Source organism: Scyliorhinus canicula, unplaced genomic scaffold, assembly GCF_902713615.1.
Source record: "Scyliorhinus canicula unplaced genomic scaffold, sScyCan1.1, whole genome shotgun sequence".
NCBI classification, from domain to species: domain Eukaryota; kingdom Metazoa; phylum Chordata; class Chondrichthyes; order Carcharhiniformes; family Scyliorhinidae; genus Scyliorhinus; species Scyliorhinus canicula.
The window spans coordinates 383,401-527,579 of NW_024056013.1; the positions used below are offsets into that span (position 1 = coordinate 383,401).

Here is a 144,179-nt window from a genome sequence, read left to right on the forward strand (position 1 = left end):
AAACTGCAGAGCTGTCAGAATTTGTTTGAAGAAATAAATTGCTTTATAATTTTGAGAAGTTACTAGACATCATATTCTGCCAAGTCTATGTGGGTAAGGCAGAGGTGTAATGGTATCGTTACTGAGCTAGTAATCCAGAGACTCAGGTTAATGCTGGGGTTCTGGGATCGAATCTGGCTCCAACAGATATTGTAATTGAATAAAAGTCTCAAATTAAAAGTCAAATGTTGACATTGTGGTTTGTTGTAAAAACCTGTCTGGTTCATTAATGTCCTTCAGGAAACCTGCTCTCCTTACGTGGCCTGGCCTACACGTGACTCCAGAGCCACAGCAATGTTGTGGTTGACCTGAATGTGCCCCTGAAATTGCCTCAAAAGTCACACCGTCCAAGGACAATTGGAATGAGCAGTAAATGCTGGTCCAGCCAGTGACACCCACCTCCCATGAGTGAATACTTTTTAAGAAGGCTCTTTGTTCAGTTTGAAGATGAGTAAGAAACTGTCTCTTTGATTGGATTTCATTTATTATCACTTGTACCGATGTACAGTGAAAAGTATTGGGGCAGCACGGTAGCATTGTGGATAGCACAATCGCTTCACAGCTCCAGGGTCCCAGGGTCGATTCCGGCTTGGGTCACTGTCTGTGCAGAGTTTGCACATCCTCCCCGTGTGTGCATGGGTTTCCTCCGGGTGCTCCGGTTTCCTCCCACAGTACAAAGATGTGCAGGTTAGGTGGATTGGCCATGATAAATTCCCCTTAGTGTCCAAAATTGCCCTTAGTGTTGGGTGGGGTTACTGAGTTATGGAGATAGGGTGGAGCTGTTAACCTTGGGTAGGGTGCTCTTTCCTGGAGCCGGTCCAGACTCGATGGGCCGAATGGCCTCCTTCTGCACTGTAAATTCTATGTATTCTGCGTACAGTCCAGACAGATCATTGCATACATGAAAAAATAAAGTGAGGATCTTGGCAGTTTGCTCAGTTCACAAAAGAAGTTAATGGCTTTGTCGACGCAGATTAATATTTTAATCACCATCCAAAAGATATTGAATGGTAATGTGTGCTCACATAGACAGAACTGAAATGGAGGAAATAGCAGAGATTTAACTGAACCACATTTTTGAAAGTTTCGGCCTTAATGACAGAGAAACAGGAAAAGCCACGCAGGGAGATGAGGAAATCCTGGTTCAGTGCGGATTTGCTGTCACCCCTCCTTTCTTATCCATGAACGGGATTTAGGCTGCAGAATGTTTCACACCAAAACACAGGGGCCAAATATAAGCAACACATAATTCACAATTCTCTTACATTTAACTCTATTTAAATTTGTTTAAAAGCTGACTGTGGTGAAACTCGACAAAGATTCATGGGATTTGTATTACCCAGTGACAAGCTTTCTTTTCTTGGTCAGTCATGTGTTCAATTCAATGGTGTACATTTCAGAGTTATTCAGTGTGAAGACTCGAGAGCTATTCAATTCAAAATGAAGTCATATATAACAAATAAATAAACTGACGTTCAACATTGAATAACAAAACATATTGAGTAAAATTGGTGGAAGATAAGAATGATGCACTGATGATTGAACAGAAAACATTGTTCCGTTAGATATTTACTGAACAAATGCTAAAGTTCAATATAAGTCCGATATCTTATTGTCTTACAAGTTGAGACATTGGTTTTAAAGGAACAGCTGTCTTCATGTGATCAGTGACCTGGCCTTCCAGCCGAACCATTGAAATCTACAGCAAGACTGTGCAGTTGAATGTTGCACAGGTCCATTGGTACTGTGCTTCCAGCTATTTCTGTAGCATGTACTGCCAACTGTTTCTGTAGTATAGCAGTTTTTACATTCGCCTAACATGTGAAAGGTGCCTGGTTCGAAACTGGCAAAAGCATTAAATGCTTTTCATTTATTTAAAATAAATTTTGAGGGTGGGGGGCAATTTAGCGTGGCCAATCCACCTAACTCACACATCTTTGGGTTGTGATGGTGAAACCCACACAGACACGGGGAGAATGTGCAAACTCCACACAGGCAGTGACCCAGGGCCGGGACTTGAACCCAGGTCCTCAGCGCCGTAGGCTGCAATGCTAACCACTGCCACGTGCTGCCCTAAATGCTTCCCATACATGATGTGGCAATGCCGGCGTTGGACTGAGGTGAGCACGGTAAGAAGTCTTACAACACCAGGTTAAAGTCCAACAGGGTTGTTTCGAATCACTTGCTTTTGGAGCACAGCTCCTACCACGGGTAAATGAAGAGGTGGGTTCCACAAACATACATAGAAAAATTCAATGATGCAAGACGTTAATTTGAATGCGAGTCCTTGCAGGTAATTTAAGTCTTTACAGGTCCAGTTGGTGCGACTGAAGAGGGGGATAATCACAGGTTAAAGAGGTGTGAATTGTATCAATCCAGGACAGTTGGTAGGATTTTGTAAGCCCAGGACAGATGGTGGGTGGAGAATGTAATGCGACATGAATCCTAGGTCCTGATTGAGGCTGTCGTCATGTGTGTAGAACTTGGCTATCAGTTTCTGCTGAGCGATTCTGCATTGCAATGCATCCTGAAGGCTGCATTGTAGAACGCTTACCCGAAGATCAGAGACTGATTGCCCTTGACTACTGAAGTGTTCCCGACTGGAAGGGAACATTCCTGCCTGGCAGTTGTCATGCCGTGGTTTCGCTCAGTGGGCTAGACAGCTTGTTTGTGATGCAGAACAAGGCCAGCAGCGCAGGTTCAATTCCTGTACCAGCTTACCCAAACAGGCACCAGAATGTGGCGACTAGGGGCTTTTCACAGTGACGTCATACAGCGTCTGCATTGTCCCGCCAATGTACCATGCTCGGGACATCCTTTCCTGCAGCATATGAGATAGACAACGTTAGCTGAGTCGCACGAGTATGTACCGCTTACCTGGTGGTTGGTGTTCTCGCGTGTAATGATGCTACCCATGTTGATGATCTGGCACGTCTTGCAGAGGTTGCCATGGCAGAGTTGTGTGATGTCGTGGTCACAATATCCTGAAGGCTGTAGTTTGCTGCAAACAATGGTCTGTTTGAGGTTGCGCAGTTGTTTGAAAGCAAGTAGTGGGGGTGTGGGGATGGCCTTGACAACATGTTCGTCTTCAACGTTGTCTCGTTGAAGGCTGCGAAGATGATGTCATAGTTTTTCCACTCCAGAGAATTCAGGCAAATGAGGCTCCGGGAGTTCTTCCACAGACCCCAGGAGGCCTACAGTGAACCCAATGAGACAACCAGTGAACTGGAACAGCAGACCGAGATATCTGTGGGACTGGAAGATCCAGCCAGCAGGAAGGACTGGAAAACCCCACGCATTGAAACAATCCGATCAGCTGATTCTGCTGCTCCTCTTCCACTAAACCACTCAGCAAAACTGCCTCGAAAGTCCTTTCTCGTCCAAATTCTGAACTCACATCTTTCTCCTCTTTTCCTGCTATCTCCCATCATGCTCTCCCTGAGCTCATCTTGTCTCTGATACTTACCCTTTGCTCCTTTGGCTCGATTCTCATTCAACTGTTGAACATCCAACTTCCACAATCTCTACGTTTCCATGGTATCTCCATGGAGTCAGTGTCCTTGTGCATTTCCTCTTTGGACAATCAAGTGAAGCTTCATCCTCACACAGAACATGTGTATGGTTTCTCCCCTTAGTGAATGGTGTGTTTTTTCAGGCTGTAAGTAGTTAAAGCTGTTTCCACAGTCCGTCCACTGGAACACACTCACTCGGGTGCTTGTGTATCTCGGTGCTTTTCCAGTCACACGTATGTTTGAAATATTTTCCCACAAACAGAACAAACATTTTTCATTCCACATTCATAGTCGAAGGATATTCAGGTCCTGATCAATTGAGTGACACTGTCAGATCTTAATGTGATATTTCGAGTTTACAAAGGCCACACCATCAGTCCAGGTCAGAAATTCAGAACAGACAATTCCAGTTTCTGGGGAACATTTTTTTCTCTCTTCTTTCCCCAAAGCTGTAAATCTCCGTCCCACACACTCTCCCTCCTCCCTGGGCTGAAATCCAAATAAAGTATTCAATCGTTATTTCTGTATCCTTTTACCAAAGTTATATAATTCAAGGTAAGAATATCCGTTATAAGTCACTTCATTCATGACTGAATCTGAATCACCCTGACTGAGCAGACGGAATAACAGATGTTAACCTTGTGTCCAGAACTGGCTGTGAAGGTTTGATGAGCAATCGCGAAGGTCTTCTCTCCAAATCTGGTTCTCTTCCTGCTTCCGAAATAAATTCAATCAAATATGGAGAAGACTGAATCCACTCTGAAGTCCCTGCTCCAACCTTCATTCCTGCCATACTGACACCATCCCTCTCCTTGGCAACAGTCTGAGACTTAGCCAGTCTCTTTGTAAACTTGGTTTCACATTTGATCCAATATGAGCTTCTGACCTCATAGAATTTACAATGCAGAAGGAGGCCATTCAGCCCATTGTGTCTGCACTGGCCCCTGGAAAGAGCACCCTACCTAAGCACACACCTCCACCTATCCCCGTAACCCCACCTAACCTTTTTAGATACGAAGGCAATTTACCATCGTCAGATTCGACAATTCAATTACACAACTGGCTGCTCTCCCACATTCTACCTTTGTAAACTTAAATCTATCCAAAAGTTTGCGACCCATGTCATAATTCACAGCAAGTTCCTTTCCCCTAAGATCCCTGTGCTCTGAGACTTGCATTCACTCCCAGTCAATTCTCACCCTTGTTTTCAAATCCCTCCATGGCCTCGTCTCTCCCTGTGTCTGTCATCTCCTCCAGCTCCACAACCCCCTGAGATATCTGCACAGCTCTGATCCTGGACTCTTGCACACCCCCGATTCTAATTACTCCGCAACGGTTTTAAGTTCCCTCAGCCCCAAGCACTGAATTCCCTCCCAAAACCTCCCCGTCTCCACCTCACTTACCTCCTTTCAGACTCTGTAAAACTCACCTCTATGACCAAGTTTTTGGTCACCTGCCCTAATATCTCATTTTGTGTCTGGGTGTCTCACTTTGTTTTATAATGTTCCTGTGAAGTTGACTGGGATGATTTATGATGTTAAAGGTGTTATATAAATAGAAGTTGTTGTTGTTGACTGTAACCCTGACCTCCTGTTTTACAATATCCCATTGGTTTCACAACAAACCCTATCTCTGATGTTTTGCCCCCTGCGGGTTTGCAGCCTCTATAAAGACGGCGGCCGTTAACTCAGGCCTGTCACCGGGAGCAGGCCGCAGCTGTCCCCCCGCTCGATGCCAACCCCCGGCCAGGCGCAGCATCGGCACTGCGCATGCTCCACCTCACCATGCCCAGGGAGTGATTGACGGCAGCTCTGGGACAATAGAAAGAGAGGGGCGGGACTGGAGGACCGAGTGGTTGCAGCGAGTCCTCCAACCAATCGTAGTAAAGGAGGGGCGGGGCTGAGCGCGGTCTCCCACGTAAAATGGAGCATGCGCAGTACCATTGAGGTCTCACGATTCAGGCGGTCGGGTGGAAATCTTGATCCGGTCAAATTCGGTTTGGTGAGTCATGGGGGGGGTGGAGCCGTCGGGTGCAGCGGGAGGCTTCATAAACACTCCGTAGAGGCCCAAAGCCCCGAATATGAAGCTCGGACACGGCAGCTGAACCGGCGAAAGCTGCTCGGGCTTTTCCCGGAGACAGGCCCGGGTGGCCGGGCGCATGCGGAAGGAGCGAGAGCCCCGGCTTTGCTCTGCCTCCCATTCACTCTGATTGGCTGGAGGACCAGCCGCTCTTGTTCGGTCTTCCAGCCCCGCCCCCTCTTCCTATTGGTCCGAACCTGCCGTCAATCAGTCCCCGGGCAGTGTGAGCTGGAGCAAACCCTTCACCATCATTGTCAGCTCCCTGGTTTGCAGGAAACTGGGAGTGGAGGAAAGAAATGGTGCAGATGGTGAGATGGGTTTGGATTTCAGCCCAGGGAGGAGGGAGAGTGTGTGGGACGGGGATTTACAGCTTTGGGGGAACAATAGAGAAAAAAATGTTCCAGAGAAACTAGAATTGCCTGTTCAGAATTTCTATCCTGGACTGACAGTGATGGCTTTTGTAAACTCCTTTTACAGGGGGTTAGAATTGGAGAATTTGCACACAACAAACTGAACCCAACAGAAAGGTTTGTCTCTTTGTGAATTCCATCCTGCATTGACAGTGATGACTTGTGTAAAATGAGAGATTACAGCTCTCAGGAAAGATTAAATGGAGTGGGGCCTTTTTCTATCGACAACAACAAATTAAGCATTGACCTGCTATAAATCTTTTAAATTATCAGTAGTTTGGAGAGGGGCAATGTGAGAGAGTGACCATCAATAAACAACCAGTCATCAATGCAAGAAAGTTACGAATAAAATCCAAGTGAATAATACAGACAAAATTATTTATCACGGGTTCAGAATGTGCAACTCATTACCATGGAAAGGAGTTGAGGAAAGTGCTGAGATGTTTTCAAAAGGAAACGGGACAAGCACATGAGAGAAAATGGAATCGAAAATCAGCTGAAAGGCTGAGATTTGATAGGTGTGACAGTTGGAGATGTATGCCGAGTATTGACAGCAGCAGAATCTGTGACAGAATGGCCTGGTAATATCTTGTATATTCACAGTAATTCAATGTAATCTCCTTTTACAGAATATTTGCAGTTGCAAACATCATGTTGAGATCTGACAGAGTCACTTGATTCATCAGGACCGGCCTTTCAACGTGGAAGGAGAAATGTTTGTCTGTCTTTGGGAAAGCACCGAGACACAGACATCTAAGTAATTTTCCACAGTTAGCTGGAACTGTGCTTTAACCAATCACACAGCATGCAATTAAATTGCAGCATTTACATCAGGGAGACATCTTACTCAGGCTTCAACTGATGATCCAAGTTGGAGAGGCATAAGGACATTCGCACCAAAGGAATCAAGAAGCAGCAATAGGACATTCAGCCCCGTGAGCCTGTTCCACCATTTAATAACATCACGGCTGATCTGATAGTGACCTCAAATCTGCATCCCACCTATACCTGATAACCCGTCGATAACCATGGAGAAACCGTGGAAATGTGGGGACTGTGGGATGGGATGCCATTCCCCGTCTGAATTGGAAACTCATCAACGTATTCACACTGGGGAAACACCGTTCGCCTGCTCTGTGTGCGGGAAGGGATTCACTCGGTCATCAACCCTCCTGACACACCAACTTGTTCATACTGATCAGAGACCGTTTAAGTGTGCTGACTGTGGAAAGAGCTTTAAATGCAGAAAGGATTTATTGACACATCAACGTATTCACACTGGGGAGAGGCCATTCATCTGCTTAGTGTGTGGGAAGGGATTCACTCTGTCATCCCACCGCCTGTCACACCAACTTGTTCATACTGATCAGAGACCTTTTAATTGTGCTGACTGTGAGAAGAGCTTTAAAAGCAGAAATAGTTTACTGTTACATCAACGCACTCACACTGGGGAGAGGCCGTTCACCTGTTTGGAATGTGGGAAGGGATTTAATGCTTCGTCAAAACTCCGGGCTCACCGTCAGGTTCACTCTGACCAGAGGCCGTTTAAATGTGCTGACTGTGAAAAGAGCTTTAAAAGCAGAAAGAATTTACTGACACATCAACGCACTCACACTGGGGAGAAGCCATTCACCTGCTCCGTGTGTGGGAAGGGATTCACTCAGCCATCATTGCTCCTGAGACACCAACTTGTTCATACTGATCAGAGACCGTTTAAATGTTCTGACTGTGAGAACAGTTTTAAAAGTGAAAAGGATTTACTGAGACACCAACGCACTCACACTGGGGAGAGGCCATTCACCTGCTCCGTGTGTGGGAAGGGATTCACTCGGTCATCCCACCTCCTGGAACACCAACTTGTTCATACTGATCAGAGACCTTTTAAATGTGCTGACTGTGAGAAGAATTTTAAAAGTAAACCGGATTTACTGAGACATCAACGCACTCACACTGGGGAGAGGCCATTCACCTGCTCCGTGTGTGGGAAGGGATTCACTCAGTCATCAGTCCTCCTGAGACACCAACTTGTCCATACTGATCAGAGACCTTTTAAATGTGCTGACTGTGAAAAGAGCTTTAAAAGCAGAAAGGAGTTACTGACACATCAACGTACTCACACTGGAGAGAGGCCGTTCACCTGCTCCGTGTGTGAGAAGGGATTCACTCGGTCATCCCACCTTCTGCAACACCAGCGAGTTCACACTGGGCAGAGACCGTACTCTTGCCCCGTGTGTGACAAGAAATTTACTCAGTCATCCAACCTGATGACGCACCAACTTGTTCACACTGATCAGAAACCTTTTAAATGTTCTGACTGTGAAAAAAGATTTAAAAGTGAACAGCATCTGCAGAAACACCAGCGAGTTCACACTGATACAGAATAATAGAATTTACAGTGCAGAAGGACGGCATTCGGCCCATCAAGTGCGCCGGCCCTTGGAAAGAGCACCTTACTTAAGCCCATACCTCCAACCTAACCCATAATCCCACCTCACCTTTTTGGACACTAAGGCATTTTAGTATGCCCAATCCACCTAATCTATACATTTTTGGACTTGTGGGAGGAAACTGCAGCACCCGGGGTTAACCCACGCAGACATGGGGAGAACGTGCAAACTTCGCGCAGACAGTAAGCCAAGCCAGGAATTCTGGGACCCTGGAGCTTTGAAGCAACAGTGCTAACCACTGTGCTACCGTGTCGCCCACATGTGGGAGCGGTACTGGGGAGAGGCTGTTTAACTGCTCCGTTTGTCGAGATTTAATTTGTACCCCGAGGAAAAACTCAAAACACCCAAAGCAGCTCCAATATTCCCCCTCTTGACACACTCTGTTCCGACACATATAATAACAAGTCATCGGCACACAAGCGCACCCTGTGCTCTATTCACCCCGCTCCCAAACTGTCCCTTTCCATACCCCCAAACCTCTTAACGCGATGGGAAACGGCTCAACCGTGAGTGCAAACAGCAGGGGTGGGGCATAGGACATCCCTGCCTCGTCCACGGTGGAGAGAAAAGTATCTCGAGCTGATGTTTTTGTGCGGACACTGGCCCTGGCTCCTTATACACTAGCTTTACCCAGTCCACAAATCGTGGACCAATCCCGAACCGCTCCAGAACTGCTATCAAGAGCCCCCATTCTACTCGGTCAAACGCTTTCTCGCCGTCCACTGCCATAACCACGTTCAATACCCATCTAACGTTTAAAAAGAGCTGCCTCCCTCTCACAAACACCTATCTTCACCTATCACCTTCAGGAGGCACTCCTCCTGCCGACCTGCCAGTTCCTTTGCTAATACGTTTGCATTCACGTTTAAAAGTGATATGGGCCCATACAACCTACACTCCGTCGAAGCAACAGGGAAATCGATGACTGCCCAAAAATTTGTGGTAACACCCCCTCCCCTATTGCCTCCTCAAATATCTCCATCATCAGGGGTGCCAGCTTATCCTGCAGACTCACCAGCGAGTTCACACTGGGGAGAAGCCATTCACCTGCTCTCAGTGTGGGAAGGTATTCATTGATTCATCCACCCTGCTGAAGCATCAGCGAGTTCACACTGGGGAGAAACCATTCACCTGCTCCCTCTGTGGGAATGGATTCACACAGTTATCCAGTCTGCAGACACACCAGCGAGTTCACACTGGGGAGAAGCCATTCACCTGCTCTCAGTGTGGGAAGGGATTACATAGAAACATAGAAAATAGGAGCAGGATGAGAGCATTTGGCCCTTTGCGCCTGCTCTGCCATTCATTATGATCATGGTTTATCATCCAACTGAATAGCTTAATCCCGATTTCCCCTCAACATCCTTTGATTCCCTTCGCCCTCAGTACTATATCGAACTGCTTCCTGAAAACATGTATTGGCCTCAACTATTTCCTTTAAATCCCACAGGCTCACCACTCTCTGGATGAAGAAATTACTCATCTCTGTCTAAATGGTCTCCCCCGTATCCTCAGACTGCGACCTCTCGTTCTGTACACTCCCACCATCGGGAAAATTTTTCCTGCATCTTCCCTGTCAAGTCCTGCTAGAATTTTATAGATTTATATTTCCCCCCCCCCTCATTCTTCTGAACTCCAGTGAATACAATCCTTTAAAAAAAATTTAGAGTAGCCAATTATTTTTCTTTTCCAATTAAGGGGCAATTTAGTGTGGCCAATCCACCTAACCTGCACATCTTTGTGTTGTGGGGTGAAACACATGCAGACATGGGGAGAATGTGCAAACTCCACACGGACAGTGACCCAGGGCCAGGATTCAAACCCAGTGCTAACCACTGTACCACATGCTGCCAGTGAATACAATCCTAACTGATTCAATCTCTCATACGTCAGTCCCACCATCCCAGGAATCAGTCTTGTAAACCTTCGCTGCACTCCCTCTAGAGCAAGAACATCCTTCCTTAGATGAAGAGATCAAAATATTCTCACAATATTCCAGGTATGGCCTTGCCAAGGCCCTGTATAATGACAGTAAGATATTCCTGCTCCTGTACTCCTATCCGCTCGCAATGAAGGCTAGAATACCATTTACCACCTGCTGTAGCTGCATGCTTACCTTCAGTGACTGGTGTACAAGGATACCCAGGTCTCGTTGCACATTTCCATCTCCTATTTATGACAATTCAGATAATTGTCTGCCTTCTCGTTTTGCTACCAAACTGGATAATCTAGCATTTCTCCAAATTATACTGTATCTGCCATTCATTTGCCCACTCACTCGACTTGTGCAAATCACACTGAAGGATCTCTGCATCTTCCTCACAGCTCACCCTCCCACGCAACTTGTGTCATCTGCACATTTGGAGATATTGCATTTTGTTCCCTGATCTAAATCATTAGGTGACACAGTGGTTAGCACTGCGGTCTGAGGACCAGTGTTCAATCCTGGCCCCAGGTCACTGTCCGTGTGGAGACACGTTCTCCAAGTGTCTGCGTGGGTGTCACCCCCATAACTCATGATGTTCACCTCTATTTACACACTTCACTCGGTTATGCCGTCTGCAGTCACACCAGGGAGTTCACACTGGGGAGAGGCCGTTCACCTGCTCTCAATGTGCGAAGGGATTTTGTAATTCATCGCATTTCCTGAGACACCCAACAAGTTCACAACTGATTACAGGGATTGGATTCTGCTGTTATTGTTTCTGTTCTCGATTACATCCAGGACTGCATTTTGTTCATTCTGTTGGTCAATGGCGATGGCCAGAGGATTTCTTTCTGCTGGACTGGCTGGTCTCACGGCTTTGCCTCCAGTGGGCTGATTCTCTCTGAGCCTTCTTGCGAATATCTGGTTTCACATTTCACAAGGATCAAGGAGTAAAAGGGTGTTTGGAGGTTAGAAGATGTTTCATTACCATTTCTGTTTGCAAACCCGCAAAATCATGCCACATTGCCATGAAGATGGGCTGTGGTGGTTACATGATTCTTTTGTTTAATTTATCTTGGTGCTTCTCACAGAAGAAAATTTTTTTTTTTTTTTAATAAACAATTTTATTGAGGTAGTTTTTGGCTTTATAAACAGTTACAGACATCATCAGAAAGGAAGCAAAAAAGGCAAAAATGTGCAAACATCCCCGTACTTTCAATACTTCCATCGTAACATATTGCACAAGCCCGCTCCCCTCCCACCGGTACTACCCGCCATATTTTCCCTCCTACTCTACTCTACCCCCTCCCCCCACCCCCCTGCTGACGCTCACTCTCCCGCAAATAAGTCAATAAATGGTTGCCACCTCTGGGTGAACCCCTGCACAGATCACCTCAAGGCGAACTTAATTTTTTCCATCCCCAGGAAACTCGACATGTCCGCAAGCCACCACTCAGTCTTCGGGGGCTTTGAGTACCTCCACGCCAATAATATTCGTCGCCGGGCTATCAGGGAAGCAAAGGCCAACACATCGGCCTCTTTCTCCCCCTGGACGCCCGGGTCTTCCGAAACCCAAAAAATTGCCACCCCTGGACTCATCACCACCCTTGTTTTTAGCACCTGGGACATGACCCCCGCAAATCCCTCCCAGTACCCCCTCAGCTCAGGGCATGCCCAAAACATGTGAACATGGTTCGCTGTTCCTCCCGCGCACCTAGCGCATTTGTCCTCTATCCCGAAAAATTTGCTCATCCGAGCCACTGTCATATGGGCCCGGTGAACGACCTTAAATTGGATCAGCCCGAGCCTAGCACATGTCGCGGCCGAGTTTACCCTACTCAGGGCCTCTGCCCACAGCCCATCCTCCATTTCCCCGCCTAGCTCCTCCTCCCATTTAAGTTTCAGTTCCTCTGTCTGGGACCCTTCCTCCCTCATGAGCACCTTATATATACCCGAGACTCTGCCCTCCCCTTCTTCCCTCCTAGAGACTATTCTGTCGAGGATCCCCATTGGCGGGAGGCGCGGGAAAGATGGGACCTGTCTACGAACAAAGTCCCGCAACTGTAGGTATCTAAAATCATTTCCCCTTACCAACCCAAATTTCTCCTCCAAGCTCCTCAAACTCGCGAAGCTCCCTTCCAGGAACATATCAAGAAGAAAATTATTAAGGTATGAGGGGGAAGTTTTCTGAGGTGCACTGGGAAACTACATTAAATAGTATGGTGGGAGACAGGAAATCTCTAATATTTAAAGAATTATTCCAGATTTACTTGGGAATCGGTTGGCTGGTTCGTGCTGAGTGACACCAACATTACAGGTTAAATTCCCATACTGGCTGAGGTTAGCCATGGTCCGTGTCAGTATTTATGCTCCACATGAGCCTCCACTCACCCCTCTACATCTCCCCACCCCCCACCCCCCCCAATCAGCATCTCCTTCTATTCCTCGTTACCTTATGTATGTATCAAGCTTTACATTCAATGTATTGATGCTGTTCACCTCAACCACTCGCTGTGGTAACGAGTTCCACATTCTCACTACTCGCTGGGTAAAGAGGTGTCTATTGAAATTCCTATTGGATTATTGAATCCCTTCATAACCTGAAAGACTTCCATTAGGTCACCCATCAGTCTTCTCTTTTCCAGAAAAAGCAACCCCAGCCTTTCCTGAGTAATAAATGCTCTCAGTTCTGTACATTATGAATCTTTGTTGCACCTTATCCAGTGCCTCTATTTCCTTTTTCTAAATGGAGATCACCAATGTTGACAGAGCTCCCAGTGTAGTCTAACCCTGATTCTAAACAAGTTGAACATTTCCTCCGTGCTTTTCAATTCTATTCCTCGGCAATGGAACCCTATATGAGGGCTCCACACTTTAGGAAAGATGTGAAGTTCTTAGAGAGGGTGTAGAGGACATTTACGAGAACGGCACCACAGATGAGGGACTCCAGGTAGTTGGAGTGACTGGAGCAGCTGAATTTCTCTCCTGAGATCACAGCATCTGGAGGGTGGGGAATGGGGCCATTCAGCCCTTTGGGACCGTGTCGGCTCCCTGTGGAGGAAGCCAGTCTGCCCATTGCCCCGTTCTTTCCCCGAATCCCTGTGTGTTTATTTCTCTCAGTGCCTGTCCAATTTCCTATTGAAATCCTTCCGTCATCTCTGCATCTCCTACTCTCATAGGCAGTAGGTTCCAGGTTGTTACCACTCCCTTTCCATGTACACAAGGCTGCTAGAGCACAGGAGTCTATTTGGCCCATTTTTCCCATGCCAGCTCTTTGTTCAGCGACCCATTTAATTCCATAGTTCGACTATTTTTTTTTCAGAATGTACCAAATTCCCTTTTGGAAGTTACAGTCCAATGAGATTCCAGCACCATTTATGGACAGTGGATTCCAAATCACAACAACGCGCTGTATTTTACAACAAATGATTGTGTATATGGTGTGTCTGGAGGTTCACAGGGTATTCAAAATGGTGTCAATGACATGGTTATTAGACAAAATTAAGACTCAATCTTTACCAAAAAATTGGTGAGGACACCGAGTGTAATATATCCTCATTTGCGAACAATTAGAACAAATGTACATTTCTATAAAACCTCTCACTCCCACTGGACCTCCTAAAGTGTTTTAAAGCCAATGGAGTACTTTTGAAACATATTCACTGTTGTAATGTAGGAAACTGTAAGTACACATGTGTAATCACATTTAGTTTAAAATTGTTATTTTCATTATATAAAAAAAATTTAGAGTACCCAATTCAGTTCTTCCAATTAAGGAACAATTTAGCGTGGCCAATCCACCTACCCTGCACATCTATGTGTTGGGGTGAGACCAACAAAACCACGGGAAGAATGTGCAAACTCCACATGGCAGTGACCCAGGGGATCGAACCTAGGACCTTGACGGCGTGAGGCAGCAGTGCTAACCATTGCGCCACCTTGCTGCCCGTAAATTGTTATTTTCATAGTGTATTCACTGGCCTTAGTAATAAGGTCAAGGAAGCCCTTTTATACCTATTACATGTGCCTTTCTGCACCCATTTCACCTTCTGTACCTTTTCTATATTAACTATGTATTGATTTCATCGCAAAAAAACAATTAAATTCAAGTTTATTCAGTCGTGAACATTGATCATCATTAGTGAATTGGTGTATGGGTAATTATATTGTAAAGACTAGATATTTATTTTTTTAAATAACACGATCAACCAAAATGTTTCCAGAAACTGCAGAGCTATCAGAATTTGTTTCAAAAATAAATTATTCGATAATTTTGAGAAGTTATGAGATGTGGTGATAAATCTGTATATATTACATGTACTCAGCAGTGTGACCTCCCACCAGTAGTTGGCATCAGGCATTAGTTAGGTGACATCCGACTACCAGCAGAAGGTTGCCAGGCATACACGAGGCCAGTCGCACAGAAGGGTAGTTCCAAGAGTTCTCATGTCATTCTGTGATAACTTGGTCTGTAGAGCATTCCGATCATTACCTTACCACGTGTACATTAATAAATCATCGTTCTGGCTAATTCCCCAGCGGTTCTGTAGAATCATTGCAATACAAGATCACAGAACACAACACGAGACACCATATTCTGCCAAGAATATGTGGGTAGGCATTGGAGTAATGGAATTGTTACTGTGCGAGTAATCCAGAGACCCAGGTTAATGCTCTGGGGATCTGGGATCGAATCTGCCGAGGACAGATGCTGAAATTGAATAAAAGTTTCAAATTAAAAGTCTAATGATGACATTTGGATTGTTATGAAAACTCATCTGGTTCACTAATGTCCTTCAAGAAATCTGCTCTCCTTACATGGCATGGCTACACGTGACTCCAGATCTACAGCAATGTTGTGGCTGATTTGTAAGTGCCCTCTGAAATAGCCTCACAAGACACGCAGTTCAAGGGCAATTGGAATGAGCAGTAAATGCTGGTCCAGCCAGTGACACCCCCCTCCCATGAATGAATAACTTTTAAGGCGGCTCATTGTCAATCTGAAGACGAGTAAGAAACTGTCTCTTTGATTGGATTTGATTATTGTCACGTGTGCCGAGGTCCATTGAAAAGTATTGTTCTACAGTCCAGACAGATCGTTCCATACATGAAAAAACAAAGTGCGATCTTGGCAGTCTGCTCAGTTCACAAAATAATTTAATGGCTTTGTAGATGTAGATTAACATTTTAATCACCATCCGAAACATATCTAATGGTAATGTGTGCTCATACAGACAGACACAAACGATACTGTAACTGAATTACAGGAAATTAGAGATTTAACTGAACCACATTTTTGAAAGTTTCGGCCTTAATGATGGAGAAACAGGAAAAGCCACTCAGGGAGATGAGGAAATCCAGACTCAGTGCGGATTTGCTGTCACCCCTCCTTTCTTATACATGAACGGTATTTAGGCTGCAGAACGTTTCACACCCAAACACAGAGGGGTCAAATATAAGCAACACATAATTCACAATTCACTTCCATTTAACTATATTTGACTTTGTTCAAAGGCTGACTGTGGTCAAACTGAACAAAGCACCATGGGATTTATGTTACCCAGTGACACACTTTCTTTTGTTGGTCAGTCATGTTTGCAATTCTATGGCAAATATTTCAGAGTGAAGTCTCGAGACCCATTCAATTCAAAATGAATTCATATATAACAAACAAATAAACTGACGTTCCACATTGAATAATGAAACAAATATTGAGTAAAATTGGTGGAAACTGTCTGTCGGAAGTTAAGAATGATGCATTAATGATTGAACAGAGAGCATTGTTCCATTAGATATTTACTGAACAAATGCTAAAGTTCAATATAAGTTCTATATCTTATGGCCTGATGAGTTGAGACATCTGGTTTAAAGGAAAAACTGTCTTCATGTAATCAGTGACCTGGCCTCTGTAATTAATTTTATGGAAAGATGTGTCATTTGAAACATGGAAGTCTGGCATATCTGGTCTGAGAAAAACATGAGAGAATGTAGGGCAAGATGCCACAAAGGGTTAACAGCAGCTGCAAAAGCAGGATTATAAAATGCAGATTCTTTCTCCCAACAGGCTTAGCAAACACAGGATTTTTGTATGAAGCTAAAAACATGGTTCACACCTTCATTGAAAGTAACTATTTTAGTAAGCATCTGGAAAAGCATGGATGAGGGTTTCAATTGAGCTAGGTGATAAATGTAAACCTTTCAAGTTATAACCAAGTGGATTTTAGCATTACGCTAAAAGCAATGATTCACACCTTCATTTAAATTAACTCTCTTAGTAAGCAGCTGGAAAGGAAAGGATGAGGTTCAGTTGGATTTGTTAGAATTCTAGGTGTGAGGTTTCTGCCGATATCAGGTAAATTAAGAAAATTGGAGACTATCAGTCTACGAGAAATATAATTTAAAGCCAAAATCAAAATATGAGCTGGGCACACAATTGGAAAATAAAACTATAGAAATGACAGGAATTAAAAGTAACACATATTGAAACCAAAGCATTTTTGAATATCACAAAGGAACTTTGAACATCACAAAGGAAACAATGTAATCAGAGACCTGAGAGGTGAGGTCATGTCAAAATGAATACTTAGTTGTACTAGAATGTTTAGATCAAAGATACTTTTAACAATCAAAGTGAAATAAAAGTTACTTTACAATAAAGTCATAAAAACTTAATAACTGTTAGAAAGAGAATATAAACCCAGAGCCCAGAACAGGAACTAGCAGAAGCAGAGGGAGAGAGAGAGAAGCAGAGAAGGAACAAGAGAAGCAAGCAGTCAGCTCGGTCATTGGAAGATAAGACATAGCAGCCGAGCTAAAACAGCTATACATCTAAGGAAGACTAGAATTTAAAGAGGAGGCAGAGTCAGCTCAGAGATAGCCAGCTCTCACAGCTCGGTACATGGGAAAGATAGGACATGGCAACCAAGCTCACCAGCGAAGACATTTAAGTAGACCAGATTTAAAAAGAAGGTTGATTGTCAAGTTGGGCCTGAAGGTCCCTTCAGCCAACCGAAGGATCAGGAAGCAAGATCTTTTTACTTTTCTGTAAAGACAGTGATTGCATCTTCGAAAAGAAAAGAATAATAATAAAATAACTTAAAAGTTTTAACCTGAAACAATGGTTATTAGCCTACTCTACTTACTCAGCAACGCAGGACCCAGGATATCAATGCTACTGAGGGGTAAGTAGGTAAATTCTTCGGTGAAGGTATGGGTTATACCGGGGGATAATTTGAAAATATAGTTTGACCTGAATAGCACCTAGCAAAGCTTGCATCGGAGTCAGGGAGTGAGAATCCCTTTCCGCCATTTAGAATATCGACCCTTTTTGGTACAGAGTGAATTCTAAGAACAGTGGTGAGTTTTCAACAACACCTCTCAGCTGAAGCATTGAAAGCTGCAGCAGGACTGTGCAGTTGCATGTTGCACAGGGCCATTGTTACTGTGCTGCCAGCTGATTCTGTAGCGTAGAGGTTATCACATTCACCTAACGAGTGAAAGGTTGTCTGATTCGAAATTGGCCGAAGCATTAAATGCCTTCTGATTTATGATGTGGAGATGCCGGCGTTGGACTGGGGTGGGCACAGTAAGAAGTCTTAAAACACCAGGTTAAAGTCAACAAGGTTTGTTTCGAATCACTGGCTTTTGGAGTGTAGCTCCTTCCTCAGGTCAGTGAACATGTGAGTTCCACAAACACAGATGGGCAGCACGGTAGCACAAGTGAATAGCACTAGGCTTCACAGCGCCAGGATCCCAGGTTCGCTTCCCCGCTGTCACTGTCTGTGCGGAGTCTGCACATTGTCCCAGTGTCTGCGTGGTTTCATCCAGGTGCTCCGGTTTCCTCCCACAGTCCAAAGACGTGCAGGTTAGGTGGATTGGCCATGCTAAATTGCCCTTAGTGTCCAAAAGGGTTAGGTGGGGTTATTGGGTTACAGGAATAGGGTGGAAGTGAGGGCTTAAGTGGGTCAGTGCAGACTCGATGGGCTGATGGCCTCCTTCTGTGCTGTATGTTCTATATGCAGAAAAATTCAATGATGCAAAATGGTACTTTGAATGCGAGTCTTTGCAGGGAAATTAAGTCTTTACAGGTCCATACGGTGCAACTGGAGAGAGGGACAATCACAGGTTAAAGAGGTGTGAATTGTCTCAAGCCAGGACAGTTGGTAGGATTTTGCAAGCGCATGTAATGTGACAAGAATCCAGGGTCCCGGTTGAGGCCGTACTCACGTGTGCGGAACTTGGCTATCAGTTTCTGCTCGGCCATTCTGCGTTGCCGTGCATCCTGAAGGCCAATCGCTTACCCGAAGATCAGAGGCTGAATGCCCTTGACTGCTGAAGTGTTCCCCGGCTGGAAGGGAACATTCTTGCCTGGCAATTTTTGCGCGATGTCCGTTCATCCGTTGTCGCAGCGTCTGCATGGCCTCGCCAATGTACCACGCCGCGGGACATCCTTTGCTGCAGAGTATGAGGTAGATAACGTTAGCCGAGTCGCACCATTACACTTGTTCTCACGTGTAATGGTGGTACCCATGTTGATGATCTGGCACGTCTTGCAGAGGTTGCCATGGCAGAGTTGTGTGGTGTCATGATCACTGTTCTCCTGAATGCTGGGGTAGTTTGCTGCAATCAATGGTCTGAGGTTGTACAGTTGTTTGGAGGCAAGCAGTGTTGATGGTCTTGGCAAGATGTTTGTCTTCATCGATGACATGTCGAAGGCTGCGAAGAAGATGTCATAGTTTCTCCACTCCAGGGAATTCATCAGGCGAATGAGGCACCGGGAGTTTTTCCACAGACCCCAAGAGGCCTACAGCGAACCCAATGAGACAACCAATGAACCGGAACAGCAGACCGAGAGATCTGTGGGACTGGAAGATCCAGCCATCCGGAAGGGCTGGAAAACCTCACCCATTGAAACAATCTGATCAGCTGATTCTACAGCTCCTCTTCCACTAAACCACTAGTAAAACTGCCTCGAAGACCTTTCTTGTACAAATTCTGAACTCACATCTTTCCCCTCTTTTCCTGCTGTTTCCCATCATGCTCTCTCAGCGCTCATCTTGTCTGTGAGACTTACCCTTTGCTCCTTTGTCGCAATTCTCACTAAACTGTTTATCATACAACTTCCAGAATCGTATCATTTACAGTGCAGACCAGGCCATTCGGCACATCGCGTCTGCACTGACCCTTGGTAACACAGTGGTTAGCACTCTTCCTACACAGCTCCAGCGTCCCAGGTTTGAATCCCGGCTTGGGTCACTGTGCGGAGTGTGCACGTTGTCACAGTGTTTCTGTGGGTTTCCTCCGGGTGCTCCGGTTTCCTCCCACAGTCCAAAGATGTGCAGGTTAGGTGGACTGGCCGTGATAAATTGCCCTTAGTGTCCAAAATTGCCCTTAGTGTTGGGTGGGGTTGCTGGGTTATGGGGATAGGGTGGAGGTGTTGACCTTGGGTAGGGTGCTCTTTCCAAGAGCCGGTGCAGACTCGATTGGCCGAGTGGCCTCCTTCTGCACTGTAAATTCTATGATTCACTCGATGGGCCAAATGCCCTTCTTCTGCACTGTAAATTCTATGATTCTGTTTCAGTGTGAACTCGCTGGTGTTTCAGCAGATTCTGTTTACTTTTAAAGATCTTCTCACAGTCAGCACAATTAAAACTCCTCTGATCAGTATGAACAAGTTGGTGTCTCAGGAGGATTGATAATTGAGTGAATCCCTTCCCACACACGGAGCAGATGAAGGGCCTCTCCCCTGTGTGAGTGCGTTGGTGTACCAGTAAATTCTTGTTACTTTTAAAACTCTTCTCACAGTCAGCACATTTAAAAGGTCTCTGATCAGTATGAACAAGTTGGTGGCTAAGGAGGTGTGATGACCGAGTGAATCCCTTCCCACACACGGAGCAGGTAAATGGCCTTTCCCCCAGTGTGAATACGTCGACAGTTTCCAATTCAGATGGGTAATTGAATCCCATCCCACAGTCCCCACATTTCCACGGTTTCTCCATGGTTATTGACAGATTATCAGGTGTAGGTGGGATGCAGATTTGAGGTCACGATCCAGCCGTGATGTTATTAAATGGTGGAACAGGCTCAGGGGCTGAATGTCCTGTTGCTGCTTTCCTGATTCCTTTGGTGCGAATGTCCTTATGTCTCTCCAACTTGGATCATCAGTTGAAGCCTGAGTACGGTGTCTCCCTGATGTCAATGCTGCAATTTAATTTCATGCTGTGTGATTGGTTAAAGCTCAGTTCCAACTAATTGTGGACAATTACTTAGATGTCTGTGTCTCGGTGCTTTTCCAATACAGTGATTTTTGAAATTTTTTCTGAAAGACAAAACAGACAAACATTTCTCTTTCCACGTTGAAAGGCCGGTCCTGATGAATCAATGAAAAATGAAAATAGCTATTGTCATGAGTAGGCTTCAATGAAGTTACTGTGAAAAGTCCCTAGTCGCCACATTCCGGCGCCTGTCCGGGGAGGCTGGTACGGGAATCGAACTGTGCTGCTGGCTTGCTTGGTCTGCTTTAAAAGCCAGCGATTTAGCCCAGTGAGCTGACTCTGTCAAATACAACCAGGCCATTCTGTCACAGATTCTGCTGCTGTCAATACTCGGCACACATCTCCGACTGTCACACCTATCCAATCTCAGCCTTTCAGCTGATTTTCAATTCCATTTTCTCTCATGTGCTTGTCCCATTTCCTTTTGAAAACATCTCAGCACTTTCCTCAACTCCTTTCCATGGTAATGAGTTGCATTCTAAATCTGTGATAAATAAATTTGTCCGAATTGCCCCCTTGGATTTATAGTGTCAGCTCTCCATTTCTTGTTCCCAGGAGGGAGGGAGAAGCTCCACAGCTGCAAACCAGGGAGCTGACAATGATTGTTGATGATGTGGAGATGCCGGCGTTGGACTGGGGTGAGCACAGTAGAAGTCTTACAACACCAGGTTAAAGTCCAACAGGTTTGAACAAGACTTCCTCACCACACAGGACCTGCAACCGATGTTATGCACCAGATACATCGATGACATTTTTTCTTGGACCACAGCGAAGAATCACTGAAACGACTACACGATGAGATCAATAAATTCCATCCCACCATCAGACTCACCAGGACTATTCTCCAAATTCTGTTGCATTCTTGGACACACTCATCTCCATCAAGGATGGTCACCTAGCACTTTGCTTTACCGCAAGCCCACAGAGAATCTCACGATGCTCCACTCTCCAGCTTTCACCCAAAACACATTAAAGAAGCATCCCCTATGGACAAGCCCCCTCCGTACTACACAGGATCTGCTCAGATGAGGAGGAGCGTAACAGACACCTACAGATGCTGAAAGATGCTCTCGTTACGAACGGGATATGGCGCTCGGACTCATCGATCGACAGTTCAACGCGCCCACAGCAAAAAACCCGCACCGACCTCCTCAGAAGCACAACACGGGACACCACTGACAGAGTACCCTTCGTCGTCCAGTACTTCCTGGGGCGGAGAAACTACGACATCTTCTTCGCAGCCTCAACCATCATCAATGAGATGAACTCTTGCCAAGGTCATCCCCCACACCCGCACTACTTGGCCTTCAACACCAGCTCGCGCAACCTCAAACAAACCATTGTTTGCAGCAAATTACCCAGCCTTCAGAACAGCGACCACGACACCACACAACCCTGCCAGGGCAATCTCTGCAAGACATGCCAGATCATCGACTTGGATACCACCATTACACGTGGTAACACCACCCACCAGGTACACGGTACATACTCGTGCGACTCGACCAATGTAGTCTACCTCTTACGCTGCAGGAAAGGACATTGGCAGGACAGCAGACACTACAACAACAAATGAATGGGCATCATGCGACAATCACCAGGCCGGAATGTTCCCTTCCAGTCGGGGAAACTTCAGCAGTCAAGGGCATTCAGCCTCTGATCTCCGGGTAAGCGGTTCTCCAAGGCGGTCTTCAGGACACGCGACAACGCAGAATTGCCGAGCAAAAACTTATAGCTAAGTTCTGCCGCATGAGTGCGGCCTCAACCGGGATCTTTGATTCATGTCGCATTACATCCACCCCCCACCATCTGGCCTGGACTTGCAAAATCCCACCAACTGTTCTGGCTTGAGACAATTCACACCTCTTTAACCTGTGATTATCCCTCTCCCTGGATCTAATGATTTGATTACCTGCAAATGCTCGGATTCCAAGCATTGTCCAGCATCTCTGACTTTGTCTATATAAATGTTTCTGGAACGTACCTCACCATTCACCTGAGGAAGGAGCTGCGCTCCGAAAGCTCGTGTTTGAAACAAACCTGTTGGACTTTAACCTGGTGTTGTGAGACTTCTTACAATGATTGTGACGGGTTTGCTCCAGCTCACAAATGCCCAGGGACTGATTGACGGCGGATTCGGACCAATAGGAAAAGGGGCGGGGCTTGAAGACCGAACGAGATCAGCTGGTCCTCCAGCCAATCAGAGTGAATGGGAGGCGGAGCAAAGCCGTGGTTCTCGGTCGGTCCGCATGCGCCCGGCCACCCGGGGCCTGTCTTGAGAAAAGCCCGAGCAGCTTTCGCTGGTCCAACTGCCGTGTCCGAGTTCGTATTCGGGGCCAACATGGAGTGTTTATGAAGCCTCCCGACCCATCCGCCGGTTCCATCCCTCCCTCATGACTCACCGGGCGCGATGTGACCGAGTTAGGATTCCCACCCGACTGCCTGAATCCTCAGTTGCCATCGGTACTGCGCATGCTGCAGCATCACGTGGAGACCGGGCTCAGCCCCGCCCCTCATTCACTCCCGATTGGTTGGACGACCCTCTGCAACCACTCGGTCCTCCTGCCCCCTCTCTTCCTATTGGTCCAGAGCTGCCGTCAATCACTCCCTGGGCATGGTGAGCTGGAGCATGTGCAGTACCGACGCTGGACTCGGCCGGGAGGTTTCACTGAAACCCGGTGGAGGTTCCAAACCCCAATAAGAAGTTTCCGGGCCCGGGTTTGCATCAAGCGGGGAACCAGCTGCGGCCTGCACACACTCACGATCCACGAACCGATGAAACCGCACCAACACCGCCCGCGGCGGCTCGTTCGGCTTGGGCCTCCTAGCCAGAATTCTGTGGGCTCCCTCTAACTCCAGGGGACCCAGCCCCCATCAGCGAGTTTAACATAGTCACCACATAGGCCGCTAGGTCCGACCCCCTCCAGCCCCTCCGTGAGGCCCAGGATCCACAAATTCTTCCTCCTCGACCAGTGGTCCAGCTCCTCAAACTGCTCCTGCCATCTTTTATGGAGCGCCTCGTGCATCTCCACCTTCCCCGTCACGGCCACGACCTCATCCTCCCTTTCGGCTGAAGAAGGAGCCGTGCTCCGAAAGCTCGTGTTTGAAACAAACCTGTTGGACTTTAACCTGGTGTTGTAAGACTTCTTACTGTGCTCACCCCAGTCCAACGCCGGCATCTCCACATCATCCCTTTCGGATGCCTGCTGCTGCAGCTCCCGGATCGCAGCCCCTGGGCTGTCTGGGTCTCCATCAATTCCCTGTTGGTTACATTCAGCGACTCCAACAGCTCCAACTTAAGCTCCTGGAAGCAGCGCAGCAGAGTCGCCTGCTGCTCCTGAGCCCATTGCCTAAGCTCCTCAAGGCCTCCGCTGGCTGCCATTTTGTCTTCCTTCCCCCGCTTTTTCGGGGGTGCTTTCTCCGGTTTTCTCCTTACCCCACTCCTGGTCGGACCATAGGACCGTTGGGATCGACTCCTGACCTTTTCCCCCGTCGGGATTTGCCGCCACAGCTCCGTTGGGGGCCCTGAAGAGAGCCCCAAAGTCCGTTCTCAGCGGGAGCTGCCGAATGTGCGGCTTCGCTCCTCATTGCCGCCACCGGAAGTCCAATCCACCAGTGTTTGTAAATAGTTTACTCAATTGTTTTAGTTTGAACAGACTTTTAATGATTAGGAAGGACAGGAATTTCAGATGGTAAATTGAAATAAATTTAGTTAAAATAAAGATACATATCAATACAGAATGAAAAGGGTAAACGTATCGATATGGAAGGAAAAAGTGTAAACTGATCGATACAGAAGGAAAAGGGAAACTGATCGATACAAAACAGACTTTTTCCCAGTTCTCTTGGCTGATCAGGGCTGTATAAACATAATCCCTCTTGTACCACTTCTTTGGCAACAATAATTTTTTTAAAATATAAATTTAGAGTGCCCATTTCATTTTTTCCAATTAAGGGGCAATTTAGCGTGGCCAATCCACCTACCCTGCACCTCTTTGGGTGGTGGGGGCGAAACCCACACAAACACTGGGACAAGGTGCAAACTCCACACGGGCAGTGACCCAGAGCTGGGATCAAACCTAGGACCTCAGCGCCGTGAGGCAGCAATGTTAACCAATGCCCCACCGTGCTGCCTTTTTGACAACAATTCTGATGGGAATCTTGCTTTGGGGATTCCAGTACTTGGCTGACAATGGACCTTCTCCTCGGGTTTTAAATCCTTAAGTAGCTCCTCCCTCAGTTTGAATAAAATGATTAGAACTCAATGGTTGGTCAATTTCATTACCTAGACAGATATATGAACGGGCGGGGAACAGAGGGAAGTAGACCTTGGAAAATAGGGGACAGGTTTAGATAAAGGATCTGGATCGGCGCAGGCTGGGAGGGCCGAAGGGCCTGTTCCTGTGCTGTAATTTTCTTTGTTCTTGTTCTTACAGAAGCTAGAGTACTGAATTTAAAAGAGGCTGACATTACTTTCAGGTATAACCCAGTCTTTTAACACATACTACAAACTGATTATTAAATCTTCACAATTAAAATCAATTGACGATCGCTATATGTTTCTGACTGGTGAGTAATGAATACACTTGATTAATACAATTGGTTAATATCAATGGGGTGTTCAGATCCTCTATAAGGGGCTATATCGGGCGGTACCCCCTGGGGAAGCAGGCGGGATGGACCGCTTTTTGGATAAGCTGGAGTTCCCAAGAGTAGGGGACGAGCGGGTGGGGGCCCCAATTGAGCTGGAGTTGGTGGAGGTGCTGGGAAGCATGCAGACAGGGAAAGCGCTGGGGCCTGACGGGTTCCCGGTGGAATTTTATAAGAAATTTCCAGATTTGCTGGGCCCGCTGCTGGTGAGGACCCTGAATGAGGCCGGGGGGGGGGGGGGGGGGGGGGGGGGGGGGGGCTGGGGCTTTGCCCCCGACGATGTCCAGGGCAATTATCTCTTTGCTCCTGAAGTGGGAAAAGGACCGATGTGGGTCTTATCGACCGATCTCGCTCCTTAACGTAGATGTTAAGTTGTTGGCAAAGGTGCTGTCCAGGAGGGTGGAAGATGTGGTCCCGACGGTGATTCATGAGGACCAAACGGGGTTTGTAAAGGGGAGACAATTGAATGCCAACGTGCGGAGGCTCCTGAATGTTATGATGATGGCGCCGGTGGTTGGGGAGTCAGAAATAGTGGCGTCCATGGATGCGGAGAAAGCTTTTGATAGGGTGGAGTGGAGTTACCTGTGGGAGGTGTTGCGGAGGTTTGGGTTTGGTGAGGGGTTCATTAGCTGGGTGAGGTTGCTGTCCAGCTCGCGGTGGCGAGTGTGGTGAGGAATGGGAGGCGGTCGGAGGACTTTCGGCTTTCCAGAGGGACGAGGCAGAGGTGCCCCTTGTCTCCCCTGCTCTTCGCATTGGCAATTGAGCCCCTGGCCATGGCGCTGGGGGACTCGAAGGGCTGGAGGGGGGGTGGAGGAGCACCGGTTGTCGCTGTACGCAGATGATCTGCTGCTGTATGTCGCGGACCCGGCTGAGGGGATGCCAGAGGTGCTGGGGTTACTTGAGGACTTTTCGGGATATCAGCTAAATGTGGGGAAAAGCGAGCTGTTTGTCCTGCACCCGGGGGGTCAGGAGAGGGAGATAGGGGAACTCCCGTTGAGGAAGGCTGAGAGGAGCTTTGGGTATCTTGGGGTCCACGTGGCTAGGACCTGGGGGGCTATGCATAGGCTTAACTTTTCGAGGCTGGTGGGGCAGATGGAGGAGGAGTTCAGGAGGTGGGATGCGCTTCCGCTCTCGTTGGCGGGCAGGGTCCAGTCGGTGAAAATGACCGTGCTCCCGAGGTTTTTGTTTCTTTTCCAGTGCCTCCCCACGTTGATCCCGAAGGCTTTTGTTTAGAAGGATGAATAAGTCGATTCTGGGGTTTGTGTGGGCGCGGAAGGCCCCGAGAGTAAGGAGGGTATTTTTGGAGCGAAGAAGGGAGGTGGGGGCCTGGCACTGCCCAACCTGGATGGATATTATTGGGCGGCGAACGTGGCGATGATTCGCAGGTGGGTGACGGAAGGGGAGGGTGATGCATGGAAGAGGTTGGAGGTGGCATCCTGTGCGGTCTGGAGGCCTTGGTGACAGCCCCACTTCCACTCCCCCCGGCAAAGTACTCCACGAGTCCGGTGGTGGTTGCGTCCCTCAAAATCTGGGAACAGTGGAGGCGGCATAGGGGGGAAGTGAAGGCCACAGTTTGGGCCCGATACGGGGCAATCACCGTTTTGCGCCAGGGAGAACGGGCGGGAGATTTGGGAGCTAGCACAGGGCAGGCATCAGACAGTTTGGGGACCTCTTCTTGGATGGGAAGTTCGCGACTCTGGAGGAGCTGGTGGGGAAGTGGAACCTCCCCCCTGGGAACGCTTTTAGGGATATGCAGGTCAGGGACTTTGTTAAGAGCAGGTGGAGGAGTTTCCGCAGCTGCCGCCAAGGGGGATGCAGGACATTGTGCTTTCGGGGACTTGGGTCGGGGAAGGGAAGATCTCGGCTATCTACCAACTGATGCAGGAGGACGAGGAGGCCTCAGTAGATGAGCTCAAAGTGAAATGGGAGGAAGAGCTAGGGGAAGAGATTGAGGATGGGACGTGGTCGGACGCCCTGGAGAGGGTGAATTCTTCCTCTTCTTGCGCACGGCTCAGCCTAATTCAGCTGAAGGTGCTGCATAGGGCTCACATGACGGGGGCAAGGATGAGCCGGTTTTTTGGAGGGGAAGACAGGTGTGGGAGGTGTTCGGGTGGCCCGGCAAACCACACCCATATGTTTTGGGCATGTCTGGCTCTGGAGGGGTTTTGGAAACGGGTGGCGGGGATTTTGTCGGAAGTGGTTGGGTCTAGGGTCAGGCCGGGCTGGGGTAGCTTCGGAGCCGGGAGTGCAGGAGGCGAGAGAGGCCAGCATTCTGGCCGTTGCGTCTCTAGTAGCCCGACGCAGGATCCTGTTACAGTGGAGGGATACGCAGCCCCCGAGTTCGGAGACCTGGGTCAACGACATTGCTGGGTTCATTTAGTTGGAGAGGATGAAATTTGCCCTGAGGGGGTCGGTACAGGGGTTCTTTCGGCGGTGGCAGTCCTTCCTGGCGAAGGGGTAGAGAGTGGTCGGTCTCTGCAGCAACCCAGTGGGGGGGGGGGGGGGGGGGGGGGGGTGTTTGTGCGGCGGTGGGTTTGTTATGTTATTTTCTTCTTTATTGTATTGCTATTTGGTATTATTATTTTTGGGGGGGGGGGAAGAGTTCTTTTCTTGTTCTGTTTTGGCGTGGAAATTGTTTGTTTTAAATTGGGGGGAGAAAATTTGTTATTGTTATTAAAAAACTAGAATAAAAATTATTTTAATAAAAAAATACAATTGGTTAATGGCTGGATATAAAATGCCCCATTCAGGTAAATGTTAGTCTCAAAATGGCTTCCTTGATCTTGTTCGCTTATCATAGAATTTACAGTGCAGAAGGAGGTCATTCGGCCCATCGAGTCTGCACCGGCTCTTGGAAAGAACACACTACCCAAGGTCAACACCTCCCCCTATCCCAATAACCCAGTAACCCCACCCAACACTAAGGGCAATTTTGTACACTAAGGGCAATTTATCATGGCCAATCCACCTAACCTGCACATCTATAAAATGGAACTTGTCTGAAAATGCATAATTTCTACTGAAATGTACTACCTAGTCCCACTTATAGGTGTCTGTAAAGACTATTGTTCATCCCCCGCTGCATGATTCAATGGGTTAATGTGTTCAGGAGAACAACCAAAGATGTGAGAACGGAAATAATCTCGAGTTAATGATAAGGTGTTATTGTTCAATGGTTACATTCCCATCTCTGAGTCAGGAGGATGTGGGTTCAACTTCACCTCCAGAAATCTGACCATAAAATCCAGCTGGTACTGAGGGAATACAGCACTGTACTGAGGGAATACAGCACTGAGGGAGTACAGTACCGTACTGAGGGAATACAGCACTGTACTGGCAGAATACTGCACTGTACTGAGGGAATACAGCACTGTACTGAGGGAATACAGCGCTGTACTGAGGGAGTACAGCACTGTACTGAGGGAATACTGAACTGTACTGAGGGAATACTGAACTGTACTGAGAGAATACTACACTGTACTGAGGGAATACTGTACTGAGGGAGTAGAGCACTGTACTGAGGAAATACAGCACTGTACTGAGGAAATACAGCGCTGTACTGAGGGAGTACAGCGCTGTACTGAGGGAATACTGCACTGTACATAGAACATAGAACAGTACAGCACAGAACAGGCCCTTCGGCCCTCGATGTTGTGCCGAGCAATGTTCACCCTACTCAAACCCACGTATCCACCCTATACCCGTAACCCAACAACCCCCCCTTAACCTTACTTTTTAGGACACTGCGGGCAATTTAGCATGGCCAATCCACCTAACCCGCACATATTTGGACTGTGGCAGGAAACCGGAGCACCCGGAGGAAACCCACGCACACACGGGGAGGATATGCAGACTCCGCACAGACAGTGACCCAGCCGGGAACTGAACCTGGGACCCTGGAGCTGTGAAGCATTGACGCTAACCACCATGCTGCCCCAGTGTACTGAGGGAATACAGTGCTGTACTGAGGGAATACAGTGCTGTACTGAGGGAATACAGCGCTGTACTGAGGGAATACAGCCCTGTACTGAGGGAAAACAGCTCTGCACTGAGGGAATACTGTACTGAGGGAATATAGCACTGTACTGAGGGAATATAGCACTGTACTGAGGGAATACAGCACGGTACTGAGGGAGTACTGCACTGTACTGAGGGAATACAGCACTGTACTGAGGGAATACTGCACCGTACTGAGGGAATACTACACCGTACTGAGGGAATACTGCACCATACTGAGGGGATACAGCACTGTACTGAGGGAATACTGCACTGTACAGAGGGAATACAGCACCGTACTGAGGGAATACTGCACTGTACTGAGGGAATGCAGCACTGTACTGAGGGAGTACAGCACTGTACTGAGGGAATACAGCACCGTACTGAGGGAATACTGCACTGTACTGAGGGAATACAGCACGGTACTGAGGGAATACAGCGCTGTACTGAGGGAATACAGCACTGTACTGAGGGAATACAGCACTGTACTGAGGGAATACAGCACGGTACTGAGGGAATACTGCACTGTACAGAGGGAATACTGCACAGTACTGAGGGAATACAGCACTGTACTGAGGGAATACAGCACTGTACTGAGGGAATACAGCACGGTACTGAGGGAATACAGCACTGTACTGAGGGAATACTGCACGGTACTGAGGGAATACTGCACGGTACTGAGGGAATACTGCACTGTACTGAGGGAATACAGCACTGTACAGAGGGAATACAGCACTGTACAGAGGGAATACTGCACCGTACTGAGGGAATACAGCACTGTACTGAGGGAATACAGCACTGTACTGAGGGAATACAGCATGGTACCGAGGGAATACAGCACTGTACTGAGGGAATACAGCACGGTACTGAGGGAATACAGCACTGTACTGAGGGAATACAGCACGGTACTGAGGGAATACTGTACTGTACTGAGGGAATACAGCACGGTACTGAGGGAATACAGCACTGTACTGAGGGAATACAGCACCGTACTGAGGGAATACAGCACTGTACTGAGGGAATACAGCACGGTACTGAGGGAATACTGTACTGAGGGAATACAGGATTGTCTTTCAGAAGAAACCTTCCAATCTCACCCCATCTGCTCTTGCAGCTGGACATAAAGGTTCTGCTGATGATATTTCGAAGGAGGACGTTCTCTCGGGTGAACTACTCACTATAAAGCCCTCGGTGATGAACACTGAACAGATAATCTGGTCATAATCACAGTTCTGTTTTGAACTCACTTTCTTGCTTCACAGATGCTGCCTGACCTGCTGAGTATTTCCAGCATCTTATTTGCGTTTGTTGGAGCCTTGTGTAAGCAATCTGGCTGCTGCATTTCCTACATTACAACAGGGACTACACTTCAAAAGAACCTCATTGTCTGTAAAGCACTTTGGGACATCCTGAAGTTGTGAGAGGCGCTATATAAATACAAGTCTTCCATTAACAAAGGAGAAAAGACCCAACATTGGAACAGTCGGTAACAGGCCATCAATCAGTCTCCTCTTATCAAGGACTCCAACACTGCGTTTAATGCAATTCATGTCCATTCTATTAATCCCTCTAACTGGGCTGGAGTTTAACAACAAGGGAAATAAATCTGAATTGTCAGAGTGAACATGGTTCATTCCTGGGTGTAGGAATCCAATCCCTGTAATCACAAGTGAACTCTCTGGTGTTTCAGACGAGCGGATGGTTGAGTGAATCCTCTGCCACACACGGGGCAGATGAACGGCTTCTTTCCAGAATGGATTCGCTGATGTTTCATCAAATCCCTTCTGCTTTTAAAGCTCTTCTCACAGTCAAAACATTGAAATGGTCTCTCATCAGTGTGAACAAGTGTATGTGTCCTAAGCTGCGATTTTGCAGCGAATCCCTTCCCACACTCAGCACAGGTAAAGGGTTTCGCTCCAGTGTGAATTCGCTGGTGATTCTGAAAATTAGGTAAATTAGTGAAACTCTTCCCACACTCCGTGCAGGTGAATGCTTTCTCTTCAGTGTGAACACGCTGGTGTCTAAGAAGATGCGATGATCTAATAAATCCCTTCCCACACACAGAGCAGACGAACGGCCTCTCACCAGTGTGGACACGCTTGTGTAGAGTGAGGTGGGAAGAACAAGTGAATCTCTGCCCGCACTCAGAGCAGTGGAATGGTCTCTCCCCAGTGTGAACCCGTAGATGTTCAGTGAGGTGGGATGAACACCGGAAGCTTTTCCCGCACTGAGAGCAATCGTACGGTTTCTCTCCAGTGTGAACTCGCTGGTGTGTCATTAGGCTGGATGACTGAGTGAATTCCTTTCCACAAGTGGAGCAGGTGAACAACTTCTCTCCAGTGTGCCTGCGTTTATGAGTTTCCAGTGCAGATGGGAAGCTGAAACCCTTCCCACAGTCCCCACATTTCCACGGTTTCACCATGGCGTCACTAGATTGGATAATCAGTTAAAGCTTGTTGATACAGAGAATGATTGTACGGTGTCTCCCCACTGTGAATTATGTGATTTTTTTTCAGGCTGTGTAATAGTTGAAGCTCTTTCCACAGTCAGCTCACTGGAACTCTCACTCGGGTGTGTATTGTGTGGCTCTCGGTGCTTTTCCAGTCACACTGATGTTTCCACAGTCAGTTCACTGGAACTCTCTCACTCGGGTGTGTGTTGTGTGGGTCTCGGTGCTTTTCCAGTCACACTGATGTTTCAGATCCTTTCCTGCTGATGTTCAACTCATGATGAATGTGTGAAAACCTCTCCTTCCAATGCCCTGTAAAGGAGTTTACTGTGTCAGTACCACTGTCTGCCAAGATAGAAATTCAGAACAAATAATTCTAATTTCTACAGAATATTCTTCCCTCTCTTATTTCCCCAAATATGTTGCCCAATTAAAGTAAAAGAAAGCAAAATCACAACAAAAACAAGGAAAACTTTGAAACTAAACCAGAATGTTGCTTTCAGTATCTCAGAAGCACTCTGCACCCTGAGGTAACAAACAATTGTGGAAGGTATCAAGTTTACTGGTGGACACCTCATCTTCCCGTTCCAGGGCCACCTAAACATGGACAAGACGATGGAAAAGGGTCCAGCAGCCAGAGGAAGCCCGACATTCTCCCCCATCGGCCATACCAATCTGGATCAACAAATTGGTGCTTTGAGCAGACCCTCCGCTCCAACTAGCCCAGTCCCCTCTGTGCAGCAAAGCTAGGAATGTGGAGTTAACGTTTCACATTAATTTACAAGCAGCCCCTTCCGGTAACTATCCAGGGGCTGTAACCTCCCGAACAGAATCCCCACAGTGCAGGAGGCCCGCCCATTCTCTCTTACGTCACCCAGTCTCGAGCGCATGTGCTCTTCTCCTCACTAAACCAAGATGGCGGCCGTTCACCCGGGTCTGATCCCAAGCACAGATCACAGAGCCACACACTCGCTACCTCAGAGTCTTATTTAGGGTCTGTGGCCTTCACTTAAGATTGAGAAACTATCCCCGTCCGGAGCTGGCTCCATCGCTCCCCCTGGGGTTCCATATCCTGACCAGTTTACTGCAGCCCATCAACGCCACCACTTACCGTTTCCCTCCGACTCGGAACAGTCACCCAGAATGCCCCGCGGCGGGCTGGCCCCGGAGCATGCGCACTCAGGGTCTGGGCCATGAGAGAGTTTGATCGAGCGGTGTCTATGCCGCGGGGGATTGCGGGAACTATGGCCACCATTCATCAGCTCCAGTAGGAAAGTGTTTTATTGGAGGTTGACCGCAGATCAGACCTGAACCTGTAATAATGTATCTTTCTCTACACAGATGCGGTCTAACCTGATTAGTATGTCCAACTCTTTATATTTTGATATTCCAACATTTGCAATGTTTTTGCTTTTTAAAATGTCATTCATATGATGTTGGCGTCGCTGGCTAGCCCAGTATTTATTGCCCGTCCATAATTGCCCTTGAGCAGGTGGTGACGAGCTGCCTTGCTGAAATGCTGCAGTACATGTGGTTTATGTACAGCCACAGTGCTATTAGGGAAAGAGTTCCAGGATCTTGGCCCTGTGAAGTGAAGGAACAGCTATATATTTCCAATTCAGGATGGTGAGTGGCTTGGAGGGGACCTTCCAGGTGGTCGGATTTCCATGTTTCTGTTGCCGCTATCCTTTGTGAATGTGGCTTTGAAAAGTGCTGCATAAGGAGCCTTTAGAAGGATGAGAGGGGATCTTATTGAAACGTACAAGATACTGCGAGGCCTGGATAGAGTGAATGTGGAGAGGATGTTTCCACTTGTAGGAAAAACTAGAACCAGAGGACACCATCTCAGATTAAAGGGACGATCCTTCAAAGCAGAGGTGAGGAGGAATTGTTTCAGCCAGAGAGTGGTGAATCTGTGGAACTCTTTGCCGCAGAAGGCTGTGGAGACCAACTCTTTGCCGCAGAATGCTGTGGAGACCAAGTCACTGAGTGTCTCTAAGACATTCACTGAGATAGATAGGTTCTTAATTAATAAGGGGATCAGGGGTTATGGGGAGAAGGCAGGAGAATGAGGATGAGAAAATATCAGCCATGATTGAATGGCGGAGCAGACTCGATGGGCCAAGTGGCCTAATTCTACTCCAATATCTTATGGTCTTATGGTACACCCTGCTGCCGTTGTTCTGGAGGGAGTGGATGTTTGTGGATTGATTGCCAAGCAAACAAACTGCTTTGTCCTGGATAGTGTCACGTTTCTTGAGTGTTGTGGGAAAAAGTGAAGGGTATTCCATTACACTCCTGACTTGTGTCTTGTATGGCACGGTAGCACAGAGGTTCACACTGTTGCTTCATAGCGCCAGGGTCCCAGGTTTGATTCCCGGCTTGGGTCACTGTCTGTGCAGAGTCTGCATGTGCTCCCTGCGTCTGCGTGGGTTTCCTCCGGGTGCTCCGGTTTCCTCCCACAAGTCTCGAAAGATGTGCTGTTAGATGAATTGGACATTCTAAATTCTCCCCCCTCCCCCCCCCCCCCCCGTGTACCAAGCAGGTGCCCAAATGTGGCGACTAGGGGCTTTTCACAGTAGCTTCATTGCAGTGTTAATGTAAGCCTACTTGTGACAATAAATATTATTATTATTGTAGATGTTGGACAGTCTTTGGGGAGCCAGGAGGAAGGTTACTTGCCACAGGATTCCTAGCTTCTGATCCGCTCTTGTAGCCATGGTATTCTATGGGTAGTCCAATCTAGGTTCAGGTGAATGGTACCGCCCACGATGTTGATAATGCTGTATTTTGTTTTATTACAGATGTTGCTCACAGAACTGAGTCTGGCAACACAGACCAATTAAAGGCTGTGTTAAAGTCAGCAAATCTATTTCAGTTGAGACTTTTTTATCCTTTTAACATCTGCAATATTTTTAAAAAGTTAATTATTGGGACATGGGCATTGCTAACATGACCAGCAACCCACCAAGCCTCTTCTGAAAGCACTTTCCAACGCCCTTAACTTACAAGGATATGAACAGCAGGTAGCATGGGAACATCACAACCTGCAATTACCCTTCCAAGCCACACACCATTCTGACTTGTAGGTATGTTGCTGTGCCTTCACTGTCTCTGGGCTAAAGTCCTAGAATTCCTACACCAACAGTACTGAGACTGCAGCGATTAATGAAGTAAGGTCACCCCCAACTTTGGAAGGACAATTAGGATGGACAACAAATGCTGGTTTTGTCAACAATGCTCACATCCCATGAAAGAATTAAAACAATCTACTGACAATCAGCAGTTTCCCCTTGACGGTGATGTTTAGTCAATTGCTGCAATCTGAGTGGTGAAGGTGCTCTCACAGTGGTATGAGGTAACAAGTTACAGGATTATCACCCAGGAACAATGAATTAATGCCGATGTAAGTCCATGATGTGGAGATGCCGGCGTTGGACTGGGGTGAGCACAGTAAGAAGTCTTACAACACCAGGTTAAAGTCCAACAGGTTTGTTTCAAACACGAGCTTTCGGAGCACGGCTCCTTCTTCAGGTGAATGGAAAGGCTTGTACCTTTGGAATGGAAAGCCTTCAGAACAGCAACCACAACACCACAAAACCCTGCCAGGGTAATCTCTGCAAGACATGCCAGATCATCGACATGGACACCACCATTACACGTGGAAACACCACCCACCAGGTACGCGGCGCATACTCGTGCGACTCGACCAATGTAGTCTACCTCATACGCTGCAGGAAAGGATGTCCCGAAGCGTGGTACATTGGCGAGACCATGCAGACACTGCGACAACGAATAAACGGGCATCGTGCGACTATCAACAGGCAGGACTGTTCCCTTCCAGTTGGGGAACACTTCAGCAGTCAAGGACATTCAGCCTCTGATCTCCGGGTCAGCATTCTACAAGGAGGCCTTCAGGAGACGCGACAACGCAAAATTGCTGAGCAAAAACTTATAGCTAAGTTCCGCACGCATGAATGCGGACTCAACTGGGATCTGGGATTCATGTCGCATTACATTCGGCCCCCACCAACAAGCCTGGACTTGCAGAGGCCTACCGACTGAACTGGCTTGGGACAATTCACACCTCTTTAACCTGGAGTTACCTCTCTCTCTGCATCTTTGATGATTTGATTGCCTGCAGGTGCTCGCATTCCGGGGCATCTCTGACTGTGTCTATATAAACATTTCTGGAACAAGCCTTTCCATTCACCTGAAGAAGGAGCCGTGCTCCGAAAGCTCGTGTTTGAAACAAACCTGTTGGACTTTAACCTGGTGTTGTAAGACTTCTTACGATGTAAGTCCAAGTCAGGTTGGTTTGAGATTGGTAGGGGAAGTTGAAGGTGATGGTATTCCCGTGTATTTTGAGCTGATGAATGTTGTGGCTGGGGCAGGTTCTCTGAAAGTTCTTGTCGAGTTCTAGATATTTCAAGTCCTTATCGTTCATTTCCTCCCACTTGCACCTCTCGTCCTTCTCCAGTGAAGCTACATTGTTGTGTAGGTCTAGACCGGGTGGCAGGTCCTTTCCTTGATGGACATTAGTGAAACAGTTGGATTTTTAGGACAATCCAGCAGTTTACATGGTCTGACAGTCACTCGATGCATCACAGCCTGAACCATCAGCTTTTGTACATAACATCAAAAAGCACTATTCACAATGGGGAGAATCTGTTTTTGTGTTCTGTGTGTGGACCAAGCTTCAGCTGATCATCAAATAGGCAGCATAGTAGCACAATGATTAGCACTGTTGCTTCACAGAGCCAGGGTCCCAGGTTTGATTCCCGGTTTAGGTCACTGTCTGTGCAGAGTCTGCACGTTCTCCACATGTCTGCGTGGGTTTCAACCAGCTGCTCTGGTTTCTTCCCTCAAGTGCTGTTGGGTAATTTGGACATTCTGAATTCTCTCTGTGTGTACCCAAACAGGCATCAGAGTGTGGTGACTAGGGGCTATTCACAGTAACCTCATTGCAGTGTCAATGTAAGCCTACTTGTGACAATAAAGATTATTAATTAAACGTGATCATGCAAATGTTGTCCCATCAGGGAGAAACCGTGAAAATGTGGAGGCTGTGGGAAGGGATTCAATTACCCATCTGAGCTGAATATTCATCAACGCAGTCACACCGGGAAGAGAGCATTCACCAGCTCTGCATGTGAGAAAGGATTCACTAAATCATCCAACCTTCTGAGACACCATTGAGTTCACACTCGGGAGAGACCGTTCACCTGCTCTGTGTGTTGGAAAGGCTTCACAACCTCATCCCACCTCCTGTCACACCACCATATTTACAATGAGGAGAGACCTTTCCAATGTTCCGACTGTGAGAAAAACTATAAAAGGAAAAGTGATCTGTTGAGCCATAAACTCACAAACACTGGGGAGAAGCTGTTCACCTGCTCTGTTTCTGAGAAAGGATTCGCCCGTTCATTCGACCTGCTGACCTACCAACTTGTTCATACTAATAAGAGGCCGTTTAAATATCCTGACTGTGAGAAGAGCTTTAAAAGCCGGAAGGATCTGCTGACACATGAACACACTCACACCAGGGAGACACCTTTGAGCTGCTCTTTCTGTGGGAAAGGTTTTACTTGGAAGTCCATTCTACTTAAGCACCAGCGGATTCACACTGGGGAGAGGCCGTTCATCTGCTCAGTGTGTGGGAGGGCATTCATTCACTCATCCCACATGAAATGAAATGAAAATCGCTTATTGTCACGAGTAGGCTTCAATGAAGTTACTGTGAAAAGCCCCATGCTGAGGCACCAGCGAGTTCACAAGTGACTGAAGGGATTGGATTTGGATTCTGCTGTTAATCACATCCAGACTGAACCATCTTCACTCTGACAGCTGGAGTTTGTTGCTGCCTGAAAGCTGGGGTGTGCATTGATGTTCTGTATAAATATTGATTAAATCAGCTTTGATTCAGACACAGTGTTTTGAATATTTGGTTTCCTCAATGATAAGAGGAGACTGATTGATCTGCTGACTGGGACATTATTTTGATCTTTTCTTACTCTGAATTATTTCTGTTCTCTGGTTCACCTTCTCCCAGATTAAACACTGAGATTTCATCAATCCTATCAATCTGTTGGAGACATTGGGCGGTTGGTGAGTTTCACCTGATGTTGGTGTCAGTTGCCCTCTGATGATTTCCCAGTTTTCTGAAATTCCAGTGTGGTTCTGTGTTGATGTAATGATCGGAGTTTCAGTTCCAATGCTGATGATCGAGGGCCTGTGCTGCCTGAACCACAGAATTGTTACAGTTCAGGAGGAAGCCATTCGGCCCATCGAGCCTGCACTGCTCACTGAAAGAACATTCTATCTAATCCCACTCCCCTGCCTTATCCCTGTAACCTTGCATTCTTTAGAACATAGAACATAGAACATTACAGCGCAGTACAGGCCCTTCGGCCCTCGATGTTGCTCCGACCTGTGAAACCATCTGAAGCCTATCTGACCTACACTATTCCATTTTAATCCATATGACTATCCAGTGACCACTTAAATGCCCTTAAAGTTGGCGAGTCTACTACTGTTGCAGGCAGGGCGTACCACGCCCCTACTACTCTCTGAGTAAAGAAACTGCCTCTGACATCTGTCCTATATCTACCACCCCTCAATTTAAAGCTATGTCCCCTCGTGTTGGTCATCACCATCCGAGGAAAAAGACTCTCACTGTCCACCCTATCTAACCCTCTGACTATCTTATATGTCTCTATTAAGTCACCTCTCAGCCTTCTCCTCTCTAACGAAAACAACCTCAAGTTATTGAGCCTTTCCTCGTAAGACCTTCCCTCCATACCAGGCAACATCCTAGTAAATCTCCTCTGAACCCTTTCCAAAGCCTTGATTGAAGCTCCATCTCCATCTTAATATGTTCATTCCAGACTCCATCCACCCTCTCGGTGAAAACATTTGTCCTCACATTACTTCTGCTCCTTTTGCTAATTATTTGAATCTGTGCTCTCTAGTTCTTGATGTCCTCCTGAGGGGAAATAGCTTTTCATTATTTACCCTGTCCAAACCCCTCAGGATCTTGATTACCTCTACAACTCTCCAATCAGCCTTCTTTTCTCCAAGGAAAACAGACCCAACCTCTCGTCATAGCTCCAGTTATTTCTCCCTGGAATCATTCTTGTGAATTTTCTCTGGACTCTGTACTCCAATGCCTTCACATCCTTCCTCAAGTTTAAAAAAATAATTTCATGGGGATGTGGTGTCGCTGGCTGGGCTTTTACTGCCCATCATTAATTGTCCTTGAGCTGAGTGGTTTGCTCAGCCACAGGGCATTTTAAGAGTCAACCACTTTGCTGTGGGTCTGGTGACACATGTGGGCCACACCAGGTAAGGGCAGGAGATTTCCTTCCCTCATTGAAGCCTACTCATGACAATAAGCGATTTTCATTTATTTCATTTCATTTAAAGGACAAGAGTGAACCAGATGAGTTTTTAATTGATTTTTTTTTGTTGTTTTTATAAATTTAGAGTACCCAATTCATTTTTGCCAATTAAGAGGCAATTTAGCGTGGCCAATCTACCTAACCTACACATCTTTGTGTGTGGGGGTGAAACCCATGCATACACGGGGAGAATGTGCAAACTCCACATGAACAGTAACCCAGAGCCGGCATCGAACCTGGGACCTCGGCGCCGTGAGGCAGCAGTGCTGCCCCCAGATGGGTTTTTCTGACAATAGACGATGGTTTCATGGTCAACATTGGACTTTCAATTCAAGATTTTAAAATATTGAATTCACAATCCACTATTCCAAATACTAAGAAATTAATTTCTGGACGAAAGAATTGTGAGTTCTTCCAAGATGTAACAAGCAAAGTGGATAATGGGGATCCTGTAGATGTAGTATATCTGGACTTCCTGAAGGCGTTTGATAAGTTGCCGCACAGAAGGTTAATTGACAAGTTGAATTCACATGGGATTAGGGGTAATTTATTAGCTTAGATAGAAGACTGGCTGACAGACAGGAGACAGAGAGTCAGGATAAATGGTTCTTTTTCTGGATGGTAATATGTAAATAGTGGGGTGCCACGGGGTTCAGTCCTTGGGCCCCAGCTATTTACAATCAATATTAACAACTTGGATACAGGGATAGGAGGTTCTATAGCCAAATTCACAGATTACACGAAAATAGGTGGGACAGTAAACTGCAATGAGAAAATAAGAACCTTACAAATGGATAGAGATAGGTTAGGTGAGTGGGCCAAAATGTGGCAGATGGAGTTTAATGTGGATAAGTGTGAGGCCATGCATTTTGGTCAGAAAAAATGGAAAGGTGGCCTATTAACTAAATGGGGAGAGACTTCGGGGTGTTCCTATGCAGAGTGATCTGGGTGTCCTTGTGCATGAGTCACAGAAAACGAACATGCAGGTGCTGCAGATAATAAGGAAAGCAAATGGAATGTTAGCAAAAGGAACTGAGTAAGGAAGTGTTGTTGCACCTATACAAGGCATTGTCAAGACCGCACCTGGAGTATTGTGCACAGTTTTGTCCCCTTATTTGAGGAAAGATGTAGTGGCATTAGAGGCAGTTCAGAGGAGCTTCACTAGATTGATTCTAGAGATGAGGGTTTTGTCGTATGAGGAGAGATTGAACAGTTTAGGCCTATACTCTCTAGAGTTTAGAAGAATGAGGGGAGATTTAATTGAGTTAAAGGAGATGTTAAAAGGTATGGATAGTGGGCGGCAGGTAGCACAGTGGTTCGCATTGTTGCTTCACAGTGCCAGGGTCCCAGGTTCGATTCCTGGCTTAGGTCCCTGTCTGTGCAGAGTCTGCACGTTCTCCCCATGTTGGCGTGGCTTTCCTCTGGGCGCTTCCGTTTCCTCCCGAAAGTCCCAAAAGCCGTGCTGGTGGTTAATTTGGGCATTCTGAATTCTCCCTCTATATACCTGAAAAGGTGTCGGAATGGGTGACTCGGGGATTGCCACAGTAACTTCATTACAGTGTTAATGTAAGCCTATTTGTGCCAATAATGAAGATTATAAAGTAGACGTGGAGCTGATGCTTCCTCTTGTGGGGCATTTTAAATGAAAGTTCATAATCTTAGAATAAGAGGTCGCAAATTTAAAACAGATTTGAAGAGAAACTACTTCTCCAAAAGGGTTGTGAATCTGTGGAATTCTCTACCCCAGAGTGCGGTGGATGAAGGGACAGTGAATAAATTCAAAGTGGAGTTAGACAGATTTTTAATTGGTAATGAGTTGAAGGCTTATGGAGGACAGTGGAGTTGAGCCCAGGATGGGATCAGCCATGATCACATTGAAAGTGTTTAGGCTTGGGAGGCTGCATTGCCTACTCCTCGGTCATGTGTTCTCAGGAGGAGATGCTCTGGCTGATTTTGCAATCCCGCTCTTGGTCTTTCGCATTGTAGATAGTAGATGAGGAACATATCAGCTATGATAGAATGGCAGAGCAGATTCGATGGGCCAAATGGCCTAATTCTGCTCATGTATCTTATGAACTTATGACTGCAGTAAGAAGTCTTACAACGCCACTTTAAAGTCCCAACAGGTTTGTTTCAAATTACTAGCTTTCGGAGCACTGCTCCTTCCTCTGAAAGCTAGTTATTTGAAACAAACCTGTTGGAAATTAACCTGGTGTTGCAGGACTTCTTAATGTGCTCACCCCAGTCCAACGGCAGCATCTCCACATCAGAACTTCTGACTGTACACAGAACAATACTTTTCATTGTACCTCAGTACATGTGACAATAAAACAAATACAATACAAACAAGTCTTGTTTACCCATCCCTATGTGCTCATTTTCCTTTTAAGAAGTTCCAAAAGTTGAAATTTCCCATTCTTCTTTTCCTATAGTTGTGATCATCCTGATCTCTGTAATCTCCTCACACACACCTCTTCAATTTAATTTAATTCCGGCCATGACAGCATTCCTGATTTTATTCGGTCCACCATTACTGGCCTTTTATTATTTGACTGGGCCAGAAGCTCTGGAATGTCCTCCTTAAAACTCTCCGACTCACTCACTCACTTTCCTCCATTAAGGTTCTCCTTTAAATCTAATATTGCTCAGTGTCAATTGTTATTTTATAATGTTTCTCTGAGATGTGTGAAAACGCTTTATTCTGTCAAGACACAATAAATACGAATTATTGTCACTGCCCTGGACATGTATCATTGTTCTGAGTCATAAATAAGAATTGTAACTCAGAGTGAAACAGTCTGTCATGAAAAAACATTTCAAAAATGTTGCTCCCAACAATGATGGCGACTGAGACTGAACTCCGCTGCTGCTGCCCCCAATAAAGATGGTGAGTGCGCGTGCGCACTACTGCCAGTGCCACAATAAGGTTGACGACTGCGCATGCGCAACCCTCTAGTGCGCGCGAGGGACATGGCGGCCCCATTGTCTCGGCTGTGAGAAAGCTGCATGTCCCCCGATACCGATAGGTTAGTTTTCCGGGTTTTCGGTTTATATAACATGTTTAATAAGTGTGTCCAACGATGCGCCTAATCGAGCTCTACCTTTACGGATTGTGGATCTGAGAAAACAACTATCTGCGCCGCCATTAATCGCACTGCGCATGCTTCACACGGCACAGTCCCGCCCTCTCATTCACTCCGATTGGCTGGAGGACCAGCCACTTTTGACCGGTCCTCCCCTGAACCCTAATGGTCAGGAGCTGCCGTCAATCACTCCGGCCATTGTCAGGTGAGAGGTCAGTGTCGGGGGCGGGGTTTAGAATCCCGAGTGCGGTCCCAGAGCCGAATGTGAAACAATGAACATTCTCCACTCTAACTGTCCGTCACTTCCGGCTTCTCTCCACAAACAACATCATAGAGACCAGCGTTGCCGCCACACAGCGGGAGATGCCGGAGTCCATGCGGCGGACCGAGGTGATCTGCAGGCTGCCGTCCGGCACAGTTGGGGAAATATTTATAGATGAAAGATGACTTCATTCTCACTCCACCGTATAAATATTTCCCACTTTCTCCCTCTTTTAGCTTTCATGTGGAGATGCCGGCGTTCACCTGAGGAAGGAGCTGCGCTCCGAAAGCTTGTGTTTGAAACAAACCTGTTGGACTTTAACCTGGTGTTGTAAGACTTCTTACTGTTTTAGCTTTGACAAAGGGTCATCTGGAGTCCAAGCGTTAGCTCTTTTCTCTCCCTACAGGTGCTGCCAGACCTACTGAGATTTTCCAGCATTTTCTCTTTAATTTGCTGTGACCTCCTGTACAGGAAGCTGTGAGCATGGATCTGTCAATCAGCCTGAATCAGCACCTTCAGGAGAATAGGGAGGGTGAATAGCGCCGTAGTGTGGTGACTAGGGGATTTTAACAGTAACTTCATTGCAGCGTTAATGTAAGCCTACTTGTGACACTAATAAAGATTATTATATTATTAGATACAGCAGATTCACCTGAGGAAGGAGCAGTGCTCCGAATGCTCGTGTTTGAAACAAACCTGTTGGACTTTAAACTGGTGTTGTAAGACTTCTTACAGCAGATAAAGAATTGAGTGCGAGAGGCTATACGGTGGCACAGTGGTTAGCACTGCAACCTCACTCCGCCGAGGTCCCAGGTTCGATCCTGGCTCTCGGTCACTGTTCATGTGGAGTTTGCACATTCTCCCCGCGTCTGCTTGCGTTTCGCCCCGACAACCCAAAGATGTGCAGGGTAGGTGGATTGGCCACGCTAAGTTGCCCCTTAATTGGAAAAAAATGAATAGGGTACTTTAAATTTATTTTAAAAAGAGAATGGAGGGAGTGTGTGGGATGAAGATTTGCAGCTTTCGGGGAATAAGAGGAAGAAATATGACATAGAAACTAGAATTGTCTGTTCTGACTTTCTATCCTGTACTGACAGTGATGAATTTTGTAAAATGTTTTTACAGGATATTAGATGAGGAGGAATTACAGACAGAAATCTCAAACGTTACATCTCGATCTGATGGTCACTCGATTCCCTGGAACCTGAATATCCTTAGACTATGAATGTGGAATGCAAAATGTTTGCCCGAACTGTCAGCTAAAGATTTCAAACATCTGTGTGACTGGAAAAGCACCGAATCCCACACAACACACACCCGAGTGAGAGAGTTCCAGTGAACTGACTATGGAAACATCAGTGTGACTGGAAAAGCACCGAGACCTACACAACACACACCCGAGTGAGAGTTTCAGTGAACTGACTGTAGAGATAGCTTTAACCAGTTACACAGTCTGAAAAACATAACACCATTCAGAGCGGGACGAGACCGCACCCGTGTTGTGGACGAGGCTTCAACTGATTGTCCAGCCTGGAGAGACACAAAGAGACCCAAAACATGGAGAATCCGTGGAAATGTGGGGATTGTGGGAAGGGATATAGATTCCCATCTCAGCTGGAGGTTCATCGACACAGTCACACTGGGGAGAGGCCATTCACCTGCTCTGTATGTGGGAAAGGATTTACTCAGTTATCCAATCTGCAGACACACCGGCGAGTTCACACTGGAGAGAGGCCGTTCACCTGCTCTCAGTGTGGGAAAGGATTTTGTAATTTGTCCCACCTATTGCGACACCAGCGAATTCACACCGGGGAGAGGCCATTTACCTGCTCCCAATGTGGAAAAGGATTCCGGGATTCATCCCACCTATTGAGCCACCAGGAAGGTCACACTGAGGAGAGGTCATTCACCTGCTCTCAGTGTGGGAAAGGATTTACTCAATTATCTCACCTGCGGATCCACCAGCGAGTTCACACTGAGGAGAGGCCATTCACCTGCTCTCAGTGTGGGAAGGGATTCACTCAGTTATCCAACCTGCAGGCACACCAGCGAGTTCACACTGGGGAGAAGCCATTCACCTGCTCTCAGTGTGGGAAAAGATTTACTCAAATATCCACCCTGCGGAGACACCAGCGAGTTCACACTGGGGAGAGGCCGTTCACCTGCTCTCGGTGTGGGAAAGGATTTACTCAGTTATCCCACCTGCGGAGACACCAGCGGGTTCACACTGGGGAGAGGCCGTTCACCTGCTCTCGGTGTGGGAAAGGATTTACTCAGTTATCCCACCTGCGGAGACACCAGCGAGTTCACACTGGGGAGAGGCCGTCCACTTCTCAATGTGAGACGGGATTACCTGTTTCGTCGGACCTGCTGTGACACCAACAATTTCACAATCGATTACAGGGGTTGGATTTGGTTGTTATTGTTTCTGCTCTACAGCCAGGACTGCATTTTGTTCATTCTGACAGGTGGTCAGTAGGGACGGTTGGAGGGTTTCTTTCTGCTGGACTGGCCGGTCTCACCACTTTGCCTCCAGTGGGCTGATGCTCTTTGAGCCTTGTTGCTAATACCTGGCTTCAAATTGCACAAGGATCACAGAGTGAAAGGGGGTTTGGAAGTTTGAAGATATTTAGTTTCAATTTCTGTTTCAACCCCCCCCCCCCCCCCCCCCCAACCCAAAATGCATGCCGTGCTGCCATGCCTATGGCCCCCTGGTGGTTAGATGGTTCTTTTGTTCAATCTATCTGGGAGTCACTCACAGAAGAAAACTATCAGGGTGTGAGGGGCAAGTTGTCTGAGGTGGACTGGGAAACTGATTGGTACAGGGAATACCTCATGTTTAAGGAATTATTACATATTTATCAGGGGTCGGTTAGCTCAGTTGGCTGGATGACTGGTTGGTGATGCAGAGCGAGGCCAACAGTGAGGATTCAACTCCCGTACTGGCTGAGTTTATTCATGAAGGCCCGGCCTTCTCAACCAGGCCCCTCGCCTGAGGTTTACTGACCCTCGGGTTAAATCACCTCCAGTCAGCTCTCTCTCTGTCAATGGCGAGAGCAGCCTATGGTCCTCTGGGATTTTTGCAACTTTTATTTCACATATATACAACAAATATAGATTCCTTTAAGGAATAAAAATCCAACAGGAAAAGTAATGTAACCGTGGTGAACAAGAAAAGTTAAAAGATTCCATGAGATCCATTAGAATTCAGCAAAGGAGGACCAAGAAACTGATGAGAGCGAACTGGCAAGAAACATAAAAACCGACTGGAAAAGCTTCGACAGGAATGTGAAAAGGAAAAGATTAGCAAAGACCAATGTGGGTCCATTCCAGGCAGAGACAGGAGAGTTTATAATGGGGAGTAAGGAAATGGCAGAGAAACTAAACAATGTGTGTCTGTCTTTACAAAGGTAGATACAGAAATTGTCCCCAAAACACCAGAGAACAAAGGGACTGGCAGAGATATTGGTATTGGTGAAAAAGTCGTACTGAATAAATGAATGGGGTTGAAATCCCCAATAAATCCCCAGAAGCTGATTATCTGCATCCCAGAGTGTTGAATGAGGTAGCTGGAGAGATCTCTATTCCTCATTCTAAATTCTCTTGACTATCTGTAACGGACAAAACCTTTGTCAGAGCCAAACGTTTCCTTTTTACGTAGCCATAGAAACTTTTACAATCCATTTTTATGTATTTTGCTAGTTCACATTCTATTCTATTCTCCCTTTTTTTCCTCGGTGTCTTGATTGAAGAACGGAAGTAAATCCTCGGGAATGAATCATCACTTTGGACAGGTTCTGAGACAATTAAGTTTTGCCTTCCAGAACAGAGTAAACTGTAATTGTGGAGTGTGATTTTAGATTGTGCAAAAGGGCAAAGTTCCAGTTTATAGTTTAATGTGTAGGTTTCCGAGTTAAAATAGCCTCTAGTTTGTCTTTTTGTTGTTTAAAAAGTCATAAAACTTGAAGTCTCGTCGTGTGATCCTTTAATTTGTTGACTGGGAATTTGATTTTTTTTTTTGGAAGTTGCTGACCTTTACGGAGATCCTAATCCACAAGTTTTGATTTCCTATTTGAGCCTCGGCCCCCTTTCTGTCTCTAGTGCTCGTGTCAATGACAGCCAGGTGATGGAGCTGAGGGCCCAATCTAGGTGAGAATAACAGGGTCTGCTCCCCAGTTGGGGAACTGCCATGGTCATTGCACTGATAGAGGCAGAAAGGTGCTGGAGGACTGACTGGGAACTGGACATCCAACCAATCAGGTTTCAGGGGTGGGGGGTGGTGGTGACCGGGGCTGACAATGATGTGACCCCCAGGATTCGGTGCCCCCGTGTCCAAAGCAAGGGGTCATGGGAACAGGGTACAGAGGAGCTGAAGGGAAACCATTTGGGACCCAGAACATTGTGAACATCCTGTTACTCTAGTTGTCTTTCATCCTCAAGTAATTTTCTGTTAGTTTTTTTTAACCATGTTCTGATTCATCAATAAACTTTTAACAGTAAAATATTTGAATTTGTTGGACTTTTCCTGATTAAATTTGTTCACTTTCGGGAAAGTGAGTAGGGTTGACAGGCTCTTTAACAGAATGTGAGTCTGTCTAAGGTAATTGGCAAAGGAGTCAGAGGGGGAGAGGAGATTTCATAGAATTTACAGTGCAGAAGGAGGCCATTCAGCCCATCGAGTCTGCACCGGCTCTTGGAAAGAGCACCCTACCCAAGATCAACAACTCCACCCTATCCCCATAACCCAGTAACCCCACCCAACACTAAGGGCAATTTTGGACATTAAGGGCAATTTATCATGGCCAATCCACCTAACCACATCTTTGGACTGTGGGAGGAAACTGGAGCACCCGGAGGAAACCCACGCACACACGGGGAGGATGTGCAGACTCCGCACAGACAGTGGCCCAAGCCGGAATTGAACCTGGGACCCTGGAGCTGTGAAGCGATTGTGCTATCCACAATGCTACCGTGCTGCCCTATTGACACAGTGTTTGAAAATGGGTTCAGGGAATCAATCGTGATTGACTAATTCATCAAGGTTCTCTGAGGAGGTAACAAGGACTGTCAATAAAGGGGAACCTGTAGATGTGCTTTATCTGGATTTCCAGAAGAAATTTCTCCAAGGTATCACATCAAAGGTTATTACACAAAATAAGAGCTCATGGTTTGGGGGCAACATACCAGCATGGATAGAGATTGGTTAGCGAACAGGAAGCAGCCAGTAGGTATAAATGGGTCATTTCTGGGTGGGTAAGATGTGACAAGTGGAATGTCACCATCAGTGCTGGGCTCCCAACCATTTACAATCTGTATGAATGTGTTGGATGACGGGATTGAATGTCTGGCGGCTAAATTTTCTGATGCCTCAAAGATGGGTAGGAAAGTAATTTGTGAAGTGGATTTCAGGACTCTGCAAAGGACTACAAATAGGCTGAGTGGCAAAAACCTGACAGATGGAGCATAACTTTCAAAATTGTGAATTGTCCACTTTGTCAGGAAGTATTAAATAAAACAATATTATTTAAATAGGGAGAGATTGCAAAACTCTGAGGTACAGAGGGATCAGGATGCCCTGGAATCGCAAGTTAGTCTGCAGGTATACCAAGTGATCAGGAAGGTCAATGGAATATTGTTGTTTATTCCAAACGAAATGGAATATAAAAGTAGGGATGTTTTGCTGCAGTTGTCCAGGGCCTTAGTGATACCATATTTGGAGCACTGTGTACAGTTTGCGTCTCCTTATTTCAGTCATGAGATAAGTGCATTAGAAGCAGTAGAGAAAAGGTTGACCCTGGATTCCTGGAATGAGGGGGTTATCCTCTGAGGAAAGGTTTGACAGGTTGGGCCTGTATCCATTGCAGTTTAGAATAATGAGAGATGATCTTATTTAAACATGAGACGCTGAATGGAATTGACAGAGAGAATGCTGAGAGGATGTTTCCTCTTGTGGCAGAGACTAGAACTAGGGGACACCATTTACAAATAAGGGGTCTCTCATTTAAGATGCTGATAATTTTTTCCCCTGATGGCTGTGGGTATATGAATCTTCCTTCCCAGAGAGGGCTGGAGGCAGGCCCATTGAATCTGCTTGAAGGCTGAATTTGATCGATTCTTGATTGACATCGGAGTGAAAGGATGGAGGAAGGAAAGGAGTTGAGACCACAATCAGACTAGCCCTGATTTCATTGAATGGAGGAGCAGGATCGAGGGGGCGAATGGCCGACTCCTGCTCCTAATTTATATTGACTCTTAACACCCCCACTTTCCCAAACTCTGAAATGATTCACAGTGATAGCCCTTATTGGTGGCAGTGGGTAGATTTTATTCAGTATAAATAAGAGCTGACAGTCTAATGTCTGAGCAGTAGTATCAAAATGCAGCAGCATTACCATTACACTCTGGGTAGAAGCACCCTCTCCATTGATTGTTTTAAAGTCAGTTTCTCTCTGGAGTGTGTGCCAATGCCTTGATGCGGTAACAATGTTGTCTCAATCCCTTGGTCACATTAACCATTTCAGCTGCCGTGAAATGAAATGAATTAAATTCATTTCACCATGAATTTAAACTTGCTGTTTTTCACAAGTAACAAATCACATTTACACACACCAGTATCCCAAAATCATGTCACACATTCTTAACTCTCAGATGTGCTGATGAAAGACCAAAGTGAGTCTATCTTTCTTATTTCCCCCTGTTACGGTGCTGATATTTTATGTAGCGCCTGGACTTCTTTACAACAAAGTTCATGGACAAGGATGTAAACATTTACAAGAGAAAGTGATAAACTCATTCATCCCATCTACACATTCCAAACTATCACTGGAATTTAGGGGGATACCAGATTGACATATTCCAGACACACCCGAGGGAAAGTATTCCAATTCATTTATTGTCTAGGACAATATATTCACAATATCTTTAAAACAGAAATTAAACGTTCCCATTTGATTTTAGACATTAACATATTCTGTTTGTTCTTTTTGGGCGATGTCAGGCTGGGGCTGTTCACCTTTTCGCAAAGGAGGTTGAGGGGAGAGTGGAGAGGGGTGGACATGATTATGACAGGTTTCGATAAGGTGGATAAAGAAAAGTTGTTCCCATTAGCTGAAGGGACAAGGACAAGGGGGAGACAGATTTTAGGTTTTGGGTAAAAGATGCAGAGGGAATGTGAGGGAGAATATTTTGATGCAGTGAATGGTAATGACCTGGAACTCGCTGCCCGTGAGGAGGGTGGAGACAATGGAAGATTTCAAATGGAAACCGAATGGGCATCTCGGGATCTAAACTTGCAGGGCTACAGGGATACAGAGACTGACTAGTTTGCTCCAGGGAGCCAACAGGGAATCAATAGGCTGAATGGCTTCCTCTGATATCACAACAGATCTCAAAACAACAATTGCAGCTGCTCCAGTCTCCCCCGCTCACTGAAGTCCCTCATCTCTGGTACCATTCTCGTAAATCTCTGCGCTCTCTCCGAGAACTTCACATCTTTCCTAAAGTGTGGGGCCCATATATAGGGTTCCATTCCAGAGGGAGAATTGAAAAGCAGGAAGTTATGTTCAACTTGTTTAGATCCAGGGCTGGACGACACTGGGAGCACCGTCAACATTGGTGATCTCCATTTAGAAAAAGGAAATAGAGGCTCTGGAAAAGGAAATGAAATGAAAATCGCTTATTGTCACGAGTAGGCTTCAATGAAGTTACTGTGAAAAGCCCCTAGTCGCCACATTCCGGCGCCTGTTCGGGGAGGCTGTTACGGGAATCGAACCGTGCTGCTGGCCTGCCTTGGTCTGCTTTCAAAGCCAGCGATTTAGCCCAGTGTGCTAAACAGCCCCAACAACAAAGATTCCAAGAATATACGAGAACAGCGCATTTAATCCTTAGGAAAGACTGGGACTGCTTTTCTCTAGAAAAGAGAAAACTGAAAAGTGACCAAATGGAAGATTATGAGGAGGTTCAATAATTCAATAGGAATTTCAGCAGAAACCACTTTACCCAGCGAGTGGTGAGAATGTGGAACTCGTTACCACAGCGAGTGGTTGAGGTGAACAGCATGAATACATTGAAGGGGAACCTAGATACAGACATGAGGGAGAAAGGAATAGAAGGAGATGCCGATGGGGGAGATGAAGAGGGGTGGGTAGAGGCTCATGTGGAGCATAAATACTGACACAGACCAATGAAGCCAACTGGCTGCAAACTCAATGGATCACAGATAAATGTATTGATTTTAGATCCACCTGTACTGGTAGGGAACATCTCTATTCCTCCCACTGTGAAGGCCAACATACCATTCTATTGACATAGAAACATAGAAAATAGAAGCAGCAGGAGGCCCTATACAATTGCAGTAAAACAGGCCCTTTGAGCCTGCTCCACCATTCATTCTGATCATCAAGTTCAATACCCGAGACCCGCTTTCCTCCCATATCCCTTGATCCATTTAGCCCCAAGAGCAATATCTCATTCCTTCTTGAAATTACACAAAGTTTTGGCCTCAACTATTTCTGTGGTAGCGAATTCCAGATTCCCCACTCTCTGGATGAAGAATTTTCTCTTCACCTCAGTCTGAAAATGTTTACCCCTTATCCTCAAACTATGACCCCTAGTTCTGGACTCCCCACCATCGGATAACATTCTTTCTGAATCTACCCTTTCTAATCCTATTAGAATTTTGGAAGTTTCAATGAGATCCCCTCTCACTCTTCTAAACTCCAATAAATATAATCCTAACCGACGTAGTCTCTCCTCATATGACAGTCCCACCATCCCAGGAATCAGCCTGGTAAACCTTCACTGCACTCCCTCCATAGGAAGAACCTCCTTCCTCAGATAAGGACACCAAACTGAACAAAATACTCCTGGTGTGTCCTCACCAATGCCCTATAAAACTGCAATAAAACATCTCTATTCCTCCCGTTATGAAGGCCATCATACCATTTGCCTTCTTTCCTGCCTGCTGTACCTGTGTGCTTACTTTCAGTGACTGATGCACGAGGACACCAAGGGCTCGCTGAGTATCCACCTCTCTCAAATTACACCCATTCAAATAATAATCGGCCTGTCTATTTTTGCTACTGAAGCGGACATCTACATTATACTGCATCTGCCATGCATGTGCCACTCACAGCCTGTCCAAATCCTGCTGAAGCATCTCTGCATCCTCCTCACAGCTCACCCTCAGAAGCCATTCAGCCCATCGAGTCTGCATCGACCCTCTGAAAGAGCACTCCACCCAAGTCGACTCACCCACCCTATCCCAATGACCAAACCTACACATAGGCACAAATGGGCAATTTAGAATGGCCAATCACCTAACCTGCACATCTGGACTGTGGGAAGAATCTGGATCACCGGGAGAAAACCCACGCTGACACGGGGAGAAAGTGCAAACTCCACACAGGCAGTCACCCAAGGCCAGACTGAACCCTATACAGGATGAAATAAGTGTCCTTCATCAGCTTTTGTGGATCATTTCAGTGGGAATGTGCTCTTAAGACTCAACATCAGCCCACTGGAAGCTACGTCGGGAGATCGGCCAGTCCAGCAGAAAGAAACTCTCCAACCCTCCCACTTCACCAAGTGTCAGAATGTCAATACTGGATGTGATTAACAGCAGCGATAACAGCAGAATCCAGCCCTTGTAATTGCTTGTGAACTCGCTGATGTGTCTGCAGGTTGGCTGACTGTGTGAATCCCTTCCTACAAACAGAACAGATGAATGGTCTCTCCCCGGTGTGAACTCTCTGATGTGTCAGCAGGCTAGATAACTGAGTGAATCCCTTCCCACATTGAGAGCAGAGGAATGGCTTCTCCCCAGTGTGAACTCTCTGGTGTGACTGCAAATGGGATAACAGAGTGAACGCCTTCCCACATTCAGAGCAGGTGAATGGCCTCTCACCAGTGTGAACCCGCTGGTGTGACTGAAGGTTGGACGATCGACTGAACCCCTTCCCACAATCACAGCAGGTGTATGGCCTCACCCCGGTGTGAACTCGCTGGTGCATTAACAGGTTGGATGAATCACTGAACCCCTTCCCACAGTCAGAGCAGGTGAATGGCCTCTCTCCAGTGTGACTGCGTCGATGTATTTCCAGCTCAGACGGAGCTTTGAATCCCTTCCCACATTCCCCACATTTCCACGGTTTCTCCATAGTGCAGGTCACCTTGTAACTCTCCAGGTTCAATGATCAGTTGAAGCCTCGTCCACACACAAAACACGGGTACGGTCTTTACCCGCTGTAAACGGTATGATGTTTCTTCAGGCTGTGTAACTGGTTAAAACTCTTTCCACAGTCCGGAACACTCTCACTCGGGTGTGTGTTGTGGGTCTCGCTGCTTTTCCAGTCACACTGATGTTTGAAACCTTTAGAAGCTGACAGTTCAGACAAACATTTCTTCTAGATTCAAAGGCCGATGATATTCAGGTTCCAGGGAATTGAGTGACTGTCAGATCGAGAAGTGACGTTTGAGACTTCTGTCTGTAATTCTTCCTCATCTAATATCCTGTAAAAACAATTTAGAAAATTCCTCGCTGTCAGTACAGAATAGAAACTCAGAACAGATCATTCTTGTTCGTATGGAACAATTTTTCCTCTCTCTTATTTTCCGAAAGCTGCAAATCTCCATCCCACACACTCCCTCCATTCTCACTCTGCTGGATCCCTGTGGTGTGCCGCTGGTCACTGGCTTCCAGTCACTAAAGCAGCCGTCTGTCATCACCCTCTGTCTCGCACAGCTAAGCCAATTCTGAATCCACCCCATCATGTTACCTCTATCCCATGTGCTTTTGCCTTCTTTATAATGTCTCTCGTTTGGGATCTTGTCAAAGGCTTTGCTGAAATCCAGCAAACTGCATCAACTGCACTACCCTCATCTACACAGCCAGTCACATAAAAAATCAATTCAAAATTTGTTAGGCATAACCTCCGTCTAACAAGCCACGCTGACTATTCCTGATCAAATCTTGCCCTCCAAGTGAAGATAAGTCTGTCCTTCTGAATTTTCTCCAATGTTTTCCCTACCACTGACGTGAGACTAACTAGTCTGTAGTTTCCTGGCTTATCTCAACAACCTTTCTTAAGGTAAGACCACATTAGCTGATCTCCAGTCCTCTGGCACCTCTCCGTGGCCAGAAAGGAATTAAAAATTTGGGACTGAGCTCCTGCAGTCTCCTCCCTCATTTCTCACAGCATCCAGGGACACAGTTCATCCAGACTTGGAGATTTGTCCACTTTTAAGCCTGCCAACACCATGTCACTCCCCACGTCAATTTGCTCAGAAACCTCAGTCTCCCTGTCCGAGTTCCATATCTATCTCCTTATTCTCTTGGGTGAAGACAGATGTGAAGTATTCGTTCAACAGCTGACCAATATCCTCTGGCTCCACACACAGATTACCCCTTTGTCCCTAATGGGAACACACTGTTCTTGATCTGATGAAAGATCATGCTGACCTGAAACATTAACTCTGTTTTCCTCCACAGACCAGCCTCCCGTACCAGCCTCCCCGGACAGGTGCCGGAATGTGGCGACTAGGGGCTTTTCACAGTAACTTCATTTGAAGCCTACTCGTGACAATAAGCGATTTTCATTTCATTTTCATTCATTTTCAGACGCTGCCCGTTATGCTGAAGATTTCCAGCATTTAAAAAAAAAATGTCTAACCAGGATTTTATATATCTCAGTGCTTCTCCAGTCACACAGATTCTGGAAATCTTTACCGACAAACAGAACAGACCAGAAGCAATAGGGACAGGAGTCAGCCATTCAGCCTTTGAACTGCTCCACCATTTAATGAGATCACAGCTGATCTCACACTCACTAAGTCCACTTTCCTACCTTCTCTCTATTCCCCAACCGATTAAAAACATATCAATCTCAGCCTTGCAACTGATCAAGGACTCGGCTTCCACGTTACCTGGGGTAAATAATTCCAAGATTCACCAGTTTGAGAGAATTCTTTCCTCATTTGGCAGACCCTCATCGTTCCTTGAAGAAGGTGATCAAGACTGTAGTGTTCTAAATGTGGCCTCACTGGCTGCTTGTACAGTTGCAGCAACACCACTTTGCTATTAGACTCCACCCTCCTTGAAATAAACAGAATAATAATAATCTTTATTAGTGGCACAAGTAGGCTTAACACTGCAATGAAGTTACTGTGAAAATCCCCTAGTCACCACACTCCGGCATCTGTTCGGTTACACCGAGGGAGAATTCAGAATGTTCAATTCACCTAACAAGCACGTCTTTCAGGACTTGTGGGGGAAAACCGGAGCACTTTAAAGAAACACACGCAGACACGGGGAGAACGTGCAGACTCCGCACAGACAGTGACCCAAGCTGGGAATCGAACCCAGGTCCCTGGCGCCGTGAAGCAACAGTGCTAACCATTGTGTTACTGTGCCACCCGAAGAACTCGGGTGATTATTTGATTATTCTGCCCGCTTTCCCAAGGCAGCAGGAGGTGTTGACAGGGTCAGTGGATGGAAGGGGGTTGGGAAGTGGGTGAGAAGAATGGATGGGAGGACACCAAGATCCCGCTGTACAAAAACATTTTGAAGTTTCTCTTCATTTAGATAATAAGTTGCCTTTTTATTCAATTTTGGCCCACTCACCCAACCTATGCATATTCATTAGTTTATTTCTTATTTCCCCACTGCAACTTGTTTTCCCACCCATTTCAGTGTTATCTACAAATTTAGATATTGTATATTCTGACTGTCCCATAATCATTAATACAGGTTGTAAATAGATGGGGCCCCGAGGGCCAAACCCTGAGGTACATCACTGGTTACAGCTTGCCAACCAGAAAAAGACAGATTAATCCTCACTCTACTGTCGGTTGGTTAACCAATCCTTTATCCAAGCGATAGAATTTGGGAGAATTTGGTTCAAGGGCCTGACCAGTTAACAGGAGATCCTGGGTTCGAAATCCAGTGGTGCCTACTCTTTATTTTAAGGACGGCACAATAGCACAGTGGTTAGCACTGTTGCTTCTCAGTGCCAGGGACCTGGGTTCCACTCTCGGCTTGGGTCACTGTGCGGAGTCCGTATGTTCTCACCGTGTCTGCGTGGGTTTCCTCCGGGCGCTCTGGCATTCTCCTACAAGTCCCAAAAGACGTGCTGTTAGGCGAATTGGACATTCTGAATTCTCCCTCCGTGTACCCGAACAGGCGCCAGAATGTGGCGACTCGGGGGTTTTCACAGTAACTTCATTGCAGTGTTAATGTCAGCCTACTTGTGACACTAAAAAAGATATATTACATTGCCTGTCATTCCCATAGGATCTTACCTTGTTTATTACCTTTTGTGCAGCACCTTATCAAATGTATTCTGGAAGTCCAAATACATCGACAGTACCCCCATTATTCATTTGGCTTGTTACACCTTCGAAGAACTTTAACAAATGATTCAAACACGATTTACCTTTCACAAAACCATGCTGACTCTGATGGACCTCTCACCTGATACAGCAAAATATAGATAGATTGGAGAGTTGGGCAGAGAAATGGCAGATGGAGTTCAATCCAGGCAAATGCGAGGTGATGCATTTTGGAAGATCTAACTCAAGAGCAGACTATATGGTCAATTGAAGAGTCCTGGGGAAAATTGATGTACAGAGAGATCTGAGAGTTCAGGTCCATTGAACCCTGAAAGTGGCAACGCAGGTCGATAGAGTGGTCAAGAATGTATACAGCATGCTTGCCTTCATCGGACGGCGTATTGAATATAAGAGTCGGCAGGTCATGTTACAGTTGTATCGGACGTTGGTTAGGCCACATTTGGAATACTGCATGCAGTTCTGGTCACCACATTACCAGAAGGATGTGGATGCTTTAGAGAGGGTGTAGAGGAGGTTCACCAGGATGTTGCCTGGTATGGAGGGTGCTAGCTATGAAGAAAGGTTGAGTAGATAGGACTGTTTTCATTGGAAAGACGGAGGTTGAGGGGAGAACTAATTGAGGTCTACAAAATTATGAGAGGTATGGACAGGGTGGATAGCAACAAGCTTTTTCCAAGAGTGGGGGTGTCAATTACAAGGGGTCACGATTTTCAAGGTGAGAGGGGAAAAGTTTAAGGGAGATGTGTGGGGAAAGTTTTTTACGCAGAGGGTGGTGGGTGCCTGGAATGCTTTGCCAGCGGAGCTGGTAGAGGCCGGTACGAGAGCATCATTTAAGATGCATCTGGACAGATATATGAGGGGGGAAAGAGAGAAGTGGACCTGGAAATAGGCAACAGGTTTAGATAAAGGATCTGGATCGGCGCAGGCTGGGAGGGCTGAAGGGCCTGTGCTGTAATTTTCTTTGTTCTTGAAACCTCACAATGCCCGGGGAATGATTGACGGCATCTCCGGACCAATGGAAGCAGAGGGGCGGGACCGGAGGCCTGTTCGGAAGCACCTGGTCCTCTAGCCAATCACAGTGAATGGGTGGGCGGGACTGGGCTGAGTGAAGCATGCGTAGTGTGAATAATGGCGACGTGAAGAAGGTTCTTTCTCCGATTCACAATCCACAAAGGTCGGAATGGCAGGTCAGTGGGATCAGCCCGGTCGTTAGGCACACTTCCTAAACATATGATAGAAACAGGAAACCGGGAAAAATAACCTACCGGTACCCGGTGACCTGAGCGGAGGCTGCAGCTTTCTCACACACAGGACGAAACAGCCGCCATCTTTGTTTCGCACTAGAAGCAATGCGCATGCGCACATATTTTCAATTGCGTACTCGCAGCAGTGCGCATGCGCGCCCTGCATATTTTGATTGGAGCAGAGCGCATGCTCAATCGCCATCATTGTTGGGGGCAACATTTAAAAAATGTTTCTTCATGTCAGAATGTCATCAAACTTTTTCACTCTGAGTTACAGATTATTATTTATGGGGCAGAACAATGATACATATCCAGAGCTGTGACAATAATTCGTATTTATATTGTGCCTTGAACAGAATAAAACATTAAGACTTTTCAGAGAAACGTTACAAAATAGGTGATCTTGGTGGTGATGTGGATATATGTTTGGGAGCTCATCTGGGGGTGAAATATTTCACCAGGGATGTAAACAGTTTGCTTCAGCCTCAGACATTTTGCAGGAACAGACAGGGATCGTGTTTGTCTAGGGAACGGAAGAGAATGGGTTTAATCTTCTCAATATTTAAATAGAGTAAATTTCTGCTCCTTCAGCACTTGAGGTCAGACAAGATCGGACATTGTGTGTCTTGGAAGGGAACTTACAGGTAGTGATGTTAACATACAGCTGCTGTCCTGGTCCATCCAGGTGGTGGAGGTGAAGGGTTGAGGAGATTCTGTCAAATTGTGATTCCGATATAGGTATATATTCTCATTTCATTTTTTTCAAATGCCTCTCCATTGTTCCTGTCACTCCCACTTCCTTTTCTCTCTCCCTTTCCCTCATCATTTCTGTCTTTCCTCTCTGTCTCTCCACCATGACTCACTCTCTTTTTCTCTCTCTCTGTCTTTCTTGTCACGTGGAATTCCCTAGCCCAGAAGGTTGTGGATGCTCCATCGTTGAATATATTTAAGGTTAAGATGGTGTGATGTTTGATCTCTCAGGAAGTCAAGGAAATGGGGAGCTGGCAGGAAAGGAGACTGGAAGACTCAGCCACAATCGTGTTCAATGGCAGACCAGGTTTGACAGGCCGAATGATCTACTTCTGCTCCTGTTTCTTGTATTCTTGCAGAGGCCCGAGTCTTGTGTGGGTTCCGGCCGGTTGGCAGGTTCCCTTCCCTGAAGGACATTAGTGAACCAGTTGGGTTTTTATGACAATCCAACAGTTTTCATGGTCACTTTATCCCAGTGTTGGCCCCACAAATGACCAGATTCATTCAGCTCAATTTCACAACCTGTCTTTGTGTTTTTGTGGGTTCTCTCTCATTCCCTTTTTATTTGTTTTAAATCAATTTAACAGTGTTACAAGGGGAAGATTTGCAGTCAGGAAACTCAAACCAAACATTACATCAGAATCTGAGGATCGCCTAATTTGTTGCAATCTGAATATCAGTGAATTTTGAACATGGAAGGAAAAAGCACCGTTCACAATGAGGAGAAACCATGGGAATGTGCGGAGGGATTCAGAGCCACATCTCAACTGGAAATTCATCATCCCAGACCCTCTGGGGAGAGATCATTCACTTGCTCCGATTGTGGGAAGGAATTCTCTCGATCATCCAGCCTGCTGCAACACCAGCGAGTGCACACCAGGGAGAAACCATTCAACTGCTCCGTGTGTGGGAAGGGATTCGCTCAGTCATCCAGCCTACTGAGACACCAGCGAGTTCACACTGGGAAGAGACCATTCATCTGCTCAGAGTGTGGGAAAGGATTCATTCGGTCATCAGACTTGATGACGCACCAGCGGGTTCACACGGACGAGAGACCATTTAAATGTCCAGACTGTGGGAAGTGCTATAAAGGTTCTCGGGCTCTGATACTCCATCAACGTGTTCACACTGATGAGAGACCTTTTCAATGCCCAGACTGTGGGAAATGCTTTAAAAGTTCCGGGGAACTTATGCGGCATCAACGTATTCACACTGACGAGAAACCGTTCAGGTGCTCTTACTGTGGGACTGGGTTCAAGACATCATCTGACCTCACTGTGCACCAGCGAACTCACACTGGGGAGAGGCCATTCACCTGCTCCCAGTGTGGGAAGACATTCACTCAGTCATCCAGCCTGCTGACACACAAGCGGGTTCACACTGCGGAGAGGCCTTACATCTGCCCCAAGTGTGGGAAGGGATTCACACAGTCATCCAACCTGATGAGACACCAGCGAATTCACAAGTAATTACAGTGAGTGGATTTTGCTGTTAATCACATCCAGGTCTGATCCATCTTCATTGGGGTCTGTTTCTGCTGATGTTAATACATTTCAAACCAGTTACACAGGCTAATAGTCAAGATAACATTTAAATAAATCAGCTTAGGGTTAACATGCTATATTTAATCTTTTTTTAAAATTTAGAATGCCCGATTCATTTTTTTCCAATAAAGGGGCAGTTTAGCGTGGCCAATCTACCTAACCGGCACATCTTTTTTGTTGTGGGGGCGAAACCCACGCAAACACGGGGAGAATGTGCAAACTCCACACGGACAGTGACCCAGAACTAGGATACCTGGGACCTCGGCGCCATGAGGCAGCAGTGCAATCCACTGCACCACCGTGCTGCCCCTATTTAATCTTTTTAACACCTCAAACATAAGTTAGTTCCTTTTGAAGGATCCTCCTTCTCCCCTGTCTTCTCCATTCTCATCTCCAAAAACAACTGCGAGGAGCTCGTGGAGATTCTTTGTCATGAAGATTGAGACAATCCGATCAGATACCCCTGCTGTTTTTCTCCCTTCCTCTAACCCACCATCAAAACTGTCTCAAAAAAAATGTCCCTTGTCTGAGTCATGAACTCACATCTATCTCCAGTTTCTGTCCGGTCTCCTGTCATGTCCCTGTTCAATCTCATCTTGTTTACGAAACCTGCCTTCTGCTCCATTGACCCTATTCTCACTAAACCGCTGACCATCCAACTTCCCCACATTAACTGATATTGTTAACAGTTCTCTCTCTCTTCTGGTGCTGCCCCTCAATTTAAATACACCATCCTCACCCATCCTGTGAAAACAACCCTTGACCCCCAACTCCTTTGCAAATGACCACCCCATCTCCAACCTCCCTTTCCTCTCCAATTTGGTGTCTCCCAAGAATCTATCCTTGGCCCCTCCTGTTTCTCATCTACATGATGGCACGAGAATCCATAGAATCACCACAGTGCAGAAGGAGACCACTCGGCACTTCAAGTTTGCACTGACTGCCTGAAAGTGGACCCTAGCTAGGCCCACTCCCCCTTCCTCTCCCAATAACACCGCCTAACCTGCACATCTTTGGACTGTGAGAGGAAATCAGAGCACCTGGAGGAAACTCACAGATTTGAGGAGTATGCACAAACTACACACACTGTGTGATATTTGCACGTTCTCCCCGTGTCAGCGTGGGTTTCCTCCAGATGCTCTGGTTTCCTCCCACAGTCCAAAGATGTGCAGGTTAGGTGGATTGGCCATGCTAAGTTGCCCTTAGTGTCCAATATTCGAGTGGGGTTACGGGGATAGATCGGGGGAGTGGGCCTAGGTGGGATGATCATTTAGAGGGTCAGTGCAGAATCAATGGGCTGAATGGCCTCCATCTGCACATTGGGGATTCTATTAAAGACAAATGTGGGTTCATTAGAGGACGAGACAGGATTTATTTATAATGGGGAAGAGGGAAATGGCAGAGAAGCTAAATAATTACTTTGTGTCTGTCTCCACGGAGGAACGTAGAAAAACCTCCCAGAAATAAGAGAGAAACTACAGTCTAATGGGAATGAGGAACTGAATGAGATGAGTGAAAAAGTAGCACTGGAGAAATTAATGGGATTGAAAGTTGATAAATACCTGGGACCCGATGATTTACATTGCAGAGTGTCAGAGGAGGTGGCTGTCGACACAGTGGATACGCTGCTGGTCATCTTTCAACATTCTATAGACTCTGCAGATTGGAGGTTGAAAATATAATCCCACTTATTCAGGAATGGGGGAATAAATGGGAATGACTGACTTGTTATCCTGACATCAGTAATGGGAAAAATACTAGAATCTTTTGCAAAGGATGTATTAACAGCAACATTTAGAAAATAATTAACTGATCTGGGAAATTCAGCATGAATTTCTGAAAGAGAAATGATATGTTCCATGGGGCAGCATGGTAGCACAGTGGGTAGCACAGTTGCTTCAAAGCTCCAGGGTCCCAGGTTCGATTATCGACATGGGTCACTGTCTATGTGGAGTCTGCATGTTTTCCCCGTGTCTGCGTGGGTTTCCTCCAGGGCTCCGGTTTCCTCCCACAGTCCAAAGATGTGCAAGTTAGGTCGATTGGCCATGATAAATTGCCCTTTGTGTCCAAAAAAGGTTCGGTGGGGTTACTGGGTTATGAGGAGAGGGGAGAAGTGTGGGCTTAAGTTGGGTGCTATTTCCAAGGGCCAGCACAGACTTGATGGGCCGAATGCCCTCCTTCTGCACTGTAAATTCTATGATTCCAAAGCTGTTGAAAGTTTTCTTTAAGAATATTACCACTGTGTCTGCGTGGGTTTCACCCCACAACCCAAAAATGTGCGGGTTAAGTGGATTGGCCATGCTAAATTGCCCCTTATTTGAAACAAAACATAACTGGGTACTCTACATTAATAAAAAAAAAGAATATTGCTGCAAAAGAGATAAGGGAACCAGTGGATGTGGTGCATTTGGATTTTCAGAAGACTTTTGATAAAGTCCAACAGAGGAGGTTCGGAAACATATGAATGGTGGGTGGGATATACTGGCACAGATTGAGGAGTCACAGACAACAGCGAGCAGGAATAAATGGATCATTTTCAGCTGGGCAGACTATGACCAGTGAGGTATTACAAGGATCAGTATTCGGGCTCCAGTTATTCACAATCTGTGTCAATGATGTGGGTGTGGGGACCAAATGCAATATTTCCATGTTTGCTGATGACTCAAAACTAGGTGAGAATGTGCGTTCTGAGGAGGATGCAAAGAGGATTCAAGAGTATTTGGACAGGATAATGAATGGGCAAGAACATGGCAGATGGATGATAATATAGACAAAATATTGTCTATTATATTGTCTAAATATTGGAACGGTGATGTAGTATATTTCTTAAATGGTGAGAGATTGGGAAGTGCCGATATCCAGAGGGATCTGGGTGTCCTTGTTCATGAGTCACCAAAAGCAGGTGTAGCAAGTGATCAGGAAGGCAAATGGTGTGTTGAACATCATTGCAAGAGGATCTGAGTATCTGTTGGAATTTATTATCAAGTTAGCAATACTTTACTAAAACCAAAACGGTTCAATATCTAAAATCCTGGGGCTTCTGACCTGGTCTGGCTTCGAGCAGAGGAACCAGATTAGAACAATGTGCTGATTACACTCACAGCTCTTTCTAATGTGTCCTCCTTTGAGTATCCAATAATCTCATGGTCTCAATGTGCAGTCACTTATGTAATAGAAATAAACATTAAATCAACACCCCATTGTTTCCTACTTTCTGAGTGTGTTTAATGGAGTCTGGATATGGAGAATTCTGTAAAACCACAATGTATATTGAACCTGTTGGGAGGAAACAATCTGTTACAATTTGAAATGAAGTGCAGGATTTCTGTAAAGCTGTGGCTCCATTATCAGCAAAGCTCTTTTCATCCACGAAGCAGATAAATTACTGAGTGAATCTCTTCCCACACAACCACGACACCTAGAAGGACAAGGGCAGCAGATGTAGGGAACAACACCTCGTGGTAGTTTCCCTCCAAGCCACACGCCATTCTGACTTGGAAACATACCGCCGTTCCTTCACTGTTGCTGTATCGATATCCTGGAACTCTCTTCCTAACAGCGCTGTGGGTGTACCTACACCACATGGACTGAAGAGGTTCAAGAAGGTGGCCCACCTCTGCCTTCTGAGTAAATTTAATGCACCAGTTCTGAAGTGGGAGCCACTCGGGGCAGGTACAACACTTGTCAGGAACAGTGTAAGTCTTTCTCTACACTTTCCCAACAAACACTCCCAAGGTATGTACAGCCCATCTAAGGTACAGAACAAAGTTCTCTCCAAATCATCCCATCACAAACTCACGGGGCAAGTACAGCCCAGGATAGGTACAAAGGAAAACTCCCACTACACGTTACATCAAACAGTGCCAGAGAGTAGGTACAGCACAGCTTTGATAAGGGTAAAATTCCCTCTGCACTGCCTCATCAAACACTCCCAGCCCCTAATGAACTGGATTCTGGGAGGGCATTTACCAGGTAATGGAATGATGTCATAAAGCATCACCATTCAATGGAGCTGGTTCTCTCCTTGTCCCTTTAAAGTGGAAAACGGGAACATCCTGTCTCCAACACATTCCCGCCGTGTTCACACTGGGAACCCCAGGGTGGGGAACTGGGACATTCCTGTCTCCAAACACATCCCACCCGTGTTCACACTGAGAATCCCAGGGTGGGGAACTGAGCCATCCTGTCTCCAAACACATCCCGCCGTGTTCACACTGAGAATCCCAGGGTGGGGAACTGAGACATCCTGGCCGCGATTCTCCGCTGCCCACGACGGGTCGGAGAATAGCGGGAGGGCGTCCCCGACATTTTTCACGCCCTCCCGCTATTCTCCCCCCCCCCCCCCCCCCCCACGGCCGCCCTATGACACGAATCGCTGCCTGCCGTTTTTTATGGCGAACAGCGATTCTCCCCAGGCCGATGGGCCGAGTTCCCAGGCCTTTATGACCGTTTTTACGGCAGCAAACACACCTGCTTGCTGCCGTCGTAAAAACGGCCGCAACATGCCCGTTCTGGGCATCCAGGGCCCCGATTGGCACGGCAGCACCACGGCATCCTGGGCATCCATGGGCCCGCGATCGGTGCCCACCGATCGCAGGCAGTGCGTCCATAACGGACGCACTCTTTCTCCCTCCGCCGCCCCGCAGGATCAGTCCACGGGGCGGACGAGGGAGATGACGGCCCCGCGCATGCGCGGGTTGGAGCCGTCCAATCCGCACATGCGCGGCTGACATCATCGTGCGCGTCAGCCGGCGTGACGATTGGCGCGCGGACTTAGTGACGGTCGCTAAGCCCGCGATGTCGTGCTTCACGGGGCCCGCTGCTAGCCCCACCCGGGGGGGAGAATCGGGTCCCAGGAGGGGGCGCGGAGGCTGCGGTGAAACACGGCCAGTTTCACGGCAGCCTTTACGACTCGCCGCATTTGCGGAGAATCGCGCCCCCTGTCTCCAAACACATCCCACCGTGTTCACACTGAGAATCGCAGGGTGGGGAACTGGGACATCCTGTCTCCAAATACATCCCACCCTGTTCACACTGAGAACCCCAGGGTGGGGAACTGGGACATCCTGTTTCCAAACACATCCCACCCTGTTGACACTGAGAATCCCAGGATGGAGAACTGGAACATCCTGTCTCCAAACACATCCCACCCTGTTCACACTGTTTGTTTAACTATCTTTCCCAAATAACTTACACAGCCTCTTATTATTTTTTATTTTGAGTCCCTGAACTCTGACAGTGATTGGTAAGTGGACCAGGTCTTTATTGGACATTCATTTCCCTCTTTCCGTGTTTATTGAAGCTACAGAGCTTCATATCCTCTTATTTTGTACCTATTGTGGACAATGTTTCACTTTACTGCTCTTTGGGTAAATAACGTAAAATTTTGATGTCTTCAGGGTTTTTACAGTAAGAAGTCTTACAACACCAGGTTAAAGTCCAACATGTTTGTTTCAAACATGAGCTTTCGGAGCACTGCTCCTTCCTCAGGTGTTGTAAGACTTCTTACTGTGTTCACCCCAGTCCAACGCCGGCATCTCCACATCGTAAGAAATAGGAGTCAGCTACGACACCACTACCACTACCTCCTGTGAGATAGCAGTGATGTAGTGGTATTGTCACTGGACTACTAAACCAGAAACCCAGGTAATGTTCTATCACCTGGGTTCGAATCCCGCCACTGCAGATGGTGACATTTTAATTAAATAAAAATCTGGAATTAAAAGTCTAATGATGACCATGAAATCATTGTCGATTGTCATTAAAACTCAACTGGTTCACTCATGTCCTTTAGGGAAGGAAATCTGCTGTCCTTACCTGATCTGGCCTCCATGTGACTCCAGACCCACAGCAAAGTGGATGACTCTTAACTCCCTCCAGGGCAATTAGAGATGTTCAATAAATATGAACAAATTCTTTTTTAAAATCAGTCTATCGAGCCTGGTCCACCATTGAATGAGGTCACTTTACTGCCGACCCCCATAAGAGGCTGCTGGCCTCTCTTCCATGGGCCTGCATGTGTCTGGGTGGGTCTGGGGATCAGTTGACACCTTCCACAATCGGTGGGTACCTCAGAGTACAGAGTGTTTCATAGACATTGGTAAAGACATTCTGGTTTAGTCAGGAAGATTCTCTTTTGCTCTTGTTGGGATTTTGTTTCTGATTTTGATTTATTTTATTTTGATTGAACGACACGTTTGGGAAAACAAGAAAAGAAAGAATGTTGCATAGAAACTAGAATTGCCTATTCTAAATTTCTGTCCTGCACTGACAGCAATGACTTTTGTAAACTCTGTTTATAGGATATTAGAAGGTGATTTGTGGATGGGAAACTCAAACCAAGCATCACATTAAGATCTGATCATCACTTAATTCACTCGGAGCTGAATATCATCAAGCTTTGAATGTCAAAGGAGAAATATTTATCAGTTTTGGCTGCAGGAAATAATTTCAAACATCAGTGAGACTGGAAAAGCACCGAGGCACACACACCCGAGTGAGAGTGTTGCAGTGAACTGACTGTGGAAAGAGCTTTAACCAGTTACACAGCCTGAAAAACATCATACCATTCACAGCGGTGGAGAAACTGTACACGTGTTCTGTGTGTGGACGAGGCTTCAACTGATCATCCAACCTGCAGAGACTCAAACTAATTTGCACTACGAAGAAACCGTGGAAATGTGGGAAGGGATTCCTTTGCCCATCCCAGCTGGAAGCTCATCGACGCAGTCACACTGGGGAGAGACCGTTCACCTGCTCCGTGTGTGGGAATGGATTCTCTCTGATGTCCAGCCTTCAGTTACACCTGCAAGTTCATACTGATGAGAGACCTTTTAAATGTTCTGATTGTGAGAAATGCTTTAAAATCTCACCGGATCTGATTAAACACCAGTTTGTTCACATTGACGAGAGACCATTCGGTTGTTCTCAGTGTGAGAAGAGATTTAGACAGTCGCCTCACCTCATTCAACACCAGCGAGTTCACAGCGGGGAGAGGACGTACACCTGCTCTGTGTGTGGGAAGGGATTCATTTCATCATCCAACCTGGTGAGACACCAATGGATGTTGGTGAGACAAGGGAGAAGATATTCACCTGCTCTGTGTCTGGGAAGGGCTTTACTCAGTCTTCCAACCTGCTGAGACACCAGCAAGTTCACACTGGGGAGAGGCCGTTCACCTGCTCTGTGTGTGGGAAGAGATTCGCTCGATCGTCTCACTTGCTGACACACCAGCGAGTTCACAAATGACTACGGAAGTCAGATTCTGCTGTTAATCACATCATTTGTTTGTTTATGTTGCTGTTAGTAACTCCTGTAACTGAGACACAGTTTAATTATCTGGATATCTGTTAAATAAATTGGTGATGATGAAAGCAGACAATGCCGTTGTAAGCAGATAAGGGTTAGGAGCAGGATCAGACCAGACAACCTGTCTCACCTACTCCGTTATTCAATACAATCATGGCTGATTCAGCCTCGCCTGTTCACCAGAACCCTTAATTCTCTGAGAGTCCAAAATTCAGTCTATTTCAGTCTTAAATATGCTCGACAATGGAAACAGAAAATTTAAATTCATAGGACCAAAGGAGGCCAGGTGGCCCATCTCTCTCTCTCTCGCTCCCTCCCTCCCTCCCTCCCTCCCTGGAACAGTCCCTTGTTAACACTCACCATCCTGCTTCAGCCACTGGAGGATGGTTCACATCAGAGGAGGGGGGATAATAAATAAGAGCTGACACTTTGCACTCAAATGAATGAGGACTCTGAGCTCTGGGAAACTATTAACAAATGTCTCCTTGTGAAACATCAGCTCAGGGTTACATTGGGCAGGAAGAGAGCCAGAAACTAAAACAGGACAAGACACTGAGTTTAACAGAGAGAGAGAGGGAATAGAGAGAGAGAAAGACGAGGATCTGCAGTGGAATAAGAGAAAAAAATGTTCCATAGGAACTAGAATTGTCTGTTATGCATTTCTATCCTCCACTTACAGTGATGACTTTGGTAATCTTTTACAGAGCATGGGAAGGTGAGGATTTGCAGATGTTTAAAGCAGTGAAACAAAACATCATGTCAAGATCTGACAGGCATTTGATTCACCAGGACTTGAATATCATCAGCCTTTGAATGTGGAAGGAGAAATGTTTGTCTATTCTGTCTGTGGGAACAGATTTCAAATATAAGTATGACTGGAAAAGCACCGATCCCACACAATACACACCCAAGTGAGAGTGTTCCAGTGAACTGACTGTGGAAACATCAGTGTGACTGGAAAAGCACCGAGACCCACACAACACACACCCGAGTGAGAGAGTTCCAGTGAACTGACTGTGGAAAGAGCCTCCACCAGTTACACAACCAGAAATCTCACCGTAACATTCACAGTGGGGAGAAACTGTACATGTGTCCTGTTTGGACGAGGCTTCAACTGATCGTCCAACCTGGAGAGTCACAAGGACACCGGCACCATGGAGAAACCGTGGAAATGTGGGGACTGTGGGAAGAGATTCAATTATCCATCCCTGCTGGAAACTCATCAACTCAGTCACACCCGGGCCAGCATCACACAGAGACCATTGAAATGTGGAGACTGTGGTAAAGTTATCAGATCCCCATCAGAGCTGGAAATTCACCAACGCAGTCACACCGGCGAGAGACTATTCAACTGCTCTAAATGTGGGAAGGGATTCACTCAGTTATCCACCCTGACTAGACACCAGCGAGTTCACACTGGGAAGAGGCCATTCACCTGCTCAGAGTGTGGAAAGGGATTCACTCAGTCATCCCACCTCACTGAACACCAGCGAGTTCACACTGGGGAGAGGCCGTTTACCTGCTCTGAGTGTGGGAAGGGATTCATTAATTTAACTAACCTTACTTCTCATCAACTTGTTCACACTGATAAGAGACTTTTTAAATGTTCTGACTGTGATAAGAGCTTCAAAAGCACAAGGGATCTAAAGAGACACCAACACATCCACTCTAGTCAGAGCCCATTCTCCTGTTCCGTGTGTGGGAAGGGATTCCCTCGGTCATTCAGCCTCCTGAGACACCAGCGAGTTCATACCAGGGAGAGACCGTTCCCTTGCACTAAGTGTAAAATGAAATTCACTCGGTTATGCGTCCTGCAGAGACATCAGAAAGTTCACACTTTGGAGAGTCCATTCACCTGCTCCGAGTGTGGGAAGGGATTCATTCAGTCATCTGCCCTGCTGAGACACCACCTAGTTCACACTGGGGAGAGGTCATTCATCTGCTCCCAGTGTGGGAAGGGATTCATTGAGTCATCCCACCTGGTGAAACACTGGCGAATTCACACTGGGGAGAGGCCGTTCACCTGCTCCAAGTGTGGGAAGGGATTTGCTCAGTCCTACCACCTACTGAAACACCAGCAAGTTCACGAGTGACTGCAGGGTTGGATTCTGCTCTTATTGCTTCTGTTAATCACATCCAGGACTGAACTATGTCCATTCTGACAGGGCTTGTTTTCCCTTCCATTAATAATGCCTGTGACTGGACTGGAGTTTAATATTTTGATATGCGTTAAGTATAACAGTGTTTTCTAAATACAGTGTGTTAGGTATTTGTTTTCCCCAAGAGGAGACTAATTGCTGTCCTTGTTGTGATATCAAGTTCAGGAGATTTTTTTGTGAGGAAGTAACCAGGATGAAAAGCAGCTTGTGATCAGCAGCTAGCATTGGGTAGGAATTGCAGGTAAATCCCCAGGGTCTGAGAATCTGGATCCCAGAGTGCTTAAGGAAGTGGCTCTGGAAATAGTGGATGCATTGATGGTTATCTTCCGGGATTTTGTAGACTCTGGAACAGTCCCTGCAGTTTGGAGGATAGCTCACGTCACTCCAATATTCAAAAAGGGAGGTAGAGAGAAAGCAGGGAATTATAGACCAGTAAGCCTAACATCGGTAGTGGGGAAAATGCTTGAATTCATTATCAAAGATAGGAGCTGGTTTAGCACACAGGGCTAAATCGCTGGCTTTGAAAGCAGACCAGGGCACGGTTCGATTCCCGTACCAGCCTTCCCGAACAGGCACCGGAATGTGGCGACTAGGGGCTTTTCACAGTACCTTCATTTGAAGCCTACTTGTGACAATAAACGATTTTCATTTTTTTTTCATAGAATTTACAGTGCAGAAGGAGGCCATTTGGCCCATCGAGTCTGCACCGGCTCTTGGAAAGAGCACCCTACCCAAGCCTATACCTCCACCCCATCCCCATAACCCAGTAACCCCACCCAACACTAAGGGCAATTTGGACTCTGAGGGCAATTTAGCCTGGCCAATTCACCTAACCTGCACATCTTTGGACTGTGGGAGGAAACCGGAGCACCCGGAGGAAACCCACGCACACACGGGGAGAACGTGCAGACTCCACACAGACAGTGACCCAAGCCGGGATTCGAACCTGGGACCCTAGAGCTGTGAAGCATTTGTGCTAACCACTATGCTACCATGCTACGTTATTTCATTTCAAGGACTTTATGGCGAAACATTTAGGAAGCACTAGCAGGATCAGTCAGAGTCAGCATAGATTTATGAAGGGAAAATCATGCTTGACAAATCTGTTGGAATTCTTTGAAGATGTAACCAGTACAGTGAGCCAGTCGATGTGGTACATTTGGACTTTCAGAAGGCGTTTGACAAAGTCTCGCTTAAGAGATTATTGTGCAAAATTAAAGCGCATGTGATTGGGGGAAATGTATTGAGGTGGATAGAAAACTGGCTGGCAGAGAGGAAACGAAGAGTAGGAATTAATGGGTCCTTTTCAAATTGGAAGGCAGTAACTAGTGGGATCCCTAAGGGATCGGTGCTGGGACCCCAGCTATTCACAATATATATTCATGATTTGGATGAGGGAACAAAATGTAACATCTTAAAGTCTGCAGATGATACCAAGTTGGGTGGGAGGGTGAACTGGGACAAGCATACAGGGATTCTACAGCAAGATCTGGACAGGTTGGGCAAGTGGGCAAATCAATGGCAGAGCTATATAATTTGGATAAGTGAGAGGTTATTCGCTTTGGAAACAAAAACAGGAAGGCAGATTACTACCTGAATGGTTGTAAATTGGGAGAGGGGAGTGTGCACTGAGACCTGGGTGTCCTTGTGCACCAGTCGCTGAAGGTAAGCATGCAGGTGCAGCAGGCGGTAAACAAGGCTAATGGTATGTTGGCCTTCATTGCGAGAGGTTTCGAGTACAGAAGCAGGGATGTGTTGCTGCAATTATACAGGGCCTTGCTGAAGCCACACCTGGAGTATTGTGAGCAGTTTTGGTCTCCTTCTCTGAGGAAGGATGTTCTTGCTCTCGAGGGAGTGCAGCAAAAGGTTACCAGACTGATTCCAGGGATGGCGGGATTGTCATATGAGCAGAGATTGACTTGGTTGGGATTGTTCTCGCTGGAGTTCAGACGAATGAGGGGGCATCTCATAAAATTCGAACAGGACTAGTCAGGGTAGATGCAGGGAAGATGTAACCAATGATGGGTATGTCCAGAACCAGGGGTCACAGTCTGAGAATTCAGGATGAACCATTTCGGACAGAGATGTGGAGACATTTCTTCACCCAAAGAGTGGTGAGCCTGTGGAATCCATTACCACAGGAAGTAGTTGATGGTAAAACATTGAATATATTCAAGAGACGGCTGGATATTGCACTTGGGGTGAATGTAATCAAAGGCTATGGGGAGAAAGCAGGATTAGGCTATTAGAACATAGAACATAGAACACTACAGCGCAGTACGGGCCCTTCGGCCCTCGATGTTGCGCCGACCTGTGAAACCATCTGAAGCCTATCTGACCTACACTATTCCATTTTCATCCATATGTCTATCCAGTGACCACTTAAATGCCCTTAAAGTTGGCGAGTCTACTACTATTGCAGGCAGGGCGTTCCACACCCCTACTACTCTCTGAGTAAAGAAACTGCCTCTGACATCTGTCCTATATCTATCACCCCTCAATTTAAAGCTATGTCCCCTCGTGTTGGTCATCACCATCCGAGGAAAAAGACTCTCACTGTCCACCCTATCTAACCCTCTGAGTATCTTATATGTCTCTATTAAGTCACCTCTCAGCCTTCTCCTCTCTAACGAAAACAACCTCAATTCCCTGAGCCTTTCCTCGTAAGACCTTCCCTCCATACCAGGCAACATCCTAGTAAATCTCCTCTGAACCCTTTCCAAAGCTTCCACATCCTTCCTATAATGTGGTGACCAGAACTGCACGCAGTACTCCAGGTGTGGCCGCACCAGAGTTATGTACAGCTGCAGCATGACCTTGTGGTTCCGAAACTCAATCCCCCTGCTTATAAAGGCTAGCACACCATATGCCTTCTTAACAGCCCTATTAACCTGGGTGGCAACTTTCAGGGATTTATGTACCTGGATGCCGAGATCTCTCTGTTCATCTACACTACCAAGAATCTTGCCATTAGCCCAGTACTCTGCATTCCTGTTACTCCTTCCAAAGTGAACCACCTCACACTTTTCCGCATTAAACTCCATCTGCCACCTCTCAGCCCAGCTCTGCAGCTTATCTATGTCCCTCTGTATCCTATAACATCCTTCAGCACTATCCACAACTCCACCGACCTTCGTGTCATCTGCAAATTTACTAACCCATCCTTCTACACCCTCTTCCAGGTCAATTATAAAAATGACAAACAGCAGTGGCCCCAAAACAGATCCTTGCGGTACACCACTAGTAACTGAACTCCAGGATGAACATTTGCCATCAACCACCACCCTCTGTCTTCTTTCAGCTAGCCAATTACTGATCCAAACCGCTAAATCACCTTCAATTCCATACTTCCTTATTTTCTGCAATAGCCTACCGTGGGGAACCTTATCAAACGCCTTACTGAAATCCATATACACCACATCAACAGCTTTACCCTGATCCATCTGTTTGGTCACCTTCTCAAAAAACTCAATAAGGTTTGTGAGACATGACCTACCCTTCACAAAACCGTGTTGAGTATCGCTAATCAACTTGTTCTTTTCAAGATGATTATAAACCCTATCTCTTATAACCTTTTCCAACATTTTACCCACAACCGAAGTAAGGCTCACAGGTCTATAATTACCAGGGTTGTCTCTACTCCCCTTCTTGAACAAGGGGACAACATTTGCTAGCCTCCAGTCTTCCGGCACTATTCCTGTCGACAAAGACGACATAAAGATCAAGGACAAAGGCTCTGCAATCTCCTCCCTGGCTTCCCAGAGAATCCTAGGATAAATCCCATCTTGGCCCTGGGGACTTATCTATTTTGACATTTTCTAAAATTGCTAACACCTCCTCCTTTTGAACCTCAATTCCATCTAGCCTGGTCGACTGAACCTGAGTGTTCTCCTCGACAACATTGTCTTTCTCCAGTGTAAACACTGACGAAAAATATCCATTTAATGCTTCCCCTATCTCCTCTGATTCCACACACAACTTTCCACTACTATCCTTGATTGGCCCTAATCTTACTCTAGTCATTCTTTTGTTCCTGATATACCTATAGAAAGCCTTAGGGTTTTCCTTGATCCTATCCGCCAACGACTTTTCGTGTCCTCTCCTCGCTCTTCTTAACTCTCCCTTTAGGTCCTTCCTGGCTAACTTGTAACTCTCAAGTGCCCTAACTGAGCCTTCATGTCTCATCCTAACATAAGCCTTCTTCTTCCTCTTGACAAGTGCTTCAACTTCCTTAGTAAACCACGGTTCCCTTGCTCGACAACTTCCTCCCTGCCTGACAGGTACATACTTATCAAGGACACGCAGTAGCTGTTCCTTGAAAAAGCTCCACATTTCGATTGTACCCATCCCCTGCAGTTTCCTTCCCCATCCTATACATCCTAAATCTTGCCGAATAGCATCATAATTGCCTTTCCCCCAGCTATAATTCTTGCCTTGCGGTATATACCTATCCCTGCCCATTGCTAAAGTAAACATAACCGAGTTGTGATCACTATCACCAAAGTGCTCACCTACATCTAAATCTAACACCTGGCCGGGTTCATTACCCAGTACCAAATCCAATGTGGCCTCGCCCCTTGTTGGCCTGTCTACATACTGTGTCAGAAAACCCTCCTGCACACACTGCGCAAAAACTGACCCATCTATAGTACTCGAACTATAGTATTTCCAGTCAATATTTGGAAAGTTAAAGTCCCCCATAACAACTACCCTGTTACTCTCGCTCCTGTCAAGAATCATCTTTGCAATCCTTTCCTCTACATCTCTGGAACTATTCGGAGGTCTATAGACAACTCCCAACAGGGTGACCTCTCCTCTACTGTTCCTAACCTCGGCCCATACTGCCTCAGTAGACGAGTCCTCAAGCGTCCTTTCTACCGCCGTAATACTTTCCTTGATTAACAGTGCCACACCCCCCCCCCCCCCCCCCCTCTTTTACCATCTTCTCTGTTCTTACAGAAACATCTAAATCCTGGAACCTGCAACAACCATTCCTGTCCCTGCTCTACCCATGTCTCCGAAATCGGCACAACATCGAGATCCCAGGTACCAACCCATGCTGCAAGCTCACCCACCTTATTCCGGATGCTCCTGGCGTTGAAGTAGACACACTTCAAACCAGCGTCCTGCTTGCCGGTGCCCTCTTTCGAACTTTTAACCCTATCCCTGACCTCACTACTCTCAACATCCTGTACACTGGGACTACAATTTAGGTTCCCATCCCCCTGCTGAATTAGTTTAAACCCCCCCGAAGAGCACTAGCAAATCTCCCCCCCAGGATATTGGTACCCCTCTGGTTCAGGTGAAGACCATCTTGTTTGTAGAGGTCCCACCTACCCCAGAATGAGCCCCAATTATCCAGAAAACCAAAACCCTCCCTCCTGCACCATCCCTGTAGCCACGTGTTCAACTCCTCTCTCTCCTTATTTCTCACTTCGCTAGCACGTGGCACGGGTAACAACCCAGAGATAACAACTCTGTTTGTTCTAGCTCTCAGCTAGAGTTGGATGATCAGCCATGATGGTGATGAATGGTGGAGCAAGCTCAAAGGGCCAAAAGGCCTCATCCTGCTCCTATCTTCTATGTATCTATGTACTGTCTGTAAATAATGGTTGCTGAATCCCAAGTGTAGATCTGTCTACTGAGCCATCTTGTCATGTATCTTCAATTAAACCAAAGCTATGACAAGTTCAGCAGTCCTGTGTGACATTGGTTAATTGGTGCAAAGACACATCAACACAACATGGTGACAGCAGTGGATTTGCGAACCACAGGAGCCGCCATGGAAAAGATTTAATGCAAATCGGAAACTGTATGTGTATGGAAGCCACAGAAGGAAGAGTCCCTCCACAAACAGTGATTTGCAGAACAGTGAATATCTGATGTGTGGGATTACTGGATTGAGGGTGAAAGTAAAGCCACAAGTGAGTTCAGGGTCGTGCTGTGCAATCGGTTTTGAATCTGGCATTAAAAGCTGCAGGGCCATTGAAACATCCTTGGGGCCATTCCTGTGCAAAAGACAACAGTACGTGAGGAACTGCTGCCAAAAGAAGAAAGGAAAAACAAACCCAGCAGCTGCAATGTGAATCTCCCCACAGAGCAGAGAGGTTACATATCCCTTTCATATCAAGGTTGTCCGTAAAACGCCGGGAACATCAGGAAGGTGACCACCAAATCCCCTAGCAAGAATTGGAAAGCCACAGATATCCAATCTACATTTAGGCTTTTCAAACAAAGGATGGAATTACACTTCTGATTTATCCATCACTTAACTGGATGAACATGCAGTGAAAATGAAGATAGGTCATGAATTCAAAGGGCTGTATCGAGTCAACACTTGGGGTCTGTCTGAGGAGTATCAGAACAAGCCTGTTAAACTATGGAACATGTTGAAAGAGCAGCTTCATATAAAGGTGAACTTTAGAATACACTGAATGGAGCTGATCACTTACAGGCAACGGCCAAATAATCAATCAGTTCGTCAGTAGGCACCGTGATAGGAGAAATGAATATGATTTTTTCAGAAGCTGAGCTATCTGAACAGAGTTATTTTGTATTATCTATTTGACGTTTCAATGGTGCATTCATTACCCATGATTCACCGCGGTTGTGAATGTGCCCTATTCACTGCACAGGGGCCCAGTGCGCCGACGCAGCTCTGGGCTTTATCGGGAGCATGCGCGGTTTCATATTGCTCGGAGACGTTCGAGTGCGGTAATGGCTTGTTCCGTGGGTGAGAGTCGGTGGGGCGGAAGGAGGAATTAAGCGGGAGTCGGGATGCGGAGGGTGCAGAAACTTTATAAACAGCCGGTGTATGCCCTAGGACCGGCATAAGACCCTGAAGTTCCCGCGTTTGCAGCTGTGGAGCTTTTCCCTGGGATCAGGCCCAGTTCCAAGGCCGCCATCTTAGTTCAGAGGTGAGCAGAGCGCATGCGCGGCCATCTTTGTGACGTAACGGAAAGTAGGCGCACCGTCAGGGTTCAGGTGGCCAGGAGAGAAAATGTTGGATTCCTGAATTGACAGGGGGCCGGGTTGACCGACACCTCGACATCGCAGACCGCATGTGCGGCCATCCGAATCACAGAAGAATAAGATTGTAGAATCTGTACAGTGCATATGGAGCTCATGCGGTCCATTGAGTCTGCACAGACCCTTCTAAAGAAAACTCTACAGATGCACACACCCATCAATCACGCGCTATCTCTGCAACCCCATAATCGAACCTGCACATCCATGGACACTAAGGAGCAGTTTATCATGGCCAATCCACCGAACCCTGACTTCTTTGGACTGTGGGAGAAAACTGGAGGAAAACCATGCAGACACCGGGAGAACTTGCAAACTCCCCACAGACAGTGACTGGAATTGAACCCGGGTTGCTGGCACTGTGAGGCAGCAGTGCTAACCACTGTACGTACCACCATGCCATCCTAGCACTGAGGCCTCAGCGCCAGGGCACCCAGGTTTGTTTCTGACCTCGGGCGACTGTCTGAGTGGAGTTTGCACATTCTCCCTGTGTCTGCGTGGGTTTCCTCCAGGTGCTCCAGCTTCCTCCCACTGCCCTAAGATGTGCCTCGGCCATGCTAAAATTGCCCCTTAATTTGTCCAAAGATTAGGTGGGATTATCGACATTGGGGGAAGTGGGCCTAGATAGGGTGCTTTCAGATGGTTCATGCAGACATGATGGGCTGAATGGCCACATTCTCCACCATAGGGATTCTATGTTTCTAATTAGGAGCAGGAAGAGGCCACTTGGACAAACCGGCTCCCTAACCTTTGACTCAGTTGTAGGTAGAAATCTCTCCGAGGGAGAGAATTCTGCCGGCTCTCTGAGTCACAATTTCTCCACATCTCTGTTTGAGACTCTTATTTTTAAACTGTCCCTGCAGATTGAGATTTCCTGTGAAGAAAAATCATTTAAGCAGTTACCCTGTCAAGCACCCTCAGAATCTTCAAAACTACATTTCATTCATCTAACTCCAATCAGTTATAGAGACCCCGTCCAACTTTCCCCCATAAAACCCTTCATACCAGGTATCAGCTGAGTGAATCTTGTCTGAACTGCTTCCAATGTCAGTGTATCCCATATTCTGTAATCCTGCACCAGGAAACCAGAGAGGATGTTATGAATTTATATCCCGGACTTTGAAAACTCCTTTCAGAGGGAGTTAGAAGGGGAGGATTTACACACAGCAATCTCAAATTTAAGTTAAAATGTTTCTCTTCATTTCTAACCACAATTGACACATGACTCTTGTAATCTTCTTTTGCAGGGAGTGAGAAGGTTTGAAGACTGAGAATTTTCTCTGATTCCAGTGCTTCTGATATCTTTCCAGCTGCAGCTCCAGCAGGTGGTTTGAAATTTGAAAACAGTGAAATTGTTCCAGAGGTGAGTATTATCGAGCATTCATCCATAATTTAAAGTTTTTAGCATTGTGCTTTGTTATCTGTGCTCTGGTTTCAGGGCTCTGGGGCAGGTTTGTCTCCTTTATTGTGGATCTGAATCCATGTTCACCCATTGCTCTGTTTCAGCTCTGCCCTCCCTCATCACCTCTCTGCCATTGTTTAACGTTTTCTGCCTCTAATCGTGGATTTATTTTAACCATGTTTGGTATTTTATTGTTATTTCTCCCAATGTGTCTCAATGAAGATTTCACTGCTGCCCATCGCTTGGCTGTGTGCTGCTGATTTACCATCTTTATCTTCCCATGGTCAGGAATTGTTTTTCCTGCACTAGAGATCATTTCTCTTCTGTTCATCAGCTAATATTAACCATCAAATTCTGCACCATATTTATTCCGTGTAATTGAAGATTTGAGATTACTATCAGACCAGCCTTACCTTATTAAATGGTGGAGCAGGATTGAGGGGCTGAATGGCGACTCCTGCTCCTTGTTCTTATGTTTATTGATTATGTCACCCTGAGATGTTAAATCTGTTTCTCTTGCCACAGTTACTCACTGACATAATGAGTATTTTCATTTCAGAATATTTTTATTTCAGATTTTCAGCAACCAGTATTTTGCTATTATTTTGTTGCAGACGTTTCTCACAGAAGCGAGTCTAGAAGCAGAGACAGACTAATTAAGAACTGATTTGTGTTGGGGGGGGGGGGTGTTGTTTGTGGAGGTTAGTATCTCGCCTCCAGTTACAGTCCTTTTTCACAGAATCATTGAATGATTACAATGCAGATGGAGGCCATTCGGCCCACCATACCTATGCTGCCTCATCCCACTCCCCTGCCCTTTCTTCACTTCCTTGCAGTGTTTTTTTCTTTCCAAGGTCTTGTCCAATTCCCTTTGGTTTGTTGTATCAGTTTGGCTGGAATGGAGATGCAGGAGAAGCTGCTGGGTTTAACCCTGAGGACTTTGTAACCCAGTATTGAGCAATAATTTCAGATGTGAAGTTGTCAAGGGAGGTACGGGGAACGGCACTAAGTCATCATCCTCATTTGGAGATCCGGTGCAGACACAATGGGCCTTCTGCACCCTAACAATTCAGTGATTGGGTGATCTATAATAGTTTGCTCTGTGGCCAGCTGTTCTTAAGAAACTGCCCCCAAAACACTCTCTATGTGCTCATCTGCAGGGAAACACGGTGTTGCAGTGGTTAGCACTGCTGTTTCACGGCACTGAGGATCTGGGTTCAATCTCAGCCCTGGCTCCCTGTCCGTGTGGAGTTTGCACATTCTCCCCATGTTTGTGTGGGTTTCACCCCCACAACACAAAGATGTGCAGGATAGGTGGATTGGCCACACTCAATTGGAAAAAATGAACTGGGTACTCTAAATTTAAAAAAACAAATGAGCTCATCTGCCTGGCTACCTTTGCCAATCTGATTTCCACAATCTATATGTGGATAAAAATCACATGATTATTGCAGTACTTTTCTCACGAGCCCTTATTTCTTCCTGTATTCTCCGTCCTACAGTGTGGTTATTGTTAGGGGGTGCCTAGAAACTACTCCCACAAGTGACTTCCTACCTTTATCATTTTTTATTGTTACCCAATGTGATTGTACATCTTGATCTCCAGAACTAAGGTCATCTCTCTCTATTGTAATAATGTCATCCTTAATTAACAGAGCTGCCCCACCGCATATTCCCAGTTTCCTGTCCTTCTGAAACGTCACGCTCCCTTGAATATTCAGGTCCCAGCCTTTGTCATCTTGCAGCCGTGTCTCTGTAATGACTATCAGATCACAGTACCTGGAGTACGGTGCACACTTTTAATCTCCTTCACTAAGGAGGGTGATTCTTGCATTGGGAGCAGTTCAGAGAAGGATCATTGGGCTGATTCCTGGGATGAAGGTGTTGTGTTGTGAGGAAAGGTTGGGCCTGGACTCATTGGAGTTTAGAAATGATCATATTGAAACAAAAAAGATTCTGAGGTAACATGATAGGGGAGATGAAGAGAGGATGTTTCCCCTCATGGGGGATTCAGGAGCGAGTGGGCAGATTGTCAAAATAAAGGGTCCCCATTTCTGATGGAGATGATGGGAAATGTCTTCCCTCAGAGGGGGGTTAGTCTTTGCAATTCTCTTCCCCAGAGAGAAGTGGAGGCTGCATCATTAAATATATACAAGGCCCAGTTAGAGTTTTGATCAAAAAGGGAGTCGAGGGTTACGGGTGACAGGAAGAAAATGAAGTTCAGGTCACAATCCGATCAGCCATGATCTTATTAAATAGAAAAGCAGGTTTGATGGGCTGAATGGCCTTCTCCTGCTCTTATTTCTGAGGATATAAGATCTCTTGGTCGAGAACAGGAAACGCTGAGTGTTGATCTGGCGATCAGCGTGAATTAGCACCTTCTGGAGAATAGGCAGTGTGTATCTTAGATACAGCAGAGTGAGAATGGAGGGAGAGAGAGAGATAGAGTGTGTGTGTTTGTGTGTGAAAGTAACTAGAATTGCCTGTTCTGAATTTTTGAGCTGTACTGACAGTGATGATATTTGTAAACTCCTTTAACAGGATATTCAAAGGCGAGTATTTGCAGCAATAAATCTCAAACCAAACTTCACATCAAGATCTGACGGAGTCGGCCATTTTACCATCAGTGTGACTGGAAAAGCACCGAGACTCCCGCACCAGGGGGAAACCGTGAGGATTGTGGGAAGGGATTCACTTCCCCATCTGAGCTGGAAACTCATCGACTCACTCACACAAGAGACCGTTCACCTGCTCTGTGTGGGAAAGGATTTACTGCTTCCTCCAACCTGCTGACACACCAGTGAGGTCACAGCGGGGACACACTGTTCACCTGCTCTGTGGAGGAAGGGAGTTACTACTTCATCCAGTCTACGCAAACACCAGCAAGTTCACACTGGGGAGAGATTTGTCCTTTCATTAATTCTGCTTACACACTGGCAACTTCACACTGAGATGCCGTTTATCTGCTCCGTGTGCGGGAAGGGATTCGGAGATTCATCCAAACTGCTCACACACTCCCGAATTCACACTGGGGAGAGGCCGTTCACCTGTTCTGACTGTGGGAAGGGATTCGCTCAGTTATGCAGCCTGCTGAGGCACCAGCGAATTCACACTCTGGAGATGCCGTTTATCTGCTCCGTGTGTGGGAAGGGATTCGGCGATTCATCCAACCTGCGCACACACTCCCGAGTTCACACTGGGGAGAGGCCATACACCTGTTCTGACTGTGGGAAGGGATTCACTCAGTTGTCCAGCCTGCTGAGACACCAGCGAGTTCACTCTGGGGAGAGACCATTCACCTGCTCCGTGTGTCGGAAGGGATTTGGAGATCCATCCAGCCTGAGCAGACACCAGCGAATTCACACTGGGGAGAAGCCATTTACTTGTTCCGTTTGTGGAAACAGATTTGTTGATTCAATCCACCTGCAGAGACACCAGCGGGTTCACACTGGGGAGAAGCCGTTCACCTGCTCAGTGTGTGGGAAAGGATTCACTCAGTTAACCAACCTGCAGACACACCAGCGAGTACACACTGGGGAGAGGCCATTCACCTGCTCTGTGTGTGGGAAGAGATTTGTTAATTCATCCAACTTGTTAACACACCAGCGACTTCACACTGATGAGAAGCCGTTTATCTGCTCCGTGTGTGAGAAAGGATTCAGAAGTACAGCCCACCTGCAGAAACACCAGCGAGTTCACAAGTCATTACAGGGGTTGGATTCTGCTGTTGCTGCTGTTAATCACATCCAGGACTGACCCACGTTCATTCTGACAGTGGGTGAAGTGGGAGGGTCGGGGGAGGTTTCTTTCTGTTGCACTGGCCAGTGTCCCAATTTTAAGAGCAAAGCTACTGATCAGCTGTTCTGGGGGAATTTGCATACGTGCAGTGCGGTTAGCCTAAGTTGAAGGTGGTTTGTGGAAGGGCTGTTGGCAAGTGACAGTCTGGCACGGAGTCTGTCCCTGTTGCTCAGAAGGGAAGGGGGCAAAGGAGTAGAACATTAGTAATTGGGGACTCAATAGTCAGGGGCACAGATAGGAGATTTTGTGGGAGCGAGAGAGACTCACGTTTGGTATGTTGCCTCCCAGGTGCAAGGGTACGTGATGTCTCGGATCGTGTTTTCCGGGTCCTTAAGGGGGAGGGGGAGCAGCCCCAAGTCGTAGTCCACATTGGCACTAACGACATAGGTAGGAAAGGGGACAAGGATGTCGGGCAGGCCTTTAGGGAGCTAGGATGGAAGCTCAGAGCGAGAACAAACAGAGTTGTTATCTCTGGGTTGTTGCCCGTGCCACGTGATAGTGAGATGAGGAATAGGGAGAGAGAGCAATTAAACACGTGGCTACAGGGATGGTGCAGGCGGGAGGGTTTCAGATTTCTGGATAACTGGGGCTCTTTCTGGGGAAGGTGGGACCTCTATAGACAGGATGGTCTACATCTGAACCTGAGGGGCACCAATATCCTGGGGGGGAGATTTGTTAGTGCTCTTTGGGGGGGTTTAAACTAATTCAGCAGGGGCATGGGAACCTGGATTGTAGTTTTGGGGTACGGGAGATTGAGAGTATAGAGGTCAGGAGCACAGATTTGACTTCGCAGGAGGGTGCCAGTGTTCAGGTAGGTGGTTTGAAGTGTGTCTACTTCAATGCCAGGAGTAAACGAAATAAGGTAGGAGAACTGGCAGCATGGGTTTGTACCTGGGACTTCAACGTTGTGGCCATTTCAGAGACATGGATAGAGCAGGGACAGGAATGGTTGTTGCAGGTTCCGGGGTTTAGGTGTTTTAGTAAGCTCAGAGAAGGGGGCAAAAGAGGGGGAGGTTTGGCGCTGCTAGTCAAGGACAGTATTACAGTGGCGGAAAGGATGCTAGATGGGGATTCTTCTTCTGAGGTAGTATGGGCTGAGGTTAGAAACAGGAAAGGAGAGGTCACCCTGTTGGGAGTTTTCTATAGGCCACCTAATAGTTCTAGGGATGTAGAGGAAAGGATGGCGAAGATGATTCTGGAAAAGAGCGAAAGTAACAGGGTAGTTGTTATGGGAGACTTTAACTTTCTAAATATTGACTGGAAAAGATATAGTTCGAGTACATTAGATGGGTCGTTCTTTGTACAATGTGTGCAGGAGGGTTTCCTGACACAATATGTTGACAGGCCAACAAGAGGCGAGGCCACATTGGATTTGGTTTTGGGTAATGAACCAGGCCAGGTTTTAGATCTGGAGGAAGGTGAGCACTTTGGAAACAGTGACCACAATTCGGTGACCTTTACGTTAGTGTTGGAAAGGGATAAGTATACCCCGCAGGGCAAGAGTTATAGCTGGGGGAAGGGCAATTATGATGCCATTAGACATGACTTAGGATGTGTTGGTTGGAGAAGTAGGCTGCAAGGGTTGGGCACACTGGATATGTGGAGCTTGTTCAAGGAACAGCTATTGCATGTTCTTGATAAGTACGTACCAGTCAGGCAGGGAGGAAGGGGGCGAGCGAGGGAACCGTGGTTTACCAAAGAAGTGGAATCTCTTGTTAAGAGGAAGAAGGAGGCCTATGTGAAGATGAGGCATGAAGTTTCAGTTGGGGCGCTTGATAGTTACAAGGAAGCGAGGAAGGATCTAAAGAGAGAGCTGAGACGAGCAAGGAGGGGACATGAGAAGTCTTTGGCAGGTAGGATCAAGGAAAACCCAAAAGCTTTCTATAGGTATGTCAGGAATAAAAGAATGACTAGGATAAGGGTAGGGCCAGTCAAGGACAGTGGTGGGAAGTTGTGTGTGGAGGCTGAGGAGATAAGCGAGATACTAAATGAATACTTTTCGTCAGTATTCACTCAAGAAAAAGATAATATTGTGGAGGAGAATGCTGAGACCCAGACTATTAGAATAGATGGCATTGAGGTGCGTAGGGAAGAAGTGTTGGCAATTCTGGACAAGGTGAAAATAGATAAGTCCCCGGGGCCGGATGGGATTTATCCTAGGATTCTCTGGGAAGCCAGGGAAGAGATTGCTGAGCCTTTGGCTTTGATTTTTAGGTCATCATTGGCTACAGGAATAGTGCCAGAGGACTGGAGGATAGCAAATGTGGTCCCTTTGTTCAAAAAGGGGAGTAGAGATAACCCCGGTAACTATAGGCCGGTGAGCCTAACGTCTGTGGTGGGTAAGGTCTTGGAGAGGATTATAAAAGATACGATTTATAATCATCTAGATAGGAATAATATGATTAGGGATAGTCAGCATGGTTTTGTGAAGGGTAGGTCATGCCTCACAAACCTTATCGAGTTCTTTGAGAAGGTGACTGAACAGGTAGACGAGGGTAGAGCAGTTGATGTGGTGTATATGGATTTCAGTAAAGCGTTTGATAAGGTTCCCCACGGTCGGCTATTGCGGAAAATACGGAGGCTGGGGATTGAGGGTGAATTAGAGATGTGGATCAGAAATTGGCTAGTTGAAAGAAGACAGAGAGTGGTAGTTGATGGGAAATGTTCAGAATGGAGTTCAGTTACGAGTGGCGTACCACAAGGATCTGTTCTGGGGCCGTTGCTGTTTGTCATTTTTATAAATGACCTAGAGGAGGGCGCAGAAGGATGGGTGAGTAAATTTGCAGACGACACTAAAGTCGGTGGAGTTGTAGACAGTGCGGAAGGATGTTGCAGGTTACAGAGGGACATAGATAAGCTGCAGAGCTGGGCTGAGAGGTGGCAAATGGAGTTTAATGTGGAGAAGTGTGAGGTGATTCACTTTGGAAAGAATAACAGGAATGCGGAATATTTGGCTAATGGTAAAATTCTTGGTAGTGTGGATGAGCAGAGGGATCTTGGTGTCCATGTACATAGATCCCTGAAAGTTGCCACCCAGGTTGATAGGGTTGTGAAGAAGGCCTATGGTGTGTTGGCCTTTATTGGTAGAGGGATTGAGTTCCGGAGCCATGAGGTCATGTTGCAGTTGTACAAAACTCTAGTACGGCCGCATTTGGAGTATTGCGTACAGTTCTGGTCGCCTCATTATAGGAAGGACGTGGAAGCTTTGGAACGGGTGCAGAGGAGATTTACCAGGATGTTGCCTGGTATGGAGGGAAAATCTTATGAGGAAAGGCTGATGGACTTGAGGTTGTTTTCGTTAGAGAGAAGAAGGTTAAGAGGTGACTTAATAGAGGCATACAAAATGATCAGAGGGTTAGATAGGGTGGACAGCGAGAGCCTTCTCCCGCGGATGGGGGTGGGTAGCACGAGGGGACATAGCCTTAAATTGAGGGGTAATAGATATAGGACAGAGGTCAGAGGTGGGTTTTTTACGCAAAGAGTGGTGAGGCCGTGGAATGCCCTACCTGCAACAGTAGTGAACTCGCCAACATTTAGGGCATTTAAAAGTTTATTGGATAAGCATATGGATGATACGGGCATAGTGTAGGTTAGATGGCCTTTAGTTTTTTTCCATGTCAGTGCAACATCGAGGGCCGAAGGGCCTGTACTGCGCTGTATCGTTCTATGTTCTAATTTCTGTCGGCTGAATCTCTGAGCGAGGGCACATTTCTACTGAAATGATCCACAGAAGGAAATGCATTAATTTTATCCTGGACAGTTCTGATGAATGTAGGAAATTTTTATACATTCAATTTTATATATATTGCAGAAATATTTTTGAAAATCTACATTTACAGTATCACTATACTCTGCATCACCCAATATCTATGTCTATGCATTTACATTGTGTATTTATCGTATGTCCTATGTTATTTCACGCAAGGAACGATCTGCCTGGATTGTATGCAGAACAATAGTTTTCACTGTATCTGCACATGTGACAATAAATCTGAATCTAACATACAGGCAGATGGTATGCCTGCAAAAGATGCAATTAAAATTTTGTAAAAATGGGATAATCATTGAATCTAACCATTTAATTGTTTTCCTAAATTGGGCGAATGAAATCTAGTTTATAGAAAGGTTCACTGGGGTTTAAGATAATTGAGGAGTTGTGTTTAGCCTTATTAAAATGGCAATAAGACAGTTAGCGGGGTAGCAAAATGTAACTAATGAGTCAAAGACAGAAAGCTGAAAGGTCTCTCACTTCAACTGAAAGCAACTCCTCACAGAGGACAGCAAAGATCCCTGTGTTTGCTAACTTTATTTCCAAGTGGCTTTGATTAATTGGAGAATAAGAAGCTCTCAGGTAGTAATTAAGAATAGGTTACCTGTTAATTGCAGCTATTCTCTGTGATGTCAGTGTAGTTGGTACTGTGTTACTAATAAAGTTTGTTTTAATATAAAAGATCGCTGTCAGTCAGTGGAATCACTCGTGGGATGAAGTATCTTTTCCTCACAGTTTTACAAATTGAAAAACGTTGGAGTCTCGTCCGGATTCCTAATATAAATAGGGGTCTGGTCTGGTATCCATAACACAGTAAATAAATGATGCAAAGTTGGGTGGGAGGGTGAACTGTGAGGAGAGACGCTTCAGCAGGATTTGGACAGGCTGAGTGAGTGGGTATATACATGGCAGGTGCAGTATAATGTGGATAAATGTGAGGTTTCAGCTTTGGTCGCAAAAACAGGAAAGCAAATTATTTGTTGAATGGGTGTAAATTGGGAGAGGTGGATACTCAGCGAGACTTTGGTGTCCTCGTGTATCAAACGCTGAAAGTAAGTGCTCAGGTACAGCAGGCAGTAAAGAAGGCAAATGGTATGTTGGCCTTCATAGCGAGAGGATTTGAGGATAGGAATAGGGATGTTTTACTGTGATTGTACAGGGCATTGGTTCGGCAAAACCTGATGTATTGTGTTCAGATTTTGTGTCCTTATCTGAGGAAGGAGGTTCTTCCTACGGAGGGAGTGCAGCAAAGGTTTATCAGGCTGATTCCTGGGATGGTGGGACTGTCATATGAGGAGAGACTAAGTCAGTGAGGGTTATATTTATTGGAGTTTAGAAGAGGGAGAGGGGATCTCATCGAAACTTACAGAATTCTAACAGGATTAGACAGGGGAGATTCAGAAAGAATGTCCCGATGGTGGGGGAGTCCAGAACTAGTGGTCACAGTTTGGGGATAAGGGGTGAACCTTTTAGAACTGAGGTGAGGGGAAATTTCTTCACCAGAGAGTAGTTAATCTGTGGAATTCACTCCCAAGAAAAGTAGTTGAGGCCAAAACGCTGTTTAATTTCACGAAGGAATTAGATTTAGCTACGGCGGGGTGGGGGTGGAGGCAGGATCGGGGTATTGAATTTGATGATTAGCCATGATCATAATGAATGGGGGAGCAGGCTCGCAGGGCCGAATGGCCTCCTCCTATTTTCTGTGTATATTTGAAGTAAATAGTCTTTTTCTTACCACTACAGGTGTCTTGTCTTTCAGCTGTCCTCATTCCGGAGGTTAGCCGCACTCTGAACCATCTTTCTCCACTGACATTTAATTTGTTAATTTAATTAATATCTATTTGAATTTGGTGGACTTTTCATTGTTAGATTGATGCCCTCCCCTTGAGGGAAAGTGAGTGAGAGGGGTTGGCAGGCTCTTTAACAGAAAGCCAGTCCCTCTAAGGCCATTGGCAAAGGAGCTAGAGGGAGAAGAGATTTCATTTTTCACAGCGAGTTGTTCTGATCTGCCTGAAAGCAGATTCAATAGTTTCTTTCCAAAGCGTAAGTACTTGAAAGGGAAGAATTTGCAGGGCTGTGGGGGAAGAGCTGAGCAGGTGGATGAATCGGAGTCCTTTCAAAGAGATAACAGGGGCATGATGGACCAAACGGATTCCTCCTGCAGCCTGTGAATCTGAGCCTCCTCTTTTTGTGCAGGTTAAAAGGGACAAATTCCATTTCAGCCCCTTCCCTGTTTATGTATTTAAAGAGAAGATATAACAATGTTTTCCACTGTGTATTTTAAACATTGAAGTCTTGCACGGCCGAATATAGTCAACAACCTTCCCTTAGCTCTCTCTGGACACAGCAAGAAAGCGTTCGCTTAACAATAGCGGGTTCCACTGAATATGATCTAACCACAACAACAAAAACAACATCCATTTGTATAGTACCTTTAAACTTCCCCAAGAGCTTCACAAATGTGAATACCAAAGAGAATTTGACACTGAACCACAGAGGCAGGTTTAAAACAGAGTCGTTAATTTAATGGCAGTTAATGCAGGTCAGGGAAAGCTGGGGATGATCGGTGAATGGGACTCAGTGAGAGTTGAGACAGGGGCAGCAGAGTTTCTCTATTAAAGAAAACTGGGACAGTTCTGTACATTTCCCATCATACTTTATGGCTAAAGTCCAGCTGACATCACAGCATTCCATTGGGATTGTGGAATCTACTGATGTCATCACATTCTATTGTGATGTCATAAAATGACATCAGCCTTTTTGTGATTCCATAATCAGCTGACACCAGACTGGGCGTGTGGGATTAGCTGATGGCAGCACATTCCTCAATCATGTACAGTGAGCAGAATTTATTTATTTTTAAAATTTATACATAGAATTTGTACTACATGTATATAAGGGGAGTTTAGTAAGTGAACAGTTAAGCTCTGAGTGGGAGATGGAGCGGAAGGAAGTCTGAGCAGCTGGGAAAAGAAGAACAAAAAGGTTGATTGGATCTCCATACTGGATTCCCCCAGAGGTGGCGAATCCGGCCGTGAGAGATCCAGAGGTGGGGAATCAGCCGTGGAGAGATCCAGAGGTGGGGAATCCAGCAGTGAGAGATCCAGAGGTGGGGAATCCAGCTGTGAGAGATCCAGAGGTGGAGAATCCAGTCGAGAGATCCAGAGGTGGGGAATCCAGCAGCGAGAGATCCAGAGGCGGGGAATCTAGCAGCGAGAGATCCAGAGGTGGGAATCCAGCAGTCAGAGATCCAGAGGTGGGGAATCCAGCAGTGAGAGATCCAGAGGTGGGGAATCCAGCAGAGAGATCCAGAGGTGGGGAATCCAGCATGTGAGAGATTCAGAGGTAGGGAATCCAGCAGTGAGAGATCCAGAGATGGGGAATCTAGCCGTGAGAGATCCAGAGGTAGGGAATCCAGTAGTGAGAGATTCAGAGGTGTGGAATCCAGCAGTGAGAGATCCAGAGGCTGTGACTCTTTCTAAAGTATAAATTTAGAGTACCCAATTCATTTTTTCCAATTAAGGGCAATTTAGTGTGGCTAATCCACCTAGCCTGCACATCTTTGGGTGGTGAGGGTGAAATCTACGCAAACATGGGGAGAATGCAAACTCCACACGGACAATGACCCAGAACCGGGATTGAACCTGGGACCACGGAGCCGTGAGGCAGCAGGGCTAACCCACTGCGTCACCGGGCTGCCCCCAGAGGCTGTGACTCTTGGGGCTGCCTGTGGGAATGGGCTGCGGGGAGACATCTGTCTGAAGGGACTTCAGTCAACCTCCTGTAGGAGGTAAATAATTGAATCTGTACCTGAGTCTATCTGGGGATTGTAACAACAGAGATATTTCTCCAGTTGTAATGGTACATATTGGGTATATTAATTTTGGTCCTGCTGTAAAGTACATGTATTATTTCTGTTCTTGTAATGCAATACTGTTATGATGTTAAATAAAAGCAAATTACTGCAGATGCTGGAATCTGAAACCAAAAGGGAAAAATGCTGGAAAATCTCAGCAAGTCCGGCAGCATCTGTAAGGAGAGAAAAAAACTAATGTTTCGAGTCCAGATAGTTATGTTATATATTTCCAGTCAGAGAGACGTTGCAACATAGAGGGAGTGTATTCTGAAACTCAAATCCAAGCCAACTCTCTGTAGAGCAATCCAACCAGTCCCATTCTCCCTCTGTATCGCTGCCCTGCAAGTTTATTTCATTGAAATGACCATCCAGTATAATTTTGAAATCATGAATTGTCTCTGCTTCCACCATCCACATACAGAGTGAGATCCAGTTTATGACCACTTGCTGTCCAAATAAAGCTTGTCCTCACATTCTCCAGTTATCGCTAATTAAGTAATATTGTATTTTACACACTGTTAGTCCAGTTATATATATATATACATATATGGGATGCATATTTATAAAGTATATATAAAGGCAGGAGGTTTAGAGGAGATGTGAGGAAAACCTGTTTTACCCAGAGGGTGATTGGAGTCTGGAACTTGCTGCCTGAAAGGGTGGTGAAGGCAGAGACTCCAATAACATTGAGGTATTTAGATGTGCACATGTGATGTCAGGGCCGACAAGGCTATGGGACAAGTGCTGGGAAATGGAATTACAACAGTTCGGTGGTTATTTTTGACCAGTGCAGCCACAATGGTTTGAAGGGTCTTCACTGTGCTGTAGACCTCGAGGACTATGGCCTTGGAAAGGCTGCAGGGATTCAGTACGGTGACAGGAATGAGGAACTTCAGTGATGTGAACATAGTGGAGAGGCCGGTTTTCTTCTCCTTGGAGTAATGAAGATGAAGAGGAGATTTGACAGAGATATTCAAGATCGTAAATAGTTCACATTGAATAAATAAAAACTGTTTCCACAGACCAAAGGGTTGTTAACCAGAGGACACACACCAGGAGGCATAGTGGCGCAGTGGTTAGCACTGCTGCCTCATGGTGCTGAGGAACTGAGATCGATCCCGGCCCCAGGTCACAGTTGAGTTTGCACATTCTCCCCGTGTCTGTGTGGGTTTCACCCCCACAACCCAAAGATGTGCAGGGTCAGTGGATTGGACACACTCAATTGCCCCTTAATTAGAATTTCTTTTTAAAAATTGAAACCAGAGGTCACAGATTTAAGGTGATTGACATAAAGGTCAGAGGGGAAGATTGAATGAGGTGTTGTTAACCGGAATGCACTTCCTGAAAGGCTGGTGGAAGCAGATTCATCAAAGGGAGTTGGATAAATACTGGAAAGGACTAGTTTGCAGGGTTCATGGGAAAGGGCAAGATAGTGGGACTAATTGAGTAGTTCTTTCAAAGAGCCAGCACGGGCTCGATGATCAGAATGGCCTTCTGTGCAGTGAGATTCTGTGATCACAGATAAATGTGTGCTCCCCGTGTCTGTGTGGGTCTCACCCCCTTTGATTAAAGCGAGAGGAGTCCAATGAGTTTCTTAAAAGTCTTTTTATTCAGCAACAGCATTATTCCCACAGGGCCGGGTTACAATTCACCGGCTCCTCTCTCCTTTTTAGCTGGCTCCAAAGAGGCCGGCCTTTTATCCCAGTGCTGGGTTAACTCAGTTCAATGAGCATGGGGAAACAATCATCCCCAGCTGGAGGGGTCCTGTACAGGTTATTACACCCCCACAACCCAAACATATGTGCAGGCTAGGTGAATTGGCCATGCTAAATTGCCCCTTAAATAATTGGAAAAAAAGAATTGGGTACTCTAAATTTATTAAGAAATAAATGTGTCTTCAATATGTACAGTAATGTCTGGATTTCCCATCATTCCCTGCTATCTCTTGAATCCAGCCAATTGCTTTGCTCTTCCCCCACAGCTCTGCAAATTCCTCCCTTTTAAGTATTTACCCTTTGGAAAGATACATTGAATGTTTTCAGGCAGATCAGAACTCACTGCGTCAAAAAACAAAATAAAATCTCACCCCCTCTGGCTCCTTTGCCAATGACCTTGGAGGTCCTCACTTTCTGTTAAAGAAACTGCCAACTCCTCTCACGCACTTTCCCTAAAGAGCATCAATCTAATCATGAAAAGTCCAGAAAAATCAAATATTTCTACTGATAAAAGTTTATTAATGAAACTGAACATGATTAAAAAGAAAAGGAAATTACTTGAGGATGAAAGACAACCAGAGTAACAGGATGTTCACAATGTTCTGGGTCCAAATGGTTTCCCTTTGCCTCCTCTGAAATGAAATAACAATCGCTTGTCACAAGTAGGCTTCGTTGAAGTTACTGTGAAAAGCCCCTAGTCGCCACATTCCGGCGCCTGTTCGGGGAGGTTGGTACGGGAATCCTGTTCCCGTGACTCCCTGCTTTGGACACGGGGGTACTGAACCCTGGGGGTCGCATCACCATCAGACATGGTCACCACCACCAGGAAGCATGGTGGCACAGTGGATAACATTGCTGCTTCACAGCACTGTGGTCCCAGGTTCGATCCCGGCTCTGGGTCACTGTCTGTGTGGAGTTTGCACATTCTCCCTGTGTTTGCGTGGGTTTCACCCCCACAACACCCAAAGATATGCAGCTTAAGTGGATTGGCCATGCTAAATTGCCCCTTAATTGGAAAAAATGAATTGGGTATAAAAAAAGACACCGCCCCCTCCAGTGCCCCATTTCGAACCTAGGGCCTCAGCCCATTAGCAGCAGTGCTAGCCACTGTGCCGTCATGCTGCCCACCTCTCTGATTAACTACCACTCCAGCCAGGTGACATCCTGGTAAATGTCTGCACCCTTTCCAGTGGTATGACGTCCCTCCTGCAATGCAGATTCCAGTACTGCACACAAGACTCTAACTGTGCCAAACCAACATTTTATTCAGTTCCAACATAACATCCCTGCTCTGAAACTCTGTGCCTCGGCTAATAAAGGCAAGTATACTTTGCCATCGAAATTAAAATGCCCATTAAAAAATGGTCATGTCGAGATTGTGAAGGCAGCCAATTCTCAAATTCGGCCAGGAACACATTCCCCACTCTCCTCAAGGGACCTGGTGTGCCAGCATACTCTGTCCGGCCCCAACTCTGAGTCGGTCAGAATAATCAACACACCGTGCAACAGGATTTTGTATTCATATGAGCCCTCACCGGGTAGTTTGCCCCATCGAGCAAAAGGATTCTCATCTCCACTTCCACTATTCTCTCAAGGATATTTTGCAGTTCATCAAACTGAGCAGCAACAAGCTGCGTCACCCAGCAGAGAGTATCGGCCACGACATCCTTCCTAATGGCAGCCACCATCACAATGTCAACAGCACAGCCGGGGTGTAGGCCTGCTCACCAGCAAAACCACCACTGCAGGCTGGGCCCACCCCAACCACTGAGTCCTCAACTCGGATCCTCATCGCTAAAGTCCAGCCAGGATCTTCCAGGGACATAGTACAAGACACGTGCTTCAAAAGCACGTGCTTCAAAAGGAAGTAATTATGTAATGTCCATCCAGATTAAAAACAAAGATTAAAAGATGAGAAGTGCCAGTGCTCGAGAAAATGCAGCCGCTTCCTGTGCTCACATGTCCACCCCCTTCCTTGTTTTGCAGTTCGATGAGGGTCAGAGTTCTAACTGCCCCCACCGGGGGTTGAAGGTAAGATGGTGGACAGTGCAGGCTGCGTGCCTGGAGCTACTGTTTCCTGGAGATCCAGCAGAGACTGCCAGAGTTCAATTCCACAGGACAATGTTACAAGTGTGAGCAGCTTGGGGAAGGCCTTCCACCATTCCTCCGAGATGTTGAATAACGGATCATTTTCCCAGGGCTGGAAGCTCGAGGCATTCAGTTGTAATCAGGGTTCCTTTTTATTCTTCGAGACACTGGTTTCATGTTCAAACGTTTGCTTCAGAACAGTTAATGTGAGGCCATTGGCACCATTATTTTTTTTTTTAATAAACAATTTTATTGAGGTAGTTTTTGGCTTTATAAACAGTTACAGACATCATCAGAAAGGAAGCAAAAAAGGCAAAAATGTGCAAACATCCACGTACTTTCAATACTTCCACTGTAACATATTGCACAAGCCCGCTCCCCTCCCACCGGTACTACCCGCCATATTTTCCCTCCTACTCTACTCTAGCCCCCCCCCCCCCCCCCCTGCTGACGCTCACTCTCCCGCAAAGAAGTCAATAAATGGTTGCCACCTCCGGGTGAACCCCTGCACAGAACCCCTCAAGGCGAACTTGATTTTTTCCATCCCCAGGAAACTCGACATGTCCGCAAGCCACCACTCCGTCTTCGGGGGCTTTGAGTCCCTCCACGCCAATAATATTCGTCGCCGGGCTATCAGGGAAGCAAAGGCCAGCACATCGGCCTCTTTCTCCCCCTGGACGCCCGGGTCTTCCGAAACCCCAAAAATTGCCACCCCTGGGCTCATCACCACCCTTGTTTTTAGCACCTGGGACATGACCCCCGCAAATCCCTCCCAGTACCCCCTCATGCTAGGGCATGCCCAAAACATGTGAACATGGTTCGCTGGTCCTCCCGCGCACCTAGCGCATTTGTCCTCTATCCCGAAAAATTTGCTCATCCGAGCCACCGTCATATGGGCCCGGTGAACGACCTTAAATTGGATCAGCCCGAGCCTAGCACATGTCGCGGTCGAGTTTACCCTACTCAGGGCCTCTGCCCACAGCCCATCCTCCATTTCCCCGCCTAGCTCCTCCTCCCATTTAAGTTTCAGTTCCTCTGTCTGGGACCCTTCCTCCCTCATGAGCACCTTATAAATACCCGAGACTCTACCCTCCCCTTCATCCCTCCCAGAGACTATTCTGTCTAGGATCCCCATTGGCGGGAGGCGCGGGAAAGATGGGACCTGTCTACGAACAAAGTCCCGCAACTGTAGGTATCTAAAATCATTTCCCCTTACCACCCCAAATTTCTCCTCCAAGCTCCTCAAACTCGCGAAGCTCCCTTCCAGGAACATATCACCCACCCTTCCCGCCCCTGCTCGCCGCCATACTCGGAACCCCCCATCCATACTGCCGGGGGCAAACCGATGGTTGTCGCAGATTGGCGCCCAGACAGACGCCCCCATCTCCCCCACATGCCTCCTCCACTGGCCCCATATCCGCAGGGTCGCCACCACTACCGGGCTGGTGGTGTACTTGGCCGGCGGCAGCGGTAGAGGAGCCGTGACCAGGGCTTCCAAACTGGAGCCCCTGCACGAAGCCGCCTCCACCCGCTCCCAAATAGACCCCGTACCCACCATCCACTTCCTTATCATAGCGATGTTGGCCGCCCAGTAATAATTGACCAGACTCGGCAAAGCCAGTCCTCCCTCGCTGCGGTTCCTCTCCAACATCGCCTTCTTTACCCGCGGAGACTTTCCCGCCCAGACAAAGCTCATGATCAGCCCGTTAACTCTTTTGAAGAAGGACTGTGGGATAAAGATCGGGAGGCACTGAAAAATAAACAAAAATCGAGGGAGGATTGTCATCTTTACAGTCTGCACCCTCCCTGCCAGCGACAGCGGGAGTGCATCCCATCTCCGAAACTCTCCCTTCATTTGCTCCACCACCCTGGCCAAATTTAACTTATGCAGCCTGCCCCAGTCTCGTGCCACCTGGATTCCCAAATACCGGAAATTTTCCTCAACCAGCCTAAACGGTAGCCCTCTCAATCTGTTCTCCTGGCCCCTTGCCTGGACCACAAACATTTCACTCTTGACCGTATTTAATTTGTATCCTGAGAACTGGCCGAACTCCCTCAGCATTCCCAGTATAGTTCCCATCCCGGCCACTGGGTCCGACACGTACAGGAGCAGGTCGTCTGCATAAAGAGAAACCCTGTGTTCAACCCCAGCCCCTCACCATCCCCTTCCAACCCTCTGCGGCTCTCAGCGCCATCGCCAGCGGCTCTATGGCCAGCGCAAACAGCAGCGGGGAGAGCGGGCAGCCCTGCCTGGTCCCTCGGTACAACCTAAAGTACTCCGACACTTCTCTGTTGGTCCTGACGCTGGCCCTCGGGGCCTGATATAATAATTTGATCCAATCCACCAATCCCTCCCCGAACCCAAACCGTCCGAGCACCTCCCATAGATAGTCCCACTCTACCCGGTCAAAGGCCTTCTCGGCGTCCATTGCCACCACTACCTCCACCTCTCTACCCGCCGGGGGCATCATTATCACATTGAGCAATCTCCTCAGATTGGCCGCCAGCTGCCGACCTTTCACGAACCCAGTTTGATCCTCCCCAATCACCTCCGGTACACAGTCCTCCATTCTCCCCGCCAGTACCTTTGCCAGGAGCTTGGCGTCTACATTAATCAGGGAGATTGGCCTGTAGGACCCGCACACCTCCGGGTCTTTACCCCGCTTCAATATCAGAGATATGGTGGCTTGTGACATTGTCGGCGGCAGGGTCCCTCTGTCCCTTGCCTCATTGAAAACCCTCGCCAAGACCGGGCCCACCAGCTCAGAGAACTTCCTATAAAACTCTACTGGGTATCCATCCGGCCCCGGGGACTTCCCCGACTGCATGGCCTTTAGGCCCCCCAATACCTCCTCTACTCTAATCGGGGCGCCCAGCTCTTCCACTTGCCCCCCCCCAACTGTTGGGAATGTTAACCCGTCCAGAAACCTTTTCATCCCCTCCGGTTCTTCCGGCGGCTCCGAAGTATACAGCTTACGATAGAAGTCCCGGAATACCCTATTCAATTCTGCCGAATCCTCCACTTTGCGCCCCCCCTCGTCCCTCACTCTACCTATTTCCCTGGCCGCCTCCCTCCTCCTGAGTTGCTGCGCTAACAGTCTGCTAGCCTTTTCCCCATACTCGTACACCACTCCCCTCGCCTTCCTAAGCTGTTCCACGGCCCTGCTCGTGGATAGTGCCCCCAGTTCCGCCTGTAGCCTCCGCCTTTCCCTGAGTAAACCTCCCCCGGGGACTCCGCATGCTCTTCATCTATCCGGCCCATTTCCCTGACCAATCTATCCATCTCTGCCCGGTCTGCCTTGGCTTTGTGGGCCCCAATTGAAATCAGCTCCCCCCGAACTACTGCCTTTAGCGCCTCCCACACGGTCGCCGCTGAGACCTCCCCAGTGTCATTCACCTGCAGGTAATTTTTTATACATTTCCGAAGCCTCTCGCAGATCCCCTCCTCCGACAGCAGTCCCACATCTAGCCTCCATTGCGGGCGTTGATAACTCGCTCCCCCGAACTGCAGGTCCACCCAATGCGGGGCATGGTCTGAAATGGTAATTGCTGAGTATTCCGTGTTCTTTACCTCCCCCATACAGTCCCTGCTTATTACAAAGAAATCTATCCTGGAATATACTTTATGGACGTGCGAGTAAAACGAGTAGCCCCTTCCTGTTGGCTGTCCCTCTCTCCAGGGGTCCACTGCCCCCATTTGCCCCATAAACCCTTTCAGCTCCCTTGCCATTGCTGAGAGTCTACCCGTTCTGGGACACGACCGATCCAAAGTCGGGTCAAGGACCATGTTAAAGTCCCCTCCCATTATTAGCTTGCGAGAATCCAAGTCCGGGATCTTCCCCAGCACTCTTTTAATAAAGTCCACGTCATCCCAGTTCGGGGCATATATATTCACCAGCACCACCCTTCTCCCCTCCAGTCTGCCCCGTACCATCAGGTATCTGCCCCCCCTGTCTGCAGATATGCCCTCTGCCTCAAATTGCACGCGCTTGTTGATCATGATTGCCACCCCTCTGGACTTCGAGTCCAAGTCCGAGTGGAAGACCTGGCTAATCCAGCCCTTCCTTAGCCTGGTCTGGTCTGACACTTTCAGATGTCTCCTGCAACATAATTACGTCCGCCCTCAGGGCCCGCAAGTGCGCGAACACCCGCGCCCTCTTAACCGGCCCATTCAGTCCCTTGACGTTCCAGGTGATCAGCCTGGTCGGGGGGGCACATCCCACCCCCCCCCACCCCGCCGGTCAGCCATAGCCTTTCTCGGGCCGGCCCCTGACCCGTGCGTCGCGCCATTCCTGGCCCGCCCTTTGGCTGCCTCCACCCTCGACCTCCTTTCCAGTGCCTATTTCAAGTCCCTCTCCCGTCAGCAGAACAACCCCCCCCTCCCCTAACCCCATCCCCCCGATACCCCCACCCCCGCCATCTACTGGCTGTTACTTCCCCCCCCATCTGACTTCCTTGACTAGCCAATCTGCTAGCCCGGTGACTCAACACTCCGGCGCCTTCCTGTCCCATTCCCCTTGTTCCCCCGTCCTCCTCCCCCCCCCCCCCACTGGGGCAAGCCGGTTCCAGTGTCTTCCACGAGCTGCACATAAAGCCCAAACAGGAAAAAAAAAAAAAAAAACATAAAAAGGGAAAAAACCACAGAAAAAAGAGAAAAAGCACATAAATGTCCATGAACAAAGGAAAGAGTCTCAAATGTTCCGCTTGGCCCCTTTGGCCCAGCAAACCGTTGAGCAGCGGTCCAGGCACATTCGGCGTTCCTTCCCACAAAAATCCTCGGGCCCTAACTCGCGTCCTTGGGGCCTCCTTTCGGGACCAGCCCCAGGTCCCTCACAAAATCCATCGCTTCTTCGGGCTTGGAGAAGTAGTGGTGTTGACCCTGGTGCGTGACCCATAGCCGGGCTGGGAACAGCAGACCAAACTTCACGTGCTTCTTGAACAGCACCTCCTTGACATTCTTAAAGGCTGCTCGCCGCCGAGCCACCTCCTGGCTTAGATCCTGATAAATGCGGAGAACACTGTTGTTCCACGTGCTGCTCCTGGCGCTCTTTGCCCACTGCAGCACCCGCTCCTTGTCCACGAACCTGTGGAACCTAATCACCATCGGGCGGGGGGGGTCCGCCCGGCCGCCCCTGCCTTGCCTGCACTCTGTGTGCCCCCTCCAGCTCCAACGGTCGTGGAAAGGCTTCGGCTCCCATCAGCTGCTTCAGCAGGTCTGCTACAAACGCTGCAGCATCAGCTCCCTCCGCCCCCTCCGGGAGGCCGACCATCCTCAGATTGTTCCTGCGGACTCTATTCTCCAGCTCCTCCACTCTGTCCAGCAGTCTTCTCTGCCGCTCTTTCAGGCCGTCCACTTCTAGCGCTGCAACCGTTTGCGCATCCGCCTGCTCCTCCACCGCCTCTCCCAGCTCCTTAACTTTAACATCCTGGGCGTCCATCCTCTGGTTCAGCTGATCCACCGCTTTCTGGATTGGGTCCAAGCTGTCCCGCTTCAGCGCTTCAAAACTGGACTTCATTACCTGGAGCATGTTATCCAGCGCCAACTGGATTGCTGAGTCCGGGGTCCGTGTGTCCGCCATCTTAGGTCCCAGGTAATTTTCTTCAGGTCCTTGTCTCTGTCCCTTTTTCTCCTTCTTCTTCTGCCTTCTGGAATCCCGCTGTTCCATATGCCGCAGCCCGCTCCTCAGCGCCTTCGCTGCCGCTTTCCTTTGCCCAGCACCTTAAATTTTTACCCCCTCCTGGGCATCTGAAGTGGGTCCAAGCTGTCCCTCCTCAGCAACTCCAAACTTTTTTTTCCCTTTGTCCTGGAGGAAGGAAGGTCCGTGGGTCCGCCATCTTACCCTTCAGGTCAGCTTCCTCCTTGCCTCCGTCTCTCTCTCTCTCTTTCTTCCTCACCTGCTGGCCTCCCACACTTTCATTTTCTGCAGCCCGCTCTCCTCTTCTATTCCCGGCAGCCTTTCTGCCGCCTCCGTGGTCCCGCTATCGCGGGGAAACAGCTGTTCAGACCCGCCGGAGTGAGAGCCCACCGAATGTGCGGCTCACTCGGACATCGCCGCCACCGGAAGTCCCCATTGGCACCATTATTGAGGGTAGCCATGATGTTTGAAACAAACCTGTTGGATTGTAACCTGGTGTTGTAAGACTTCTTACCATTATTGAAGATTAGGATTTGCAACCAGATGGCTTTGTTGGTAACTGGTTGGAGCAGACAGACCCACCGTTTGCTGGGCCACTGTGTGGCTTAGCTGGAATGTTCATGTGATGCAAGATGTGTTACATTCCAGGACATCTGGGGTGTTAGCCTTTGTTCACTTTGAAACTCCTCAGAAACTTCCAGAACCCAGCATGTGACCTGCTGGAACCAACCTGTCAGCTCAGCAATTGTACCTTCCGAAAATCATTAATAAAAAGACATTATATAGTAGCCCAGCTGACATATGTTTCATCTTCCGTCTTGACGGTGACGTACTTTTAATTAAAAGTTTTTAAAAATCTTTTTAACTTGTTACTTTCCTACCTCTGAACAGTTACTGAATCCTATGAATTGACCATTTGAATTGTCCATTCTGGCTGGATGGTTAAGGCTTGTGAAACTTGATTCATTTTGCAATGGTAATTTCTTGTACCCCATAAATCAACCTGTCATTTGTGAATTTGCTGGTGTTTCTTGAGTGTGGATGACTGAGTGAATCCCTTCCCACAGTCAGAGCAGATGAATGGTCTCTCTCCGGTGTGAAGTCGCTGGTGTGACAGCAGGGTGGACGAACGACTGAATCCCTTCCCACAGGCAAAGCAGGTGAACGGCCTTTCCCCAGTGTGAATTCGCTGGTGCTTTTGCAGGTTGGATGAATCACTGAATCCCTTCTCACACTGAGAGCAGGTGAATGGCCTCTCCCCAGTGTGAATTCGCTGGTGTTTCCGCAGGGCGGATGACTGATTAAATCCCTTTTCACACACTGAGCAGAGGAACGGCCTCTCCCCAGTGTGAACACGCTCATGTTTCAGCAGGGTAGACGAATCAGCGAATCTCTTCCCACAATCAGGGCAGGTGAACGGCCTCTCCCCGGTGTGAACTCGGAGATGTCTCCGCAGCGTAGATGATTCAGTGAATGCCTGCCCACAATCAGGGCAGGTGAATGGCTTCTCCCCGGTATGGCGACGCCGATGGATTTCCAGCTGGGATGGGCAAATAAATCCCCTCTCACATTCTCCACATTTCCACGGTTTCGCCATGCTCCAGATGTCCCTGCCTCTCTCCCAGTTGAAAGATGATTTGAAGCCTTGTCCACAAACACACGGAACACAGTACGATCCCTCCCCACTTTGTGAGTGGCGCAATGTCTTTTTCCGACTGTGTCAGTGTTTAAAGCTCTTTCCACAGTTTGTACAATGGAACCCGCTAAATTGGGTGTCTGTGTGTCTGTGTATCCCGGTGCTTTGGCAGTCACACTGATTTTTTAAAATCTTTTGAAGCAGCTGGAACAGGCAAACATATCTCCTTCTAGATTCAAAAGCCGATGATATTCAGGTCACTATGAACTGAGTGACTCGGTCAGATCTCAACTTGCGTTTGGTTTGAGATTTTCCTCCGTCAATCCTCTCCTTCCATTATCCTATGAAAGGAATTTACAAAAGTCATTACAAGATAGAAATTCAGAATAGACAATTTTAGTTCATGTGAAATTTGTTTCCTCTCTCATTTACTGAAGAGCTATAAATCTTCATTCAACACATTCTCCCTCCATTCTCACTCTACTGCAGCTGATACCACCCTCCAAATTCTACTGAAGGTTTTGGTTAAGGCTGATTGACAAATCTATGCTCACTGCTTCCTATCCTGGGCACAGAGACCTCACAATCTTCAGGCAGGCTGCCAGACAGATGCATGTCCCTGGCCCAAGGCTGGAATTGAAGCCGGGTTCCTGGTGCTGTGAGGCAGCAGTACACCACTGTAGCTGCCCTCAAAGAGACCGATAGACCAAGTGGCCTCCTTGAGGGCTGCACTGTGGCAAAGTGGTTAGCACTGCTGCTTCACAGCACGAGGGACCCAGGTTTGATTCTGACCTTCAATTCCTTGCTTTGTGGAGTTTATATGTTCTCCTCTGTCTGTGTGGGTTTCCTCCTACAGTCCAAAGATGTGCAGGTTAGGTGGATTTTCCATGTTAAATTGCCTCTTGGTGTTGTTACATCACCCTGGGTTAATGTGCGGTCAATTCCAGCCCCACAGACCCAGCGTCCCAACACGAGTGAATTAACTAACAATTTGTAGAAAGTATCCAAGATCTTTGGCCCTAAACTGCTCCAATAACTTACAAGCATCAGGTTTGTAAGTGAAACACGACAACTGTTTATTCATAACAAAGATAGAAATAATTCAAGCAATAACTATAATAGAATAATAGCCAGATAATCTACCAGACCCCCCTTTTACCATCTGACCCTCCACCAAAACACACACAAGACGGAGACACACGAAGGGAGGAAAGGTGGTAAAAATAATAAGAGGATGAATATGAAATGGAAGATGGGTGTTCTTGCTTCGGATGCTGATATCGTTGCAGCAGCAGCTGTCCTCCCAAACTGAGGGGTGATTGTAACCGCCGGTTGGATCGCTAATGAGGATCTTTTGGCAGTAGCATTCAGCCAGAAGTCCCAGCTATAGGATTCCCAATGGGGGAATCACTTTAACTTGTGTTAACCTGGGCCTTCACTCCAAACGAACAGCCTCAGTGCTGTGTAATTCTTAAGCTCTTGGTCTCACTTTCTCCCCAGCTTCAACTCCCCAGCTTTAACTTGATTTAAACTTCACTGCTTTCTAGACTCACCAGAATGTCCCCGAGCTTTACTGAGGAAAATGGAGTATCAGAGAAGAATCTTCCACAAGATCTTAGAAATGTGTGGTAACCTTTCAGGGAGTGAAACCCAAAGAGTTCCCTCAAGCTCTGTCTTCAGGATTAAACACCCACAGGCTAGTTAGAAAGGGAAAGTTGGCGGATCCATTTACTTGGAGTGAGCTCCAGGTTTGACAGAGTTTTACCCTTTCATAGAACATAGAACAGTACAGCACAGAACAGGCCCTTCGGCCCTCGATACTGTGCCGAGCAATTATCACCCTACTCAAATCCACGTATCCACCCTATACCCGTAACCCAACAAACCCCCCCCCCCCCCCCACCTTACTTTTTAGGACACTACAGGCAATTTAGCATGGCCAATCCACCTAACCCGCACATCTTTGGACTGTGGGAGGAAACTGGAGCACCCGGAGGAAATCCACGCACACACGGGGAGGACGTGCAGACTCCGCACAGACAGTGACCCAGCCGGGAACCGAACCTGGGACCCTGGAGCTGTGAAGCATTTATGCTAACCACCATGCTACCGTGCTGCCCAAGGCACTCAAGCCCAAGGCAGCCCAAGAAACTCAAAGAGCCTCCTTCAGCTCAGAGTTTTAAAAAAAAACTAAAAAACAGGAAACACAGTCTCACAGAGGATGGACTGTTCCAGAGAAAAACCTGACCAATTAGCACAACCCATTGATAAGGCCCAGCAATCTGAACCAGTCCATTGGCCGACAGCCAAGTCCATTAAGATGTGCCATCATTGATGTCAGACCAAATAGCATATCCTGCTGGAGATCCCTGTTTTAAAATTAAAGCTGAAGTCCATCTTAAAGATATTGGCATATTGTTGTCCATATACAAATAATTAAATAGAATCATAAAAACATCATAGAATCCCTGCAGTGCAGAAGGAGGCCATTCAGCCCATCGAGTCTACTCCAACCCTTTGAATGAGCACTCTACCCATTTACATTCTCTCTTCTACTCGCTTTAACCCCATAACTGAGAACCTAACCTGCACATCCCTGGACATTAAAGGGCAATTTAATGTGGCAAATCTACGGTTGCACAGTAGGTAGCACTGTTGCTTCATAGCTCCAGGGTCCCAGGTTCGATTCTCGGCTTAGGTCACTGTCTATGCAGAGTCTGCACGTTCACCCCACGGCTGCGTGGGGTTCCTCCGGGTGCTCTGGCTTCCTCCCACATGTCCCGAAAGATGTGCTTGTTAGTTAATTTGGACATTCTGAATTCTCCCTCTGTGCACCCGAACAGGCGCCAGAATGTGGCTACTAGGGGATTTTCACAGTGACTTTATTGCAGTGTTAACGTAAGCTTACTTGTGACCATAAAGATTATTACCTAACCTGCATATCTGTGGACTCCACATGGAGGCCGGAATTGAAACTGGGTCCCTGGTGCTGTGAGGCTGCAGTGCTAACCATTGTGCCGCCATGCCTTTCTAAATAGAAAAACGGAAATTAAAAGGGAAAGAAAGGGGCAGACAGGGATCAAGAAGAGGATCCTTACACTGTCCAAAAGGTCAGGTGGGGTTACAGGGGAGCGGGCATGGGCCGAGGGAGGGTGCTCTTTCCGAGAGTCGGTGCAGAGTCATTCCTTTCCCTTCAATTCCTGCAAGTTAATAATTGAAGCCCAAAGTGAGAAAACAAATAGAAAGCGGGAGAAAAGTGATTTACTCACAGGAGGAAGTATCAGTCTGTCCAGCTCAATTTTCATTCACAAAGCCCGCGCTGATTGACTGGAGGACCAGAGTCCTTCCGGTCCTCCAACACTTCCCATTGGTCAATATCTCAGCATGCAGCTCACGGAATAACCCGCACATGCGCAGCTTACCCCCTCCCTTGGACATGCGCAGTCGCAGGTCACGGGGAGGGGAGATCACCGGAGTGGCAGCCGGCTGCGTGGAAGTCGTGTCCGAGATGGGTGGGGGCGGGGCTAGGCCTGCGCTTTGGAACCTGGAGACGTCACCACGGAGCAGAGTGATTTCTATTGGCTGATTCAGGCAGGATTCCATTGTGACGCCACAATACGGAAGTTGAACAATGAAATGAGCAACATCTGGGAGGAAATCAGTGTTCAGCCTGCCTCAATGACTACCGGCCGGTGGCTCTGACATCTGACATCATTAAATGTTTTGAATGGCTAGTCATGGGCCGGATCAATGCCAGCCTCCCAGATGGTCTTGATCCATTGCAGCTCCCCTATCGCTGCAATCGGTCGACAGCAGATGCTATCTCTTTGGCCCTACAATCAACACTCAACACCTTGACAACAAGGACACCTACATCAGATGTGTTCATAGACTACAGCTCCGCCTTCAACACCATTATCCCGACAAGACTAATCTCAAATAACGACGGGTCAGTCAACAGAAGGGAGATAGATCACATGGTTGCATGTGTACCGAAAACAACCTCTCTCTAAAAGACGGAAAGACCAAGGAACTGATCATCGACTTCAGGAATTGTAATACGACACATGCCCCCATCTACATCAATGGCTTCGAAGTGGAGATGATCGATAGCTTTAAGTTCCTTGGGGTCACCATCACCAAGTCTGTCCAGGTCCACTCATGATGATGCAACAGTCAAGAAAGCCCAACAACGTCTCTACTTTCTACGGAAGCTAAAAAAATTCGGCATTTCTGCATCGACTCTCACAAACATCTACAGATGTGCGATAGAGAGCATCCTATCCGACTGCATCACAGCCGGGTATGGCAACTGCTCAGTCCAAGATCACAAGAAAATATAGTGTGGTGAACTCAGCCCAACGCATCACACAAGCGTGCCACCCGCACATTGATTCTGTCTACACCTCCTGCTGCCTCAAGAAGGCAGTCAGCATTGTCAGAGACCACGCCCACCCAGGGTTCGCCCTCTTCCAGACCATTCCATCAGACAGAAGATACAGAAGTCTGAAGACCTGCACATCCAGATATAGGAACAATGTCTTCCCTAAAGCTAATAGACTCTCAACAACGCTCCCTCAGACTGATCTGTTTCCTGTAAGAACACTATTCACAATGCCCTATGCTGCTCTTGCTCATGTATTTTCTTTGTTTGGCAATTGTTCCGCACTGCAACCAATCACTGTTTGTCAACGTACCATTTGTCAATGTGACTCTGTCAATTATTCTTTTTGTCTACTGCGTATGTACTGAGTACATTCCCTTGGCCGTAGAAAAATATTTTTCACTGTACTTTGGTACGTGACAATAAATCAATCAATCAAACTCTGGCCCCATCTGCCCTCTCAGTTGGGTATAAAAGTTCCCATGATGTTATTCCAAAGAGCAGTGGAGTTCTCCCTTGTTTAGTGCTTAATATTTATCCCTCAATAGGCATTACTGCATGGCACTAAGGACCTGGGTTCGATCCAAGCCCCAGGTCACTATGTGACGTTTGCACATTCAGATTAATGTCTCTCACAAGTCATCAATGAAGTGAATTATAAAGCATATTCTCACCTCTGATTATATAAATGTGGTTAAAAAGGTACAGAAAGGATCGAACATTGTATTTGGATTTCAGCCCCAGGGAGGAGGGAGGAGTGTGCTGGACGGGGATTTACAGCTTTGGGGAAAGAAGAGAGGAAAAATGTTACCCAGAAACTGGAATTGTCTGTTCTGAATTTCAGTTACAGGGCATTAGGAGAGGACTTTCAGACTGGAAACACAAATCAAATATCACATCAAGCACCGACAATGTAATTCGGTTAATCAGGACCTGAATATCCTCAGACTATGAATGTGGAATGAGAAAGTTTCCTTTGTGGGAAAATATTCAAGCATCAGCATGACTGGAAAATCACTGAGACAGACGCACACCCGAGTGAGAGTGTCCCAGTGAACTGACTGTGGAAACATCAGTGTGACTGGAAAAGCACTGAGACCCACACAACACACACCCGAGTGAGAGTGTTCCAGTGAACTGACTGTAGAAACATCAATGTGACTGGAAAATCACCGAGACAGACACGCACTCAGGTGAGTGTGTTCCAGTGAACTGACTGTGGAAACATCACTGTGAGTGGAAAAGCACAGAGACCTACACAACACACACACCCGAGTGAGAGAGTTCCAGTGAACTGACTGTGGAAAGAGCTTTAACCAGTTACACAGCCTGAAGGAAAGATCACACCATTCACTGCCGGGAGAAACCATCCATGTGTTGTGTGTGTGGCCGAGCTTCAACTGATTGTCAAAAGAGGAGAGGCATAAAGACACTGACTCCATGGAGATACCATGGAAACATGGAGATTGTGGAAGTGGCTGTTCAGCAGGTTAGTGAGAATCAGGTCAAAGGAGCAATGGGTGAGTTTCACAAACAAGATGAGCTCTGAGAGAGCGTGGTGGGAGACAGCAGGAAAAGAGGGGAAAGATGTGAGTTCAGAACTTGGGCAAGGAAGAACTTTAGAGTTTTACTGAGTTGTTTAGTGGAAGAGGAGGAGCAGGGATTTTCACAGTAACTTCATTGCAGTGTTAATATCAGCTTACTTGTGACAGTTATAAAGATTATTAGAATCAACAGAATCCGATTGTTCCAATGGGTGGAATTTTCCAGCCCTTACCGCTGGTTGGCTCTTCCAGACTCACCAACCGCCTTGCGGCGGGCTCCCATGCGGCAGGACGGGTGAACCATGCAAAAGGCCGTAGACTTTGACAGGACTGGAAGATCCTGCCTGTGGCCAATGGGAAGCCACAGGAGAACCGGAAAACCCTGCCCAATCTGAATGACAAAGAAGCCACAGGAGAAGCCACAGGGGTGAAGGTGGAGGAACAGGGCAGAGGGAGAACTTAGGTTAGATATATTAAAAAGACTCTACACACAGTATTTAACACAAATAATTGGCCGCAGAAAAATACTTGTCACTGTACTTCAGTGCATGTGACAATAAATCAAATGAATGGCCGACTTCTATTCCATTTTTATGAATTTAGAGTACCCAATTCATTTTTCCAATTAAGGGGCAATTTACCATGGCCAATCTACCTACCTGGCACATCTTTAGGTTGTGGGGGTAAGATCCTCGCAAACATGGGGAGAATGTTCAAACTCCACATGGACAGTGACCCAGAGCCGGGATCAAACCTGGGACCTCGGTGCCATGAGGCAGCAGTGCTAACCACTACGCCACCCTGCTGCCTGAGCCTATTCCTATGGAATATTCATTGTTTTATAGAATGATACAGCACAGATTGAAACCATTCGGCCTAATATACCAGTGGTGGCTCTTTGAAACATCCATCCAATTAATTCCACAGTCAGGCTGGCTGAGCCAGAACAATGACTATCTGCTGTAGTAATCCGAGAGACTAATGGATGCAGTTGGATGCTTCAGAGGCGCTCGCTGCTTTGTGGAGAAAATTATTGACCTGTGTATTAAGCTATTTTAAAAGCTCACTGACATCAAAACAGAAAGTTCTGGAAAAGCTCAGCAGGTCAGGCAACATCTGTGGTGAGAGAAACAGAGTTAACGTTTCAATGCTAATGTGACCCATCTTTGAACCTGAACTGGACACTCTTTTGTCCTTTATTCTGACATTAAAACTTCCTGTAATTTTTTTCTTTATCAAAACCATTACAAGTCCACTTGCAAAGATGATGGAGTCAAAGATCTTGGATAAAAATGGACTTCCGAGACAGTCTGGCCCGGTGGGCGAGTGGAAGGAGGGAAAAGCAGAGACAGATGATCAGACTGTCTCAATGTTAGTGACAAACTCCACGAGCTCCTCACGCTTGTTGTTGGAGATGAGGATGGAGGAGACGGAGAGGAGAGCCCTTCAAAAGGAACTAACTTGTTTTAGCGATATTAATAAGACTTAACACACTATAATTAACACAAACTGATTTTTATTCAGAATTTAATTCTTAGAGCTAGGTTGGAGTTTATGAACATCGGCAGCAACTGACCCCAATTAACGTGTTTCAGTCTAGGATGTGATTACCATAAAAATCCAATCATTGAAGTCACTTGTGAACTTGCTGGTGCATCAGCAGTTTGGATAACCGAGTGAATCCCCTCGGACACTCGGAGCAGGTGAACGGCTTCTCCCCTGTGTGCACTCGCAGCTGTAGTGAGGCGAGAAGATAGTTTGAACCCGTTCTACAGCGTGAACATGTTAAGGGGACATCAGTTATCCAGAATTGTTTTAAAACTCCTCACAGTATTTAAATGGTCTCTCCCCAGTGTGAACTCACTGATGTCTCAGCAGATTGGAGGAATGTGCAAATCCCTTCTCACAGTGGAAGCAGGTGAACAGCCTCTCTCCAGCGAGGAATGTTGGTGTGGCTGCAAGTGGTGCGAGTGTGTCAGCCCTTTCCCACACTGGGAGCAGGTGAATGGTCTCTCCCCAGTGTGAGTGCACTGATGGATTTTCAACTTGGATGGGTAATCAAATCCCTTCCCACAGTCTCGCCATTTCCATGGTTTCTCCCAGTGTGACTGCATTTATATACTGGCAGGCTAGATGATTGGCTGAAGCCTTGTCCACACACAGGACACGTGCGGTTCCTCTCCACTGTGAATGGTGCTTTTTCCTGCTATGTTCAAAATCTGATTCAGTTTCCGATAAATTCGGTAAGTGTTAGATGCTGATATGATGTTTGGTTTGTGTTTCCTAACTGCAAATCCTCTCTTTCAAAGACCAACTATATTAACACCTATAACTGAGCTGGAGTTATTTTTTAATTAAGCAGAAACAGACTCAGATGGACATGGTTCAGTCCTGAATATGATCACCAGCAAATTCCAATCACAACAGTTACTTATGAATTCGCTGGTGTTTCAGCAGGTTGGATGACTGACTGAATCCCTTCCCACACAGGGAGCAGGTGAATGGCCTCTCCCCAGTGTGAATATACCGATGTGCAAGTAGGTGGGATGATTGAGTGAATCCCTTCCCACACTGGGAGCAGGTGAACGGTCTCTCCCCAGTGTGAACTCGTTGGTGTCTCAGCAGATTGGCTGAATGAGTGAATCCCTTCCCACACTGGGAGCAGGTGAATGGCCTCTCCAGAGTGTGAACTCGCTCGTGTGTCCGCAGGGTGTATGAGTGAGCAAATCTCTTCCCACACTGGGAGCAGATGAACGGCTTCTCCCCAGTGTGAACCCGTTGGTGTAATGCTAGGTTGGATGACCGATTGAATTCCAACCCACACTGAGAGCAGGTGAATGGCCTCTCCTGAGTGTGAAGTCGTTGGTGTCTCAGCAGAGTGGATGTGTGAGCAAATCCCTTCCCACACTGAGAGCAGGTGAATGGCCTCTCCCCAGTGTGGCTGCGTCGATGAGTTTCTAGCTGGGATGGGTAATTGAATCCCTTCTCACAGTCCCCACATTTCCATGGCATCTCCCTGTCCTGACTGCAATTATGTTCTGAAAGGCCAGATGATTGGCTGAAATCTTGTCCACACACACAACACATGAACAGTTTCCCCCAGCAGCGATTGGTGCTTTTTTCTTCCATGTTCAAATTACGATGATGTTTAGGTTACAATAAATTGGCCGTCTCCATCAGATTCTGATATCATTTTCGATTTAAGTTTCCTGACTGCAAATCCTCCTCTTCTAACACCCTGTGAAATTGATTTGAAACAGAATAAAGGGAGTGAGAGAGAAACCACAAAAACACAAAGGCAGATTGTGAAATTGAGTTGAATCAATCTGGTCATTTGTGGGGCCGGTACTAAGAAAAAGTGACCACGAAAACTGCTGGATTGTTGTAAAAACCCAACTGGTTCACGAATGTCCTTCAGGGAAGGGAATCTGCCAAAGTTGAGTCCCACTCACTTACCCATCACCCCTGTGCTCATTGACCTACATTGGGCCCTGGTTAAGCAGTATCTCAATGGAACATTCCCATCCTTGTTTGCAAATCTTGCTCTAACCTATTTTCAGCTGCACAGATGTTTAAATCTTTAACCACAGATCAAACAGAAACACTTACATTTAGGTCCTCATGAACTGAGTGTCAGATTTTGAAGTGAATCTTGGTTGAGTTTTCTGAGGGAGGGAGGGAGCGAGCGAGAGAGAGAAAGAAGGGATTTTATATGTCAATAGTTGGTAGCCCTCACCCTCCACGGGCGTTTTGCATTGTTTTTTGAGAATCACACCAGCTCCAGAGACATGGAACCCCTCACAGGTAACAGAGCAGAGCACTAAAAGCTCAAAATTGTTGATAAATGCTCAGAAACACTGAGCTGTGAAGCAGTTTCATTGTTTTCAATATTAAAATGTTCCACTGTAGCCTGCAGCTGGATAGATATCAGCAACTCTGGAGTCGGAGGAAAAGTTTCCTAGTTGAGGAAATATCGGGGAACGGGGGGTGATGTCACCGTGCAAGTGTCGGTGCGTGATGACATCACAGACAGGAAGACAGAACATCTGGATCTGTGCAAACCACATATTATGGAGGATGTGACGGTCCTTGAGAGAGTGCAGGGGAGACTTACCAGAATAGTTCCAGGAATGAGGGATTTTAGTTGCAATGTTAGGTTGGAGAAACTGCGGTTGTTCTCCTTGGAAGAAAGGAGATTGATTTAGGTACAAGTGTCTGATTGATCTCGGTAAAGTAGTTAAAGAAATGTTGCTCCTTCCAGCTGATTGCAAAAGGATTTCAGGACACAGATTTAAGATTTGGAGCAAGATCTACAGGGTGATATGAGGCAGAAATTGTACAGTGAGTGGTAATGACTTGGAACTCAATGCTTACACTGAAAGTGCAATAATATCCAGGTCCTGATGAATTGAGTGATGCTGTAGGAGTTTGATGTCAGGATTCGCTTGTGTTTCCTGCCTGCAAATCCTTTTCTAATACCCTGAAAATGAAAGTTACAAAAGCCATCTTTGTCAGTACAAACAAGAAATTCAGGAAAAAAGTAAACCTATTCTTGGTTTGAGTTTGCTTTGTGTAAATCCTCCCTTTCTAACCCCCTGTAAAAGGATTTTCCAAAATTAATCACTGTCAGTCCAGGATAGAAATTCACAACATTCTCTCCTCCTGCTCCCTGGTCCAGGATGAACGCTCATACTCCCTGCTACACGTTGCCCCTCCATGTCATCAGCAGTCCCTCTATTCGAGGATGATGTTTACTCAGGGTAGGTTGAGAGATTTGACATGGTTCTTCATGTGACTGGACACAGTCGTAGATCTTTGGACACATGGAGGAGAATAGCCCAAGAGGTAGTGAGAACTGAAAAGCAGAACGTCTTTCTCTTCTTTTCCTGCTCTGCTTCAACAATAAGACGTTGGGACTCAAAGGCTAATGTAGATTGATGGTTGGCTTCATTCTGGGGCTGTTTAGCTCACAGGGCTAATCGCTGGCTTTGAAAGCAGACCAAGCAGGCCAGCAGCACGGTTCGATTCCCGTAACAGCCTCCCCGAACAGGCGCCGGAATGTGGCGACTAGGGGCTTTTCACAGTAACTTCATTTGAAGCCTACTCGTGACAATAAGCGATTTTCATTTCATTCTGAACATAGGGTAACAAATGCCTCCCAAAACAATCACCTCCTTCAACACATCCCAAACGACCTGCTGTTAGGAGAGTTGGACATTCTGAATTCTCCCTCTGTGTCCCCGAACAGTGCAGAAAGAGGCCATTCGGCCCATTGAGTCTGCACCAACCCTTCGAATGAGCGCTCTACCCATTTACATTCCCTCGTCCACCCACCTTATCCCCATAACCAAGAACCTAACCTGCACATCCCTGGACATTAAGGAGTAATTAAGCGTGGCCAATCTACGGTAGCACAGTGATTAGCACTGTTGCTTCACAGCGTCAGGGTCCTAGGTTCGATTCTTGGCTTGGGTCACTGTCTGTGCAGAGTGTGAAGATGTGCTGTTAGGTAATTTGGACATTCTGAATTCACGCTCTCTGTACCCCAACAGGCGCTGAAATGTGGCGATAGGGGATTTTCACAGTAACTTCATTGCAGTGTTAATGTATGCCTACTTGTGATGATAAGGATTATTCTTTTTTAAAAAACATTGCCTCCAACAAAGATGGCGGCTCCACATTGGCCCTGGTGAGCTTTACCCCAATAAAGGTGGTGGCCGTTCACCCGGGTCTAACATGAGGATCTGCAGCCCCGCTCGGTACAAATTGGGTCAGGTAAGCTCTTTTCCCAGATTTGCAGCTCACACAACATGTTTACGGAGCTTTTCCGCCTAACCACATGCTTCTTCGCTCCCTCCGCCCCGTCAATTGCCTCTTCCCGATTTTAGATCTCAACAAGGAGCTGCTGTCCATCGCCATTACCCACACTGCGCATGCTTCAATCAAGTCCAGTCCCGCCCCTCATTCACTCCGATTGGTTGGAGGCCCAGCCGCGCTCGGTCGGTCCTCCAGCCCCACCCATGCTCTTCCTATTGGTCCAGAGCTGTCGTCAATCACCCGGGCATTGTGACGGTTCCAGATGGTGAGAGCGGCCACAGGCTCAGGCTGACTCGCTGATTGTCCAATAATAACAGTGAGAGTCTCAGTGGGACAATCAGACAATAATAGTGGAGATGGGGCCCAGAGGAGAAACAGCAAAGGATTCACTCAATTTGAGAGTAAGAAACCGTTCATAAGTTCATAAGATATAGGAGCAGAATTAGGTCATTTGGCCCATTATTATTATAAGTGAGTCTGATCCGCCATTCTATCATGGCTGATATGTTCCTCATCTGTCACCTCATCTGCAGAGCAGGAGCTGGATTGCAAAATCAGCTAGAGCATCTCCTCCCTAGAACACATGACCTGGGAGCAGGAGTAGGCAATTTAGCATCCAGAGCCTAACACCTTCAATGTGATCATGGCTGATCTCGTAGTGCCTCAACTCCAATGTTCTGCCCATTCTCCATAAACCTTTATCCCCCATTACCAATTAAAAATCTGTCTAACTTCTCCTTAAATTTACTCACTGTCCCTGCATCCACCGCACTCTGGGGTAGCGAATTCCACAGATTCACAACCATTTGGGGAGAAGTAGTTTCCTCCTCAAGTCTGTCTTAAATTTTCTACCTCCTTAATATGGTCTTAAGAAAGCAAAAAGGGAGCATCACAGAGAGGCCACAAAAACAAGTAGACAGGTTGTGACATTGGGCAGAATCGATGGGACCAGCATTAGAAAAGGAGATCATGAAACTGCTGGATTATTGTAAAAACCCAACTGCGATGTTAATATCCTTCAGGGAAAGGTACCTGCCATCAGCTCTGAACCTACACAAGAGTTTGCCAGGACATTAACAGAACCTGTCACTCCACCAGCTACAAAGACGAGGGCACCGGTGCAGACAAACACCATCACCTACAAATCCTCTTCCAGTCACACATCATTCTGAGTTGGACATATATCCCTGTTCCTCCATCGTCAGTGAATGGAAATTCTGCAATTCTACCAAAATGTATTTTGGAACACCTTGGTAGCTTGAAACACTCAATGGACATACTTGTTAATCAAACAATGCTGTATTCTATAGCAATGTTGGAACAACGACTGCTGAACAACCAATTTCTCCTGGAACCTACCTCCCTTTAGTGTCCCGCATTGGAAATTTGCAGACCCAACAAGACCACTGTGGTTTGGACCCGTGGGAAAGACGAGAACGAGGTGACACACTTTAAGAATTAAACATGGGGGGAGGGGGGGGGGGGGGGGGCAGCACGGTGGCACAGTGGTTAGCATTGCTGCTTACAGCACTGAGGACCTGGGTTCGAATCCTGACCCTGGGTCACTGTCCGTGTGGAATTTGCACATTCACCCCTTGTTTGCGTGGGTTTCACCCCCACAACCCAAAGATGTACAAGTTAGGTGGATTGGCCATGCTAAATTGCCCCTTAATTGGAAGAAATAATTGGGTACTCGAAATTTATTTTAAAAAGAGAATGAGAGATGGGGAGAACATGAAGGCTAAAATGAGGATAATTTTTTCCCCCCGAAGTTAGTGGAATTCACTTCCCAGAGAACAGTAGAGGCTGGGGCATTGAATTTATTTAAGGCAGGGATAGACAGATTTTTGATAGACAAGGGAGACAAGGGTTCTGGGTGCAGGGGTTGGTGGTGCAGACAGGCAAGGGGAACCGAGACCACAACCAATTCAGCCCTGATTTTATTGAATGGTGGAACAGTCTTGGAGGGCTGGATGGCCTGTTTCTGCTCCTAAATCATAGGTCAAATGGGTAAAACCCAACAGTATCTCCTCCATCTCCACTTCAGCCCAAATTGCTTTGCATCCAATGCCCATTCTAATTGAACCCTGCTCTTAATTGGTCTGCCCAGCTTTTCTTTACCTGTGCATTCAGTCTTTTGGATTAAGAGATGTATTCACACACACAACTGTTTTTTAGGTTGAACTGTGCTCCTTGGGAGAGGTGTACTTTCTTTCTCGCTCTCTTCCGCCGTGCCCCATATCGGTGTGTGCTTACCAGTGGTCTGTGCTGCCCATTTGGGAGCATTTCTGCTGGTGTGGTGGTGGTGGCTTGAAATCTGGTGGTTTTGTTTTATGTTGATTATTCATTGGTTTCTATTTTATAACAATAACTTTTATTTTCACAAGTCGGCTTACATTAACTGCAATGAAGTACTCTGAAATCCCCTAGTCGCCACATTCGGCCCCCGTTTGGTTCACTGAGGGAGAATTCAGAATATCCAGATTTTGGTGTATTGTGGATATTTTTATGTATTGCTGATTGTTTTGTATTCAGCTCTGTTCTTTTGTAATATGGAGTTGTTCATAACTAAACTAAAATTCGCCTATGCAGGGAATTCTGGGTAGCATGGTCCACCATTTAAATGGAAGAAAGGAGAAGATGATGTGTCAAAATCATAGAAAAGAAGAAAGATATAAAACAACTAACATAATTCGCTTCCATTCCCCATCAGTATCAGCCAAAGTTAATATATTCATTGCAATCAAGTACTTTGACTTAAATCCTTAAGTTTATCAATTGAATCATGTTTCTTTAACTGTATTTCTGAATTCAGATTCATGTCCTCATTTTTTTCCTCCTCTGAGCCTCTGAACTCTATCAGACAGAGTAATGTAGGAGAGTGGACTCTGATTGTCCTGGGACACAACAGCAAGAGGATCCCAGAGGCCAGAAGGGCAGGGAGCCGTGAGGTCTGTCACCAGACTTGAGGGCTGGAACCCGAGTGAATGTAATTTTTTTAATAGTGTCACAAGTAGGCCTTACACTGCAATGAAGTTACTGTTCGGGTACACTGAAGGAGAATTCATAATGTCCAATTCACCTAACCTGTGGACTGTGGGAGGAAACCGGAGCACCTGGAGAAAACCCACACAGACACGGGGAGAACATGCAGATTCAGCACAGACAGTAACCCAAATGGAATCAAACCGGGGTCCAACAATTTATATTTTAAAAATGTCTTCCAACAACTGAGCAGTTTGCTATTGGTCAGTACTTTGATTTCCTGAAGCTCTGTTTTGAGTTTTTGACAGTTCTATGCCAAGTGAGGTGTTTAAAGGCCTTTCATCTTCCTCTCTACATATCGATGTTCATTAAAGAACAAAGAAAATTACAGCACAGGAACAGGCTCTTCGGCCCTCCCAGCCTGCGCCGATCCAGATCCTTTATCTAAACCTGTCTCCTATTTTCCAAGGTCTACTTCCCTCTGTTCCCGCCCATTCATATACCTGTCTAGACGCTTCTTAAATGATGCTATCGTGCCCACCTCTACCACCTCCGCTGGTAAAGCATTCCAGGCACCCACCACCCTCTGCGTAGAAAACTTTCCGCGCACATCTCCCTTAAACTTTCCCCCTCTCACCTTGAAATCGTGACCCCTTGTAACTGACACCCCCACTCTTGGGAAAAGCTTGTTGCTGTCCACCCTGTCCATACTCTCTCATAATTTTGTAGACCTCAATCAGGTCCCCCCTCAACCTCCCTCTTTCCAACGAAAAACAATCCTAATCTACTCATCCTTTCTTCATAGCTAGCACCCTCCATACCAAGCAACATCCTGGTGAATCTCCTCTGCACCCTCTCCAAGGCATCCACATCCTTCTGGTAATGTGGTGACCAGAACTGCACGCAGTATTCCAAATGTGGCCGAACCAAGTCCTATACTACTGTAACATGACCTGCCAACTCTTGTACTCAATACCCCGTCCGATGAAGGCAAGCATGCTGTATGCCTTCTTGACCACTCTATCACCTGCGTTGCCACCTTCAGGGGACAATGGACCTGAACTCCCAGATCTCTCTGCACATCAATTTCCCCAAGACCCTTCCATTAACCATATAGTCCGCTCTTGAATTTGATCTTCCAAAATGCATCACCTCGCATTTGCCTGGATTGAACTCCATCTGCCATTTCTCTGCCCAACTCTCCAATCTATCTATATTTTAGGATACATAAATTATTCTCCCCGTGTCTGCGTGGGTCTGACGCCACAACCCAAAGATGTGCAGGGTTAGGTGGATTGGCTACACTTAAAAGGATACACAAATTGATTTCCCTCTCATTAGATATCTATTTTCCAATATTAGATGCATAGGGTTTCCTACATCGACGCTACGACCAAGAAAGCATAACAGCGCCTATACTTCCTCAGGAAACTCTGGAAATTCAGCATGTCCATGTTGACTCTTACCGGTTTTTACAGATGCTGCATAGAAACATCCTCCTGGCTGCGTCACAGCCTGCTGTGACAACTGCTCAGCACAAGACCATCAGAAACTACAGAGATCCATGAACACAACCCAGTCAATCACGCAAACCCGCCTCCCATCCATTGATTCTATCTACATCCCCCACTGTCTTGGGAAAGTGGGCAGCATAATCAAAGACTCCTCCCATCGGACAGGAGACACAAAGGTCTGAGATCACGCATTAACAGATCCAAAAGAGCTTCTTGAACGCTGTTATCACACTCCTGAATGACCCTCTTATGGACTGATCTGATCTCTCCACGAACTTCTCGACTGAATAATGCTGCACTCCGTATGCTTCACCCGATGTTTGTGTCTATGTATTTACATTGTGTATCTGTTGTATATCCTCTGTTTTTCATCTAAGGAATGATCTGTCTGGATTGTACGCACAACAAGGCGCTAGATTCTCCGATCCCCGACACGGAAATCGTGTTCGGTGACGGGGCGGAGAAATCTGTTTTGACGCCAAATCGGGATTGCCACCGGTATTCGGAAGCTCTGCCCCCTGAAATCGGTGCATTCTAGGAGTATTGCGGCATGGCCTGAGACCATTGCCGGAGGACCACCCCGGAATGCTCCGTCTCCAACCGGCCGAGTTCGCGACGCGTCGGATTCTCATGGTCCCAGCCGTTCGGCAACCTTGCATCATATTCAGTCGGGGAAGGGCCGATCTGCGAGCAGGGAGGGCTTCAATTGGGAGCACTGTAGGGGGGAGGTCCGGGGCATGCGAGCGGCCAAGTGGATACTATTTTGCGGTTCGGGTCCCCAGGCATAGTCTCCCTGGAAGCCAGTGAGGCCGTGCTGGTCTCCACCCAGCGGCATTCGCAGCCACGGACCCAGCAATCCTCCAGGCTGTATCAGATCTAGAGATGGGAGCTCTACGCTGCCTCCCTGCTAGTCCCCGACCCCCTCCCTCGGAGCAGAGAAATCAGTGGCTGTTTTGTGCCAATTTTCAGGGCATAAAACACCAACTCTTGCACGCTGGCGTGGGGACTTCCCGGCATTCCCCGCGGTGGTGAATGTCCCCGATCGACACGCAGGACAGCAGTGCGCAGGTGCATTGCCTGGGAGTAGTTGAGCATGCGCAGTGTGTGATGGCGCCTGGGAAAGAGATGCTTCTTTGTGTCCTGGGCAGCGGGTAAGGATGTGGAAATCCGAACGAAGCGATCAAACCAGCTCTGGAGGGAGAGAGTTTTTAAACACCGCGTGAAGGCCCTAAACCAGGAACACGTACCTGTGGGTCCTGCGTTTGCAGCTTCGGGTCTTTTCCCCGATAACAGGCCTAGTTTTACGGCCGCCATCTTGATTCAGATGGAGCGGTGCGCATGCGGGGTTGCGGTGACGTCAATAATGGGCGGCGCTTCATAGTTCATAGTCTGTTCCAGGCCAGGTCCTAGTGCCCGAAATTGCAAAAATTGCACCGAGGCTGCAGTGTCCCTCATCTTGATTCATTTATTTGTCAAGTTAAAAGGGTGATCTATTTCCCAATGTTCCCAATTGAAGGCCTAATTTCCCCAGGAGATGGTTGACATTTCAGGGAAAGTAAATTAACATTGGGCAGAGATATACCTAATGTAGCGGCATGGTTGCACAGTGGTTAGCACTGTTGCTTCACATCGCCAGGGATCTGGGTTCGATTCCCACTAGGGTCACTGTCTGTGCGGAGTCTGCACGTTCTCCCCGTGTCTGCATGGTTTCCTCCCGGTGCTCCGGTTCCTCACACAAGCCCTGAAAGACGTGCTGTTTGGTAATCTGGAGATTCAGAATTCTCCCTGTGTACCCAAATAGGCGCCGGAATTTGGCGACTAGGGGCTTTTCACGAACTTCATTGCAGTGTTAATGTAAGCCTACTTGTGACAGTAAAAAAGAATATGATGTTCTGAAGGTTAGTCTTTGGCTTTCTCTACACAGGGAGCAGCAAGTAGAACAAAGAACATAGAACGATACAGCGCAGTACAGGCCCTTCGGCCCACGATGTTGCACCGACATGGGAAGTCAAAAACTAAAGGCCATCTAACCTACACTATGCCATTATCATCCATATGCTTATCCAATAACCTTTTAAATGCCCTCAATGTTGGCGAGTTCACTACTGTTGCAGGTAGGGCATTCCACGGCCTCACCACTCTTTGCGTAAAAAACCTACCTCTGACCTCTGTCCTATATCTATTACCCCTCAATTTAAGGCTATGTCCCCTCGTGCTAGCCACCTCCATCCGCGAGAGAAGGCTTTCACTGTCCACCCTATCTAACCCTCTGATCATTTGTATGCCTCTATTAAGTCACCTCTTAACCTCCTTCTCTCTAACGAAAACAACCTCAAGTCCATCAGTCTTCCTCATAAGATTTTCCCTCCATACCAGGCAACATCCTGGTAAATCTCCTCTGCACCCGTTCCAAAGCTTCCACGTCCTTCCTATAATGAGGCGACCAGAACTGTACGCAATACTCCAAATGCGGCCGTACCAGAGTTTTGTACAGCTGCAACGTGACCTCATGGCTCCGGAACTCAATCCCTCCACCAATAAAGGCCAACACACCATAGGCCTTCTTCACAACCCTATCAACTGGGATGGCAACTTTCAGGGATCTATGTACATGGACACCGAGATCCCTCTGCTCATCCACACTACCAAGAATCTTACCATTAGCGAATATTCCGCATTCCTGTTATTCTTTCCAAAGTGAATCACCTCACACTTCTCTACATTAAACTCCATTTGCCACCTCTCAGCCCAGCTCTGCAGCTTATCTATGTTCCTCTGTAAGCTGCAACATCCTTCCACACTGTCTACAACTCCACCGACTTTAGTGTCGTCTGCAAATTTACTCACCCAACCTTCTCTGTGCCCTCCTCTAGGTCATTTATAAAAATGACAAACAGCAATGGCCCAGAACAGATCCTTGTGGTACGCCACTCATAACCAAACTCTATTCTGAACATTTCAACTACCACCCTCTGTCTTCTTTCAACTAGCCAATTTCTGATCCACATCTCTAAAATCACCCTCAATCCCCAGCCTCCGTATTTTCTGCAATGCCGACCGTGGGGTACCTTATCAAATGCTTACTGAAATCCATATACACCACATTAACTGCTCTACCCTCGTCTACTTGTTCAGTCACCTTCTCAAAGAACTCGATAAGGTTTGTGAGGCATGACCTACCCTTCACAAAACCATGCTGACTATCCCTAATCATATTATTCTATCTCAGATGATTATAAATCGTATCTCTTATAATCCTCTCCAAGTCTGGGGGTCATTGATTATATTCAAACACGGGTTCGACAGATATTTGATGGACAATGGAGTTAAGGGTTATGGGGTTCAGGCAGGAAAATAGAGAAAGCTGAGATGAGGAGGGATTTCTTCACTCAGGAAGTTGTGAAGCTTTCGAATTCTCTGTCCCAGAAGAATGTGGAGCCTCAGTCATCAAGTATGTTCAAGACAAATATTGATAGGTTTCTAGATGTTGAAGATATTGAGGGATATGGGGATTGTGTGGGAAAATAGTGTTGAGGTAGATCGGCCAAGGATCTCATTGAATGGTTGAGCAGAATCGGTGGGCTGAATGGCCTACTCCTGCTCCTATTAATCTCTGTGTCCTGGTCAGGAAGCAGTGAGCTGAGCTTGGATCTGTCAATCAACATGAATCAGCACCTTTAGGAGAATTGGGAGGGTGAATATTAAATACAGCAGAGTGAGAATGGAGGGAGATTGTGTGGGATGGATATTTACAGCTTTTGGAGAACGAGAGAGGAAATAATATTCCATAGGAACTAGAATTGTCTGTTCTGAATTTCTATCCTGTACGAACAATGATAACTTTTGTTAATTGTTTTTAAAGGATATTGGAAGAGCTGGAATTATAGACATAATCTCAAACATCATGACGTGATGTGACAAACTAATTCGATTCCTTCTGATCTGAATATCATCGGGCTCTGAATATCATCGGCGAGAAGGAGAAATGTTTGTCCGATCTATCGGCTTCAGAAGATTTTAAATATGAGTGTGACTGGAAAAGCACCGAGACCCACACAACACACACCCGAATGAGAGAGTTCCAGTGAATTGACTGTGGAAAGAGCTTCAACCAGATACACAGTCTGAAAAAACATCACACCATTCACAGTGAGGAGAGACAGTGCACATGTTCTGTGTGTAGACAAGGCTTCCACTGATTGTCCAATCTGGAGAGACACGAGGAGACCTAAAACATGGAGAAACCGTGGAAATGTGGGGACTGTGGGAAGGGATTCAGAGTCCCGTCTAAGCTAGAGATTCATCAACGCATTCACACTGGGGAGAGGCCGTTCACATGCTCTAAATGTGGGAAAGGATTCACTCAGTTATCTAACCTTCAGGCACACCAGCGAGTTCACACTGGGGAGAAACCATTTACCTGCTCTCAGTGTGGGAAGGGATTCACAGTTATCCAGTCTGCAGTCACACCAGCGAGTTCACACTGGGGAGAGGCCATTCACCTGCTCTCAGTGTGGGAAGGGATTCACACAATTATTCAATCTGCAGACACACCAGCGAACTCACACTGGGGAGAAGCCATTCACCTGCTCTCAGTGTGGGAAGGGATTCATTGATTCATCCAATCTGCGGACACACCAGCGAATTCACACTGGAGAGAGACCATTCACCTGCTCTCAGTGTGGGAAGGGATTCAGTGACTTATCCAGTCTGCGGAGACATCAGCGAGTTCACACTGAGGAGAGGCCATTCACCTGCTCTCAGTGTGGGAAGGGATTCAATGATTTATCCAATCTGCTGAGACACCAGCGAGTTCACACTGGGGAGAGGCCATTCATCTGCTCTCAGTGTGGGCAGGGATTCACTTGGTTATCCAGTCTGCAGACACACCAGCGAGTCCACAGTGGAGAGAGGCCATTCACCTGCTCTCAGTGTGGGAAGGGGTTCAGTGATTTATCCAGTCTGCGGAGACATCAGCGAGTTCACACTGGCGAGAGGCCATTTACCTGCTCTCAGTGTGGGAAGGGGTTCACACAATTATTCAATCTGCAGACACACCAGCGAGTTCACACTGGGGAGAGGCCATTCACCTGCTCTCAGTGTGGACAGAGATTCCGTGCTTTATCCAGTTTGCAGAAACATCAGCGAGTTCACACTGGGGAGAGACCGTTCACCTGCTCTTTGTGAGTGAAGGGATTACATAGAAAATAGGAGCAGGAAGAGACCATTTGGCCCTTCGCACCTGCTCTGACATTCATTATGATCATGGCTTATCATCCAACTCCATAGCCTAATCCCGCTTTCCCCTCCATATCCTTTGACCCCCTTCGCCTTCAGTTCTATATCTAACTGCTTCTTGAAAGCATGCAATGTATTGGCCATCACTATTTCCTGTGTAACAATTCCACAGGCTCACCACTGCCTGGTTGAAGAACATTCTCCTCATCTTTGTCTAAATGGTCTACCCCGTATCCTCAGACTGTGACCTCTGGTTCTGCATTCCCACCATCGGGAAAATCTTTCCTGCATCTACCCTGTCAAGTCCTGTTGGAATATTATAGGTTTCAATGAGATCCCCCATTCTTCTGAACTCCAGCGAATACAATCCTAACTGATTCAATCTCTCGTATGTTAGTCCCACCATCCCAGGAATCAGTCTGGTAAACCTTCGCTGCAATCCCTCTGGAGCAAGAACATCCTTCCTCAGATAAGGAGACCAAAACTGCTCACAATATTCCAGGTATGGCCTCTCCAAGGCCCTTTATAATGACAGCAAGTTATCCCTGCTCCTGTACTCGAATCCGCTCGCCATGAAGGCTACTATTTTCCTTCTTTATTGCCTGCTGCAGCTACATGTTTACCTTCAGTGACTGGTGTCCGAGGATACCCAGATCTCGTTGCACATTCCCCTCTCCTAATCTATGGCCGTTCAGATAATAGCCTGCCTTCTCATTTTTGCAACCAATGTGGATAACCTTGCATTTCTCCAAATTATACTGTATCTGCCTTCATTTGCCCACTCACTCAACTTGACAAATCACACTGAAGGATCTCTGCAACCTCCTCACAGCTCACCCTCCCACGCAACTTGTGTCATCTGCAAATTTGGAGATATTGCATTTTGTTCCCTCATCTAAATTGTTAATATAGTGGTGTAGTGGTTAGCACTGCTGCCGCACGGTGCTGAGGACCAGAGTTCAATCCTGCCCGGGTGATTGTCTATGGAGACAAGTTCTCCTCGATTTTGCGTAGTCTCACCCCATAACACCAAAGATGTGCAGGGTAGGTGAATTGGCCACACTAATTAACACTTCATTGGAAAAATAGAATTGGATTTGAAAAGTAAAATCATTATATATCTTGTGAATATCTGGGGGCCCAGGCACCGATCCCAGCGTACCCCACCACTAGCCACTGCCTGCCATTTGAAAAAGATCCATTAATTCCTACGCTTTGTTTCCTGTCCACCACCAGTTTGCTATCTATCTCGATACACTAACACTAATCCCCCTGTGCTTTAATTTTACACATTAATATCTTATGTGGGAATATGTCAAAAGTCATCTGAAAGTCCCAAATATACTAATCCACTGGCTCCCCCTCATCAACTCTACCATTACAGCCTCGAAGAAGTCCAGTATATTGTCAAGCATGATTTCCCCTTCATAAATCCATGCTGACTCTGTCCGATCCTGCCACTGTTTCTGAGTGCTTTGCTTTAAAATCTTTGATAATGGAGTTCTCAAAATTGTCCCACTGTCAATGTCAGGCTTACTGGTCTATAATTCCCTGTGTTGTCCCACCTCCCTTTTTAAATAGTGAGTTGCATAAACCATCCTCCAATCTGCAGGAATTGTTCCAGAGTCTATAGAATCCTGGAAGATGACCACCAGTGCCATCCACTATTTCTAGAACTTAAGTACTTTGGGATGCAGATTATCAGGCCCTGGGGATTTATCAGCCTTCAATCCCATCAATTTCCCCCAACACCATTTCTTTGTTGCCTCTTATGCAGTCAGCCTAATTTCCTGTTTTGTGCCATTCCCAACATCATCACTGCAGTTGGGGTCTATATATGATGCCCACTAATTTTTTTGCCCCTTGGTGGTTTCTCAGCTCCACCCATACAGATTCCACATTGTCAGAGCTGATATCCTTCCTCACTATTGCCTTAATTTCCTTTTTTTTTAAATAAATAAGTTTATGGAGGTATGTTTGGCATTGTGAACAGTTGCAGTGTACAATAATGTGCAAATATCAACAAAAACACAGTGCAAATGACCCATCCTCTCTCATAAAACAGTACCCGCCTATTTATATCCCCCTATTCTAACCCCCCCCCCCCCCCCCCCCCAGGCTGACTGACGTTCAATTCCCCGCAAAGAAGCCGATGAATGGCTGCCATCTTCGGAGCGAAACCCTAATACAGATCCTCTGAAGGCAAACTTAATTTTTTCCAGACCAGAAAGCTCAACATGCCCGAGAGCCATACTTCGGAGGCTTTGAGTCCCTCCATGCCAGCAGTATCCGTCGCTGGGCTACCAGGGAAGCAAAGGCCAAGACGTCGGCCTCATTCTCCTCCTGGACCCCCGGGTCTCTGAAGACCCCAAAATTGCCACCACTGGACTCATCACTACCCTAGTTTTCAGTAGCTGGGACATGACGTCCGCAAATCCCTCCCAGTATCTCCTAGGTTTTGCCCAAAACATGTGGACGTGAGTCGCTGGTCCTCCCGCGCATCTAGCGCACTTGTCCTCCACCCCAAAAAATTTGCCACCCCCCCTGGACTTAGAGTCCAAGCCCGAGTGGAAGACCTGACAATCCAGCCCGTCCTTAAGTCTGGTCTGGTCAGTCCACTTCCAGATGTGTCTCCTGCAGCATATTACGTCCGCCTTTCGAGCCCGCAAATGTGCGAACACAGGCGCCCTCTTGACTGGCCCATTTAGTCCTCTGATATTCCCATTGATCAGCCTGGTTGGAGGGCACCTGCCCCCCCCCCCCCCCCCCCCCCCCCCCATACCGTCAACCATAACCCTTCTTGAGCCCGTCCCCGGCCCATGTGCTGCGCCCCTCCCATTCGCCTCCTGCAGTTCCCACCCCTGACCTCCTCTGTGCTACATAATTTTATCCCTCCCATGTCAGCAGAATAGCTTCACCCCCGCCCCCAGCAACCAACGACCCTCTGTAACCTGACCCCTGCCATGTACTGGCTGTATGTATACCCCCCACCTGACTTCTTGACTAACTTCCTGCAAGCCTGGTGACTCATCTCTCCGCGCCCACTTGTCTCGCTCCCATTGTTCCCTTGAGCTCATCCCCCCACCCACCCACCCACCCACACCAATTCCACCGGTCTGTCCTGCTCGAGTAGTCTCTCTGAAGTAAGGAAGATCAAACAAAAAAGGGCAATCAAACAAAGAACCGAGACCGCTCCAGCTGTAATGCTGTTCCAGTTGTGTAAACAGATCAGTGATACCAATTACCCCTTTCTGCGCATTATTAAAAGAAAAACACAGCAACACAGTACCCGTGTAACCCCCCTGCATCAAATACCTTTAACCCCCATTGCTTCCCGGCCACATTTCTGTTACGATGGAAGCTCCAAAAAGAAAATAACACAAGAAAAAGCAGAAAGAAACGAGAAAGGGAGCATCCATCTCCCCCTCGCCCATTGCAACCAAAGGCAGCGAAAAAAAATACAAAGTACCTGTGAAGCAGCAAAAAAATAGAAAGTCAGTCCAAGAAAAATAGAAGTCAGGTAAACAGTAATACTCAGTCTCTGGCTTCAGTCCGTGGGTCCTCAGTTCAGCGCCAGTCCCTGATCCTTTGCGAACTCCATCGCCACATCGGGGTCCACATGTAGTAATGCTGGCTCTGGTGCGTGTCCCAAAGCCGCGCATGGAAGACCTGACCGAACTTCACGTGCTTTTGAACAAAACCTCTTTAATTCGTTTTAAGGCTGCTCATCGCCTGGCCACCTCCTGACTCAAGTCCTGGTAGATGCACAGGACATTGTTGTTCCATGTACAGCTCTTTGTGTTCTTTGCCCACTGAAGGACACGCTCCTTCTCCGTGAACCTGTGGAACCTAACCACCACTGGTCGGGGGGGGGAGTGGGGGGGAACCTCCCCCCCCGGTCATGGCTGCCTCACCTGCACTCTGTGTGCCCCATCCAGCTCCAGCGGTCGCATGAAGGAGTTAGCCCATCAGCTGCTGCAACAGGTCTGTCACAAACCTCGTGGTGTCCGCTCCTTCGGCCCCCTCCGGGAGGCCAATAATTCTCAGATTTTGTCTGCGGGCTCTGTTTTCCAAGTCTTCAAGTCTGTCAAGCAGCCTTTGTGTCACTCCTTGAACCCATCTATTTCTATTGTAGCGATCATTTGTGTGTCCGCCTGTTCCTCCACCGCTTGCTCCAGCTCCTTGACCTTTTTGTCCTGGGCCTCTAGTTTTTGGTTCACTTGCTCCACCGCTTTCTGAAACGGTTCAAAGTTATCCCGCTTCATTGCTTCAAAACTTCCTTTTATGACCTGCAGCATATTGTCCAGCGCTGCTTGGATCGTCTGGTCCGCAGTCCGTACGTCAGCCATCTTTGTTCCTGGGTCAGCTCCCAAACCACTTTGTCTCTGCCCTGTTCCTGCTTTCTGCTCTTCTTTGTTTCCATTCAGCTCCGCACGTTTAAATCAGCAGCTTTGTGGCCGTCTTTTCCAGCACTCAAAAGTTCCGGAAAGTTGGGAAACCAGGTCCAAAATTCCGGCCGGAGTGAGAGCCACCGAATATGAGACTCACTCCCTCATAGCCACCACCGGAAGATTAATTTCCTCTTTAACCGGCACTGTTACTCCACTGCCTTTTCCTTTGTCCTCAGTGAATATATTCAGTTCCCATCCCTGGTCATTGGCCAGCCATGTCTCCATAATCCCGACTATCTCACACCTGTTTACGTGTATTTGCGCGATTCACTCGGTTATGCCGTCTGCAGTCACACCAGGGAGTTCACACTGGGGAGAGTCCATTCACCTGCCCTCAATGTGCAAAGGGATTTTGTAATTCATCGCACTTTCTGAGACACCGACAAGTTCACAACTGATTACAGGGATTGGATTCTGCTGTTATTGTTTCTGTTCTCAATTACATCCAGGACTGCATTTTGTTCATTCTGTTGGTCAATGGGGATGGTCAGAGGGTTTCTTTCTGCTGGACTGGCCGGTCTCACGGCTTCTCCCCCAGTCGGCTGATTCTCTCTGAGCCTTCTTGCGAATATCTGGTTGCACATTTCACAAGGATCAAAGAGTGAAAGGGTGTTTGGAGGTTAGAAGATGTTTCATTACCATTTCTGTTTGGAAACCCCCCAAAGTCATGCCACATTGCCATGAAGAGCAGCACGGTAACATTGTGGATAGCACAATTGCTTCACAGCTCCAGGGTCCCTGGTTCGATTCCGGCTTGGGTCACTGTCTGTGCGGAGTCTGCACATCCTCCCCGAGTGTGCGTGGGTTTCTTCCGGGTGCTCCGGTTTCCTCCCACAGTCCAAAGATGTGCAGGTTAGGTGGATTGGCCATGCTAAATTGCCCTTAGTGACCAAAAAGGATAGGAAGGGTTATTGGGTTATGGGGATAAGGTAGAAGTGAGGGCTTAAGTGAGTCGGTGCAGACTCGATGGACCGCACTGTATGTTCTAATGGATTCATGCTCTTCACGTCAACCACTCGCTGTGGAGTGAGTTCCACATTCTCACCACCCTCTGGGTAAAGAGGTTTCAATTGAAATTCCTATTGGATTATTGAATCCCTTCATAAACCCAAAGATTTCCATCAGGTCACCCATCAGCCTTTGCTTTTTCAGACAAAAGCAGCCCCAGCCTTTCCTGAGTGTTAAATGCTCTCAGTTCTGTATATTATGAATCTTTGTTGCACCTTATCCAGTGCCTCTATTTCCTTTTTCTAAATGGAGATCACCAATGTTGACACAGCTCCCAGTGTAGTCCAACCCTGGTTCTTCACAAGTTGGACTGAAACCATATATACGGGTCTCACACTTTAGGAAAGAGGCGATGTTCTTCGAGAGGGTGCAGAGGACATTTACGATAATCATCTTTATTGCCACAAATAGGCTTACATTAACACTGCAATGAAGTTACTATGAAAAGCCCCTCGTCGCCACACTCTGGCGCCTGTTCAGGTACACCGAGGGAGAATTCAGGATGTCCAATTCACCTAACAAGCCCATCATTCGGGACTTGTGGGAGGAAACTGGAGCACCCGGAGGAAACCTATGCAGACACGGGGAGAATGTGCACACTCCCAAACTGGGATTGAACCTGGGACCCTGCTGCTTTGAAACAACAATACTAACCATTGTGCTAGAATGGCACCAGAGATGAGGGACTCCAGTTAGTAGGAGTGACTGGAGCAGCTGAATTTCTCTCCTGAGATCACAGCATCTGGAGGCTGGGGAATGGGGCCATTCAGCCATTTGAAACCATGTCGGCTCTCTGTGGAGCAAGCCAGTCTATCCATTGCCCCGTTCTATCCCCAAAATCCCGTTGGTTTATTTCTCCCAGTACCCATCCAATTTCCTATTGCAATCATCTCTGCATCTCCTACTCTCATAGGCAGTAGGTTCCAGGTTGTTACCACTCGCTTTACATGTACACAAGGCTGCTAGAGCACAGAGGAGTCTATTTGGCCTATTTTTCCCATTCCAGCTCTTATTCCAGACATTTAATCCCATAGTTTGACTATCTTGTTTTCTTTTTCAGAATGTATCAAATTATCTTTTGGAAGTTACAGTCCAATGAGATTCCAGCACCATTTATGGACATTGCATTCCAAATCACAACAACTCGCTGTGTTTTACAACAAATCATTGTGCATATGGTGTGTCTGGAGTTTCACAGTGTATTCAAAATGGTGTCAACACCTTAGTTATTACACAAAATTAAGACTCAATCTTTATCAATAATTTTGGTGAGGACACAACTGTTAGATATCCTACTTTGTGGACAGTTAGAACAAATGTAAATGTCTGTAAAACCTCTCACCACCACTAGACCTCCTAAAGTTTTAAAGCCAATGGAGTACTTTTGAACCATATTCGCTGTTGTAATATAGGAAGCTGGAAGTATGCATGTGTAATCACATTTAGTTTTAAAATTATTATTTTCATAGTGTAATCACTGTCATTAGTAACAAGGTCAAGGAAGCCCTTTTATACCTCAAACATGTGGCTTCCTGCAGCCATTTCATCTTCTGTACCTTTTCTATATTAACTATGTATTGATTTCATTGCAAAAAACAATAATTAAATTAATGATTATTCAGCAGTGAACATTGATTATGATTAGTGAATTGGTATATTAGGTAATTATATTGCAAAGATGCGATCTTAAAACATAACACGATCAACCAAAATGTTTCCAGAAACTGCAGAGCTATCAGAATTTGTTTGAAAAAATAAATTACTTGATCATTTTGAGAAGTTACGAGATGTGGTGATAAGCCTGTATATAATATTACATGTACTCAGCAGTGTGACCTCCCACCAGTAGTTGGCGTCAGGCATCAGTCAAGTGACATCTGGCTATCAGCAGAAGGTTGTAAGGCGTACACGAGGCCAGTCTCACATTAGGTTAGTTCCAAGAGAGTCTAATGTAACTCTGTGATAACTTAGTCTGTATAGCATTCTGATCGTTACCTTACCACGTGTACATTAATAAATCATCGTTCTGGCTAATTCCCCAGCAGTTCTGTAGAATCATTGCAAGACAAGATCACAGAACACAACATTCAACATCATATTCTGTCAAGAATATGTGGGCTGGGCAGTGGCGTAATGGTATTGTTACTGTGTGAGTAATCCAGAGACCCAGGTGAATACTGGGGATCTGGGATTGAATCTGCCCATGACAGATGGTGAAACTGAATAAAAGTCTTGAATTGAAAGTCTAATGATAACACCCTTGATTGTTGTGAAAACTAATCTGGTTCACTAATGTCCTTCAGGAAATCTGCTCTCCTTATGTGGCCTGGCCAACACGTGACTCCAGAGCCACGGTAATTTTGTGGTTGATTTGGTAAGTGCCCTCTGAAATAGCCTCACAAGATACGCTGTTCAAGGGCAATTGGAATGAGCAGTAAATGCTGGTCCAGCCAGTGACCCCCACCTCCCATGAATGAATCATTTTTAAGAAGACTTTTCAATTTGAAGACGAGTAAGAAACTGTCTCTTCAATTGGATTCAGATGTACCAATACACTGCGTACAGTCCATCCAGATCGTTCCATACATGAAAAAACGAAATGCGGATCTTGGCAGTTTGCTCAGTTCACAAAATTATTTAATGGCTTTGTGGACGCAGATTAATATTTTAATCACCATCTGAAACATATCTAACGGTAATGTATGCTCATATAGACAGACACAAACGATACTGAAACTGAATTAGAGGAAATGTCAGAGATTTAACTGAACCAGTTTAAAAAGATTTTTTGGCATTCATGATGGAGAAACAGGAAAAGCCACTCAGGGAGATGAGGAAATCCAGGCTCAGTGCGGATTTGCTGTCACCCCTCCTTTCTTATACATGAACGGGATTTAGGCTGCAGAACGTTTCACACCAAAACACAGAGGGTCAAATAGAAGAAACACATAATTCTCAATTCACTTCCATTCAACTATATTTGACTTTGTTTATAAGCTGACTGTGGTCAATCTCAACAACTATTCATGGGATTTGTATTACCCAGTGAAACACTGTCTTTTCTTGGTCAGTCAAGTTTACAATTCAATGGTGCATATCTCAGAGTTATTCAGATTGAAGACTCGAGAGCTATTCAACTCAAAATGAAGTCAAAAATAACAAATAAATATACTGACATTCAATGTTGAATAACAAAACAAATATTGAGTAAAATTGATGGAAATCTTCTGTCGGAAGATAAGAATGTTGCATTGATGATTGAACAGAGAGAATTGTTCCGTTAGATATTAGCTGAACAAATGTTAATGCAGAGATTGCCATGGCAGGGTTGTGCGGTCTGGTCGCTGTTCTTCTGAAGGCTGGGTAGATTGCTGCAATTAATGGCCTGTGAGTTTGCGCAGTTGTTTTGAAGGAAAGTAGTGGGGATGGCCTTGGCAAGATGTTCGTCTTCATCGCTGATGTATTGAAGGCTGTTAAGAAGATGCAGTTTTTCCGCTCCAGGGAATTCATCAGGCAAAAGGCTTCGGGAGTTCTTCCATAGACCCAAGAATCCAATGAGACAACCAATGAACCGGAACAGCAGACCGAGAGATCTGTGGGACTGGAAGATCCAGCCAGCAAGAAGGACTGGAAAACCCAACCCATTGAAACAATCCAATCAGCTGATTCTGTTGCTCCTCTTCCACTAAACAACTCAGTAAAACTGCCTCGAAGACCTTTCTTGTCCAAATTCTGAACTCACATCTTTCTCCTCTTTTCCTGGTTTAGCACATTCGGCTAAATCGCTGGCTTTTAAAGCAGACCAAGCAGGCCAGCAGCACGGTTCGATTCCCGTACCAGCCTCCCCGGACAGGCACCGGAATGTGGCGACTAGGGGCTTTTCACAGTAACTTCATTGAAGCCTACTTGTGACAATAAGCGATTTTCATTTCATTTCATTTCATTTTCCTGCTGTTTCCCATCATGCTCTCTCAGCGCTCATCTTGTCTGTTTGATTTACCCATTGCTCCTTTGACCTGATTCTCACTAAACCGTTGAACATCCAACTTCCAAAATCATTGAATCATAGAATTTACAGTGCAAAACAGGCCATGCGGCCCATCGAGTCTGCACCGGCCCTTGGAAAATGCACCCAACTCAAGGGCAGAGCTCCACCCTATCCCCATAGCCCAGACCCGGGAAAGGATGAAATTTAGAGACAGTTTGGTTCGGTGGGCTCGTGGAAGGGAGGGAAGCAGCAGAGGCAGCTGTTCGGATTGACTCAATCTCAGTCACGGGGGGGGGGGGGGGGGGGGGGTGTTGTTCGACTGACAAGGGAGGGATTTGATTTTAGAAGCGGAGAAGAGGTTGGGGATGGGCGCTGCAAGGAGGTGGGGCTACAGAGGCGCAGGACAGGGGCTGGGGGCAGGCCCAGGAAAGGGGATGGCTGACCGGCAAGGTGCCCCCAAATAGGCTGGTCACATGGAACGTTAGAGAGCTAAATGGTCCGGTGCAGAGGGCAAAAGTGTTTGCGCATCTTAGGGCTTTAAAGGCGGATGTGATAATGTTGCAGGAGATGCACCTGAAGGTAGAGGAACAGATTAGGTTGAGGAAGAGCTGGGTTAGGCAGGTATTCCACTCAGGGCTGGATACTAAGACCAGGTGGGTCGCGATTCTGGTGAACAAGCGGGTGCAGTTTGAGGTGGGGAGTATTGTTTTGGATGGGGGAGGTCGCTATGTTATGGTTAGCGGTCAGCTGGAAGGGAGGAAGGTGGTCCTGGTCAACATATACATGCCAAACTGGGATGATGCGGATTTCATAAAGAGGGTGCTGGGGAAGATCCCCGACCTGGGTTCCCACAAGCTGGTTATGGGAGGGAACTTCAATACAGTTATGGATCCAGGCCTGGGCCGGTCGTGCTCAAAATCGAGTGTCAGCAATGGGAAAAGAGCTGAGGGAGTTCATGGAGCAGATGCGGGGGGCGGGTGGCAGGGGGGTCGACCCGTGGAGGTTTGGAAGGCCGACAGGGAAGGAGTTCTCCTGTTCTCGCACGTCCATTGGGTCTACTCCCGGATCGATTTTTTAATACTGAGTAGGGATCTATTGACAGGGGTGGTGGATGCGCAGTATTCTGCAAACACCATTTCCGACCATGCCCCACATTGGGTCGAGCTGAGGAGATACTTGAGGGCTTAAAGGCCATGCAGTCAGGTAAGGAATCGGGGCCGGATGGGTACCTGGTTGAATTTTATAATTAAGTTCTCCGGCATATTGGGGCCGCTGCTGGTCAAGGTTTTTAATGAGGCAAGGGACAGCGGGTGCTGTCCCAGACAATGTCGCAGGCCACCATCTCCTTGATTTTGAAACGGGACAAGAACTCGGAGTCGTGTGGGTCTTATAGGCCGATCTCCCTTCTTAACGGGGACACTAAACTGCTGGCAAAGCTTTTAGCCACTAGGATTGAGGATTGTGTGCCGAGTGATATTAGGGAGGACCAAACAGGGTTCATTAAAGGTAGGCAACTGGTGGCGAATATAAGAAGATTGCTCAATGTGATCGTGATGCCCCCAGCGGGAAAGGAGGAGGAGGTAGTGGTGGCAATGGACGCGGAGAAGGCATTTGACCGATTAGAGTGGGACTATTTATGGGAGCTGCAGGGATGGTTTGGATTTGGGGTGGGTTTCATCGACTGGGTCAGGCTGCAATATCAGGCCCCGGAGGCGAGTACGAGGACAAACAGGATGACTTCCGACTATATTAGATTGCACCGCGGGACGAGACAGGGGTGCCCCCTCTCCCCACTGCTGTTTCCGCTATAGAGCTGCTGGCAATTGCTCTGAGGGCTTCAGAGGGTTGGAAGGGGCTGGTTCGGAGGTGGGATGCGCTCCCGCTGTCGTTAGCTGGGAGAGTTCAGACAGTGAAAACGACGGTCCTCCAGAGGTTCTTATTCGTGTTCCAGTGTCTCCCCATTTTCATTCCACGTTCCTTTTTTAAGAGGGTAAGCAAGATCATTTTGGGCTTTGTATAGACGGGCAAGTCCCCGCGAGTGAAGAGGGTGATGCTCGAGCGGAACCAGGGGGAAGGGGGGCTTGCACTGCCGAATTTCAGCAACTATTATTGGGCGGCTCACATAGCCATAATAAGGAAGTGGGTGGTGGGGGGAGGGTCGGTTTGGGAGCGGGTGGAGGCAACCTCGTGTAGGGGTACCAGTCTGGGTGCGTTGGTGACGGTGCCTCTGCCATTCCCGCTTCTCCACCAGTCCTGTAGTGGTGGCAACCCTTCGGATCTGGGAACAGTGGAGGGGGGACGTGGGAGCAATGGGAGCATTGGTCTGGTCCTCGATATGTGACAACCATCGGTTTGCCCCAGGGAGGTTGGACGGGGGGTTCTGGGTATGGCGGAGGGCTGGGATTGAGCGGATGGGAGATTTGTTTTGGAAGGGAGCTTCCCTAGCTTGAGGGCGCTGGAGGCCAAGTTTGGGTTGACGAGGGGGAATGAATTCCGGTATATTCAGATGCGTGACTTCTTGCGCAGGCAGGTGCCATCTTTTCCACTCTTGCCTCTAAAGGGAATCCAAGATCGGGTAGTGTCTGGAGGATGGGTGGTGGAGGGAAGTGTCTCAGATATTTACAAGGCGCTCATGGGGGCGGAGGGGATGCAGACCGAGGAGCTGAGGCATAAATGGGAGGAGTTGGGAGGGGGATGGCCTGTGGGTGGACAGGCTGAGCAGGGTTAATAGGACTGCAACATGTTCCAGGCCTGGCCATATTCAATTTAAGGTCGTCCACCGGGCCCCACATGACAGTGTCCCGGATGAGCAGATTCTTCAGCGTGGAGGACAGATGTATAAAGTGTCTGAAAGGACCGGCAGACCATGTCCATATGTTTTGGGCGCGTCCAAAACTGAGGAGATACTGGCAGGGGTTCGAGGACGTCATGTCCAGAGTATTGAACACGAGGGTGGCAATGAGTCCAGAGGTGGCGATTTTTGGGTTTTCAGGGGCCCCGGAAGTCCAGGGGGAGAAAGAGGGTCGTTGTTAGGGTTCGCCCAGAGATGGCAACCATTTATTGACTTATTTGCAGATAATTAATCGTCAGCAGGGCGGGGGGGGTTAGGGTAATGTAGTATAGGGGGTCATTTAGACAGATCTGGGGTGGGTTACAGCAATTGCACTATGTACTTTGTTTACTGTACAGTCCTTTTGTTTTCATGTTCTGTAATTCTACTGTTTACAATGCCGGAAAATGCCTCATTAAAATTGTTTGATTAAAAAAAATGTTTCAACACACTGCGCATTTAACACAAATCGAATTTATTTGACTTTTAGTCAGAATATTAGCCCCTGTAAATGGGCTGGAGTTTGTTATCAGCAGAAAGAGACCTAAATGAACATGGTTCAGTCCTGAATGTGAGGAACAGCAAAACCCAATCATTATGGTTACTTGTGGCTTCGTTGGTGTCTTCGCAGGGAGGGTAACTGAGTGAATCCCTTCCCACACACGGAGCAGGTGAATGGCCTCTCTCCAGTGTGAACTCGCTGGTGTCTCTGCAGACTGGATAACTGTTTGAATCCCTTCCCACACTGAGAGCAGGTGAGTGGCCTCTCCCCAGTGTGAACTCGCTGATGTGTCTGCAGGACGGATGACTGTGTGAATCCCTTCCCACACTTGGAGCAGGTGAATGGCCTCTCCCCAGTGTGACTTCGCTGATGTACAGTGAGGTGAGATTTGTGTCTGAACCCAGTCCCGCAGTAAGAGCACCTAAACGGTCTCTCGTCGGTGTGAACACGTTGATGGCACATTAGATTCCCAGAACTTTTGTAGCACTTCCCGCAGTCTGGACATTGAAACGGTCTCTCATCAGTGTGAACTCGCTGGTGACTCAGCAGGTTGGATGACTTAGTAAATCCCTTCCCACACTTGGAGCAGGTGAATGGTCTCTCCCCACTGTGAATTCGCTGGTGATTCTGCAGGACCGTTAACTGAGTAAATCCCTTCCCACACTTGGAGCAGGTGAATGGTCTTTCCCCAGTGTGACTGCGTCGATGAGTTTCCAGCTTGGATGGGTGAGTGAATTCTTTCCCACAGTCCGCACATTTCCACGGTTTCTCGTCCGTGCGGCTGCATTTCTGTCTCATGGGGCCCGATGACGTGTACGGGTTCTCCCCACTGTGAACAATGCTTCTTCCTTCCATGTTCAAAATCTGCTGATATTCAGGATATGATAAATTGAGGAATCTGTCAGATCCTAATGTGATGCTTGGTTTGAGTTTCCAGACTTTGAAGCCTCCCCTTCGAACGCCCTGTGAAACTGATTAAAAAGAGAAAATAGGGAGTGAGAGAGAACCCACAAAAACACAAAGGCAGGTTGTCAAATTGAGCTGAATGAATCTGGTCATTTGTGGGGCCGGCTCTCGGACAAAGTGACCATGAAAACTGCTGGATTGTCATAAACACCCAACTGGCCTCTTTGGGAGGAGAAAGAAAGAGGTGAAGAGGGATTTTGTATATCTACAAGACATATTAAGAGTAGTTGGCAAAGCAAATTCGATCTGAGCTTCAACAAGAGTAATATTGATACTGAAACTATGCACCTGGTGGCACGGTGCTTAGCACTGCTGCCTCACAGTGCCAGGGACCCGGGTTCAATTCTGGCCTTGGTGACTGTCTGTGTGGAGTTTGCACTTTCTCCCCGTGTCTGCGTGGGTTTCCACCCAGTGCTCAGGTTTCCTCCAACAGTCCAAAGAAGGGAAAGTTAGGTGGATTGGCCTTGATAAATTGTCCCTTAGTGTCCAGGGATGTGCAGGTTAGGTGGGGCTATGAGGTTACAGGGACAGGGTAGGGGTGTGGGCTTAGGCAGTGTGCCCTTTCAGAGAATCAGTGCAGACTTGATGGGCCGAATGGCCTCCTTCTGCACTGTGGGAATTCTATGGTTCCAATTCTATCCTGTGAATCTTTATAAAGCTCGGGTGTAGAAGTCAACTATTTCCTAACACACCTAATAGGTAAAAGATAGCTATTTAGGATCAATATTAAGCCCCAGTTTTACCCATTTTAAATGAAGGATTTCAACACTCTCATAACCTCAGGTCATCTCAAAACATACAGCTTACAAAACAGAATCCTTTTTACTATCCTAATGATTTTCCAGAGACCCAGAATTAATATTTTTACTGCCCGAATCATGTTCCAGAGTCACACAAATACTTTTTACTGTCCCAATGATTTTCTAGACACCCAGGTATGAATCTCAACATGGCAGAAGGTAAAATTTGAATTCATTGAAAGTTTACTGATGACCATGAAACCATTGTTGGTTGTTGTAAATATCCACCTGGTTCACTCCTGTCCTTCAGTGAAGGAAATCTTCTATCCTTACCTGGTCTGGCCGACATGTGACTCCAATCCAGAGTCAGCTTGTTGACTCTTAAAATGCTCTCTGAGATACACTCAGTTCAAGGGCAATTAGGGCTGGGCAGTGAATGCTGGACCAGCCAGCGACACCCACATCCCGGGAATGAATAGAAAAGAAAATCTGCCGTCCTTACCTGGTCTGGCCGACATGATTCCAAACCACAGCAATGTGGTTGACTCTTTAAATGCCCTCCGAGATGGCCGAGCCAGCCACTCGGTTTGAGGGAAATTAGGGATGGGCAATAAATGTTGGCCCAGCCAGTGACTCCCACAAATGATTAAAATAAAATCCTGGAGACTCCAGTCAGTCAATCCGGGAGAGTTGGTATCCGGTCCAGGCTCGCAGCGCATTCGCCCTGCGGCACCTTGTCCTCTGTAAAGATGGCGGCCGGTAACCCGGGCCTGTCAGCGCTCAGCTCTCACTCTGTTCGGTGCTGTTTAAGACGGGACCGTTAACATTTTCCTCGGGAGTTGAAGCCTCCACGGGGTATTTATGAAGCCTCCCGGCTCACTCCGCAGCTTCTATTGCTCCCCGGCCACCCACCGGCTCCAATCCTGAAAGTCGCTCCATTGTTTCTTTCCCGCTCCTCGCACCGTCAGCGACAACAGAACCGCGCATGCGCCAATCACAGCCTGAACCATCACAATGCCCGGGGAGTGATTGGCGACGGCTCTGGAACAATAGGAACAGAGGGGGTGGGTCTGGAAGACCGGACACGAGCGGCTGGTCCTCCAGGCAATGGGAGTGAATGAGGGCGGGACTGGACTGTGAGTGAAGCCTGCGCAGTGCGGGTGATGGGCAGATGGGTCCACAATGGGTAAAGGGGGGGATGGCGGGGCGGAGGGTCCGGCGGGTGGACAGAGAGGCTCCGGAAACCCCGGGAATAAACTGAGTGGATCCCTCCCTCCCCCCGTTTACACCGAGCGGGGCCGCAGCCCCCAGATCAATGAAGAGCTGCTTTGTATCAGGTTGGCCATTGGTTCCAGAGGTTGTTCCCTGGTCTCCAGCGTCGCTTTATCAGTGATTCATTGAATGGTCACAATACAGACTGAGGCCATTCAGCCCGTCCTGTCTGTGCTGGCTCTCTGTGCCAGAGCCAATCAGCCCCTCCCACTCCCTTGTCCTTTCACCAACAAGACCAGCAGCAAATATTCCCCATCCCCAGTTACCTGTGGAGAAGATGATGTTTGACCTTGAACCGCTGCTGTCTGTGTGGTGAAGGGACTCCCACAATGCTGGAGTTAAAGGTTATTCACCCAGTGATGGTGAATGAACAGTGATACATGTCCAAATCAATAACACTGTGTATTTATATAGCGCGCTTTGTGTAATAGACCGTTTTGAGGTGCTCCATGGGTGGGATAAAAAGCAATATTTGACATAGAGTCATATAAGGAGATAAGAGGCAGATGGTCAGAGTTGGATTTAACGAGTATCTTAAAGGAGGACAGGAAGATAGAGAAGTCAAGAGGCTTGGGGCGGAAATTCCAGAGTTTATGGCCTCAGCTCGAGGCATGGATACCAAACATGGAGTGAATAAAACTAGGAATGGTCAGGAAGCTGGAATGAGAGGAGTGCAGAGACTTTGGAGGTTCTGAGGCTGGAGCAGATTGCAGAGACTGGGAGATAAGAGCGTGGAGGAGATTACAGAGAGAGAGAGACCAGAGCATGGGGGAGATTATAGAGAGATAGAGAATGGCATGGAGGAGATTATAGAGAGTGGAAGGGGGTGAGGGGGGAACAAGAGCATGGGTTATTTATTAATGTATCTGCTTCTTACCTGGGAGCCTTTGTAGGTCTGTGAGCATGACTGAAACTTGGTGTGATTAAGCAATAAAGATCTTGGGTTCATAGGGAGGTTTAATGTGGGGGACCAGCTGGGACTGCATTAGAACTGTTAAATCTACAGAGAACAAAGGAATGGGTGAAAATTTCATCATCATCCAAATGCTGACGGATTTTGAACATGGACGGGAAACAACACCGTTCACAGTGGAAACTGTGCTCAGGTTCTGTGTGGCTGAGATTTCAGCCGATCAGCTGTCCTGTTGAGACAAACGCAGTTACAGCAGAGAGAGAGAGAACGTAGAAATGTGCGGACTGTGGGAAGGGATACAATTACCCATTGAAGTGGAAATTCACAGTGACACTCACACAGGGGAGAGATCGCTCACTTGCTCTGAGTGTGGGAAGACATTCACTACCTCATCCCACCTATTGACCCCAATGAGTCCACACTGGGAAGAGACCGTTCAGCTGCTCCGAGTGTGGGAAGGGATTAGCTCACTCAGCCAACCCGCTGAGACACCAGCAAGTTCACACCCACGAGATACCTTTTAAATACCCAGACTGCGGGAAACACTGTCGAGGTTCTGAGGAACTGATGTCCCATCAACGTGTTCACACTGACATGACACCGTTCAGGTGCTCTGACTGTGGGACTGGGTTCAGGCGATCATCTGATCTGACTGCACATCATTGCAGTCACGCCAGAGAGAGGCCGTTCACCTGCTCAGACTGTGGGAAAGGATTCATTACCTTATCCTACCTGCTGACACACCAGTACATTCACACTGGGGAGAGACCATTCACCTGCTCCAAGTGTGGGAAGCAATTTAGTCACTCACACAACCTCCAGAGACACCAGTACATTCACACTGAGGAGAGGCCGTTCACTTGCTCTGACTGTGGGAAGAGATTCACTCAGAGATATAGTCTTCTGGAACACCAGCGAACTCACACTGGGGAGAGGCTGTTCCCCTGCAGTGAGTGTGGGAAGGGATTCAGTGCCTCATCACAACTGCTGACCCACCAGCGCACTTACACTAGGGAGAGACCATTCAGCTGCTCCGGGTGTGGGAAGAGATTCACTTGTTCATCCCACCACCGAATTCACACTGGGGAGAGGGTGTTCACCTGCCCCAAATGTGGGAAGGGATTTGCTCGATCATCCAACCTGCTGAGACACCAGCGAGTTCACAGTGAGGACAGACCTTTTAAATGTCCAGACTCTGGGAAGTGCTATATAAATTCTGAGGAACTGATGTCCCATCAACATGTTCACACTGACGAGAGACCGTTTAGGTGCTCTGATTGTAGGACTGGGTTCAGGCGATCATCTGATCTCACTGTACATCAGCGTATTTACACTGGGGAGAGACCATTCACCTGCCCTGTGTGTGGTAAAGGATTCACTACCTCATCCTACCTGCTGACACACCAGCGACTTCACACTGGGGAGAGGCCGTTCAGCTGCTCTCAGTGTGGGAAGCGATTCACAGTCATCCAACCTGCTGACACACCAGCGCACTCACAACGGGGAGGGGCTGTCTGATGCCCTGTGTGAGTAGAGAGTATATCAGACATACACCCTTCTGAGACACCAGTGAGTTCATACTGAGGAAAGGCTGAATACCTGCTCTGTGTGTGGAGGGATTCACTCAATCACACAGTCGCCTGTTGGACAGTCATTCACTCTCTCCATGTGTGGAAATGTTTCAACTGACCTGATCAATCATCAAATTGTTCATACTGGGGAAAGGCTGCCCAGTGATATGACGTGAGATTGGATTCATTAATCATCCAATCTGTGGATACACCAGCAAGTTCCCACTGGGCTGAGACTGTTCACCTGCTCTGTGTGTGGGAAGGGATTCACTCAGTCGTTTAAACTTCTGACTCGTCAGTGAGTTCACACTGCACAGAGGGTGTGTGTGTGTGTAAAAGGATTTGATCATCATCACAACTGTAAACTTGTCAATTACAAAGTGGAGAGAGGATATTCACCTGCTTCCTGTCTGCAAACACATTTCCTGATAATGGATATCGGATTGATCAGAGATCCTGGAATTCATTTCAAATTATTGCAGACTTGCTCTCTGAAGGCTAAATATACTTTTCTGTTGCTTCACACCTCCACTCTATCCCAGTAACCCCACCTAACCTTTTTGGACACTCAGGGCAATTTATCCTGGCCAATCCACCTGAGCTGCACATCTTTGGGCTGTGGGAAGAAACTGGAGCACCCGGAGGAAACCCACACAGACACAGGGAGAAAGTGCAGACTCCGCACAGACAGTGACCCAAGCCGGGAATTGAACCTGGGACCCCGGAGCTGTCAAGCAACAGTGCTAACCACCGTGCTACCGGAGACCAGGAAGAAGTGATGATGAAAGTTACTGGATTATTGTGAAAACTCAACTGATTCGCTAATATCCATCAGGGAGGGAACCTTCCACTTGGTCTGGACCTACACAGGACTCTGGCCTCTCAGAAAGGACAGAGATAGAGGTGGGAAGTAAAGGAAAAGGATTTTGTATATCTGCAAGACATATTGAGAGATTAGTTAGTAAAGCAAATGGGGTGTCGAGCTTTACAAGCAGGAAAACTGATACAAAACCCAGGAAGTTATGCTGAATCTTTCTAAAGCTCTGGTTAGGTCACATCTCCAGTATCATGTACAGATTTGGTCACCAGACTTTAGGAAAGATGTGAAGATTCTTGAGAAGTTACAGATTTACCAGAATAGTTGGAGCAAAAGAAGCTGAGGGGAGATTTCATTCAGGTTCTCAAGATTCTGACGGGTTTGGATCTGGGACAGAGATTTACACATTTTTGGATAAGAGATAGACGGGGATGTGAGGGAGAATATTTTTACACAGTGAGTGATAATGACCCAAAACCTGCTGCCCACGAGGGGGTGGAAATAGACACGATGAATGATTTTGAACAACATTGGAGAGACACTGGAGGGAAATAAACCTGCAAGGACACGGGATAGAGCAGGAGAATGGGGCTGACTGGATTGCTGTGGAGAGCTGGCATGATTTAATGGGTGGAATGGCCTCCTCTGTACCATTATGACTCTAAGGCTCTTTCCAATAAATCCTTACAGTGCAGAAAGAGCCCATTCGGTCCATCGAGTCTGTACTGACCCTCTGAAAGAACACCCTACCGAGGCTTAATCTCCCACCCTATTCCCATAACACTACCTTTGTACACAAAGGGTCAATTTAGCACGGCCGATCCACCTAGCCTGCACATTTTTGTGGGAGGTACTGGAGCACCCGGAGGAAACCCACGCAGACTGGGGAGAATGTGCACAGTCCACACAGTCTTTCCTGTAGTTGCACCATGTAATTTAACCCGGGAGGGGTTTAGATATCACTCAGGTAAATCTGTGCTGCACTCCCTTCGAGGCCATTCCATCCTTCCTCAGGTTTATTGCCCAGAACTGAACACAGTTCTCCAGGTTTGGTTTAACCAGGGTTTGTGAATCTCGGGGCTTTTCCAGTCTCACTGAGACCTGAAATCTTCCCTCATAGACAGAACAGACAAACCTTTTACCTTCCAGACCCAGAAGCTGCTGATATTCAGGTTCTGATGAATCGAGTGACTCTGTCAGATCGCCATGTGATGTCTGGTTTGTGTTTCCAGTCTGTTAAACCTCCTCTTCCAGTATCCTGTAAATGAACAGAAACCTCACTGTCAGTTGTCATCGTTCTCAAGCTGGCACCGTTAACTTCTCCGAACAAATGATTCACAGGAATATCCGAGCAGATTTACGAGAGAAAGCTCAACAAGCATCTCGCTGAACTGATTTTATTGTTCACACAAAGTGGCACATAGTTCTAACTTATTGAACACATGCACAGTCATTGTTTAAAGTTTCAATCTGGTATATATAAACACACACTTTCACCTACTCTTTGCAGGCACTGCTTATCTTGTTATTGTCCACTGTCCCTATCTGTTACTGAGACAGCCGTTACCTCCTGTTCCTTGTTATTGTCCACTGTCCCTATCTGTTACTGAGACAGCCGTTACCTCCTGTTCCTTGTTATTGTCCACTGTCCCTATCTGTTACTGAGACAGCCGTTACCTCCTGTTCCTTGTTATTGAAGTTCGCTGTCCTTGTGAGAACACAGCTGCAAATTCTGCTGACTTGTGCTTAAAGTTTTACAAAGCTCAATTTGAATTTTTGTAACAATCTGTAACCCCTTTTCTGGTGTTTTATTCCGACTGAAACCTCATTCTTAAATCATATCATAACCTTAACATGTACGATTTATTTCCCCTTCACACAGTCCAGGGTAGAAACCCACAGCATTCTCTCTGCCTGCTCCAGGATGGCCCCTCCTGCTCCCTGCTTCAGGATGGCCGCTCCTGCTCCCTGGTCCAGGATGACTGCTCCTGCTCCCTGCTCCAGGATGACCGCTCCTGCTCCCTGCTCCAGGATGACCGCTCCTGCTCCCTGCTCCAGGATGACCGCTTCTGCTCCCTGCTCCAGGATGACCGCTCCTGCTCCCTGCTCCAGGATGACCGCTCCTGCTCCCTGCTCCACAATGACCGCTCCTGCTCCCTGGTCCAGGATGACCGCTCCTGCTCCCTGCTCCAGGATGACCCCTCCTGCTCCCTGCTCCAGGATGACCGCTTCTGCTCCCTGCTCCAGGATGGCCGCCCCTGCTCCCTGCTCCAGGATGACCGCTCCTGCTCCCTGGTCCACGATGACCGCTTCTGCTCCCTGCTCCAGGATGACCCCTCCTGCCTCCTGGTCCAGGATGACCGCTCCTGCTCCCTGCTCCACAATGACCGCTCCTGCTCCCTGGTCCAGGATGACTGCTCCTGCTCCCTGCTCCAGGATGACCCCTCCTGCTCCCTGCTCCAGGATGACCACTTCTGCTCCCTGCTCCAGGATGGCCGCCCCTGCTCCCTGCTCCAGGATGACCGCTCCTGCTCCCTGGTCCAGGATGACCGCTCCTGCTCCCTGCTCCAGGATGACCGCTCCTGCTCCCTGCTCCAGGATGACCGCTCCTGCTCCCTGCTCCAGGATGACCGCTCCTGCTCCCTGCTCCAGGATGGCCGCTCCTGCTCCCTGCTCCACAATGACCGCTCCTGCTCCCTGCTCCACAATGTCCGCTCCTGCTCCCAGCTCCAGGATGACCGCTCCTGCTCCCAGCTCCAGGATGACCGCTCCTGCTCCCAGCTCCAGGATGACCGCTCATGCTCCCTGGTCCAGGATGACCGCTCCTGCTCCCTGGTCCTGGATGCAGTGGCGTGCAGAGGGGGGGGCCGAAGGTGCGCTGGCCCCGGGCATCCATTGGATGGGGGCAGCAGCGTGAAGAGAACGGAGCGCGCCTGCGCACCGCAGTCGGCCGGAGCGCGTCTGCGCACCGCGGTCGGCCGGAGCGCGCCTGCGCACCGCGGTCGGCCGGAGCGCGCCTGCGCACCGCGGTCGGCCGGAGCGCGCCTGCGCACCGCGGTCGGCCGGAGCGCGCCTGCGCACCGCGGTCGCCGCTGGTGAAGAGGCGGCTTTGCACTCGCCGGCTGGAGCGTGAACAAAAAGGGCGCGAATTCTCCCGAATCGACGGCAATCAATGCCACCATGGGTGAGTTTTATTTATTCTTTATCTTTCGATCCATTTTTAAACTCTTCTCTGCACCCTCTCTATAGTTGTCAACTTACTAAACTGTCGTGCCCAGAATTTGACATTTGGGCCAGGGGCACCCATTTGGGACAGAACCAGTATTTTATAAAGATTCAGCACGGTATAAAGGGGCAGCACGGTAGCATGGTGGTTAGCATAAATGCTTCACAGCTCCAGGGTCCCAGGTTCAGTTCCCAGCTGGGTCACTGTCTGTGCGGAGTCTGCACGTCCTCCCCGTGTGTGCGTGGGTTTCCTCCGGGTGCTCCGGTTTCCTCCCACAGTCCAAAGATGAGCGGGTTAGGTGGATTGGCCTTGCTAAATTGCCCGTAGTGTCCTAAAAAGTAAGGTTAAGGAGGGGAGGGGGGTTGATGGATTGCGGGTGTGGGGTGGATGCGTGGGTTTGGGTGGGGTGATCATTGCTCGGCGCAACATTGAGGGCCGAATGGCCTGTTCTGTGCTGTACTGTTCTATGTTCTATGTTGTTCATCATGGCCTCTTAACTTTTGCCCTCTTACCCTTTATACTTAAAGCCCAGGGTCCTATAAATGGGAGATTCTCAGAGACAGGGGCAGCACGGTAGCATGGTGGTTAGCATAAATGCTTCACAGCTCCA

The 144,179-nt window shown here is 47.2% G+C and overlaps 2 protein-coding genes, 1 long non-coding RNA gene and 1 pseudogene across 9 annotated transcripts; 2 read left to right on the top strand and 2 right to left on the bottom strand.

Moving 5' to 3' along the window:
* Positions 1-30,965: 30,965 nt before the first annotated feature.
* Positions 30,966-57,212, bottom strand: LOC119961561 (zinc finger protein 502-like). Of its 6 annotated transcripts, none has more exons than XM_038788891.1 (2): positions 57,138-57,198; positions 30,966-32,092 (listed from the first exon to the last, which is right to left on the bottom strand). In XM_038788891.1, the coding sequence occupies exon 2, from the start codon at positions 31,751-31,753 to the stop codon at positions 30,995-30,997; it is 759 nt and encodes a 252-aa protein (XP_038644819.1). In that variant the 5' UTR covers positions 31,754-32,092; positions 57,138-57,198; the 3' UTR covers positions 30,966-30,994. The 6 variants fall into 6 exon arrangements, 5 of the variants coding, with proteins under 5 accessions (XP_038644819.1, XP_038644817.1, XP_038644816.1 ...); XM_038788889.1 differs by lacking the exon at positions 57,138-57,198 and adding an exon at positions 32,892-32,918; XM_038788888.1 differs by lacking the exon at positions 57,138-57,198 and adding an exon at positions 32,757-32,870.
* Positions 44,536-121,234, top strand: LOC119961530 (annotated as a pseudogene).
* LOC119961563 lies at positions 75,578-80,073 on the top strand. The gene is made up of 3 exons (XR_005459683.1): positions 75,578-75,794; positions 77,151-77,266; positions 79,847-80,073. It is a non-coding gene; the product is annotated as an uncharacterized LOC119961563 (long non-coding RNA).
* On the bottom strand, positions 108,065-117,372 carry LOC119961562 (gastrula zinc finger protein XlCGF7.1-like). Of its 2 annotated transcripts, none has more exons than XM_038788893.1 (2): positions 117,295-117,372; positions 108,065-108,969 (listed from the first exon to the last, which is right to left on the bottom strand). In XM_038788893.1, exon 2 carries the CDS (start codon positions 108,858-108,860, stop codon positions 108,159-108,161), a length of 702 nt encoding a protein of 233 aa, XP_038644821.1. In that variant the 5' UTR covers positions 108,861-108,969; positions 117,295-117,372; the 3' UTR covers positions 108,065-108,158. The 2 variants fall into 2 exon arrangements, 1 of the variants encoding a protein (XP_038644821.1); XR_005459682.1 differs by lacking the exon at positions 117,295-117,372 and adding an exon at positions 110,106-110,215 and having other exon boundaries at positions 108,287-108,969.
* Positions 121,235-144,179: the final 22,945 nt, after the last annotated feature.

Coding starts and splice junctions, on each gene's coding strand:
- LOC119961562 (XM_038788893.1), bottom strand. CDS start 108,860: ATGGAAGAAAAAAGCACCAATCGCTGCTGGGGGAAACTGTTCATGTGT.
- LOC119961561 (XM_038788891.1), bottom strand. CDS start 31,753: ATGGTGAAACCGTGGAAATGTGGGGACTGTGGGAAGGGTTTCAGCTTC.